The sequence below is a fragment of the Xyrauchen texanus genome, chromosome 31, assembly GCF_025860055.1.
Source record: "Xyrauchen texanus isolate HMW12.3.18 chromosome 31, RBS_HiC_50CHRs, whole genome shotgun sequence".
Classification (NCBI taxonomy): domain Eukaryota; kingdom Metazoa; phylum Chordata; class Actinopteri; order Cypriniformes; family Catostomidae; genus Xyrauchen; species Xyrauchen texanus.
Genome location: NC_068306.1, coordinates 15272481 through 15416659, shown reverse-complemented (window position 1 = coordinate 15416659; position 144179 = coordinate 15272481). Strand labels below are relative to the sequence as shown.

The 144179-nt window shown below is 40.6% G+C and overlaps 1 protein-coding gene and 1 pseudogene across 14 annotated transcripts; both read right to left on the bottom strand.

Moving 5' to 3' along the window:
• Positions 1–16804: 16804 nt before the first annotated feature.
• Positions 16805–43902, bottom strand: LOC127624550 (transmembrane protein 132C-like; annotated as a pseudogene).
• A 22924-nt stretch (positions 43903–66826) lies between these two features.
• On the bottom strand, positions 66827–141636 carry rimbp2a (RIMS binding protein 2a). Of its 14 annotated transcripts, none has more exons than XM_052100521.1 (22): positions 141467–141636; positions 118297–118380; positions 110435–110526; positions 103590–103694; positions 101605–101655; positions 100641–100661; positions 95500–95677; positions 93878–94026; positions 93154–93233; positions 92413–92522; positions 89692–90492; positions 88313–88464; positions 86453–87283; positions 85825–85953; positions 85547–85690; positions 85246–85357; positions 76704–76873; positions 76130–76298; positions 72693–72790; positions 72456–72527; positions 71535–71684; positions 66827–69078 (listed from the first exon to the last, which is right to left on the bottom strand). In XM_052100521.1, exons 6-22 carry the CDS (start codon positions 100653–100655, stop codon positions 68890–68892), a joined length of 3549 nt encoding a protein of 1182 aa, XP_051956481.1. In that variant the 5' UTR covers positions 100656–100661; positions 101605–101655; positions 103590–103694; positions 110435–110526; positions 118297–118380; positions 141467–141636; the 3' UTR covers positions 66827–68889. The 14 variants fall into 14 exon arrangements, with proteins under 14 accessions (XP_051956481.1, XP_051956483.1, XP_051956488.1 ...); XM_052100523.1 differs by lacking the exon at positions 141467–141636 and adding an exon at positions 125589–125816; XM_052100528.1 differs by lacking the exons at positions 118297–118380; positions 141467–141636 and adding exons at positions 99745–99820; positions 125589–125816 and having other exon boundaries at positions 95496–95677.
• Between the last annotated feature and the right edge of the window lie 2543 nt (positions 141637–144179).

The window sequence follows — 144179 nt, the reverse complement described above, 5'->3', positions numbered from 1 at the left end:
GATTGTACCAACCCTGTTGCCAGATGCAGAAATTGTAACAGAGAGGGCCACATTGCTAGACATTGTCGTAGTGGTAAACAAAAAAAATCACAGAAATGAGAAAAAGGAAGGTCCTAAAAATGATGTTTCTGTCAACAGTGATGCTCCGAAGCTTAACTCTCTGACTACAGCTGAGCTCAAAAAGCTGAGGCAGCTGATAGGGGACAAATAGGGGTCAGCGGCCTCCGGTTCATGTAATTATGTAGACACCTGCCCATTCATACATGCGTTGTTAGGAGGCCGGCAATGCCTTATTTTGATTGACACGGGCGCGACTGTATCAATTACAGATCTCGATCTTGAGATCACTTCTGAAACTTTGTATATAGAAGGTCTAAATGGCACAAATGTATATCATAAATCTGTTCCTATCCCTCTAACCATTTCTAACTCTGAAAAAGTCTATTGGACTGAATTTTGGGTAGGGAAAAATACTGTAGGGACTCTAATTGGTGTTGACATTCTGAAAGAACTCGAAGCTGATGTTTTGCTTTCTCAAGATAAGCTAGTGCTTGGCTGCAATGAAACAATTCGCTTATCTCAGAGTGGCCCCCACCATGAGCAGAGATGTGCAGTGGCTGAACCTGCTAGTCTAACTGAAACTCAGCCCTGAGTGGAAGTTTATAATTTCCAAATTTCCTGATGTATGGGCAAAAGATAAATATGATTGTGGTTTAGCACAGATTCAGCCACTGAGCATCCCAGGTCCTTTGCATGAAGCCAGAAGACAATATCCTTTGAAAAATGAGGCTCGAGAGGGAGCTGACACTGTTGTAGATGAACTATGCAAACGGGGGATTGTGATTCCCTGCTCCTCTCCCACTAACTCTCCCATGTGGCCTGTCAAAAAGCCGGATGGGAGCTGGCGTTTGACCATTGATTACACTTCTCTGAATTCAGTGTCTGAGAAAATGCACCCTCTGGTGGCCAACCCACAACTATCCTACACGAGATAGGATCTGAACATTGTCTTTTTACTGCTTTAGACATTTCTAATGGTTTTTGGACTTGTCCCCTAGCCAAGGAGGACCAAGGCAGATTTGCTTTCACCAGCAGTGGTCGCCAATGGACATGGAGTCGTTTGCCACAAGGTTTCTGCAACTCACCCACACTGTTTCATCAGGTACTAGCATCCTTCATCGATCCGGTAAGAAAACAAATTGAATATGATGGATCTGTTGTCCTACAATATGTGGATGACATTTTAATTGCTAGTCCAACCAAGTTCAAACATTTGACTGCTGTACAGACTGTTTTGAATGCCCTCCAAAACAGGGGATTCATAGTGAACTTGAAGAAAGCACAGCTAGCACTGCCTGAAGTGACTTATTTGGGGCAAATTGTGGGTGTGCACGGCAGACGCATCACTCCTGAACGAGTTAAAGCTATCATTGAACTTCCAAAACCAAACACGGTTACTGGTCTAAGGCAAGTAATGGGTCTTTTGAATTACTGCCGCCAGTATGTTTCTGAATACACTGAACTTTCTAAACCACTCACAGAAGCGCTGAAAGGAGGAAAACCTGGATCGGAGCTGATCGACTGGACTGAGGAGATGGAGGAGGCGTTTGTGAGTATCAAAGAAACTCTTGCTTCCTCCCCAGCATTACGTCATGCCGATGTCATCAGGCCGTTCCATCTATGGACATGGGTGGGAACTCGATCCTATTCAGTGGCCCTGGGTCAAAGGGTTCCAGGAAGAAACTCCTATGGGATGGTAGGATATTATTCTGCTCCTATTCCTGTTTCAATGGCAGGACAGCATCCGTGCCTGTTGATATGCGACTGCAGAGTGGGCTGTAAAGATTACCGAGGACATTGTGACTCATCAGAAGGTGATACTGCACACTAGACACCAGATTCTGAAATTGTTAAAAACACTCGTTTAGGCTCTATCTCTAATCAAAGACGAGCTAAATGGGAGGCCACTCTCTTGAGTAAAAATGTGGATATAAATATTGACATTGAAACTGCTATCAACCCTGCCTCCTTACTTCCAGAAGAAGGAACTGCACACAACTGTGCCCGACTGATCGAGACGGACAGCCAGAGCCCTCTTCAATCTGAACCCCTTTCTGATGCCATGAAGTTGTTCGTGGATGGTTCCAGCTTTCATGAACAGGGAAAACGCTTCACTGGCTGGGCTGTTGTAAATGAACATGGTGAAACTGTTGACTGTGGTTCTCTTTCAGGAGGAGGGGCTCAAGTGGCCGAGCTGGTCGCATTGACACGAGCATTGCAGTATGGCCAGGGAAACGAGTCAATGTTTACACTGACAGCCGTTATGCATATGGTGCTGTTCATGACTTCGGCCCTGTGTGGAGACGCAGAGGATTTCTAACCACTGCCGGTCTGCCGATCTCTCATCAACAGCAGGTAAAAGAACTTATGAATGCCTGTGATCTTCCTGCAACAGGAGCAGTTATCAAAGTCACTGGACATTCAATGGACAATTCTCCTGAGGCCACAGGAAACCGAGCTGCTGACACAGCTGCCAGAGAGGCTGCAACACGGACTGAGACTTGCGTGAGTGTTATGGCTCTTGCTCCTCAGGAGAGTGAGACCCCCAGAAACCTTTTTAAACTCTATGATGAGGATGACCCTGAAGAGATAGAACAATGGACAAAATTAGGAGCTCAGAAAAATGCAGAAGGACTGTAGAAATTTAATGAGCGTTTTGTTTGTCCTGTTTCTGCTAGAACTGAACTAATGTCTTTGTATCATGGTTTGGCACATGCAGGTCCTGAAAAACTACATGCAATGATTTCCAAAACCTGGTGGTGGCCCCGACTGAGGGCTTCTTGCAATGATTTTTGTAAGAGATGTCTAGTATGCCTTAAGGTTAATTCTTCTTCTAAGCTGAAAATTCCCTTAGGACATGCCCCTCGACCTCAAGGACCGTGGACACACCTCCAAATTGATTTCATAGGTCCACTGCCCCCTAGTGGAGGTTTTACATACATTCTAATGATTGTTGATCTGTTTTCCAGATGGGTTGAGGCATTTCCACTGAGAAACTGCACCGCAGATGCAACCGCCAAGATTATGTTGAATGAAGTTTTCCCAAGATGGGGTTTGCCCTTACAAATTGATTCAGATCAGGGTACACATTTTACTGGGAAGGTGATGAAAAATGTCACGAAATTGATGGGGGTGAGGCAACACTTTCACATTCCATTTAGGCCCCAATCTAGCGGATCTATTGAACGCACTAATCGTAAATGCTTAAAACTTCATTGAGAAAGAGATTGTTGGAGTGGGGGAAAGGGTGGCATGCGGCTGTCCCAGCGATTTTGTTAAGCATGAGAGCCAGCCCTAACAAGACTACACAGCTCAGCCCTTTTGAGGTAATGACAGGTCGCTACATGCGGCTGCCCTGGGATGCCCCCTTGCAACATGAGGGACCATCCGGGCCTTTGAAAGACGCTTTACAAAATTATCTGAAAGCTTTGGATGACAGTCTGCGAGACACACGGGTTAGTGTTAGCACACGACAAGCAGATCGAGATATTGTTGAGCAAAAGACATGCCTGCTTTGCCTGAAATAGGTGACAATGTAATGTTACAGCGGAGATAGTTTCCCCTTAGGTCCGAAATTTGATGGGCCTTATCAGGTGGTATTGACCACTAACACCTCTGTTCTACTGGACAGGGGGTTTTGGGTACCATATGGAGACATTGGTCACAGGTGAAACCACTTGAAAAGTGTAACAACTTACTACCTCGGGATCATTAAATGTCTGTCGTGTATGTTAAAATTCTAGAATTCTAGAACAAATGTTTTATCATTACAGATGGCTGAATCCGACGACATACTGAAGCTGCTAATTCTTCAAGAAGAAGTGCGTAGTGAGAGACGACTGAAAGTGAAACAAGCTTTCATCCGATTGGTACTTCCGCTCTCGTTGGTATTTTTAATTCTGATCGCTTTATCATTTTTGATGTGGATTCAAATTTCAATTTGGACAGGGAGATTCCATGCGTTTTCAACTCATTGGGATTGTGAGGAGATCGATAACCGTCCATCATGGGTACAATACCCATGTCTAAATTCAACTGAGGGTCTAAATTTAATTCCGACCATGTACCAAAAGGTAAATGATCGTTGTTATCGTCTGGACGGAAATGAGACAGTGACCTATTGGCTTGGTCACTCCCCAAATTATCCCGATACTACCCTCATTATGCAAAAAGGTCGGTGGATGAGGAGTGGAGGCGTTGACCTGTTTGAAGGAGATTTCAGTTCAATGAGCTGGATCCCTGACCACATAGCTCGTGAAAACATGAGTGCATGCTCTATACGAATGGATATGGTTAATCGATATTTGTTAAAATCTAGAAAAGGTGAGAGTAGAGCAGAACGAAGGAGGCGTCAGGTAGCAGATGTGAATGACTCCCACATGATTTTAGGTGGAAAAGCAGTGAAACTTCCGTTATACCCAAGTGCTCCTGATCCTCGCCACATCATGTCATACTATCTTCCCAAAGCTAAGAATGAACTTGGTTACAACAAAGTCGTTAAAGATGTAGCCCAAAGCTATATATACAGCAATATTGTGATTAGAGAAGAACCGGGGTCTGATGAATATCAAACAGCAATAAATGATAAGGATTTGATGAGATGGGGAGTGTTAGTCCCAACTAAATGCCACATGATCCGATGGGACACTAATAGGGCTTACGGTGCAGTCTGTGATAGGTTAGGACGGATAGATAAAACTGACAGGGACAAGTTCGATCTGAATGGCAGTAAAAATGGTTTGCCTGTTATTAATGCTTTGTCCCTCTCTTGGCCCAGGTACACTAGATTCGATGACCCTTGGAAGGAGACTGCACATGTTGAGCGCTGTTTAGGTAAAGAAATTCAACAGTGGTTTGTTAAGATGTTTCCTCCTGGAGATGTTGATAAATGTAGAGAAATTTCTGAGAAGCTCACCGGTGTGAAGATGATGGAGATACCCTGGGAGGTGTGTAATGCTTCTTTTGTTAAGTCAGGTTACACTTGGGCTAGTTTTTCTGATGTGTTGCACCAGTATGAGTTTGCTAGGAACCTTGCTAACAGAACTGTTTTCAACATGGATCACTTGCATGATTACCTTGAAGATAAATGTTATAATCCTACATCGATGGCTTATAATGTGACAGCATGGATGCACTTGCAAGTATTTAAACTGAATATTGAAATGATGTACACTCGAGCAAAGACTAGTCTGGTACCTTTAAAGTATGAGGAGCTGTTGTGGGACAATTATAAATCATTTCAGGTGAGGATGTGGCCTCAGTTGTCCGATGTAGCTATTGGAGATGAGTGGTTTGACAGGGCAAAACAATTTAGACAATTTCTGAGTCCAATTCCTTCAGTACAGGAAATCAGAGATCTAGAGTCTAAGACTCCATCAGAGGACTGTGCTAAACACAGGTTGACACACCCCATGGGTCCTGCATGGCGTCCAGTTGATAAGAGTAAGAAAGCTAACGAAGCAGAGCTGTCTCTTTGTGTTGCAGAGTTGAAGCAGAAGACTGAATATTTTCCTCGGTTGAAGGCGCAAACAGCTCAGCAGAAATTTATCACTGCATTTCTGGAACAGATAAAAACTAATGATCCATTTGCAGGTTATGAGTATTTGAATTCTGTATGGCTTAAATCTAAGGGCACTCCATGGTATACTTATTCGGAACCTCCGTCTGCTATAGCAGTAGCATTGGTTTTGGCTTTTTCGGTAGGAGCAATATTTACTGACATGACGGAAACAGTGGAGGAATATGTGGAGGAAGCTTGGGAGGAGTTTGTGGCTGCGTCAGAGGATTTGGTCATGGGAGCTGTTAAATATGTGTTATATGCTTTTGGAGCTCTTTTGGGAGTGGGTGTCCTCTGTCTGTGTGTGTGGATGTGTATTCGTTTCTGTTTTTCTTATGTATGCAGGTCTGCTTGCAGTAACTTGAACCCTTCCGAGGAGGAGAACCGACTGAGAAAACTGACGACACGCTTGAAAGAGAAACTTAAGAAGGATAACATCCATGCCCTGTTGTGAGTGGAAGGTGGGAGAGCCTTCGCAGGGGACTGGGAATTTTTAGTATCCAGCATGTCCGCAATGAGGCTGAAGAGACAAGTGTGACCCATCAGGGAAGCATGCGTTACCACTCCACCTTCCGTAGTGACCTCACTTGGTAGACCAGACGTGGCGGTATTGGACCCCACATTGGTCTAAACGGGGACTGAAGGGTGAGGGTCAAAATCCCTTGTCTCTTCAGATATATCAATACATATATATATATATATATATATATATATATATATATATATATATATATATATATATATATATATATCCTTTTATATCAATATCTATCTGTATTCTGTTGCTTAACTTCTTTAATAAAGTGATGAATTAACTATATGCATGATCACATAATCAATTCTATTTTCTTATGCATAACTGAAATATACTTTGAATCATATGTGTGTTGAATGCTAACTAGTCTCTTTTAGGAACATTCCAGAGTCTTTCTCTCTGTCCTGCACGTAGGCTGAAGGTCTTTTGGGGATAAGCTTATCTGTGATGCTCTCCAGCCTCTCAGGGGAGGGGGCAGGGAGAATGCGTTAAACATAGGTTCCAGATGTATTCTGTGTTTGATTGTTATCTTTCCATGACTAATTATATGGTTTAAAGTCCTATGTAATAATACCTGAATAGTAGAAGTGTGATTTTCTCTTATTATTTCTTTAGGGAAGAAATGTATGTTATTTCTACCCTCTCCTCTGCCCGAGGAGTGAATATTTTATCTCTCTGTTTTGGTTTAAATGGCCTGATAACGTTGTGCTCTGGCTCTCTTGTGCCCAGAGAAGAACTGTCATTCGTCAGTGTTTTGTGTGTGCATTTGACCTTCTACCCAGGTTTTGAACCCAGGGATGCACACCAGGCCGACTCGAAGATGCCCCGCGACCATCTGCGAGGTCACTTCAGATGTAAATCTCGGGCTCGGACGACAAGTGCGCTGATTAATGTTGATAGGCCGCATAGCTGTCTATATGTTGTGACTTTATGGTCTTTTAGCCAATCAGGAGTAAAATAATGGAATGTACGTCCTTGCAAATGGTATAATTGATGTAAGATTTTGTGTAAGGTACGAGTTGGCTTTCGATCTCCTCGTGAGACTTTGCCGCTGGCTCTACCAATTTCACTGCAGACTATACTTCAGTAAATTTTTGATTCTTTAATTGAACTTCTCGACTCCTGGTCTTCTTTCTCCATATCTGGTCCGGATCATAACTGTTATACCCCTAACACTGCGCTGTCGAAGCGCTCAGGGGCAACAATGCACGCCGTGCAAAGTACAGAGAAAGCCGCTGTTGTGCGCCGTCAAATCCAACAGCAAGCAGATCGTCAGAGATACAGGAACGTTCAGGGTGTGTATTCTCGCAGCAGACTGCAAACAGACCATCGGCTCCGAAGAAATTTTCTGACTAAACTTCCGTATTTGCCCCGCTTAAATATCCGTATGCGGGGGCGGGGTATGCAAATACTGACTGCCAACTCTCATTGGCCCTTTTCAATAGGTCAGAGGTGAATATCGGCGCTCAAGAGAGACCCCTAGTGTCGCCTCTCCGACACAACGTGGAGAGAGCGACAGAAGGGGAACTGAAATGTAATGCCTCCCTTTGGCGTAAGCCCCGTCTGATTGACAGAAGAAGTTGTACTCAGATCCGTCATATCCTGCCGGAGAGAGGAGGCAGGGGGTGAGGAGCAGGACGAGACTCAACTGGTGGTGGTGGGGTGGTGGAGGTTGCCGTGTTGGCACACTGAAACAGCAATGTGATAGATTGTGAGCAGGCTTATAAAGCAATGGCTGATGCATGATTGGTTAGGAGTAACCTAGCTAATGGTATGATAATGTACAGCTGTGAGTATTCCTGATAGAACTACGCTGCGCTTGCATTTCCTGCAAATTGTAATCATCCTAAAATGTTATACATTTGCCTTATTTTAATTATTAATTAAACAATGGACCAAAACAAGGCCTGAGGCTTAATGACTGAACATTTATGTTACTTTGCAGCATGGTTGCAGAAATGGTCCTGGACTTTTGAGGTTTAGAGAACATTAGGGGAATGTTTTCTGAATCATCATGCACAACCTAAAGCAAACGTTAAAGGTGTACTTGGTAATCTTCTTTCCCTTATTTAAAAAGTTTTACTTGTAAAGAAATTAATAGTAATTTTGAAACAATGTATAAAATCATTACTACTCATGTGAGATGAATAGTTCAGTCATATCAGTATCATTATGAAAGCTGTTTTATTCTACATGGAGCAGGGGCATCTCACGGGGGCAGCCATGTTAGCATCATGACCAGCTGAATACTACTTGCTTAATCTCAAGTAACTGCCCTGTTATTGGACACTTTCATTCATGAATTAAATTAATCCTGGCCTACTTTGCATACTGGCATTCTACAATGGCATTTGTAACTGGAGTGGTAGTGGTGTAGTAGGCAAAAGCACAGAACTGGTAAGTAGAAGGTTACAGGTTCAAACCTCACACTCACCACCATTGTGCCATTGAGAAAGGCACTTAACTCCAGGTTGCACTGGGGGGATTGTCCCTGTAATAAGTGCACTTTAAGTTGCTTTGGATAAAGGCATCTGCCAAGTGCATAAATGTAACTGAAAACTACTGTTTGAATGAAGCAGCAACCAGACGACTAAGGTGTCAGTGTAAGCCATACTTTGACATACTTCAAAAATTTACTGAGTGCACCTTTAAAAGAACAGTTCACCCCAAAATTAAAACTTACTCATCATTTACTTACACTCATGTTAATACAATCCTGTATCACATATAGTGTTGCCTCAGTCACCATTTACTTTCATTGCACTGATTTTTTTCCATACAATGAAAGTAAATTGTTACTTCAGCTAATATTCTGTCTAACATCTTTTGTGTTCCACAGAAAAATACAGGATTGGAGCAACAATGAGGGCAAGAAATGATGACAGATCTTTCATAGCTGGGAACATTTCAGCTAATGTCATGCAGGCCTCAGATTTGCTACTGCCTTGCTCCCCAAACTTGCAAAATATTTCAGTCAAATAGCTGGTTTTTAGTACTGTATCTCTACTATTGATTTTGAGAATGATGAGTAGTTGTAAAGAATGAAGCCATCCTTATCAGTTTTGTGGAATAGTGCCCTCTAACCTTTTTCTTCTCTACAAGACAGATTTTCTTGTTAAGTACTGGTAACTGGCACTCACTGTTGCTATTAAAATTCAATAATTCTCTTTTCCTTCATGTTTACTATTTACCCCCTTCTCTCATTAATTTGTGGAAGCTCGCCAGCACGCCTGTTTTTAAAAGTTACAGCTCCTCTTAAAGAGGATGCCAAGTGCTTCTCTCTCTGTACCTTTGCACTTGCTCATTGGATCTTCAGTGATGGATCCAGCACACTCTGAAGTGTGAAACAAGTCAGGAATGTTTACAACTACTGCAGGGCTGGACTGGGAAGATAAATCGGAACTGGCCCAAAAGATACATAGCAACTGGCCCAAAAGTTTTTGGGGGAGTGTTCACTGTCCTTTTCTGCATATCGCGGTGCTGTTTTGTGGTCCGTTCTGCTCATTTTAGCTTATAGCGGCCTATTCGGCACGTTTCGTGGCCAACCCACCGGACCGCTCGGTTCTCCCAATGGCCAGTCAGCCCCTGATCGGCCCCAAGGTGCGTCGGCCCAATGGGAAAATGTCTGATATGCCAGATTACCAGTCCAGCCCTGAACCACTGCAGCCACGGTCTTGCATTGTGGGCGGCTATGCCTCAGGTGGTAGAGCAAGTCGGCTGCTAATCGGTGTGTATTCTTCTGACTTCTTTATTTTCACGCTTACCTTTTGGCACTGCTTTTGCGCTTAAACGTGGCAAAAAACATTGCAAACCTGTAATCAGCGATATGCAAGCAAAGAAAGGGTGCATGAACAGCAAAACTTATTAAATGTGTAATATCAGTCTGTATGTGTAAAATAAACTACTGCAAACATGTAAATGTAAAATAATATAATCATTATTATTTTTACTATTAATTATCATTGGCAAGGCCTTTTGATGAATAGATGGAATTAGCTGGTATTACAGAAGTCATGCTAGAAAACAAATTCATAAAGCGATGACTGGTTCCTAGGCTCAGGGCACCACTCACACCTGCACTCCGTCCCAGTTCCTTTCTTCCCGGAGGTGCATGAGGAACTCACAAAGTCGTGGCAGGCACCTTTTACTTCACCTAGTTCCTCCACTCTCACTACTCTCTATGATGGGGCGGCCAGGGGGTACAGGGAGGTACCTCAGGTGGAGCTGGAGAATGCGGAGCACCTGTGCCAGCAAAAAGGCATCACTTGGCTGAATCGTCCTGGGCTTCCATCAAGACCTGTAAGTCCACATCGTTCATGATGGCCAAGGCTTACAATGCCGCTGAACAGGTTACCTCCTACGCCAAGGCACTGAAAGAGCTGCACGAGGGTAGTCCTGACCCGGGAGTGATGCAGGAGCTGCGCTCTGTGACCGACCTTGACCTACGGGCGACGAAGGTCACACCACAGGTTCTCTGGCAGGCGATGTTCACCATGGTGGTCCAGGTGGGCTTAATTTAGTGGCGATGAGGGACACCGACAAGGTTCGCTTTCTTGATGCCCCAATCTCCCAGGCTGGCCTGTTCGGCGACACCATCGAGGACTTTGCCCAGCAGTAATCTATGGTCAAGAAGCAGTTGGAGGCCATCCAGCACATCTTACCCAGGCATGGTTGATCCCACGAACTGCCGAGGGCGGCCGTCCTCCTGCATCAGCAACACTGAGCCAACTAGTCGGCCCTGGCTAAGAGCCCCCTGCAGGAAGCTGACGCCCCCCCATCCCACGGTCTGACACCAAGAAACCCAAGAAGGCTTTGAAGCATCCCTGAGATGGGCGAACCAGGGGTGAGAAAAACCGCTGTAAGTCTGGAGGTGGTGAACAGACCACTCCAACCTCCAGTGGAGGGCCGGGAGTAGAAACTTTTTTTTAATTTTGTGTCGATTTCGTCTGCATGACCAAGGGGCTGCGGGAAACACGCTTTCAAAAAAAGAGCCGTTTCCTCACTCTCTGGGTAACACACTCTGTGTTTATGGCCGTCATTGTCACGACAGCCGTACATAGAACATTTGTGTCTGGGGCACAACGGGTGTGGTTTTTCTGCGTTCGTGCACCCAGCAGCGGCACACACACCCATGCTCAGGCGGTTGTGACGAGCCATGAGGACGCTTAGACTCAGTTGCTGACCGGTCCTATGGTGGGTATCCGGAGCAAGGAAGTGCTCTAACATTTCTCTCAGCACAGCCACGAGTTCAGGGCGTGAGTTTCTACAGTTATCACTGTCATACATTCTGTGTATTTGTTTACTGTGTTTATCTATTTCAAAGAACTCTCTCACCCGTGCGCCCGTGCTGTATGTGTGTGCGGAAAAGAGATCACCATTCGCCAGACATGCTCTGCTGCTCTCATCCAGAAACATCAATAACATAATTCTCTTTAAAAAGTATGTTCCCCAACTCTGAAAATTATTAAATAGTACAAATGTTTTATCAGACACGTTACTAAGCAAAGTCATCTCTAACTGAAAATGTTGACTATATTGAGACAAAATCAAATGTGCTATGTATTAGGGATATTTAAACTAATATGATGGATGAAATAGACCATGGAAATTGTACAACTCAGTCCATTACATAATTGTAGTGCAACCTCTGTGTGTTACCTGTAAAGCTGGCACTTGCGTTTCAATGGAAAAAAAGTCAGAAATACAACGAAGAGTGACACAAGTGAGGGGAGAAGTCTCTATTCACTTATTATCCATACTAAATATAATGTGAAAAGAACAACACATCATCTCAAGGAGAGTTGTCATTAAAAATTCTATCTTGACTTTTGGGAAGTAGGCTACACCAGGACTGACAAGTGTGAAGTGTAGAAGAATAAAAATAGGTTTCTAATGGTATCTGATCTTTTATGATTTATTTTAAGTTTAATTTTATGGACATTATTAAATGTTTTAATACTACCAATTATTAAATGTATTAAAACATGTGTTTTTCTGTTTCAAAAGTGGCTTTTTCTTTGTAATTCTTCCCATAAGTCTTCTCTTTACTGTTGTACATGAAACTGGTGTTGAGTGGGTAAAATGTCATGAAGCTGTCAGCTGTGGACATGTGAGGCATCTATTTCTCAAACTAGAGACTCTGATGTATTAATTCTCTTGTTTAGTTGAACATCTGGCCTTCCACATCTCTTTCTGTCCTTGTTAGAGCCAGTTGTCCTTTGTCTTTGAAAACTGTAGTATACACCTTTGTATGAAATCTTCTGTTTTTTGGTGGTTTCAAGCATTGTATAGCCTTCATTCCTCAAAACAACGATTGACTGATGAGTTGCTAGAGAAAGCTTTCAGATCTCATGCTCCTTGCGACAGCCCAGAAAGTTTATTTTTTGCCATTTTTTACCTAATATTGACCTTAAGACATGCCAGTCTATTGCAGACTGTGGCAACTCAAAAACAAACTCAAAGACAATGTTAAGCTTCATTTAATGAACTAAATAGCTTTCAATTGTGTTTGATATAATGGCAAGTGATTTTCTAGTACCAAATTAGCAATTTAGCATGATTACTCAATGATAAGGTGTTGGAGTGATGGTGGCTGGAAATGGGGCCTGTCTAGATTTGATCAAAAAAAAACTTTTTTCAAATAGTGATGGTGCTTTTTATTCATCAGTAATCTCCTGGCTAGACTTTGTGATCAGTTGAATGCCACTTTGGGGAATTAAAGTAACAATTTCATTCCAAAACAGCTAAATATGTACATTATTCCAAATCTTTGGCCACCAGTGTATATTGACAAATTGTTTTTCTTAGTTGTGAAGGTTAAAATGAGCATAAAATATTGAGATGTTGAGTTTACGCTTATCATTTTAATTCAGATTCATGAAAAGATTCATACGGACTCGGGCTCAGCTTGTTATGGACTCGGTCTTGAGTCCTACTCTGCCCCTTTTGGACTCGGACTCAATTGTTTAAAGACTCTTACTCGACTAAGGTGGACTCAAACCAACTCTAACTTTTAGCTTAACTGTATAGCTTATTTTGCCATCCTAATAATGTATGATTATATGGTTGGTTTCTTTTTATTATTTTCTTTTAGCAATTTTTTTCTGATATCTGCAATCCTATCAGAACAGACACACCAGTTGAGATATACTGTGCAATAGTCAATTTAATTTGGTTTCCTTTATGCTAAAAAAAATTGTTGCGAAATTAAATGCGAATGATGTTGTGAAATTAAGAGCAAATTTAAAAAGAAGACTTTAGGCTCAACAATTTATTTCAATTCTTAACATCTCTCCAAACTGCCTCAAGAAAAGTCAGTGTACACTTCTGCAGAAGAAGCCTGAGGGCTATTTTTGAGATGACTCCAAATCAACAAGAGTCCTGAGGTGCAACACATCAGATTATCTGGGCTTGCCCAAGCTATTTCATTGCATGCAGTGCTGGAATGCAATTTCATGATTTGAGGCAGTGCTCACTCTGAAAGATATATCAGCTCTTTTGCAGTGTAAGGTGATGGCAGTCATTCCAAAGCTGGGTTGGTGCTATCACAATAAAAAGGAGAGGTGTGTTTGCACCAGAGATTTCATTCTTTTCACTCCAAGCTGTGACTAATGAGCTGAACCACAGCACAGGTCAAAGACTAGATAAAGGCCTCCAAGCCAGGAAACAATCAGTAGGCATGTGGAGCATAATAAGCAGCAGTACTGCCGCAATGTTAAAAAGTGTGAATACAAATAGTAAAACAAAAACAAACCATATCCGCTGTGCATCTGTGTTACAGAGGACATGACACAATGGACCCAGATAAATGTGTCATTATTAAGGACAACAACAACAATGTGTAATGCACACAATTAGACACTTAAATGATTTATGAAAGCAAATCAAAACCAAAAGATCTATTAGTTAACACTGAAAGCTTGAGCTTATATGATTTGCAGTTTAAAACTGTGTAGTAGTTGTAGGAACAGTATATGTGAGCTAGGAATTAAAGTAAACTGTCCTTATACATTATTATGTAAGGAAATGTATAATGAAATTAGTCACATTCACCAACTATTATAAATTAGATAAATAAATAAAATAAACTGAATTAAATTCTCCAACATTAAAATCGTAATACAGTGTCTCATTGTATCCACTCACAATTTCTGTTGTGAGGAATTAGCTTTAACAAGGAAATTATGATTAATTCAATTATTGGAGTAATATTATTCTCATGGCTGATTGAAAATAATATTACACATATTTAGGTATAGCTTTGAAGCAAAATCTTTTAAAAACAGGGATGATTATCAAAATATGCCACAGTCAAATTATCTTTGAATACAGATAAACTGTATTGCTATTCTAAACATAAAACTAATCTAACACATACAACATGAAACAGGTGGTTGAGTAAAATGACAGAATGATCAATACAGTGAAAATGAACATTATGGAGTCTATTGACAATGCCTTAAGAACCATTTTTCCTTTTTTGAGTCTAAATCGATTTGCAATTGGATTATGCAAAGTATTCCACTAATACAACAGCACTTTGCACAAAAGCCTGGAGATGTACTTGCATGTCATTGCATTTCCTTGCTTTGCATTTCCTTGTGTTGCTTGGTTCTTTGGCGTTTGTGTATTTTATGGATGAAGCGTGGCCTTCTGCAAGGAGGACTCACGACTCCCGTTGGGTGTGTGAACTGTAAGGCGGGTGCCAGTGAGTCTGGGTTACTCCTCGAGAAAACAAAAGGCTCTCATGAGAATTAACATCTGAACTCTCTCTTGCATATGTAACAGCAACATCCGAGATGCAACAAACTGTGCAGCTAACACCTCCCTTCTAAAGTCTCTTCATCTCACTCCTCCTCCTCACTTAAAGCTCACTAAAAACCTATGCAATGTGAAGTGCGTACAAAAAAGTAACTATAACATGTTTGGTATCATTTAAAGTCTCTCAGTGCGCCTGGTAAACTGGTCTCATCCTCCCAGCCATAATGAAAAGCAAAAAGAAGTAATAAAATATGAGAACTGTGGTGTGCCCCATAAAGGTGTGCCCTCCCCCAGATCCTCTATACCTCCTGTATGTAAATCTACAGGAACCCCCTCAATAGGGATCAAAATCTAATTATAATGACAGACACCACCATTTGGTAAGCATATTGAATTATTTGGGTGTTTAAGGAGATGTGACACATTGTTCATGATTCTCTGTAGTTAGACGATCCGACACAGTTTACTATGTGTAATTTATATCAGGTGATTGCAATTTGAATTTCTTAGGTTTTGATAAAATGTCTAAATTTGACTTATCACTGTCTGATTGGAATTGATGAATTTATTATGTTACCTGATCAATAAATTGTCAACATTTGATTTTATTCTGACTGACTCTGACAATGTTTTGCCTAAACAGATTAAACGATTCGTATGTTACCGCAAGTCTGCGTCAGATTAGTGACGACTAATATTTGGCATCAATTCAAGTGTACTTGGTTTGCAAAGACAAAAAGGGAATTTCCGTTTAGAACAGCAAATGCTGCTTGACCAATCTAAATCCGGGTGTGTCTTACCTGTGTTTTAATTTGATGTTTCTCCAGATAAATGTAGGTGGGAAACCACGCATTGGCCAATCCAAAGCTATTACAAGAGAAGTTATGTTGGTCAACTTACATCTGTAATAGTGGCCGTGACCTCTACTGAAGAAAACGTTAAGTTAAATTCAAGTGTATGCAATTGCATGGGGGCTATACTGAAGTATCTTTGATTGTGTGAACGTGAATGTGACCAATCTCAGGTATATAGCAATTACCTCTGTTTGATGATCCAATACTGGCCGCTTGTGATCGTGAGACCCGCAGTGTAGAAAAAAACATGCAAGGACCTCAAAGCGACATAGTTTCCTAATCTGAACGGGTAAAATATGATTAAAGGAGTTAAAGAATAATCAAACATTCGCTCACTTTTAATGATGCTCAGATATCATTAAAACCTTTTTCATATATGGAGTCAGATGAAATAACGAGGTAATACATAAGAGAAAATGTATTTCATTCAATCTTGTTGTGTTGTGTAACAAGAAAGACAGTAACGTGCAGAGACCTTCACCCGTATTATTGGAGACCGCCATTGGGCGATATACGGGCTTACAGAACCGTTGAGCAGAGAGTGAGAGGTTCCTCGGGACTTTGTGTGCCCCAAATTTCCTTGGCTACACATGACAAACCAAGCTACGGTTCCCAGAGAGCGATGCAAGAGAGAAGTTCAACAGAAGAGAAGAGAGAATTCTTCCTTGGGTAGGAAAGTTTTGAACTGAAATTGGCAACACCCCAAAGGTGTCCTGAACCAATCAGAAGTGACTTTTCAGAGTCACATGGTCGATTTGTTGATTAACGATCCTTTGTGGAGGATTCTTACAAACTTCAGCTCAGAAATAGTAAATGTTTAATCATTAACTTTTATATCTTGACAACAGTACAAGAGACATGACATTCATTGTCATCAACAATCTCTACGTAAACAAGCAAGCGTTTACATACTAAATATGACATCATGAATATTATTATTTTTTTATTATTACGATCCGACTCCCACATTTGACACTGGTGTAGCCACAGGCCAATGACCTACTAGTAGAAACCCGTGGTGCTCAGCAGAGCCTCCTGTCACAACACACCTTTCAACTTGTCTACACACATTAACATGATTGGTTTGTTCAACCTGACCACAACCTGACAGACTGGCTGATAGGTCAAGCTGAAGTTCTGACTACTCTTCTTGAGAGCAGCCAGATGTTTGATGTCCAAAGTAGAAAAGGTTATGAACTGGACCTGGTTCCGCTTGAGGGAGAATGCAAATGTTCATTGTGAATTGGCTTTACCAGCAGTGTGGCCAATTTGAAGACCACTGGGTCACACCTTAGTGGGAGGGTGTTGGTCCTTCTTCCCAGAGTCGCAGTCCTCTCCTTTCCTGGAATGTTTACGGCTGGCATCACCCTTGGTTGGATCATTTCCGTGCCTCTGGGCCGATCCAGGCTATGCTGCATCTGAACGGTTCTAGGCATCTCCACAGCTGCCTGCATCTCTTGCTTGCAAGTGGTTGCAATTGGTGCAGCTCTGCTTTGCTCTGCAGATGTGCTTAGACATACCAAGTGATGCTTGTGCTCAGATTGGGCATGGCACTGAACTGGAGTCTTCCTGTTACGTGATCTTGCATTGTGGGTTTCGCAGTTAAGCAGGAAGGCTATGATGGCCTAGCAAGAGATCACTACCACTGCATAGATGCAGACCTCTATGTCTGTGAAGACACTAAACATCTGTATCAAATCATTCTCCACTAGGAGTGGTTCCCTCTTGGGTTCCTCTACATGGAATGGGAAGTTAGAGTTCTCAACCAAATTCCCAATGCTTTTCTTTTTTGGACTTTTCTGTACTACCTTTACAAAAGTTTTGTCGGAAATGGGCTTGGTGATGACAGTCTTGTCCATGCTATTTATTGATGTAATTGTGGATACACCACCCCTAACGCCTCTTGCAGGTTGGACTTGGTTGCTGTTTTTATCTCACTCGTGGTCATCTCTTGGAAACCAATGGTGGAAGCACTTACCTTGCTCCGCATACCCGGCCTGGGGCGGGTAGGCAACTGAAGAGGAGGTTCTGTAGCGACGACCTCTAGATTCGTCACCACTTGCCGGCCTGAGGCGCGAGTGTGTTGCAGTTAGGCACGTGAATGCCATGAGAACGGTGGTTGTGGGCACCATCTAAGTGACCCAGGGAGTGAGGAAACTGCTCTTTTTTTGACAATGTTGGTACTGCAGCCTGTTGGGGGTGTGGCAAACAAAGAAAAGGAATAAAAGATTCTCCACCCAGCCCTCCACCGGGGGATGGAGTGGTCTGGACACCAGCTGAGATGGGGGGTCCGCCTCCTGCGGGGAGCTCTATGCTGAGAGCTGGACCCGGGCCGGGGCAGAGCTGCCTGGGGTTTCACCGCCACAGGGGGATGCCCTCGGCGAGCAGATGGGGTGTGGGTTCTTGAGCCACGGGGGGGCAAGATATGTTGGATGGCCTCAGTCTTCTTCTTCACCGCCGAGAAGCCTTCAAGGAACGATGCAGGTGTTGGGCTGCTTGGTTCTGATGAGACCACAGTGAAGACTGTGAGCACCCGACTCAAACTATGCTGTTACTGCAGCATGCAGCCTCTGCCCTTCCACTCATCATCTTTCTCAGTGTCCAGGTTCACTCTGAGAAACACTTGCAGAGGAGATGAACAACTCTTTTTCTCACTACTATTCTCAATATATACTTTCTCACTGCTATCTGCCATTTGACCTAGGGTCATAACCTGCAGGGATATAATTCTGGAACACACTCTCTATTCTAACAAGAACACTTTGGAGTAGTTTGAAAGAGGATAAAGTCTATGTGAGGAGGAAAATAAAATGTACAATTCCCGAGCTAGTATGAGGTAAAATGCACACACCAGGAGTTAGGGGGTGGTGTATCCACATTTATGAATTCAAAGTAGTTCATAAATCTATTCACATTATATATTAACCCATTAGAGACAAATAAATAAATAAACCAAATAATAATAAATACAATAAAATGAGTGAATGTTAATGACTGAATAAAAGTGTTGAATGTAAAAACCCTCAAATTTGACCAAAACATGAAATCTAGTCTACAAAATATGAATTCAGTATTTCAACTCACACCTGCTAACTGTATTAATGTGTGTGTGTGTGTGTGTGTGTGTGTGTGTGTGTGTGTGTGTACAGTACATACACTGTATATATGTATGTATATATACATATTATGTCCCTTTTTCAGGACACTGTATTTTAAAGATAATTTAGTAAATATCCAAATAACTTTACAGATCTTTATTGTAAAGGGTTTAAACAAAGTTCCCCTTCTGTCACTCTCTCCACGTTGTATCGGAGAAGCGACACTAGGGGTCTCTCTTGAGCACCGAATATACCTCTGATCTATGAAAAAAAAGCCAATGAGAAGTTGGCAGCTAGTATTTGCATACCGGACATACGGGTACAAAGGCGAGGCAAATACTAGAGTTCATTAAGAAAATTTCTTCGGAGCCGATGGTCGTGTATGCAGTCTGCTGCGAGTTACACACACACCAAGTTCCCGTGTATTCCTCTGACAATCTGCATGCTGTTGGATCTGATGGCGCATAACAGCAGCTTTCTCCTTTTCTGTGCACGGCTGTGCATTGTTGCCCCTGGGCGCATCGACAGCGCAGACAAATCTCGAAAGAGTTTTCTTAAAAGAATCATTTTATTTAAAAGAGTAATTTCCTCTAAAAGAGCAAACACAGCGAGCGTTGTACGTCCTTTTCAGGACGCGTCTTTATAAAGATGCCGTTCCACCGCTGTGTAGTTCCTGGATGCGGTAGAGTGCTCTCCGCTTCAGACGGCCACAGGCTTTGTCTCGTGTGTCTTCTCACTGCGAGAACATGACCATGACAACGTTGAGCTCGTGGCTCGTTTTCAACTGTGAACGAGCCACTCCAGCTGCCCCTCGCATTGCTCCTTCTTCCCACGGGATTGAGGAAGGTGCGAGTGGCGCTGGAAGCGATCTGGGGATGGCAGCGGGTGCGGCTCCGTCGGGTACCAGAGACCCGCAGACCACCCGTTCCCCAGCATGCTCGTTGACTCCCGTCTGTGCTCGAGGCAACAGCGGCTTGCCTCACAGCCAGCCTGCCTATCCTCTAGAGCTCGAAGCATACGAGCTCGCCGCTGCATTGGAGAGCGCGGCGTATGACTCCCCTGGGCTGCTGCCTTCGGGCCAGCACCCCCAGGCTGAGGCTGACGCTCAGATGTCCGACATGCTTTCCCGGGCCGCCGCCAGCGTGGGCTTGGACTGGAACCCTCCGTCCTCCCCACAGCCATCGCGGTTGGATGACTGGTTCCTGGGGTCTGGGCGCCTCTCATGGCCACGCACCCCCCCCCCGGTCCCGTTTTTCCCGGAGGTGCATGATGAGCTGACGTCGCTGTGGAGAGCGCCTTTCACCTCTCGTCACAAAGCCACTCACTCATCCGCTCTCGCTACCCTCGACGACGGAGCAGTCCACGGATACATGGCGATTCCCCAGGTGGATAGGGCTGTTTCGCTTCACCTGCGCCCTGGAAATGCTACCACCTGGCGGGGTCGCCCTGTACTCCTCTCCAAGGCCTGTAGGACAACATCCTCACTGACAGCAAAGGCCTACAGCGCCGCCGGACAGGCCGCTTCACCCCTGCACACCATGGCCCTCCTGCAAGTCTACCAGGCCAAGGCGCTCAAAGAATTGCATGTGGGTAGCCCTGATCCCGAACGTGCTGCAGGAACTGCGCTCAGCGACAGACCTCGCCCTCAGAGCCACGAAGGTCACAGCGCAGTCACTCGGGCTGGCAATGGCCACCCTCATGGTCCAGGAACGACACCTGTGGCTGACGCCCCAGTCTCCCGGTTCGGCCTCTTCGGTGACACCGTCGAGGACGTTACCCAGCAGTTCTCCGCGGTGAAGAAACAGACGGAGGCAATCTCTCAGATCCTGCCCCGCCGCAAACCAGCCGCCTCGGGCCATGCCCCGTCTGCTCGCTGATGGCGTCCCCCTGCGAAGAAACAACAGGTTGCTCCGCCTCAACCTGGGCCCAGCTCTCAGCCCACGCGTCGAGTGCCCCGCAGGAAGCAGACGCCCCCCATCTCACAGGACCCCCTCGAGGACCCGGAAGGCTCCCAGGCGCTCCTGAGACGGACAACCCAGAGTCCAAGACGTTAGCTCAGGAGATGGTAAGAGAATTTTTTTTTAATATATTTAATTTGCCGCTCCCCTTAACCGGGGCAACGGTACCCAAATTCTCAATAAAAGAGCTATTTCCTTTGCCTCTGGGTCATCTGGCCCACAAATGCCGTTCTCATGGCACTCTGCCCTCAGATCTCAACAGTCCCGGCATGCTGGACGTGGCCACAGGTCCGCCTTCAGCCCCACGACTGACCCCTGGCCAGCCGGTTCTGACGAGTCCAGAGGACGCCACCATAGGACCTCCTCCTCAGTCGCTAACCCACCCTCTGCCAGGTGCACGGAGCAAGGTAAGTGCTTCGAGTCTTTTCTCAGCACCAAAGCCTCGGGACGCACCCTCGCCTCCCGACAGCACACTACCTGCTCCGCCCCACTGCTCCGCCCCTAGCGACTCGAAAATACTTGTCCCCTTGGTGCCCCTAGCACAGAGATTGGATGCGTGGCTTTCACTTCCCAACCCATCACGCTGGCTGGCCCGGACCATCCGACTCGGTTACGCAATTCAGTTTGCCAGGCCCCCGCCCCCCTTCGTGGACATCTGCTTTACCGCAGTGCACGGCGAACATGCCCAATCCCTGCGCGCGGAGATCGCTACTCTTCTACTCAAAGACGCGATAGAGCCTGTCCCTCAAACCGAAATGAAGAAGGGTTTCTACAGCCCTTACTTCGTTGTACCCAAGAAAAGCGGTGGCTTACGACCAATCTTGGACCTGAGAGTTTTCAACCGAGCACTGCTCAAACTCCCGTTTAAAATGTTCACGCAAAAGTGTATCTTAACATGCGTCCGGCACCTAGATTGGTTCGCAGCGGTAGATCTGAAGGACGCATACTTCAAAGTCCTCCCCTTCGGCATGTCTCTGTCCCCTCGCATCTTCACGAAAGTTGTAGAGGCAGCTCTTGCCCCGCTCCGAGAAGCCGGCACCCGCATACTCCACTACCTCGATGACTGGCTCATACTGGCCCACTCCCGAGAGGTACTATGCGCTCACAGAGACCAGGTGCTCAAACACCTCAGCCGCTTGGGGCTTCAGGTCAACCGAGATAAGAGCAAGCTCACTCCGGTTCAGAGCATCTCCTTTCTCGGCATGGAGTTAGACTCAGCCTCAATGTCTGCACGTCTCACCAATGAGCATGCACAGTCGGTGCTGAAATGCCTCGCAAAGTTCAAGCCAGGCACAACGGTCCCTCTAAAACTCTTCCAGAGGCTCCTGGGGCATATAGCATCCTCCGCCGCAGTCACGCCTCTGGGATTGATGCTTATGAGACCGCTTCAGCACTGGCTTCAGACTCGTGTCCCGAGACGAGCATGGTGCTACGGCACGCACCGTGTGATAATCACCCCCGCATGCCGCCAAACACTCAAACCCTGGACAGACCTCTGCTTTCTACGGGCAGGAGTGCCCCTGCAGCAGGTGTCCCGATGCGTCCTGGTCACTACCGACACCTCCAAATCGGGTTGAGGCGCTGTTTGCAAAGGGCACGCAGCTGCGGGCCTTTGGAGAGGGGCCCCGCTGTGCTGGCATATCAGTTGCCTAGAGTTGTTGACTGTTTTCTTTGCCCTGCGACAATTTCTCTGGGACCTGTTGGATCAGAGGGTGAAAGCTAGGGCCATTTCCCCCAGAAAAATCTGGGAACTTGCAAGTGCCTTAGTTGAAGAGTGGGGTAAAATCTCACAGCTAGAACTGGTAATTCTGGTGCAGTCCATGAGGAATAAATGCACCGCAGTACTTAATGCAGCTGGTGGCCACACAAGATACTAACTGTTACTTTTATACCCCACTTTGTACACTTTGTTTCTGTTAGTCACAAATCTGTGAAACTTGTTCAGTTTATGTCTTAGTACAATATTTGTTCATACAAATATTTACACATGTTAAGTTTGCTGAAAATAAAAGCAGTTGAAAGTGAGAGGATGTTTCTTTTTTTGCTGAGTTTATATATATATATATCCAAAACACATTTGGACACCTAAGCAAATCTTAAAAATGAATGTATTTGCAAGTGGCATTTAAATAAAAGGAAGATAATGCAAGTACATGTATCAAAGCACTTAAAAAAAGAGGTTTAAGATTTCAAATAAAAAAAACAATAGATATGTTCAAAATTAATAGTATTCAAAATGAGTATTAACATATTCCAAGTTAATGTGATAAACTACACTTTTAATTTAATTGTAATACCTTAAACTGAATTCTAGTAAAAATCACATTGACACCAGTTGGATTTACCAGGAAACGTTAAGTGAGTTCTGAGAAAAGGTCTAGAATAATGTTTTTGCAAATGCCACCTAATTTGATATTTTGTTATGTAATGCAATTAAATTCTTTCATTTTAAATACAACTCAATTGTCCAAAACTGTCCAAATACTTATTTTATTGCTGGTGGTTAGCTTGTAATACAACCAATGAGTTTAAAAAGCACTTCAAGTTGATGGCTTTGGAAATTACATATGTGTCCTCACAAAATTTATGTCAGTTTCATTAAAGCTAATTCTGACCAATGGTTTGGGGCGATAGGAAGACATCAAAGGGTGAAAGATGTAGCACTGAGCCTCTGGACAATTAACACACACCCACACAGACACAGAACAAAGAGACATAAATCATTTATAAGAGCTGTCATTGTAGCTTTATAACCAAAGGCCTCTACACAGAAGCATGACAAAAACTTGTAGCACCAACATGAGTTTGTTTCGAAATGTCTACGTTAATGGTTTCACAGACAACCTTACAAAAGACAACCTCTAAAAACCTTACAAAAACATAGCGGTCTTTTCGGTCATGTCGTTTTAGATTGTTTCCATGTTGAACTGTGTTAAACACGAAACAAGCATTGAGTCAAAAAGGACTGTGTGAAACCTAACTAATGAAAACATCAATCATTCAACAGATTTCTTTCAAGTTTTGGTTCCAGTTTCTATTCCACTTTAATAATATTAAAACACTCAGCATTGTAATGATCATATCAGTAAAGTCGTGGAGAAGCACAAGCATTCTATAATTCAGCTAACATTGTACTTTTCTGTTGGAATTGCTAACATAAAGTGCTTTTGCATTACTAAGAAAAAGGTAAAAAAATCTAACATTTCTGCAATTCCTTCATGCAATCACACATTTCTATACTTTGTGAAATACCTCTTATGTACTGTAAATTGAGGCTCTAAAAGCATCAGAAAAGTGTTGATTATGAATAGGTTTATAAAAAGGCTTAGACTTGAGAGGCCAGAGTGGGCAATACAGTAGAGGTGCGGGAAAGAAATCAACATTTCAAAAGAAATGCTGTATTTTATATCAGGATACTGTATAGATATTTTAATGACATAGATATTTAGTTACATTTTTCACACTGATATTTAAGAGAGAGAGAGAGAGAGAGAGAGAGAGAACTCAATATTTGTGTTATTTGCTTAATTTGCTAAATGGATTGCATAATTTTGAAGTTTTATTAATAAATTCAGCAGGCTTACGTGTCATGAATGTGAGACAAAATCTTGCGTTTGTGGAATTCAAGCAGATGGAGGGCTATATCTATGAAAAAGCGAAGACAGAAACTAATAATAAAACTGCTATTGTTAATTTATTTTACATTTGCCTTTTTGAAAATTTACATTTATTTATTATTTATTTTTATATTTTTAACAGTGGTATTTGTAAAAAGACCATAGTAAACACATGGAAGCATGGATCGTCTTCACTACCATGGTTAGATGTAACATTATTTCTATAAAACAAACTATGGCATTTTTGTAATTATAAACAGTAGATCTACTCTAAACACATGTAAAACAATAAATACAAAATATAAATAAGTTGTAAAAAAAAAATTGTATTATATTCCCTCACTCCCCTAATGTAGCCTATGACAAATTTAATAGAGCTGAGGTAGTGATATGATAATATTTATTATCAATCCATTTCTCCCCAGAGTACAATTAATGTTACTATAGTTAATTTAACGGTGATGTGGAATTGTGTGCTGAATTCAGATGGTTTCTGCGTCTCATGCCTTGCTTCTCACTGATTCTCGCAAAGCTGAGAGTTTAAGAGCTCGAGCTTTAAGAGCTTCGTGCTCGCGCTGCTCTATCCATTGAGCCGTATCCATCTACAGAGCCATTCAGGTGCATTAGCCGAGGTTGTGCCTCCGCCTGTGTACTTGACGATGCTACACCAGATACTTCAGATGCGTCGCTAGCTTCAAAATCAAACGAACAGTGTACAAATGCATACAATCCTGCATAATTGAGAACCAACTTATATAGTCCAAGTCTAGATAAACGTTTTAATGCAAAGAGGAACTTGACGATAGATTTGATTATGTCTCATAAATGCCTAGCACCCCCCTCTAATTTGCTCTCAGCGCCCCCTGGCATCCTTTGAACACCCCCTGGGGGATGGTACCGCCCCTGTTGTGTGTAAAAATCACAGGAGATCAGCAGTTACAGAAATACTCAAACCAGCCCGCCAGGCACCAACAATCACGTAACGGTCGAAATCACAGAGATCAAATTTTCCCCCATTCTGATGGTTGATATGAACATTAACTGAAGCTCCTGACTATATGTGCATGATTTTATACATTACACTGCTGCCACATGATTGGCTGATTAAATAATTGCCTGAAAAAATCGATGTACAGGTATACCTAATAAAGTGGTAAGTGAGAGTATGATATGTATCGCACAAGGATGGTAATTATTCAAAGAACATAACATGTTATATCCCATCAGGTCCAACTCATCCGTTACAACAAAAAAAATACATATAATTTTTTAATAGATAAAAATCTTAGGTTGGAGAAGAAATTCAAATGTCAACATGATTTATATTGGTCTACAAAACTAATTTCAAACAAAAGTTCTACATTAAAAGGAATTAAAAGGACAAATATAAATTACGAGAATTATAAATTCAGTCAGATGTTAGGTCTGCCAGAAACCGTGATCATGATCTATAACTCTGCAATAAATTGAATGGCATCTATGCTAATATTATTTTTTCCTTATTTATTATGTTTCCCTGTCTCAACCTCGGGACTCCTATCCTGAAGCCACCAGAACTGGCTGGATCCAGCTCCATTCCTGAGTCGTGTTGGACTCCACTCTTACGTGTCGCTGTGTGATGATGACTAAATGAAGCCGGTGCCAGCCAAACATCACTTCAGACTATTATGATGGACTTCAGAGGATGAACTGATGCTAACTCCAATAATAAGACATGGGATACTTCATATGCCATTGCCTGAAACTTGGACTTAGGATAGACCTCACTGAAATTACCGGCCAGGTTGAACTGCGATGCACCTCACTGATCTCTGCCTGCATCACGTCGGTCTAATGATGGACTACACTCTTGAAATTAAATACATAGAATATCAGTTAATTGCCAACAAAGCACTTCATCAGCCAACTAACAAGGACAATTGCATCTATGTGAACTTCTGAAGTTAATCCAGGATGGACTTCAAAGACATTAGACATTTATCTTACAGTTCAAACAAAATCTATGTTTAAACACTGACCCTTAACACTTACTTAGTTTAATTTAGTATAAACCATGACTTGCACTATACATAAGTAATATTGGCATTATATTTATGATGTTAGCCAGAGGAGAACTGGCCCCCACAGTGAGTCTGGTTTCTCCTAAGGTTATTTTTCTCCATTAATCAACATCTTATGGAGTTTTGTGTTCCTTGCCACAGTCTCCTTCAGCTTGCTCACTGGTGTTATTAATACAATTATTATTTAATTACTTATTTTAAAAACAATTCACAATCATATTTCATCAAACTACACAATGGGGACTCTAAGACATCATAGATATTTATTCATAGATAAGTTTAATCTTCTGTTAATGTCTGATCTTCTGTAAAGCTGCTTTGAAGCGATCAAAGTGTGCTGTGAAAGGTGCTATACAAATAAAAATGACTTTTGACTGGTAGATAAATTTTGACTGGTAGTGTATAAAATCACTTTCTTACAATTGTGGAAACATGATAAAGTTATACATTTAAAAAAAAAATGAATTTAAACTTTCAACAAATTGAATTAAGTAATCTTTAACCAATTTTGTTTTTTAAATAATAATATTGTAAGTTTTGAATAAAATTTCACAATTCAATTTGATGAAATTAAAATGTGTAAAATGTTAAAAATATGCTACAATATCCTTTTGAGTGTAAATTATTTTAAATGAAACCATTCTGAAAAGGAATCTCCCAAAAACAAAAATATATTTATATTCTTTTTATTTCTTATTTAATGAACCTTTTAGACTACAGTACAGTATTTTAAACGTTTCCATACATGCAGATCACACTAATTACTTGGGCATCTTTGAACAAAAATATTGTTAGTGTGTGTTAAAAGTCGCTAGCTGTAGCTTTTCATACATAATGCATATAAAAGTGACAATAAATCTAAAAGCTTTGTTCCAATTAGTGAAACTACAATTAACTAAGAAGAGTATCTACAATATGTATTAGTAATGACAGCCCATTGCCATGGACAATAACAAAAAAGAGCCAATTGAATTGTGGAACCCAGATTGAAGATCTTATTAACAAGATGCTTGCGGTTTTCAAGATGAATTTGATCAGAACACTCCAAACTCATTTTATGCAAACTAAGCTGAATTCACCCCTTGTTTAGACAAGTGAACTAAGAGTGAACTAAGAGCTGATTCTTCAGTGGTATGCTATTTTCTCCATGGTTACCCGGATCTGAGGTGATGGTGATGGTGGTGTCAAGTTATTTTCAGTGGCTTTCCATATGTATAGCTACTTTGTGCCATTAATCATGAAATCACTAAATTGCAAGCTGGTTGTGTTTAATAAGAAGTGTCTACTGTACAGGGTAAATGCGGTTAACTTGCACCTTTTTAACCATAAAAAGATGGTCTTTAATATTCATTCAAAATATCAGCTTCCAAAAGAGGCAACAGGTTGTCGGAACATCTGTTATTGCCTGAACAATGCAGGGAAAATAAATTAGAAGGTCGTTTTTTTCTGTCATAACTAATTTTGCAATCTGTCACTTAATTCTCACAGTTTCAGAGGAACAAAAGACAGCTGGCAAAGTGCAAGTGCAGAACAACCTTTTTAAATGATTAAATGCCTTTGAAATGTGAGCCAGGAAGAGCCTGTAGAGCAGTAGTTTCTAAGAATGATGGGGGTCATGGAGTGAGGGCTTGCCTTTTGCTAGTTTATGTGCTTTTCTTCTGGCAGGTCACAGAAATGGTTTGGGCATCATTTCCTCGCCCAGGTTCCAGAGTAATGACCCACAGGTGAGCGTCACTGGGTCGGGCTGCGCTGAATGACATCCCTTTTCTTGTTGTGGCTCTGTGAGAAGAACACAAACACATCACATAAATGGAAGGCTAGTCTGAGGGGGGAAATTCCCTAAGAATTAATTGTGTCCGCTGATAGCATTGTTTGTTTGCGCATGCTGTAGATAACGCTCTTCTCCATCAATTGATGAATTACTGCTTCCATGATCTCAAGAAAATGCACGCAAAAAACATTTTAAATAAAATTCAGCCCACTGACTGCTTTCTATGGGCAGTTATAGCACAACATTAATTGTGTCAGGAAAATAGTGCTCTGAATAAGGTGCAATCTACATTAATGAGCCTAATTTATAAAGAAAGGAGGCATGTTAAACAGTCACATAAAACCACAAACCGTGATTGGTTGCTTTTTATATCTGTCAAACAGACTTTACTTGTCTAAGTGGGTGCTCTTTATGCCAATTGTCAGAAGTCTGACTATGCAAGACGAATATGAAATAGACTAATGCACATGTAAAAAACATAAGCACAAAACTCATTTCTTGATGATGCCTCCAGGCAATATAGAGAAAAAACACATACATCTGTTTTGCAATGAACATGTCAAATAATAAAACTAAAGTTTTGCTGGCGAGCTTATGTGTAAAAGACAGTGACTTGTGAGAGCCGAAGTCCAAAACTTTAATCTCACCCTTGATGGACAGAAAACCAACAAAGTACATAACAAAACCATCTGTTCAGTGACAGTCCTTTTATTCAGTCTGATGCATGGGCCAGATTTATTTGAATAAATAAATAGCATGTACACACTGTTTTTCACTAAATGAACACAAGTCCATCATTATTTACTTAACTCTGATGTGATTTGATGTGGAGGATGCAGCAGACCACCACGATCTGACACACTCTTCCAGGACTGTAAAGCATCACTCCACTACTGTGATCCAGTCACATGAATAATCTCTTTAACATGCTGAAAGTGTGTTTGACTACACCTCACATCTGGATAAATGGCCGGTTATACACTCTTCTCCATCATTTGATCACTATTTGTTAAATAACTGCTAACTTGATCAATAGAAAATGTACACAAACATCTCTTTTAAAAAAGAAATTACTTTTACTGCCTGCTTTCATCTGGCCATAAAAGCCAAATGTATATTGCTTAGGGCAATTTTGGAGAATAAATCACAATCTATAATGAGCCTAATTTATAAAGAGGCATGTTTGAGCAGAAATTAATGACAAAGACTTCTTTTAAATACTGAATATGCAGCGATATTTCAGGGCTGATTGTGTCTACTTAAACTAGATTGCGGGTGCATAGTAAATAAGACGCATCTTTTTGCACCGAAATATCATGCGTAAAAGTGGCACAACTGTTTAGTGAATTTGCCCCAGTAAATTGTGAATATTCGATACAGCATCCATACCTATCAGCGAGTGTGCAGCTGGAGAATTTAATCTCTCCGTCTCCTTTGACTTGGGCTACCAGATGTCAACCATTCAGTCTTAAAACAGAGCCAAATGCTTCTTTTCTACACTTTTTGTCCTATCTCTCGGCTTTATTTACCAGCCACAGTTCAGACAGTTCGCCCTGTCCTGCCTCTCCTCCAATAGGACTTAAGAGACTCTGGAATTGTGCCACGTGAGAACCTGCCTCTCTGGGGTCAGACATCTCCGAGAAGTTTGGGGAACTGTGGCCAGAGAGGAAACGGGTTGTGGCGGAAAAAGTAGAATGAGCAAGTCTGACAACATCGTTACACACTGCATTATCTTTCCTCGACATCTCATCCACCTATTTTACTCTCCATTTCTCACTACACACTTTAATTCTGCCTCCACAGCAACAGATTTTCAAGCGGCAGATCTCAAAGGCGATTTATAAGCAACATGCACAATGTGCCTCTGTGCATTAAAAAGACTACACGCATGCTTTTTATCTGGTGGTAAAAGTATAATTCACCCAAAAATTTAAATTCTGTCTTCAATTTCTTACTCTCATGTTGTTCAAAACCCATATATTTATCTATCATGAAACCCATAACGATAGGTTAGGTAGAATGTTAGCTCAGTCACCCTTCACTTTCACTGTATGTACACAAGATACACTGACAGTGAATGGTGACTGAGGCAAGCATTCAGGCTAACATTATCTTACATGATGTACAGAAAATGTTACGTTTTCGAACAACATGAGAATGAGTAAATGATGACAGAAATTTCATTTTTGGGTGAACTTTTAAAATGATTATTACAGATATGCATATTGCTGATTATTTCCCAGCATGCTTGGCAGGTAAACAAATGTGATAGGCTTTATCTGATATTAAGCAGGAAATAAGATTAACGGTATTGAGCTGTATTGCATGATATCAGACTGTATTTCACAGCTGATATCAGTTCACTGCATGGTTCATCTTGCCCAGGATAACACCTGTCTATCAACCCCTGAGACTCAAAAGAGAGGGAAAGAAATCTGATCAGGATCAGAGTCCATCTTGACCCACTTTTATCATATTCATCATCATCTTCAGGGCAAATATGTAATTTCTAGCCACATGATGACCTCAGTTGGATAATCCCATGTTTTATTTCCAAGAGAGAGAGAGAGAGAGAGAGAGAGTATATTTTGGTCTGCTGGTAGAAGAAACACTGTATGCATGAGTGCAAAAGAAAGACTTTAGCCAAATCTATAATTATGATCTTGATGGAATAAATATCTAATATAACCTATATATATATATATATATATATATATATATATATATATGTAGCTGAATCAGCTCTATATTCTTCCACCATTAGGTAGCGAATCAGCTCTATGAAATATTAATAATCAATCATAACTTGTTATAATCGATTATGAATATTTGGATCAGTTAATCGGGTTAACTTGATGTAGCTTCATTAACATTACAACCAAATACTCGGTTCATCCCGTGAACACTCAATTTTGGTTATTAATTAATTAATTAATAGAAATGTACATTTCGGGGCAAGGGAAATGTCTTTCTTACTAAGTATTAAGAGCAAGTAGTCAAAATCTATGATTAGTGACTTTAGATATGAGCTTGAGACACAGACAACTTTACATGTGACATGAACAAGACTTTATTAACTAGACTAAACATTTAAACTACTCTAACATACATATACATACATTCATACAGTTTACCAAGGGAAAGAGGGCTGAAGCAGAATACAGGAAGGCAAGAAGTTATAGCATTGTTTGAAGTTCAGCAGATCAACAGCCTGAGCAAACCATCATATTAGTTCTGACACGCCCTTTTTAGAAAGGGTTTAAGGATACTTAATGTATCAAATAATGAGACTAAGTTTGATACTTGCATGTCCCATTTGAAATAAACTGTCCTGATGCAATTTGTTGAGGCTCCAGTTGATCTTTGATGTTGTCTTGATGAGAGAGAGAACCAGTGAGAGTCAGAGGATCTTGGTGAATGGGCAGTCAAGGCCGTAGCCTGGCACACGCTTGGGAGTCCTTGGGGCCTCCTAGTTTGGCATCATTCAGCGAGAGAGTGAGAGAGCACAAGGCTCAGAGAACCAGAAAGCAAGAGATAAGCGACAAGAGAGAGGAGAGAGAGAGAGAGGAGAGAGAGAGAGAGGAAGTGGGCGCAGCAATTTTATACCCTCAGGAAACAGGTCCCACCTCTCATTGGCTCGACCAATAAGAAGGGTTTGAGTTCTAGGCGGGAATTTGGTTTATTGCTCTTTGTTGTAAAATTGCCCATTGCATGTGCAAGAAAGAAAATAGGAAACATACTTGTAATACTAATATGTTGTTGTTATCGACACATCATGTACACAGTCATTTCAATCTTCAGAATACCAAGTTATAGAGACCAAATATGCCACACATATGATTTTGGTTAACCATAGTATGCAAAGTCTGAAACATTAACCCATTAGTTTGCAAGAAAACATAGATCAAGCACATTTAAGGGAAAATGTGAGATGGCACATTAGATACATGTCAATATTTATCACATGGATATATAGAATATATATATAGGATTAACAGGGTTCATTTCTCTTTCTCAGTAAGAGAATGAAGTGAGGGTCAGCACTTCTCTGAACATTCCTTTGGAGGTCGTAAAAGTCTCCCTTACTCTGGGCATGAGAGAGTTCCTTTGTCAAAGCTCATTTGCATGTTTATGACAGTAAGAGATTTTGGGCTGAATGACTCAAAAGATAGTAAAACATCGCGTAATATCATTCTACAGAGATCTTATATTCGAATTCAGCTCGGACAAATCGTAAGGTTTAATTTGATACCAAGAAACATGTGTTTAGTACACTTAGAAAGGGAATATACACTGAGGCTATTAAATATGAGGCCTCAGAGTTTAAAACACACAACGAAACAGTTCTAACGAGTTTGATATACCTCAGAAATACACAACATACAGGGATTACACGTATTTCATTAGCAATATGCAGTTCTGTGTTTAACTGAAAAACACACACACATTTTTACATTCAAAGTTTCCCCCTTCCTGTCCACACGATAAGCACGTGGTGAGCATGCGGATGTCACATGCGGTTCTCTGTCAATAGTTCATTGTCTCTTTGTCAATACATTTATTGTGCTTGTGGAGACTGGTTGGCGCTATTTCAGTAATTAGGGAGTTTTTAACAGTAAGTTCTTGTTTGTTCGTGAATCTGTTAAGGCCACTGATCCTCCGCCATACCTTACAGTCCCCCTTTTTCGCCAGGTGGTGTCCCTGTTGGAGACATCATCGGACGACAATCATCACAATGGCGGATGGCAGGTGAATCATGAGGGTTTTGTAGCAGGTGGTTGTTCCACGGTGGGTGATGTAGACAGTAGCCACATCCAGGTCTCTGCAGCAGGTGCAGAGGCAGCAGGTGCCTTGACAGTGTGTCACCTGTCATTATGAAGTCAGTTCGTTTGAGGCAGGTGCTTGTTTGTGGCTGCAGGGAGTGGTTATGGGCATTGTGTAGTGTGGAGAGAGTTTCAGACTGACCTAGTACTGGTAGCAAAAGGGCAGCAGGTGGCCGTTCAGCCCTTGGTTCAGCACCCAGTCACCAGGTGTCTGAAGTCTGCAGTGTTACTCTGCTCTGGCAGCAGTGCTGACTTGAGCTTGCCTGAGTGGTGTTGGGCAAGAGTCAGAGGTTTGTTCTTCCCAGTACTCCTCAGGGGAGTTCTGTTCCAGGAGCTCTTTTGCTAGTGCTAGCAGCTCTTGTAACTCAGTAACAGGCGTTTCTAGCTGTCTTTGTGCAGCCTCTGTTTGGCACCTGTTTGAAAGGTGTACAGGAGGATGTTGTTGTAGACTGCTGTGGGACGTCCTGTGGTGTTTGCTGGGTGAGGCCTTGTGTTTGTTAAAGGCCTTCTGTGTCAGGTCACGCAGTTGTTGGATAGGCATTGTGTGGGGGCAGGCCATAATGCCTAAATGGTGACTTACCATAGGATGGAGGTTTCGGAGGAAAAGGCACTTGAAGCTGGTGTCCTCCTCCATCCCAGGTTTGTTGCGAGCTCCGAAGTAAGCTCGTCTGAGTCTGTGGTAGTAAACATAGGGAGTTTCATGCCGACCCTGTTTGGTGTCTAGGGCAGCGATCAGTCCGTTTTTAGACTCTGAGAATTCCCTTATGATGGCTTGTTTCAGCTGCTGGTAGTTAGACTGGATGTTTTCTGGCTGTCGAGCCAGAAAGCGTCGCAACTCTGGGCTGGACGTGATCCAGATCAGATGGAGTCTATCTTGATGGTTCACACTCATCAAAGACTGCAGGTGAAAGTCAATGTCTCGCAGGTAAGCGTGGACGTCGTGGTCTCCTGCAAGCTCTGGTGTAAATGCAGGGATATGTCTGGCCATTCGGTTGAGGTCTTTGAGTGTCGCTACACGTGTCGTTTCAAGATTCGTCTGAATCAATCCTTTTCCTTCCGCGGCTGCAGAAGCTTTAAGGAAACTGTCCGATGACGTGTCAAGCAGAGGGGTTTGTCTCCCCCTTTGTAAATCTGTGCTTGGCTGGGGAGGTTTCTCTGCTGATTGCAAGTGGGGGAGTGAGATGTCTCTCCTGCTGTGGTTCCTTTTGCAGCAGGTAAGAGTGTCTCAGTTCTCGTTGGACCATGTCAAGTTCATCTTTGGTGTTGTCCAGCTGCTGAGTCAGCACTTTAACTTCAGCTCTGGACACATTCAGTTGACCTTCACAGGCCATGATTCTGGCATCTTTGTCCAAGAGTTCAGAATTTGCTGTTTTTAACAGTGAATCTTTGTGAAAAAGTACCTTTTCCAGGTGCTCTCTGGCTGTCTTTTCCTGCTGCTCTTGTTGTTTAGCAGCTGTCAGAGCCGTTTGAAGTCTGTGGATTACCTCCTGTGACTCCCTTCTGCCAGGGTCCTTGTGTCTGTCCTGAGCCTCCATCTCTAGCTGGTCTATGCGGTTTTTAGCATGTGTCAGCTCCGTTTGGGACTCAGTGATCTGGCGTTGGAGGTTGTTTACCTCCTGTTTCAAACCTGTGAGGTTGTGGGCCAGGACGATAACCTCAGTCAGATATTTGTGCTCATACCTCTGGTTTGAGTCGTCTGTCATTAGTTCTTTTCCCTCGTTTTCCAGTTGCTTTTTGTTCTGTTGCTGAAGGTCGTCAGCAGCCATGGATAAAAGGGTGTTCCTCAAAACACCTAGCCAGTCCTTTTGTCCTGCCATCTGGGCAGTTAGGCTGAGCATCTGCAACATTTTGGCACACTTCTGGTGAGAGTAAGGGCAAGAGACTAATGCAAGATCAAACAGAATTTGGAGCTAAAGGCAAAGTGAGACAGCAAGGTGTATAATGTACAGCTAGGTTTTGCTAGGTGTGGTTAACAATTGAAATGTGTTCCTGATTATTACTATCTTAGCTGCAAATAGCAGGGTGCTCAGATTTGTGTGGATCTGAGTGGCTTTGCTAAAAGAGCGTAAGCCTAGATTTAATAAATGACTTAAGATGTTTCTTTGGGTCAAATTATTTATCAGCACTTACTGATAGCATACAACAGGCTTGATCTTTGAACACATGAAGAGGAGAAAGAAAGAGGAAGAAAAGAGCTTTCCTATTAGATTGTGTCTATTAGTGGTGCTCAAAATTATGCCATAGAAATCGTCTAGATTACTAGTGTAGCTGGCTCATAAAATTTAAGCAACTTGTTGCAAATCAACACAAAATCGAGAAGAAAAGTATGTCTAGTTACTTTTGCAGTTTTATGGGGAAATAAACTACACTAGACCAAGAGGGTTAAATGATAAAATTAATAGCTGACTTCTATTATTAGTAAAAATAATAAAAAGGTTTGAAGAAGTGATTAAAATAGCAGAATAACCTTGTATTGGGAATAATCAATAGCACTTATGATCAACAATTAGATTTGCTTTGGGCATCATTCTATAGTTGGTCACAGCTGTTGCGTGTTCAAGACCACACAATGTGTTTGTCCCTCTATAAAGTTTAGTCAACGTGCCATTGAAAGTTCCCAATAACTATAAAAATTATTCTCTATCTAAACAGTTTACATGTAATTAAGTTTTTAGATTTAATTAACAAAGTAACTGCAAATTTAGCTGAACAGCGTTCAGTATGGGATGCACCTGAAAGGTGCAGGTGAAGTTAGATGAGAAGAATTAAAGTTAAGGAAAGAGAAAGTGAGAATTCAGAAACCAGAAATGGGGTTAAAGGAAAATGGTTTAGATCACTTCACTCTGCATGCACACAAGCTGTAGATAAAGGCTTCATGTAAATTATGCTAGCAGCTAACTGTTGAAGCTATTAGTTAGCTTAGCCTAAGCTAAGGGGCTGCTAAGTTGGGTTAGCTTAGCCACCTAGGCTGGTTTGTTTACAAAATGGCGTCGGAAGGAAACACATGTGCTATCTGGAGTGAGCACTTCCTGTGACAAGTCGTTGTCATGGGAACCAATGCACTTCAGAGTTTCAGTGAGTGAAACACAGTTTTGATCACCAGGGAGCTAAGCCTTTTAGATGCACAGATAGTTTAGATGAAGGACATCAATCTAACTATAATTTGTAAGGCCTTTATACTGTGAAAAGGGAGCATCGCCCAAATCTACATTTATATAACACTGTACTGAGATTTCTTCATCAGAAACAGGTTAAGCAATCAATTCTGGTACAGTTTACATGCCGCTGAGCTGAGATTCCTTCATCAAAACAGACTTACACTTTAATACTGAAATTAGGGTTTCTCCGCTAAAATCATATTACTCGTACACTGATACCATTTGAAAATATGCTTAAATGTGTTAAGACTCTTTCAATTACAGTAGAGATGTCAATTCAAGCCATCACTTTATCCGCATCCAAACAAGCCAGCAACTAGTGAAGCAAATGCCGTTTCGCATGTCATGTCCTATTCTGACCGGAATTATTCAATGCACACTTTTAGGTTGACAGTGGTTCAAGCTCATAACCTTTGTTTAATCATGCCCGCACATTCTCCACCATTATGTAGCGAATCAGCTCTATATTCTTCCACCATTAGGTAGCGAATCAGCTCTATGAAATATTAATAATCAATCATAACTTGTTATAATCGATTATGAATATTTGGATCAGTTAATCGGGTTAACTTGATGTAGCTACATTAACATTACAACCAAATACTCGGTTCATCCCGTGAACACTCAATTTTGGTTATTAATTAATTAATTAATAGAAATGTACATTTCGGGGCAAGGGAAATGTCTTTCTTACTAAGTATTAAGAGCAAGTAGTCAAAATCTATGATTAGTGACTTTAGATATGAGCTTGAGACACAGACAACTTTACATGTGACATGAACAAGACTTTATTAACTAGACTAAACATTTAAACTACTCTAACATACATATACATACATTCATACAGTTTACCAAGGGAAAGAGGGCTGAAGCAGAATACAGGAAGGCAAGAAGTTATAGCATTGTTTGAAGTTCAGCAGATCAACAGCCTGAGCAAACCATCATATTAGTTCTGACACGCCCTTTTTAGAAAGGGTTTAAGGATACTTAATGTATCAAATAATGAGACTAAGTTTGATACTTGCATGTCCCATTTGAAATAAACTGTCCTGATGCAATTTGTTGAGGCTCCAGTTGATCTTTGATGTTGTCTTGATGAGAGAGAGAACCAGTGAGAGTCAGAGGATCTTGGTGAATGGGCAGTCAAGGCCGTAGCCTGGCACACGCTTGGGAGTCCTTGGGGCCTCCTAGTTTGGCATCATTCAGCGAGAGAGTGAGAGAGCACAAGGCTCAGAGAACCAGAAAGCAAGAGATAAGCGACAAGAGAGAGAGAGAGAGAGAGAGAGAGAGAGAGAGAGGAAGTGGGCGCAGCAATTTTATACCCTCAGGAAACAGGTCCCACCTCTCATTGGCTCGACCAATAAGAAGGGTTTGAGTTCTAGGCGGGAATTTGGTTTATTGCTCTTTGTTGTAAAATTGCCCATTGCATGTGCAAGAAAGAAAATAGGAAACATACTTGTAATACTAATATGTTGTTGTTATCGACACATCATGTACACAGTCATTTCAATCTTCAGAATACCAAGTTATAGAGACCAAATATGCCACACATATGATTTTGGTTAACCATAGTATGCAAAGTCTGAAACATTAACCCATTAGTTTGCAAGAAAACATAGATCAAGCACATTTAAGGGAAAATGTGAGATGGCACATTAGATACATGTCAATATTTATCACATGGATATATAGAATATATATATAGGATTAACAGGGTTCATTTCTCTTTCTCAGTAAGAGAATGAAGTGAGGGTCAGCACTTCTCTGAACATTCCTTTGGAGGTCGTAAAAGTCTCCCTTACTCTGGGCATGAGAGAGTTCCTTTGTCAAAGCTCATTTGCATGTTTATGACAGTAAGAGATTTTGGGCTGAATGACTCAAAAGATAGTAAAACATCGCGTAATATCATTCTACAGAGATCTTATATTCGAATTCAGCTCGGACAAATCGTAAGGTTTAATTTGATACCAAGAAACATGTGTTTAGTACACTTAGAAAGGGAATATACACTGAGGCTATTAAATATGAGGCCTCAGAGTTTAAAACACACAACGAAACAGTTCTAACTAGTTTGATATACCTCAGAAATACACAACATACAGGGATTACATGTATTTCATTAGCAATATGCAGTTCTGTGTTTAACACACACACATTTTTACATTCAAAGTTTCCCCCTTCCTGTCCACACGATAAGCACGTGGTGAGCATGCGGATGTCACATGCAGTTCTCTGTCAATAGTTCATTGTCTCTTTGTCAATACATTTATTGTGCTTGTGGAGACTGGTTGGCGCTATTTCAGTAATTAGGGGAGTTTTTAACAGTAAGTTCTTGTTTGTTCGTGAATCTGTTAAGGCCACTGATCCTCCGCCATACCTTACATATATAACAACTCTGTAAAACTGTAGTGATCAAAAATAGCATCTCAGAATGCATAACACCTTGAGGCGGGTGGTCTACAATAGCAGAAAACAATGTTGGGCATCATAGTGTTCCTAATAAATAGTGTATATTAAGCGAAACTCCAGCTGTTTACATTGTTGCCAACTTAGCGACTTTGTCGCTATTTTTAGCGACTTTTCAGACCCCTTTAGCGACATTTGTTCAAAAAAGCGACTAGCGACAAATCTAGCGACTTTTTGGACAAACCTTAGCAACTTTCCAAATTCCAAATATCGCCAGTACTGCAAGCGTGAGGTCTTCCCCGCTGCGTCTGCTCTGTTCAGTGAGCGGCTGAGAGGAGCAGCACATTCCGTTGACTGCACGCCAGCGGACATAGACATGAATGAGCTGCGCATATGCATGCTGTGTTAGCAGGAACAAATCAGTGATCACATAGCAGCTGCCTTCTCCTTTGTTTTAATTCAAAACATTTAATTTGACCGTTTTTTCTTGGCATGCGCTTATATTCACTACTAATCAGAGTTTTAGTTCATTCCGGTTCGGTTTCTGAACTCTCCAACTTCGTATATTTACAGACTCTATACATTTTACTTATCCAAACACAACAATAAACCTTCTTCAAACTCATAAACATGTAACGTTAGCTAAGTTCCGTTCCGTTCCGTTGTCTAACAGAAAATATGTAATTGAGAACCGTTTTACTGGACATTCGGCTATATACTTATATAAAAACAGTATGAGCACAGTTTAGGGGAGATAACCGTTATTATAAACTGAAGTAGGCTACAGTACCGACAAATTAGGCAGAATGCAAATACGACACGATGACGTCATTAATATGCTAATGAGCATGACGTCATCTGGCGACATTTAGCTACTTTTCGAGCAGGCTTTAGCTACTTTCCATTGAAAATAGTTGGCAACACTTAGGCATCGTGCATTTTATAAAGAGAACAAACCACATTTACCCACAGCAGACTGCACAAGATGAGTCTCGTTCTTGCGTTCAAATAACCTTGATGGAGCACAAATCCGAATGCAGGGATCTAAAGACGTTAAAGTTGACACGGCGACCTAAAAACAATATGTTTATGATGCGACACAACCAAAGTGAGTCACTCCAAAAGCAAATGGATTGCTGTGAACTGTAGCCCAATTACTGCCTCATGTTCAATAATATGGGCATAAACAATTGATTGGATTCCAAAGCCAATTTTTGCATTGTCTTATCAATGCTTAACTTGTATGCCATACACATGTAATGCATTTTAATTATATTTATAATTATTTAAATTATTAAATTATTATAATAGATATAATATGTACAGTGGTTGGGTAAATTTGGCTGGCGACCTTGTCTCTGATTGACATATAAGAAGAAATACCATTAAAGACAAATATGCACATTTACAGAAACACATTTGAAAATATTTTGAAAAACAGACCAAAGAAACGCCATTGATGTGTGTGTTCGTAAGCTGTGTGTTCAGAGTTTCAGTGGCGTGCTCCTGTTTATGAGCACAGCACGACCGCTTCTCACGCAACATGAGTTTTAACTCGTTCTTCTCTGTTTCAGTCGTCTGGAAACAGTCCGCTTGAATAGTGTACACTACTAGAATGCTGCAAATGATCTCAGTGTTGAGTTTAGTTTGCTTTTTTTCTACGGAGAAGTTCGCGTTTTACTCGCATCGTAAACGCAACGCTGCAGGTTCACTTTATTTAGGCACTGCTTAATATTTGTAGCTTTAATAAGAAGTTTCTCTTCTGTGCTTGTCTACTCTTTAGCCCTCATTTGCATGTTGCAAAATACATACAGTTTAAATATACTGTGTGTGTGTGTGTGTGTGTGTGTGTGAGCGTGTATTTATCACTTTGTGGGGATCAAATGTCCCCATAAGGATAGTAAAACCCGAAATTTTTGACCTTGTGGGGACATTTTGTCGGTCCCCATGAGGAAAACAGCTTATAAATCATACTAAATTATGTTTTTTGAAAATGTAAAAATGCAGAAAGTTTTCTGTGAGGGTTAGGTTTAGGGGTAGGGTTAGGTTTAGGGGATAGAATATAAAGTTTGTACAGTATAAAAACCATTATGTCTATGGAAAGTCCCCATAAAACATGGAAACACAACATGTGTGTGTGTGTGTGTGTGTGTGTGTGTGTGTGTGTGTGTGTATGTATATATATATATATATATATATATATATATATATATATATATATCATAGTTATACATCATAACTATGTCTGTAATGTTTAGTGGATGTGTGAGTGATCTATGGCTATCCTCCAGGCAGTCTCCAGATGAAATAACATTTTTTAGAGATACAGAGCTGAAGGGTTAACATCTTCACTCATTTTCAATCAGCATTTGGATTATCTATCATAACCTCAAGAGTCTGGATTCAATCTTGGAGCATCAAGTGAAGAGGGGCAGAGATTTTTCCTGGGATAAAATCAATCTCTTTTGGATACCAGCCTTCACTGAACTTTACTGCAAACACCTAAAGTAAATGTCCATTTGAGCCAGGGCTGGGGGCAAAGTAAACCCTTTCAGAGGCGAGCAAAGAGGCACATGGATTTTGAGGGCTCAGCTAGTCTATTGGGTCTCAGCTACTGCTCAAATATAACCTACATCTCAGTATCTCAGATCAGAAGCAGGCTTTCACAACTTCCCAAAATAATGTCTGAAATTATTCCAACTATAAAACACTTCTGGGTAATGTTTTGAGGGTCAGGTTTCTGATAGCAATCCCCTAAGTACTCAAAATGGATACCCCCTCTAAACACCATCTGACTTCAACAATATGCAGGTCAATTGGGTCATAATCCAGTTCACAATACAATTTACCTCATCAGTAATAGAGGATAATTTTCACCCACAGTATAACTTCTCTTCAAAACAAATACAAATAAACTTTTAAAAGAAAAAAAAAAGTCTCCTGCACAAAAAAGAACAATACATTTCGTCCAAGACATGCCAATAAAAGCCGTGTAACTCACTTAAGTGTTCTGCCTAAGTGGCTGTGGGATGAGACTAAGAAAAACAGATTGCACTATCAATTTCTGTTTCTGTGTTTTTGCACGATAGAGTTCTCTTTATAATATGTTCAGGGGTGGAAAGAGTACTGAAAAATCATACTCAAGTAAAAATGTTTTGTGTGAGTAGAGTAAAAGTAGCTGTCCTACAAACTACTCAAGTTAGAGTAAATGAGTAGCTCATTTAAAAGTACTCATGAGTTGTGAGTATTGAGTACCGAGTTGCAAAACCTATACCCCTTTATAATGAACACTGTATGCCAACTTTTAAAATACATCACTTATCTATGATAAACACTACATGAATCTGATTCCAAAAAATAAAAGGGAGACATGATAACAGAAATGAAAAGATAAAAAAGTTATTTTCAATACACTGATCACCATTTTAAATCGTAATGTATGTAACAATTACATTAAAATCAGATTACTCAACCTCATGCCATCCTGGATGCCTTTCCTTCTTCTGCAGAACACAAATTAAGATTTTTAGAAGAATGTCTCAGCTCTTTTCTCATTCTAATGCACAATATTCTGATGTTTGTGACTGGTGGAATGTTCTGCTGAAGTATTGCTCTGCAAATGTTGATAATTTTTGATTTTATATTTATTAATTATTTTATCATCTCTACTTTCCTGGTAATTTATTATACCAATTAACACATTTTCTACATCAGGGGTCAGTATTATTAAAAAACAAACAATATTTTCAAAAAATATTATTATTAAAAATGTCACTGTTTTATTCTATTACATTAATACTTTTAAAGCTACTAAAGTTATTCAGCCTAAAGTAGTGAGTGGCTTTCTCATGTCCTTGTTATTGTTGTTTGATTAATAGCCTTTATATGACATAGCCTATTAGACACTGCTCAATTCGGTTACATATACATTTCAAGTCTGACATTTTGATGCAAATACGCTTTTTGTCTCACTGTTTAAATTCACTTTAGACATAACCGAGTGCGTTTACATTAATGTCTCATCAAGACGGGCATCGGACGGAATTATGAAGTGTATTTGACCATTTAGGCATGTACCTGCATTAGCACTCAAACATTAGTAGCCTGTCAATCAAACAACACGCAGCTACAGACGTCAGGAAATAAAAAGTCAATCTTTTATATTTCATCTAGATCAATCAACCATTGGTGCGCTTGCTATGGCAATTGATGTAATGAACATCCCTGTTCTACATGTAAAATATTGGCTAAATATAGAAAACTACTCAAAAGTTTGATCAAGGACATCTCTCTTTATTCCGATAAACATCTAGATCATTTTATTGCCCAGCCCTATTGATAACATGGCATTAATCTCTCGCAGCAGCCCAATAATCTCAGTGATAGATAGTTCAATTACAGGTAAAGTTATAGACACACAGATTTTAGTAAGCAGAAAAATGAAATTTACCTCGATATGTTTCTTCAAATTACAGGCAGGATTAATGCTGATATCTGGCTTGAGCAAGTTAAACTCACATGACACGATCAAGCAATTAACCTTTTTCACTACGAAAAGCTCTTCCAGGTGTGACCGGTTATGTTCAGCTGTAAACTATGCTTGCTTGAGGCATCCTCCAAATCCATTTCTTAGCTTACTCTCCTGAGGAACATACTGAGCCTTGGGGCTTGGTCTTGTCTGGTAGTAAAGTTCTGCAACATTTCCCTTTTGATCACCTCTCTGCCCGAACTAGACCTTTCACCTCCAGGGCAGAACCATGATGGCTCAGGTTTAGGTGCACCAAACAGAATCCACCATATGCCGGGATGGAGCAGCTACCCCTGACTTCCCTGGATTCCAAGAAAGCATATGCTGAAACACAATTATACCCTCCTTCACTCTGCCCTGTGATGTTTTGGACTGGACTGGTCCCTTTACAGATGCATAAAACAGCACATATAAGGAAGGTGTAGATGAACGGATTTGAAGGGCCAATAAAAACACTCAGATCCTGGGGCCAGTGTAGATAATGTTCTGTGCTATAGAAGGTTCCAAAGACATGGGACCATAGCTGACATTGATGGCTGGCTGCCTGCTCAGTCCAGTGAGGATGAAAGGTTGCCTTTGGGCCCTCAGGCTGGAGCTGTCCATTACGTCCTGCCTGGTGTCTCTGAGGAGGAGGTGTTCTGCATTTATTATCTGATAGTTCACAGTTGGAAGAACAGCTAGAGGGGACAAGGTCTTTGGGAACTCCACAACCTTCATTCCTTAAGCACACAATGCATCAAATGAAAAATAGCATAACAGATACTTATAGAATATTAAAGATATTTACCAGTCAGGGTTCTCACACTTTCTGCTAAATGAATTTCCATGACTTTCAAGTAGTTAAATTACTGGATAAGGATTTTTTTATAAATACGACATTTTTATGGATACTATACTTACAATCAGCAATTTCAAGCTTATGAAATATTTTAGAGCATAGAATAGTGCATATTGAGAAAACTTTTTATTCTCCACATAAATTTGCATGACTTTGTAAGTTTTGGCATGGATTACCCAAACACAAATTTAGCGTTCACTCACTCATCATGTTGTTCCAACTCCATATGACTTACTTTCTTCCATGGAACATGAATGACAATAGTATGACAGCCACAGTCACCTTTCAATTTCACTGTATTGAAAAAGATGCTGACTGAGGCTAACATTCTGCCTAACATCTCCTTTTGTGTTCCACAGAAGAAAAGAAAGTCATACAGGTTTGGAACAACATGAGGGTGATTAAACGATGACAGAATATTCATTTTGGGGTAAACTACCCCTTTAATTTCCATGCCCGTTCCAGGCCTAGAAATCACAGTTTTAAAATTCTCTAATATTTCCAGGTTTTCTATGACCTTTGGAACCCTGTTTAGTATAGATGGTGTGCCAAATATGTTTTATATATAATTATATGACTATACTGGCCCTTAGAATGATGTACATATTGTAGATGAATCTGTTCTATGCACAAATGAAAATAGGTTACTTTCACAGAATATTATGTTTGGTTTTTTGAATGTTCTAGACAGCTTTACCTCAGTGCCCACACTATTGCTATATTGCAAAGTTGTACTTGTTAAAATGTATGTGCTATGCTGTTTTCCTTCCTCTTTCACAGTCAGAGCAAAAAATAATAATAATGATGATTGGTCAAAACCTGTCAGCAAAAATGCATCAATCGGTTGCTGTTTGAACCTCTCCCTGATGTGCTAGTCTATAATCTTTTTAGAACACATTTCCATAGATGTCAGGCCCACAAAATGATGCGCTACTATAGCAAAAAAAAATATTTTGTATAAAGCAACACAGGGGGAGGCAAACATCAACTAGTCAACATAAGTATGATCAGTTGCTCAATGTATCCAGACATGCAGGTTGTCAAATCAGTCTGGGAGAGATGCTTAACCTTTCCCTTCTTGACAGGCTGCAGAAGCGACACTGCCTTCTGATTGATAAAGTGCATCATTGATAGCTGAAGGTTGATCTTGACATGCTATGCGTTTTTGAAAGACTTTGTCAAAGGCTGGTCTGTGTGTCATGCTGATATTTGAATGCGATTGCTATTCCTAAAGGAAATTTCTGATAGTGGAGATATAACAAATCACAATCATTTGAGAGTAATTAGATTATATTTGTTGGCATTTTACTATGCAACCTGAAAAAATGCAATGACTGGATATTTAACAGTGTTGTAGTCAAGACCACCTAAATCATTACCAAGTCAAGACCAATACCAAAGTGTTTCGAGACCGAGACAAGACCGAGAATTTGAGGGGTTGAGACCAAGTCAAGACCAAGACCGAGTCAAGACCAAGACCAGACTAGTGCAAGTCCCACACTGCATTACACACTTATGATAAAATGTTCCCTTTACAAAAAGCTTCACTACGATGTTGCGCTGCTAAGCGCTACGGGGAACAACTCTAGCTGTGAGCCGAGCTGAATAATGTGTGGAACACGTCAATGAACATTGACCGGAATTTATAGCCTCGGCTGATGTAATCATTAGATGCACCTGAGGCCAGGCTATAAATGGATACGTCACCAGGTGTCGTCAAAAACTCTTTTTTCAGAGCGATTCTGTTTCTGTGTGTTTCACACACCCTGTCAAAACTTTCTTTCCTCTGTTAGGAGATAGAATCAGTTAGGCAGTGTGCAGTGAACGTTGTTCTATTTTTCTCTTCTGTTTAGAAAATATTATATATATATTTCTAAAAAAAAAAAAATAAAAAAAAAGAGAGAATGACTGAAAGCCACAAACGGTGCATGTTCCCCTCTTCTCGCTCTATAGCTGAAGACGGCACACATCAGTTTTTGCTGTTTGTTTGGGGGTAAGAGCAGCTGCTCGCGTAGCAGGTGCGCGAGCACTGCGATTTGCTTTAACAGGCAGAATGCGTCGTGCTCACCTCGCTTGCTTCCGGGAGTCAGCACTCACGAAAAGATCGTTCGTGGGGATCGTGCATGGATTTGGCTGAGGAGCAAGAGACGGGTTGACCCCTTTCTCTCACTCTCTCCCCAAACCCAGCTGGTCCTTCACATGATCTCGAAGCGCGTTCCGACGCTTCTTCGGATCATGAGGTGGATCGCGATTCTCTTCCCGCCTCCGAGCTTTCCGTCCGTGATACAAAATCTACGGAGGAATTGCTCGATGTTGTTACTCGTGTGGTTGCCAGATTGGACTGGCCACACGAAAAAGAGACCCCCAAACGCTCCAAATTAGGGGATAGATTTTATCTTCCAGTCTAAGAAAGGGAACGCCTCATGGGTCCCTTCCCTTTCTTTGATAACCTCCATGAAGAGCTTTTTCGCTCATGGAGAACCCCTAAAAAATAATATATATATATATATATATATATATATATATATATTTTCTTCCCGTGTTCACATACCCTCGACGTCATTATATTCGACTATCGTGGGTGCTGAGGCACGGAGGTATTCAGTGATGCCGCCAGTCAAAGAGACGCTTGCGGGCTATCTCTCGCCGGGCTCGGCATCGTCACTTAAGAAGCCCTCTCTCCCCTCAAAGCCTTGTAGGACAACCTCCACTTTAGTGGGAAGGGCTTATCAAGTGGCAGGTCAGGCTGGTGCTGCTCTGCACACTATGCTGTTTTTCAGGCGTACCAGGCTGACCTCCTGGACGACCTGAGTGTGGGTTCTGCGCTTGACGAGCAAGCCTCAGACCCACCTCGGTCCTGACTGAAGGGAGGCTCAAAAGCAAAGCGTGGCGAGTCGTGCTCCTCCTCCCAGGGATTGGGGACAGTCTCGCCGCCCTCGCCAGCCCCCGAAGCAAGACCTCAGGACTATAAATTCTAGTAAGGGAAAACCCTGACGGTCTTGCGCCTAGATTAGGGGGTAGCTCCCCTCGGGACGGGGGCGCGTGCTTCACTTCACACCTCCCGGTACCCCCTCGAAGTCCCTCCATTCCCGCCACCTCTTGGTGTTTCAGGTTGCAGAGGCTTCCGTCAAAATTGGGTGTTTTCGCTGTTCCTGCATTTTATTCAGGACGCGAAACACCCGACAACCCCTCAACAGGAAGTGTTAAAATATAATACCCATCTCAGAGATCCTGGCAGCGTGGAAACTTCTGCCGGATATATTCTTTTCTGTGGGTCTTATAAGGGCGTCAGGATTTAATTCTCTCGCTGCTTTTCCGTGTTTCAACGGCGTGTTCTCACTACCGTAAACCGGATTTCTTTTTTTTTTTTTAAAAACTCAATCTCCTGGTTAAAGGGGCCATGGTATGTGTTTCCCTTCCAACGAGAGAGTTAGGTTATTTCACTAAATACTTCCCATTTCCCATGGAGGGTAAGGGGTGGCGTCTGGCTTAGATCTTAAGCTTGAACTACCCGTGGGTGCTCAAGTTTAAGATGATGCCTGTCAAGACGGTCGTGTCTCAAGCCCTACAACTCGTTTGGCTGGTCACCATCGATCTTATGACACACTTCTATACTTCATTTAGAAGTTCTGCCACAACATGGAAAGTTCCTGAGGTTCACTTCCGGGGGCGAAGTCTTCCAGGATCAGGTTCTTTCACTCAGCCTAGCCCTTTTTACCCGCACATTCACAATGCATGATGTAGCGCTGGCTCCTTGCGACTCCGGGGCATCTGCATTCTGAATTACGTAGACGACTGGCTGATCCTAGCGCAGTTCCAGGAACTGGCAGTTCAGCACAGGGATATCGTCTTAGCTCATCTGTTTCTCTGGGGTTGAGGCTCAGCGCCAAGAAAAGCGTCCTCTCTCCCACTCAGAACACTGTCTATCGGGGCATCGTATGGAGTTCAATCACAATGCGGGCACAACTGTCTCCCGCTAGGATTGAGTCCATTCAGATCACCCTGAGCAAAGTCAGGCTAGGTCAAGGTTGCACTGTTATCAGTATCAACGATTTCCAGGTCTCAGGGTGAACGCGTCCACAGTGATCCCTCTGGACCTTCTGCTCATGAGACCGTTTTTGTTGTGGCCAAAAGCGAGGGGATTTCTTCCAAGGGCCAAAACCCCTGGGCTAAATAGGGTTACGCGCCTCAGGCTTCGTTCCCTTTCTATGTGGTTCAGACCCCGGTTTTCTGCCTTGGGTCCCACTCTAGGTGCGTCTTGTTGTCGCAGACTGCTAACGACAGACGCCTCCCTGACGGGCAGGGTAGCGCCCTTTAGTGGTCGTCCAGCTTAAGGGGATAGGAGGGTCGTCAGTTCGGTTGTCACAGTCACTGTCTCGGGTTGATGGCTGTATTTCTGGCCCTGAAATACCTCCTCCTGAGGCTGCCATGTCTTGGTGCGGGTGGACAATACAGCGGTAGCCTCTTACATAAATCTTCAAGGAGACCCACGTTCTTGTCAGCTGTATTTCTGACACGTCGGATTCTCCTTAGGGCCCAGGGTAAGCTCCTGTCACTCAGGTCAGTTATATCCCTGGATGCCCGTATACGGGAGCAGATTTACAGTCCAGACAGGAAATACCAACGGGGAGTTAAGAACTCCACCCTAAGGTAGTAGTTGCCCAGAGTTCAGCCAGCAAGGGTTTTTGCCTCTTACTGATAGCACCAGCTGGCCGAACAGGGCTTGGTTCTCGGAGCTAATCTCTTCCCTCGACGACTCACCTTGGCCGATTCCGAACAGGAAGGATCTTCTATCTCAGGCACAGGGCAATATTTCATCCCTGCCCCGAATTGTGGAATCTTTCATGTTTGGCCCCCTAAGGGTACCAACTGAGGGACACAGGGCTTTCTCCTGAGGTTATCGAGACCTTTTTAAATGCCAGGCCTTTTCCACTTGCAACAAGTTTGGGTGAGATCTTAGGGCAGAAGAGGACCTCTTCGCCTCTATGGATAGCGCAATGTCTCCTCTACTTCTCCCTGAAATCACCCAGCCCCCTTGGGTCTGGAAGTTAAGACACATACATGACCCAGAATGCGTCTGTATGCATTTCGTCTGTATGGAGTCTTGGCTATGTTCACCAGCAAGGGTCTTGCCTCGTATTAATGGCGCTGCGCTGGCCGAACAGGATATGTTTCTCGGAGCTAATTCCTCTCCTCGACTGGTCGCCCTGGGTGATTCCGAACAGGGAGGACCTTCTCATCCTTGGCCCGAATTGTGAAACCTTTCATTCTGGCCCCTAAGGATACCAAATGAGGTTCACGGGGTTTTCTCTTGGGGTTATCGAGACCATTTCTAGTGCTAGGGCTCCCTCCACTTGGAACTGATCTGGGTAGATTTTACAGGGCAGAAGAGGACCTCTTCGCCTCTGTTGATAGCGCAATGTCTCCTCTACTTCTCCCGAGTCGCCCAGTCCCCCCGGGAGGGGCTGAACGTAGTAACGCAAATGTGCCTGCATGCATTTCCTTCTACTAAAGTTCTTATTACAGAACCAGCTAACTGCCAGTTTGCTTCAGTTCTGGATTTTCTGTAGAAAGAGCTGTCAGCGGGCACTTGCCTCGCCACTGCCAGGTTCTATGTGGCCACTGCGGTTTGCCACGGCTTGGTGGGCAGGGTGCCCTAAAAGAGGCATCCTCATTATTGCCCGGGCCTACGAGGCGCGGTCAAGCTTCGCCAGTAGGTTTCAGGGCGCACTCTACCAGAGGGCTCTCCCCCTCTAAAACCTTGGCTAGAGGTCTCCCTCTGCAGCAAGTTTGTGATGCGGCAGGTTGTCCTCTCCGCACACATTCATTAGATTTTTATAGTTTGGATGTTTTGCCACTCTGGGCTCTTATGCCCTTGAGTCGACATCTCAAGCTCATGTCTGGACAAGTTTGTGATGCGGCAGGCTGGTCCTCTCTGCTCATATTCATCAGTTTTTATGACAAGTTTGTGTGGTGATAGGGTTCTCTTCGCACACATTCATCGAACTTTATGGGCTAGATGCTTTGCTACTCTCCTTATGTCCTTGAGTCGACATCTCAGCCCATGCCTAAACAAGTTTGTGATGCGGCAGGTTGTCCTCTCCGCACACATTCATTGGACTTTTTTAGTTTGGATGTTCTGCACTCCGGGCTCTTATGCCCATGAGTCGACATCTCAGCTCATACCTGAACAAGTTTGTGATGCGGCAGGCTGGTCCTCTCCGCTCACATTCATCAGTTTTTATGACAAGTTTGTGGTGCGATAGGGTTCTCTTCGCACACATTCATCGAGCTTTATGGGTTAGATGCTTTGCTACTCCGGGCTCTTATGCCCTTGAGTCGACATCTCAAGCTCATGCCTGAACAAGTTTGTGATGCGGCAGGCTTGTCCTCTCCGCTCACATTCATCAGTTTTTATGACAAGTTTGTGTTGCGATAGGGTTCTCTTCGCACACATTCATCGAACTTTATGGGCTAGATGCTTTGCTACTCCAGACTCTTATGTCCTTGAGTCGACATCTCAGCCCATGCCTAAACAAGTTTGTGATGCGGCAGGTTGTCCTCTCCGCACACATTCATTGGACTTTTTAGTTTGGATGTTCTGCACTCCGGGCTCTTATGCCCTTGGGTCGACATCTCAGCTCATACCTGAACAAGTTTGTGATGCGACAGGCTGGTCCTCTCCGCTCACATTCATCAGTTTTTATGACAAGTTTGTGGTGCGATAGGGTTCTCTTCGCACACATTCATCGAACTTTATGGGTTAGATGCTTTGCTACTCCGGGCTCTTATGCCCTTGAGTCGACATCTCAGCTCATGCCTGAACAAGTTTGTGATGCGGCAGGCTGGTCCTCTCCGCTCACATTCATCAGTTTTTATGACAAGTTTGTGGTGCGATAGGGTTCTCTTCGCACACATTCATCGAACTTTATGGGTTAGATGCTTTGCTACTCCGGACTCTTATGTCCTTGAGTCGACATCTCAGCTCATGCCTGAACAAGTTTGTGATGCGGCAGGCTGGTCCTCTCCGCACACATTCATCAAAATTGAATGGTTTAGATGTTTATGCTACTCCGGGCTCTTATGCCCTTGAGTGGACATCTCAAGCTCATGTCTGAGACCTCTCGCGTTTTTGTGAGTACACTGCACAACCGTAGGGGTCCGGACAGCCCCAAGTGCGGCGGCGTGGGTATTGCGTTCCCCGTAGCGCTTAGCCGTGCAACATCGTAGTGAAGCCATTTGTAAAGGGAACGTCTCGGGTTACATGTGTAACCCTTGTTCCCTGAAAAAGGCAGAACGAGATTTTTTTGTTTCACAAAACCCAGTTCCAGTTTATGGTCACTGCCATCATGGAAATTACATCAAATAATGCTATTTGCTGAAGTCAGAACTGATTTATCTACCCCGACTTCACAATGTTTTATGTCCAATTTCGGGCAGCATTCCAGCAGTGCTGGGTAGTAATGGATTGCATGTAATATGGATTATGTAATCAGATTACCAAAATCAAGTTGGCTACTTGTAATTAGCTTAAATTACATTTTGTAATACTCCGAATCAGATTACAGTTACATTTATGGATTGCATGTTACATAATAATCAAGTCAGGAAATTGTTCATAATTTATTGATTCCTCTCATTCTTTTTTTTCAAATCTTTCATTCTAAATCAGCATATAAAGCTGATAAAAGTTTGGTAAGTCTGAGAGTTTTCCATGTGAGTGTTTTTAGATGTGGAATTGCACACACAGACCTGATATAGACACCAGCCATAATTACACCATAGATGGAGCGGTATCCATACATAAATGCAGAACCTATTGCATTAGTGTGGTAAAGTTAATTTTAGTTTTGTTTTTTTTTTTTGCTTTTAGTTCAAAAATGTACATAAATGCACTTTTAGACAACTTTTGTTTTTGTTTTCTTGAATAAAAAATACAACTGGTCTGATATGTTACCACACATGGATGGTGTTAGTATTGCCAAAATTAAATAATTAATCATTTTAACAAATAATAAAATAAAACACACACGCACACATCCACCCAAAAATCATATCAGTTCTCCTATTTTGATCCATTAAGTACATTTTCTTTAATGCATTTAAGCAACTTTGTCAAAATTGTACAAGCTTATCTTACTCAAATGCATGTTACATAAAATAAACAACAATAAGATCAGAAGTAATCCAAAAGCAATCAGATTAGTTTACTTAAAAATATATAATCCAAGAGAATGTGTTACTTGCTACAATTTTAGTCTTGAAATTTGTAATCAGTACCAGATTACAATTCAGAAGAAATCTACTCAGCACTGCATTCCAGTTATTATTTCCAAGTAGGAGGTGGGAAAATTCTGATTTACGAGTTGTCTGGAACACACCATTAGTCCATCAGTTGGCCAACTCCATTAGAGATCCCTCCAGTTATGAGGCCATAGCTTGAAACAAGTGCTTTCAAAAATGCATTACCCCATGGCCCAGTTATCATACCATCATTATATCAGTTCTATCTGCTCAAATGTACAGATGTTAGCAATGTTACACAGACTATGGCTGTGAACTACGATGCTCAAAGGTGAACAACTACCTAGTGGCAATAATACAAAATGTTGGTCTGTAAATTGACCCGCAAGTGATTTTTACCCATTTTGACAACCTATTCCATTACAAATTTTGTTCCACATGAACACATTGCATTGCATCAGTTGCACAACATCCTAACAATTAACTTTCCTGGACATGGTCAAGCAATGATATGTTACCACAGTAACACAGAATTACAGTAAACCTACTTAGAGATTGAAATATGCCACACTGACAATGTGCATCTCAAGCTCACTAGCCCTAAATGATTAGACCCCCCTCCACAAATAAATAAAAATCCAAAATGACACCTTCAATCCACTGTGAGATATGAAAAACTTGCTTCCTTAAAATTACATTTATTAAGATAGTTCAGGACAGATTTGATCATATTTTGAAAACTTGTTCGCCCCCTTCAGAAAGAATAAAGAACACATTTACCAAGTCAAACTTCTGTACTATAATAACAAGTTCAATGTTTTTTAAAACAATTCATAACCACCAGTGACACCCACCACCACCAATATTCAGATTAGTGGTCAGTCTATGGGTTCGTCAATGGAAGATACTTAAAATTATAATTCACTGGTCATCATGTACTCACCATTATGTTTTGGTTAAACTATCCATTTTAGCTTTTCCATTTTTTCATATAAGTTTAAGGGGACCCAATGTGGATGGTTTAGCTGAAGGTATAACAACAAATGTATCACTTTAGCAAACAAATAAATAGCTTTCGGTCTATCTGGGCAGTGGAAAACCTTGTAAAAGAAGGCAGGTAGAGTTTGGGAGACTTGGATGCCCAGTCAAAGCCTTTGTGACATTGATTTAATGATAAAGTTGAGCAGAAGAGCTATCTCTCAGTGTGAGCTGAATTTCTATGCTGGCGATGAATGAATGTGCTCTGCAATGTGGATGTATATCACTCTGCTCCTTACAGGATGGACAGATAAGTAACTGCTAACATGTAATGTTGTTCTACACTTTCCCTCAGAAGCGGAGGGGTCATGTGCTCCACTCATGTCCTTTACACGGACAGACTTTGATTGCTGCAAATTTGCAGAGAGCTATTCTATTTTTTCCCCCACATAAAGGTCAGGCATACAAAATTCCCCTACAAGTCTTTCATGGTGGGGGGCCTTTCTTCTAATTGCAGCTGAAAGCCTCCGCTACCTGCTCAAAAAAAAATGGCATAAACCAGCTTAAGGTGGTTTGCTGGTCTTGGCTGATTTTAAGCTGGTCTCCCAACCAGCCCAAGCTGGTGTTAAGAAGGTCTTGCTGGACTCCTAGGCTGGCAAGGTTGGTCAGCTGAAAAGTGCCCAAACTTAAGATGTTTTTTTTAATTTTTTTTAACAGGGAGAGACAGTGACTATTAAATGTAGACAAAGCCTTCTTCAATCTTCAGTGTACCAGTATTCAATATTAATGGTGAGTCTCAGCATGAACACTGTGGTTCATATAGTCAGCCCACTTGCTTGTAGTAGACTTCAGCTTACAAATAGTGATCAGTCAAAATTTATTAATGAAGATTATGACAAATGTGTGCCATTATGTCTAACCCTGACCCTTCAGATGGGTTACCTGCTACTGAACACACTAGTGTCATTCAGGGGGTCAGTAAGACTGGTCTTTGAAAAGGAGCTGCTTTACAGCCTCTGAAATATTCACGAAAAGCAGTGGGAAGATGAATGGGCTCCCGTGTCCCACTCCGGGCTCTTGTTAAAAGAAGGCGTTGATCGAGAGGTCAAAGCCGGAGAGAATTCTAAACATCCATTGGCCCACGGCCCCCCGGGATCATTACAGCTCATTCGTGAATGTAAGGGGAGTCAAGCCAAGAGCAAGAGAGGCAGTGATATATGAGCATAATCATTTTTTGCTCTCCCCTTCTCTCTGGGCAGGGCTGGCCCACACTTAATCCTCCTTTGATATTTGAGCACAACCTTTTTTGCTGAAGACACTGCAGCAGGCTGAGCCACTTTGCTTTCCTATTCTTATTTTTACTCACCAGATTGCTTAGCTAAGGAAGTTAGTTAGACGTGACAGAGTTTGAAATAACCAGCTTGATGCAAATAGACATAATCATTTTGTGTATCAATTGTGAAAGCACCTGATGCACATATAAATTCTTCTCCCCCTCTGTGTCTGGCACATACACTCACCTAAAGGATTATTAGGAACACCTGTTCAATTTCTCATTAATGCAATTATCTAATAAACCAATCACATGGCAGTTGCTTCAATGCATTTAGGGGTGTGGTCCTGGTCAAGACAATCTCCTGAACTCCAAACTGAATGTCAGAATGGGAAAGAAAGGTGATTTAAGCAATTTTGAGCGTGGCATGGTTGTTGGTGCCAGACGGGCTGGTCTGAGTATTTCACAATCTGCTCAGTTACTGGGATTTTCATGCACAACCATTTCTAGGGTTTACAAAGAATGGTGTGAAAAGGGAAAAACATCCAGTATGCGGCAGTCCTGTGGGCAAAAATGCCTTGTTGATGCTAGAGGTCAGAGCAGAATGGGCCGACTGATTCAAGCTGATAGAAGAGCAACTTTGCCTGAAATAACCACTCGTTACAACCGAGGTATGCAGCAAAGCATTTGTGAAGCCACAACACGCACAACCTTGAGGCGGATGGGCTACAACAGCAGAAGACCCCACCGGGAACCACTCATCTCCACTACAAATAGGAAAAAGAGGCTACAATTTGCAAAAGTTCACCAAAATTGGACAGTTGAAGACTGGAAAAATGTTGCCTGGTCAGACGAGTCTCGATTTCTGTTGAGACATTCAGATGGTAGAGTCAGAATTTGGCGTAAACAGAATGAGAACATGGATCCATCATGCCTACCACTGTGCAGGCTGGTGGTGGTGGTGTAATGGTGTGGGGGATGTTTTCTTGGCACACTTTAGGCTCCTTAGTGCCAATTGGGCATCGTTTAAATGCCACGGCCTACCTGAGCATTGTTTCTGACCATGTCCATCCCTTTATGGCCACCATGTACCCATCCTCTGATAGCTACTTCCAGCAGGATAATGCACCATGTCACAAAGCTCGAATCATTTCAAATTGGTTTCTTGAACATGACAATGAGTTCACTGTACTAAAATGGCCCCCACGGTCACCAGATCTCAACCCAATAGAGCATCTTTGGGATGTGGTGGAACGGGAGCTTCGTGCCCTGGATGTGCATCCCACAAATCTCCATCAACTGCAAGATGCTATCCTATCAATATGGGCCAACATTTCTAAAGAATGCTTTCAGCACCTTGTTGAATCAATGCCACGTAGAATTAAGGCAGTTCTGAAGGCGAAAGGGGGTCAAACACAGTATTAGTATGGTGTTCCTAATAATCCTTTAGGTGAGTGTATACCATTCATATTTCATTTTATTTAATGCAAAACCTTTGCAGTTCAAGTGCATCTTGAATTATTAGGATTTATTATGAATAAATTCATTAATCAATTTTCAACAACTTAATCGCAACACTGTGTCTCTGTGGTGCTATATAAATTCCTCTGTTTGCTTTGAGTGGCCTTTTAGCCAGAGACAATGACATAGAATCAACCAGTGGAAGCATGGGAGAAGCTTACTCTATGGCTTCCATGATGATGGAAAAACATATTGTGCATATATTCTTGCTTGATTCACATAAATAATTATAAATAGTCATAGTATGTAGACGTAATCGGTCAACAATTAATTTGGACCATTTTTTCAAATGGAACGTACAGTATGGTATGTGAAATCCCTTTTTTATGGAATGTATGGTGAAAATTGTAAAACGATGGCTTTTTAAACTCATTCTCAACCTCAAGGGATTAAATAGCAGTGTGTTAATTAGGATACTTTGGTGTGGTTATTGCTTTCAAAAATATCAATAGCTTACCTGTACGTTAATAGTGCTTCATATTCCATTGTTCTGCCGATGGCCCTCTGAAGATTGCAGTCTTTAATCACACTCAAAATTTTGCTTTTATTTTCTCTTAAGAGTTTTTAAAACGTGTGACCTGCAGTGTTGGGTGTAACGCAATACTAAGTAATTAATTACTGTAATAAAATTACTTTTTCATTGAATAAAGTAAAGGATTACTATTAATTTTTCAGTAATTTATTTACAGTTACTTCTGATGTAATTATGTTAAATACTGTATAGACTATAGAACAATTCTATATAAAACAATGGTGTATTTAAAATCGAAATATTACGTCTAATGTTAAATTGTTTGTTTTCTAATTTAATGCAGCCCCCTTAAATTCTTTGGCCAGTTCATGAATAATTTATTTGATTTTATATGATTTATATGAAAGAATTAAAATAAAAATGTCCTGTCTATCCCCATATTTTTCATCTGATCAAGGTTGAAAAGGGTTTTAGAAAGTAATTAGTAATAAGCAATGCACCTGAAGAATACTTTGGGCTTCATGCGCTCAACAGTTTACTACAGAAAGTGGTGGAGTTGCCTGGCCAATTTTGACCTGACAAAACAAATGGAAATATAGCTGCAAGCAGCGATGACAGACCCAAGCACAAATGGTCTATTTCCATCTGGTGGCTTTCAGAAAACAATGCAAGGTGGACACACACATTTGGCATTTGACATTATTCTAAACAATTTTTAAATAAATATAAGAGGACTATTTTAATGTTTGTTGTAAGAGTCACACTTCCTGCTGCCAGGTGGTGGCAGTATGACCATGACCCACAATAGTCAAATCCATGTGATTAGCCCCCAAGACTAAACATACATCTGAGTTTTGATCTAAATCACAAATTGCAAACAGAAGATATGAAACACTTCCTGTTTCCCATTTTTCGCCATTAATTTAATGCCTCGCCATGGAAACGCCGTTCGATATATAAAAACCTGTTCACAATTTAGCATCTTCAATGTCTTGGCATAATGTTGTCTAAATGTAGTGACAGTCTCATGAATCACATAGGAGGAGTATTTAAAAGTTCAGTTCTATCATCTATCGATTTTTAATTGTATTTTTTTTTCTTTTTCGAACTGATACATTTTACATTTTTGCTGTAATTTAATATAATTATTTATTGAAAAAATATGTAGATCAAATATTATATTGAAATGAATCATTTGCCATGTAAATTATTAAAATCATTAAAATGGCTTTAAATTAATTTAACAAATGTAAACCAAGGCATTAGGTGTTAAGATAGTCTAAGTAGATTTTAAAATGACCACAGAAGTATTTTAGGCTTGTAATTACATTGCAATTCTGTGGCAAAAGGTTTCAATTTCTTTTATTGTTGCATTTTTTTTGTCACTTTATACCTGGCTGCTACCTCAATAACTGCTATGTGCATAGAACACTCATCTAATAGTATGTTATGTTTACATTTAGCTTTTTTAGAAACTGTTATCTTTTTGCACTACTGTGTACTGGTCGGCACTGTCTCTCACTGTGCCTATTGTCCTGTTAATTTTTAGTAATTTGTTGTACTGTCCCGTATTTTTTGCACTTTATATAGGTATGTTATTTAGTCTGTGTAGTCTCATGTGGTTCTGTGTTTGTCCTATGTTGTTTTATGTAGCACCATGGTCCTGGAGGAACGTTGTCTCGTTTCACTGTGTACTGCACTAACTGTATATGGTTGAACAACAATAAAAACCACTTAAATTGACTTGTCTTGATTTTTTCTCTGTTTACTGTCAAAATAAATGAAGTACATTAACTTTGAGTCTGCATTAATTATTCATATGCACAACTGTTTCAATAGCCTCTAAATTAATGTTGGGCAAATGTGGACATAAATTAGTTTAGACTACTGCATGTCCACACATAGAATAATTAATAAATGCAAAAATTACCAACTGGTTACCAACAAACAACTATTGATCCATGACGTTGCCACAGGGTCGTCATGACGGACTGGCACCATTCCAAAGGTATGTTGTGGCGAATCCAGGAATTTAATTTTTCCGGTTATCACAACGTAATCACATACATTGCCACGACAAAAGTTTGGTCATCAAATTACGTTGCAGTTTGCAAATGGCCACGTAATTTGTCTAGCTGCTTTTCTCAAATTTTGCAATGCAATTTGCTGCATTTTTTGGGGGTTATTTTGCAGTGAATACTCACAAATCATCATTATACACCTCTGTATTGTGTTAATTACACTTTAAATGCAATTACATGTAAATATTTTAGTGCATAATAACTGAATATGCTGTTAGCAAACCAAAAAAGATGCACACAAAAATAACATAAATTTAGGCGAAACCTGTGGATATTGGAAGACCCTTAATTATTTTTATATAAAAAAATCTCTGCCTCAGAGAATATAAGAAAACTTATCTAAGTTAATAATAGATGTACAATAAATCTGTAAACTGTCCCATCGTAGAACTCGCTGGGAGGTCCTTGGGGCGGAGCGGCTCCATTCAAAATACCCAAATCGCTCCTACTGCAAACCGACTGGGTTGTCTTTCCCTCTGAGGAAAGCCGTGACAGCAACGTTGCCATAATCATGCTCTCGCAGTGAGAACATGACCCGTCCATGAACTTTAGGCAGTAATCATGGCCGTGGGAAGCGGAGAGGTAATTATTGCAACCAGGAAATATACACAAACAGAAAGAAATCTTTAAAAAGACACTCTCCATTAGTGCCACTCTTTAAGAAGGGAAATATACTCTTTTAGAGGAAGAATATACTCTTTTAGGCTGCTGAAGCGCCCAGGGGCATTCTCTGCACTCAACCGGTGAAAGGGGGGGAGAAGCCGCTGTAATGTGCCGTAAATCCAACAGCTTTTGTAGAGGCCATGCCAACAGTATTTAAGATATCAAATATCCCTTTATGATTTATATCAACAGTGTCTTGACAATTTATATTTTTGCATTTGTGATCATCACCTGAAATGTTCACTAACATTATGCCAAATGTTTTTAACAGAAGTGTATTATACAGGATACGTTTTTATGTATGTAAATATGTTTCATGCTATTTGTTAAGGCGTCAGGGCATAGCGAGGCTGGAGAGGTTACTCGTAAACGAGTTCTACCTGTGCGCCACACTGGTCTCACATTCTAAGGAGGAGTGGCAGGAGTATTTAAGTAGAGAAGGCAGCAGCAGACAGGGAGAGAGAGACGCACAGTGCTTTGTGTGTGACTGTGTCACAGTGACTGCTCAAAATCAAGGCTGTTGAGTGTTGTTGAATGAGTTTGTTTATTGTGCAGAAAAGCCTAGAAGTACTAGTGCACTCATGCACTCAAAGAATGATGCACAGTTTTCTGAAATGTATACAGACTGATGTGACCATTCTGCGATTGCTTGAAGTTTTTTCTGCTACTTTTTTTGCTACTCACGTGTCCCCTGCTTGTGTGAATGTTGCTAAGATCTATTGAGATTTTACTGAAGTTCTTCACTGAAAAGGTTTGCTCACAGAATTGGCACTTAATGGAACATGCAGCCTCAAGAATGGACACGGAGTGGCTGCATCACACTTTTCTTTGAGCATAATATTTAAGGTTTTTTGTTTTGAAGAGGAGAGAGAATGCGCACGCACTCGCATGCAGTTGCCAGATTGCATAAATTAAGTATGACATAAGGCAAAATATTTCCAATTTGTGCAAGTACTAAGGGGCAGTGGTAGCTCGGTGGTCAAGGCTGTGCATTTCTGATGCGAAGGTCAGGGGTTCAAGCCCCAACACTGCTAAGATGCCACTGTTGGGCCCATGAGCAAGGCCCTTTACCCCACCTGCTCCAGGGGCGCTGTACCATGGCTGACCCTGCTTTCTGACCCCAGCTTAGTTGGGATATGCGAAAAGGGCAGTGGTGGCTCAGCGGTTAAGGCTCTTAGGATATGTGAAAAATAAATAATTTCACCATGTATATGCAGAAATGTATGTATAATGTGTGACAACTGATCAATTATAATTATAATAATTATTATAATTATAAAAAGTATAGAAAGTAAAAGTATAGGGGTGTGGCATCTATTATTTGGCAACCCTGAACATATTAAAAGCTTGTGGATGCTTGAAAGGCCTAAAAGCCAGATAAATGAAAGATGTAATAAAAAACATTCTTGATAAATCGACCCACGGGCGAACCGGGCAAAGGTTCGTTAGCATGCCCGAGTTAATATATTTGAGCATTTATGTACACATATAAATTCCACAAATGTTTAAACAAACATGTCACATACTCTTGTGTATATATATATATATATATATATATATATATATATATATATATATACACTAATAAAAAGAGTATATTTTCCTCTAAAAGAGTGTTTCGTTTGTGTGTGTTTCCTGGTTGCAATCGTTACCTCTCCGCTTCCCACGGCCACTACCGCTGCCTCTCGTGTTGGGCACTGCCCACGTGGGGACAGCGCTAGTGGCGGGTCATGCTCTCACAGCAAGGGACGATTTGGGGATTTCAATGGGAGCTTCTCTGCTGGGAAAACCCCCCACGGACCTTCCATTCCCCAGCACGCTCTTATGCCCCAGCGAGTTCTGCGATGTGACCGCCGGCTCATCTGAGGATGAGCTCGCAGTCGCGTTCGCGGCTTGTGAAGTGGATGAGCTTTCGATTACAGTGTCAGAGAGTGGGTTGGTTCAGTCTGTCGCCATACGCAGCTGACGGCCATGCTTGCCCGTGCTCGGGTTGATGCATATGAGACCACTTCGGCACTGGCCTCAGAGTCGAGAGATGAGCATAAAGCCACAGCACAGACCACGTTCTCGTCACGCAGGCTTGTTGCCATCTGTTCAGCCCCTGGTCAGACCTAGCATTCCTACGGGTCCCCCTAGGCCAGGTCTCCAGGCACGTTGTGGCCTGCGAGCCCATTATACCAGGGGCGTAGCGGCTTCTTGGGCGTTGTTCCACGGCGCCTCTCTAGTAGACATCTGTCGAGCTGCGGGCTGGGCAACACCTAACACCTTTGCGAGGTTCTATAACCTCAGGGTTGAGCCAGTATCATCCTGTGTGTTATCAGGTGACACAAACAGGTAAGTTCAGGTCAGCTGGCCAGGTGTACTGCTTGCAGATAGCACCTTTCCCCTCCCTTGGGGTGAAGACATGCGCTCTTTTCCGAGTTGCGTTCGCAAAAAACGTGAACCCTGGACGTTCTTCCTCCTTAGCCCAGTGGCTGGCGAGTCTTTGGAGAGGCTCACTACCACCCCAGTACGTGCATCTCCTAGGCCCCCGTACTTAGGTAAGTGCTCCACATGTGCTGGTTGTCTCCTTTGGTAGAACCGTATGATGTATATTCTGCAAAATGCTTTCCCTGCTGGTAAACCGCATCTTCCTTGGGCAGAGGGACCTCTGTCCTTGGTCACCGTGTTTGTAGTAACTCCTGACCATACTCGGGTAGGACCTACCACGGCACCGCTCCGCACCCAGTAAGACCGTGTGTTGTATTCCACTTAACCTGTAACTTCCATTCCCTGATGGAGGGAACTAGACGTTGTGTCCCTCTTGCCACAACACTGAACTAACTGCTGAAATGGCCGGGTCTTTGGCTCGGCTCCTCAGTGCCAAACCTGAGTGTGTGTCTGCAAGCAGCACTCATTTTATACCGTATGTCCAGGGGAGTGGCATGCAAATTTCAAATGCCATTTCTCATTGGCCTTTTCTCAAAGATCAGAGATGTCTGGGCTCCCAAGAGTGAACCCCTTAGTGTCAACTCATCGACACATGTCTCGTTCCCTCCATCAGGGAACGGAGGTTACATCAGTAACAATGACGTTTTACCATTACATCTATGGAGCTAGATTAATGACAAAAATATTTGAATTTGAGTTTTGTAAATTATAATTTTAGAGAAGTGGCATTTAACAAAATGTAATTGATTGTGTGGTGTATTTTTTAGATTTGTATTTTTAAACAGCAGATTTTTGTTCTAAATTTTTTAGAGGTGAAATTAGCTGTAAATATTCAGATTATAAAATTACAGCTGAAGAAGAAATGAAATATTCAATATAGAATTCAATATTCTAAAATGAAAAATGCTAAAATTTAGATCTTACAGAAAATAGGCATGAGGTCAAGAGGGTTGCAGAAAATTTTTAAGGAGCATTCTGGCCAATCACAGAGCTAATACAATTTTCTGGCATGGGTGAGGCTGCAAAAGGATGCCATTCAAGGCTAACACTGGGTTCACACATCCTCTGTGAGCGTGACTTGAGCGAGTAACAGCAGCGCATCTGCAAAGGAAATAAAGTTATATATGGGATCCTACGATAAATATATTCTTTAATAAGGTCATAAAATGAGGTTATTGCTGCTTCAAGGACAACAGCGGGCAGTGACTTGCACTTCATCTTTATCAGCACACTTGGTTGTGATTGTCTATACTGTACATCTATATACACAGAATGGCAAAAGGTCCTGCAGTTTATTCATTCTTTCCTTAAAGAAGTTATTTTATTCAGTTTACTTGCATGCAGACATGTAAATTGTAGTGCACTATAGGTTCGGTTTGAATAATCTTGATTTGCTTTTGTGTCTTTTCAAAAATCACCCAGAGCCGCTGAGCTCAGCGTGAGCTGCACGGCAAAAATACGCTCAACGCCTAAACTATCAACTCACTGATGCATCTGGGACATGCCACCATGTGCATGGCTTGGTGACTGACACTTGCAATGCAAACGTGTCATCTGTTAATATGGGCGCCGAAACAAAAACGCGCCACTCTCGCCCCGATCACGGAGGATGTGTGAACCCAGCTTAACAGAGATAAACCGCACCAAGGTAAGTGAATCTAAAACTTGTATGATTTATATAAATTATATTTATATGTTAGGTTAGATTTCTCCTCACATGAGACATTTGTCTATGTTCTTTAAGCGGTCTCTGTTATTTTTAATAGAATAAAGTATATTTACTATGGAAATGGTTAGCATGAGTAGCATTTAGCATCACACATAAAGCTATAAATATATATTTTGCCTCAATCTGTGATAAGAATATACATCAGATCGCAATTGGATATTTCAAACACTGAAGAAATGCTTTTAAATGTTATAAATGGTCATTTAAGATAACCTATAGCTATTACATGCATCCTCTACTAGGTGTGATTACATGTGATTAAAGGTGCTGTAAGCGATTTTAGTGTTCTGAAGCTTTCATGAATGCCCTGTTGAATTAGACCCACCCGCCTTCCAAAACCGAGTAAAAGAGCAACATTGTTTGTTCCTGTGGCTGTCAAATTCAACAATGGCACAATAGCGCCCTCAACTCTCAAACATTAAAAATCATTGCCTCAATTATCTCTCCAAATGAGAACAAGCAAAATAATTGACAGGTGAAAAGCGTCAATGTTGGCGGTCCGCGGACATATTTTTGTTTGCTGTTTACAAAATCTACAGCTATCACAGAGACTGGTGATATACTGTATCTCAGGACACTTATTTCATTATATCTTTAAGGAAGTATGCAAAATGTTTGCATATTTTCCATTTAAAAAATTGCTTACAGCACCTTTAATTTTGGTAATTTTGGTATTTTTCATAGAAAGTCATTTGATTCAAAGGCAAAAAGAAAGAAAAGATCACAGACAAATGTCTTGTGCGAGTAGAACCCTCTACCTTTCCCTGTGGAACCCAGAAGCTTGACCTCTGGCCTACTTTCTGTAAGATCTGAATTTATGCCTTTTGGGATTTTAGAATATTGAATTCTATAATGAATATTGAATATAGAATTATTTCTTGGACGTGTATCTGTTCATTAGTTTTTCATTTTGAACTTAAAAACAAAAAATTAATTATGATTTGAATTTGAATTCGCGAATTTCCCTTGTTTATTGCTCAAAGATATAATATGAATATATAGCAGTGGGGATTTCTTTAAGACTGCAAGGGAAGCTCAGCTTCCCCTATAATGTCAAAAAAATAATGGTCAAATATGTACTATTGTGTAAACAAGTTATTGACTAAAAATGCGTTAGAACACGTTCATCTCAAAGACGAGTTCGTTCAGAATCAGCTACGTTACATATAGCAGGTCGGCTGACTCGATTTACTTCTCATACATTCCCGTAGCGTCAGTGCATTTCCCTGTTGAAGCCGAGCGTCCATTGACTTCAATGGGGCTGCTCTGAACAGTTTTTTTCAGTGCTCCGAAAATAGACGGTCATTGGATAAATGCTGCGATTATGTCCCGCCCACGGACGCTCAGCGTCTCTGGGGGTGAATGAGGAGTGGGCTGGCCCGGACTCCGGGCTTCTGCGTGATGATTGGAGGATCTGTCGAAAGACTGCATCTCCTTTTGATTGACAGCGAATCTGTACTATAAGAAGTCACTGAAGCTATTTCGCGCTCAGTCCCATCACGGATTTCTCAAGTGTAGTCGAAAGACAAACTGCTGCAACCTATTTCTTTATATTTGTTTGGCGAAATTGCTAGTCAATTTGCATAATACATTTCACACAATTATACACCACATTCCTTGTTTCAGTTTTACCAAGTTTAATACATTTTGTTTTAGAGCGTTCGTTCGTTCGTTCGTTCGTTCGTTCATTCATTCATTCATACAGTAGGCTAGGCTAGCGTCGTACGGGTGAAACTGCGCACGATGGCAGACGGTGCTAATATTGTCGACCTGATTTTGGCGAAGCCATTTGAAAGTCTTTCTTACGAGGAAAAAATTAGAATTAAACAGCAGGGCAGATCAACACCTAAGATTGATTTAGTGCAAAAAATAGGGTAAATAAGTTTATAATGTAGGCCGAAAATGAGCTTCCCCTCTTTGAAAGACCAGCAGCCGCCACTGATATATAGCTTGAATATTTGATTTGCATATATGGATGGGTCTGAAACTCAATTGGTCAACCTGCGCTGTCATCTGTTCTGCCTCATTCAAACACATCAGAATGCAACTGTCAAATGTTTAGAAGAATGTTAATGTTCTGATTTTAAAATTTAAAATAGATTAATCCATCTTTAGAGCTGTATTGTGTTGAACTCTTATTCTTATGGGTTTGATTGAGGCAGAACAGATGGCAGCACAGGTTGACCAATCACGTTTCTGACCCACCCACATGTGCAAATCAAATATTCAAAGGGTACATTAATTTTATATCCATGAGCAATAAACATGAGAAATTAGCTAATTTCTCGCTTTTACATTTTTTAAACAAAACTGATCATTTTTGACTATTGCTTTTGAAATGAATAACCAAAATTCAAAGCATCATTTAATTTTTTTGTTTCTTAATTTCAAAACAAAAAACGAATGAACACAACGAACACGGACCTAAATGCCACATGTCTAGAATTCAAACTTAAGACATTAAAATGCAAAACTATAAAAAATATGCCGTTGAAAATTCAATTTTGTTAAATGCCACGTCTAAAATGAAAATATACAAAATTCAAATCGTTTTGTCATTAATCTAGCTCTATACACATCAGGCTGTGTGAATAAAGCACATTAGTTGTGATGTAAGTGTTGGACTGATTTAGCCTAATATGTTAATCTAGCAGCAACGCATTGCGTGAGTTTGAAACTCTGTCAGCTTGGGACCATAGAACACTTTGAAAATCCATACACTACATGGCTGAGTGCATACTGTAGTGAATATTGTGCATAGTGTCATGTGGGACACAGCTAATGTTTATTTTTGCAATTCCGTTTGGTGGCGCTAGTGGCGCTGAAGTTACACACTTCAGCTTTAACACAAATACAACAATATAATCCATGGAAAATACACGTCTATCACTCACAGATTAGTTTTCATTCCTGTGACCCGTCAAAATTTTTATTAATTGTGTCTATTTCGGACGCACTGTTTTTAGAAGTAGTATGTAATTATAGTATGGTATTATGCCATTCCGAACTCACCCAGAGTAGCCTAATGTTTTGACAGACACTTATCGAGTAAATCAACCTATGAATATAATTGCCTATCCTCTAGGATTAACGTACAGACGTCACCAATAAAAGACAACATTCACAACAGTCAACGTACAAATAAACAGCTATTCCAATTCTGAAATAAAAAGAAAAACTCGTAATTTTACTCACGATCCCTGCAGCGGGCAGTGCAGAGATGTAGAAGTCAACACTGCCATCTACAGGGCTTTCAGAGTTTAATTGTAGCATTTGCTGTTGGGAAACATTAGGGCAATATGAATGCGATTTGAGACTGGCGATTTGCCATGAAAATATCAAGACCTATTTTGAAAAATATTACATTTATTTTGATAGAAAAACAAATATTTTACACAATTGTACACATGCACAGCCACACAAGTCCATTTATATAGACCATCTTCTCTTTTGTTTTCTTTATCCCACAGAGCGAGCACAGCAGACTTGAGAATCTTTTCCTAAAGATTCTATGGCAAACAATTACACGCACTGAAAAAAGTCTGAAATCTGTAAATTAAGTATAGCCTAATCATTTATGAATTATCTACAAATGGATTCAAGGTAGCCTACAAAAGAGTTTGTCTACAAACAGTTACAACATCCAGTCACAAATGAACACTTTAGATCCTAGACATTTCTGTTAAATGAAAATATATGTCATTTTATTTATTTATTTATTTTCTTTTGGCAAAATGATGTTACAATACAGGCAGCTGAACATTTCATACAATCCTTTTTTGCTGTCCATCCATGCTTTTAATTCGAAACTTCTTCTACAGGTAAAGTCCATTCACTTCAAATAGGCCATATGCCATATATAGCAAATGAAATGCTTCAGTAGAATAGAGTAATTTTACTTTTTTTTTTTCTTTTTTCTTTTTTTTTTTTTTTGAACAAACAAATAAAAAGACAAAACAAAAACGTACACAGTTTTTACCCTGATTAAACCACTCAAGAGTGCAATCTAAAACTAACTGGCCACATTATCGTGAGATGCCACCACAAAGATGTTGGCCCAACCTTGCAATTGCATTTCGAAATGCGGGGCAAGATGTTTAGTGTTAATGCAAGAGATTTTGCCCTTAATGTAAACTACTAGATTATAGCTTGAGACAACTGAGCCATCATAGGTAGTTTTGCCTGAGGATATTATTCAACCTGTATATTGGTTACTGAGAATATTTACTGTGAGGTCCTCTGACCACTAGCAAAGGGACTATTACATGGTGTTTGTGTCTACCTAAGAAAGCAAAGTCTTCAGGAAAAACAGCCAATGATAACAGCAGCAAAGAAATGTCTTCTAGGCTTATGCATTACGTTCTCATAACCAGCCCCAAATGAAGTGCATGTAAACCAGTGGAATTTGAGTAGACACCAAGACACCATCTTTGCTTAAATATTTCTTCTTGAGATGATGACACCACCCGTAATAACTTCAGAAAGGAACAGGAAACACTGTGTAATTAGTAGCACATCACATGATCACACAAGTCATAACAACATTTGTCCCTTTCAGTTGAAGGTTTGCACAAACATGGATGCAAAGTGGACAAACACCCACTGAAACACACAAGTCATTCACCAAGAACACACACCGATTGTGCATTTGAAAGCCAAATGCAAAGTTTCCATTGTATTTTTATAATGTCAGAGTCATTCTCATGATAAACACAGAAAAGGCTGATCTTCGAGCAAGCAAAAGGTAAATACTTGGCAAAGACTGATGTGTGGAGACATCAGATGAAGGTAATACGTCATACTGAGTTTAGATGAAGGCCACAGCAATGTATAAAAGGATTTGCTCATAGACAGTCCTGATCAGTCTCACCTTATGCCTTGACCACCTTTCGAGAAACTATTTTAAATGAAAATGTATTTGAATTCAACCAAGCGTTTTGAGTGTTGTCCTTTTGTGTACCGGACTAATGCACTTAATATGGTCATGAGGTTTATAGCAATCGTTTACTGCTATATTATTGATCATGTCAGGCCATATTTGAAGTGCTTTTTTTTCACCAAGCGGCTGCTGCTACATCACACCATATGCGAGTAATATCTATGAGATTAAATATTTTTGTTTAAAATCCAGCACTTTGATTTGGTATATCAAAATAATGAAATAACAATGGAAATAATTAATTAATTATTAACATATTTTTGTCCTCTACATCACAGTATGGATAGATGCCTTCATTCTGCCAAAACTCATTGACACATGAGTGGCATATTTATGTATCCCTCTATTATTCTATTTCATTTTGTGTACATGGCATGTTAATAAGAGAGCCACAGATGTTTTTTCTTGTGTGTGTGTGTGAGAGAGAGAGAGAAACATTCACTATAGATTTCAACAACACCTTGGGGTTTTTTTGTAATTTCCTTTTTAAGAGAGAAATTCTTCTGTATGCTTAATTTGAAATCAAACTCATACAGTTACTTTGAGAACTTTTTGAGCAGTTTCTTCCCTTTAGAAAGCAGTCCTTTTTTCTTTTTCGAGGCCAAATCTCGTGGACCCCTGGCAGGGCTCAATTGTCTCATTGGACCAACGGGAAGCAAAGGACGCACAGTGGGAGAGGATGGTCTTCCAGGGGCTGGAACTGGGACCGTAGTTTCCACAGGCACCTAATGAAACATCCATGGGGAGGAAGAAATTATGGAATATTACACAGAAAGCCTATCGTTTGCCTGATCATCTGCCTTCTTCACACCTAAAACACAGTCCAGATCAGCCGCATAAGACACAAAATTAGAAATGTTCCAAGAAAGAAAGAGCCACAATACTAATGAACTATTGTATTTGAACTCCAGCTAACCAGCGAACATAAACCACTTATGCAAGATATTTTTTGAGGTAAACATTTTTCGTATGAATCTGCTTCCAAAAATATTACATTTGTATTTGACTGTGTTCAAAATGTGAGAGGGCCTTTTTTTGTAATTTAAGTACCAAAACACAGATTTGAAACCACATGAACTGCACACAACACATCGAGAACCAACTGTAGATACCATTTTAGTCTAATGCACTGGCATAAGAAGTAAATATCTGTTTCTAAAGACAGATAAACAAAATATTTGAAGAAACTGAATAATACAGTATATAAACCTTATTAAAGAAATATTCCGGTTTAAATACAAGTTAAGCTCAATGGATGGCATTTGTGGCATAATTTTGATTACCACAAAAAAATTATTTCATCCCAATTTTTTATTAGCATTTTGTTTAAAGCAAAAATCTGGGTTACAGTTGGGCACTTAAAATGGTGAATGGGGCCAATTCAAGAGGGTTTAAAGGAAGAAATGTTAAGCTTAGAAAAGAACACATTAAGTATTCTGTTATAAAATTGTCTATTATTTGAGATGCAACATTATTTAAATCATTGTTTTTGGGTTTATGGCATTGTTATCATGGCAACAAAGTTTTAAAATCAGATATAACTTTTAAAGAAAACAATTCACAATTGTATCCCGCTAAAATCATGTTAACATGAATATTGTTTACATCTTGCTTTTATACTTTTGAAACAGTGTACATTTTAAAGTTTACAAATTGGCCCCATTCTCTTCCACTGTAAGTGCCTCACTCTAACCCAGATTCATTTTTTTAAGAAAAGGAGGGACAAGTCAAAATACATTTTTGTGGTAATCAATATTCTGCTAGTCAAGGGTGTAGCCAGGAAACATTTGGGTAAAAAGATGAGCCAAATTTTTGGCCAAATTCTTTTTTTAAACAAATGTCCCTGAACAACAGAAAGGCACAGCATTTAATCAGTTCTTTCACACTTTCAAAAATCAGGATTTATCAATTTTTTTTAAACAATTTTATTAATATATATTTGAAGTCAAAGAATAATATGTAATATTCTGGGTGGGCCTGGGTCTAATTCCCACCCTTGGCTACACCACTGATTCCAGTGCTGTTGATTGAGCTTTACTTGTACTATAATTCTGTTTACTATAATTACTATACTATAGTTGCAACTATAATTTACTTGTAATATTCATTTAAGCAACCCTGAACCCAACTAAGGCTTATACAGTAATGAGTACACTGAAAACAACATAACAGAGAGACCCCAATGCGAAAATTCCAATTATATAATTTGTCCGTAAAAATAAATAAATAATAATAATAATACAAAGAGCATCTGCATAAAATCCCTTGCATGAGACCTTTGACTGGTATCCCGAGTTGCTTAACTTACCTAGCAAGACATGAGTCTGCTAGGGTGGGAAATGAACAGTAGTCCTTTTTTTTATTTTTTTTGCAAAGCCAGTGGGAAAAAAGAAAATTAGAATGCAGCAATCATTAAGTAACATCAAACGTGAGGGGAAAAACAAAAACAACAACACATACACACAAATGAGCATATACAGTATGTTCACTAAATGTCCAATAGCAAAAATACATGATTGTTTCAGTTCTTCGTTTATTTTGATTTATTTTATTTACAGCAGGAATGTTAACATTTTAGTCTCTCTGGAAGAGATGGGATGATGTTCTGCTAGTTCATATGATCTGAAAAACAGAGTTTTGAAGATGTGTAACATACACTAAGAAACAAAGCCTCCTCAAAGAAATACAACATTTTGAGTGATGTATGCATTATATAAAAGGTATTTGGTCAATTCTGGAAAAAAAAACAGGCATGCGTCTCTTGTGATGACATCCTAGAATAATTTCCAAATTAGTCTTTTAATAGGGTCAGAAATCACTTTCACTAATGCATACAGTTTCACTTAGTAGTGTTTCAGTGCAAAGGAGCTTTGTGATTTTATTCAAAGTCCAGAGCAGGAATGAAATGTGGCCTTTCCCCTACAGTCCTGTGATGATGCTCTACAAGCATTCGTTCTCTTAACAGAGTTTTGTTCTCTCTATGCTCTGAAATGCTCTGTTTGCAGCTGGCTTTGCTTCTCCCTTTCATAAAGCAAGAAAGGTTGGACTGGAAACCACCACCACGGTCACACAACGAAAAAACAAACAAGCACAAGAAAACACAGAGACGGCGAGAGGACCGTTAACTCAAACGGAGGATGAATGGACACAGGGCCTAGCGTTGAGAACGGCGATGGTGTACCCGTTTGGCCTCTGGGCGCTGCACCAGTGCCGGAGTTGGCTCTTCCTGACCGTGGTGGGATGGAGAGTCCGTCAGGTAGACCTCCACATCATCAGGCACTTCTTCTAGAAAGTTAGATGGAACCAAGCCCCGATGTCCGTTAAGCTCACCCTGGAAGATAAAAAAGTCTCTTAAATGGGATGTACTGTATTTTAATAGAATTATTTTGGATCATTCTACTGATGAAACATAAAAAAATAAAATAAAAACATATTTCCCAAAAGTAGGTGTGATCTAGGAGCTTTATACAGATTTATACAGTGCATGCCATTGACGGTGAGTATATATGTCATGACCCCATTTTCATTCATGTAAAAAATTCAAATGTGGCGCTAATGTGAATAAGGTCTATAGTGAAATACTCAGCACATAACAGTGGGAGTGTGCAACAGTGCTAATTATGAGGGGGTTTGTGGAGAGAAATATAGCTGCATGCCGAGCTCCAAAAAGGGGCGGTAGTTACAAACCACCAGCAAAGACATACAGAGCACCTACACCTTTCCCTAACCCTGACTGCTTGTGGAAGTGTACCTTTTGGAGCTGACCCAAACCCCTTCCAGGATATAATTTTCGCTTGCCTTTTATCTCATGCTACCGCACGTCAATGAAATTTCTATTAAATAAAACCGCCTGAATACTGTTTACAAGACTCTACACTGTAATTTAAGGATTGAACTTCTGGTGTAAAGAGTCATGTGACACAACTGCATGACGTTTTTTAGGAAACTTTTTTTTTAGGAAAAAGGCAATTTTGGGTTGCGAGAGGCGGATTTGAACAGACTGCGGACAGGAAATTTCCTACAGAAATGTCTTTAAATAAGTTGACACCCCTGAAAGTCACTGTAAAATTCCCACACCAGTCAACACAACAACTATACTTACATGATAGAATCCGTCTTCATCAATATCCCCAAAAACTGCAACGATGTCACCAGCACAAAACGTCAATTCAGCCTGGGTGAGAAAATACATCATCAGCAAGTATATACAATCCTATTCAGCAGATTAACATCCTGAGAATGCATCAGAACAAATAGGCCCATATACTGTGCGTATATATATATATATATATATATATATATATACAGTATATGCGTAAGTATGTATGTTTTGTAACACCTCAACATCCACATTTGGGGAGCTCTCTCTGGGGTCGTAGTCGTATAATGCAACCATTCTTCTAGTGGCCACTGGGTGGCGACCTCTCCTATTTTGTTCTGTTGAAGAGGAGTAGAGAGGATGGCTATGTTTTGAAAGCATGAAAACACAAACTGTACATACTATATATGTATGAATACTGTGCAGGGAATGCAAAATGTAATGCTTAGAATACCCTAAGTTTTCTAAAAAGAAAAGTATCCAACAACTTGGTAGTACACCCTAAATAAATATCACCAGATTTTAATATGTCTTTCTTGAGAAGTTCTTGATTGAGGAGCCAAAAGTTAAGATGACTTTGCACAAAATAATAGTAGACAGTATACAGTGTATACAGGGCTGGGCTGTAATGGAATACATGTAATGGTGTTACATATTCAGAATACAAAAATGAAGTAACTGTATTCAGCCCCCATTACCCAAATAGCAAACGTACATCTCAGAGATGTCTGTTTTAGATCCTGCCATCTGGAAAGCATCATAATATAATTAACATCTACTAAAAGATGTTTAGTAGGGTGCATGATACATTGTTTCCTGTGACTGTTGCTGTGTAAATACATTTATGCAGCTGCAGATGGCTTTTGTGTAATGGAGGAGTAAAGAAGGACGGCTCACGATAAGCATTAGGTGAGTCATGTCCACATCAAGAAGAGAAATAGCAGTTATTAATGACACTAATAGACTACTGTGATGAGGAGGAGGTCATGGCCGGGCAGTGATGGAGCACACCAGTGCTGAATCAGTTTATCAGCATGAGAGCGAGATAAAGGGCAGCCGGAGACACTCGTTCAAGGATGGGCAAGGAGGGAACCGGCAGAACAGTCAACGTAAACTTTCATGAGAAACTCAACTTAAAACAAACGTAAACAAACACAGACACATGTGCAACGTGGCCGCGTGCGTCTCTCTCTCTCTTACGAACCGTCTCGGCTGGCTTTAATCTTGCTCTCCCACTGATCAGCTGATTCAGCACTGGCTGTGCTCCATCACAGCCCAGCCATGCCCTCCTCCTTGTCACAAGCCCCTAGGGCGTTTAAAGTGATGTTGTGTACAGTAGATACCAGGGCAAAAGTTAAAAGGCAAAATTTTTCATCTAATGCAAATAATTTTGAGAAAGCAAGATGCTTTTCTGAGTAACAAATTAAGATAATGCTTACTCAAAATAACTACTTCAGAAAAAGTCATCCATTTCCTTTTCATTTCAAACACATTTGGCATTTTATTACATCTGAAGCACAACCCCAATTCCAAAAAACGGGACAGTATAAAAAAATGCTAATAAAAACAAAAATTAGTGATTTATAAATTATTTTTCACCTTTTTCAAAATTGAAAACACTCCAACTATACATTATATTATGTTTTACCTTGGGAATTTCTTAGTTTTTTTTTATGTACAGTAATTTTAAATCAGATGATTGCAACACACTCCAAAAAAGTTGAGACAGGGGCAATTTAAGACAATTAACAATTTGACCAGTTAAAATAACAAGGCAATGTGAAACAGAAGATGCTAAACAGGGAAGGCAATCATGTCATATAAGGAGCCTCCAAAAACAGCCTAGTCCTTCAAGAGAAAGGATCATTCGAGACTTGTCAATTTGCCAACAGATGCTTCAGCAAATAATCCAGCACTTTAAGAACAATGTTCTCCAAAGACAAACTGGCATTTCACCCTCTACAATGCACAATATAGTTATATATATATATATATATATATATATATATATATATATATATATACTATTATTTTTTTAATCAAATGTGTCCACATTTAAAATTATTTTTGAAAAACACGGCTGTCATGTTCTCCAGGCCAAGGAGGATAAGGATCATCCAAGCTGTTATCAGCGTCAGGTCCAAAATCCAGTGTCTGTATGGGCCAGAGGTGTGTCAGTGCCCTTGTCATGGGTAACTCACACATCTGTGAGGGCATCATTAATGCAGACAGATATGTACAAATTTTGGAGCAGCACATACTGCCATCCAGCACCTTCTTTTCCAGGGATGTCCCGGATTTTCAGCAGGACAACTTCAAACCACATACTGGCCGAATAAGCAGAGCGTGTGAGTGCTAGATTGGCCTGCCTGCATTCCTGGCCATCTCCAATTGAGCATGTGTGGTGCATTATGAAGCGCACAATACGGCAACAAAGACCCCGTACAATTGTGCAGCTGAAGACCTGCATAATGGATGAATGGGGGAAAATTCCACTTATTAAACTTAACAAACTTGTGTCTTCAGTACCTTAATGCTTAATAAGTGTTATTAGAAGAAATGGTGATTCTTCACAATGGTAAACACTCGACCATCCCAACTTTTATGGAGTGTGCTGCAACCATCTGATTTGAAATTACTGTACATTTAAAAATACAAAAAAAAGGAAATTCACAAGGTAAAACATAATAAAATGTTTAGTTATAGTGCTTTCAATATAGCAAAGGGTGAATATAATTTACTAATCATAAAAGCATTTATGTAACAATTGGCTAAAACATTTCTAAAAGAGCATATTTAGACTAGTATTAGAAATTAACTTTTCTATTAAGGGGCAACATTTTCGACCTGGAGATGTTTTAAGGGGCATTTTTCACCATTATGAGGGAATTGTTAGAGCATATTTTTTCTAACCATACAAAATATGACAATATGACATCATTGTGTTACATCAAATTCTTCAAATGAATCCCTTATAAAACTTTGTTCAACCTGAATAATCAGATAAGAGGTTACCTATACATTTAAATAAACATCAAATAATTTCATGTGATAGGTATGTATTAGGTCTAGAATAAAAATAAAAATAAAATCATAAGTGGCAGTTTTATGTTGCCCCCACATTTTCAATTTCAGGGTCATTTTTGTCACCTTCAGTGGCAGTTTTACCCTGAGACCTTGTTAATTTCTGACCGCGGTTTAGACCAAGCTTGTTCTTGTGCTAAAAAAGCAAGATACAGTGCAATGTATCAGGAAGAACAAGGTGTCTCGAGACCAGTTTAAGTAATTTTATGGCATTTAAAAACACAGCAAAATGAGGCAAAAAGACTTTCGCATAGCGCATGTTTATATGAAAAACAATTGAAACAAGAACAGACGAAGCTTAATGAGGACGCTTGAGTGAGGATCTGCAGGTGGATTCTATGTGGAAATCTTTTGTATCAAAGCACCTGATGCATAAATTCTCCTTCACCTTCACATCTGACACAATAGTTCTAATTCATGTTTCACTAAAATCTATGCCCCTGACTGCACAGTATGCTTTAAGAAAGTAAGTATGCCTTAAGAAAGTAAAATTGCACATTAGGTAACAATAGTACATACGTATATTTACTGAATATTTTATATTTGCAACATTTGAAGTATGTTTCGTTAAATATGTGATTGAAGACACCAACCTATTCTGTCCACAGGAGTGTTGAGAGGGAGAAATCCCTGTTTCATGAGCTGCTCCATGGTCTCATCATCCTCCGCACGGATCTCTGACACCATGTTACAGGGAATAAGTCCTGACCTGCCCCGGATCTCCCCGTGATAAAAGCCATCATTATCCTTATCCCCATACACCTAAGGCATAAGATAGAGGGATGTTAGCACCATCTTTGATTTTTAATAGGAATGAAAACGAGGCTGTGAGGGATAGTATTACAGTCTCTTCAATGGGCTGTACTGCAGTTTAAAGTGTTTTTGGATCGACTGACAAAACATTGATAAAATATCTGGCCAAGAAAATTCAGTATACAAAGAGCACCAGACCACATGAGTTGTGGAAAATCAGATGTGATGTAGGAGCTTTATACAGATTTAATCCGTTCGTGCCATTGAAGAGATGGTAAGTCTATCTCTCACAGCCTCATTGTCATTGCCATTAAAAATGAAATAAAAAGATCAAAGATGGCACTAGTATGAATAAGGTCTAAAGGACTGCCAATTACAAGCAGATAATTTAACCCCTGCTGAGTAGCATTTAACCTTGATGATCTGTCCCTCTTTAAAAGGGAGCTCCTCATCAGCGGCATCAGGGTTAGGTGACATGGAAAGAGGGTCATAGTCGAACAGGGCCACAAAGATTCGGAACTGATCCTCCTTCTCAGACTCTTCGTAGCAAGGAGGAGAACGCCGGCTTCGGTCCCGGTAGCCATCTAAAACAGGAGAGATAAAACACAAAGACAGTTTATAACTGGCACCATATTACCACAACATAGCAAATGGGTAGCTGACATGACATTTCAAGTTGTGACAGTAGTGACCTGCAATGTGACATGTAGTAAGCTACTTCATCTTTATTAACAATTTTAAATTTGTGTATTAAAAACACAAGCAGGTTTTATGACCTCGTTTTAATTTTAATTAAAGGAAAATGTGTGCTTTAAAAAAAAAAATATTTGACACATCAAAGGACTACTTCAATGAAACAATAAGTAAGCTACAACAGCTAAATACTTTGAAAAAATGGTGACTAAATATACTTTCACTTAAACTAGGGCTGGGTATAAATATTGATTTTCTGATTAATCATGATCATGATCTGATTAGCCCTGGATAAAATACTTCTTAAAATCCTGCGAGTTTGCTGCGAGTTACACACCACTAACGTTCCTGTTTCCTCTGATGATCTGCATGCTGTTGGATCTTGACGGCGCACAACAGCGGCTTTCTCTTTCGCATTGCACGGCATGCATTGTTGCCCCTGAGCGCTTCGACAGCGCAGACACACACACACATACTGTGTATTAAAAGAGTTATTTCCCTTAAAAGAGTGAATTTCTCTAAAAGAGCAAAACACAGCGGCGTTGAACGTCCTTTTCAGGACGCCGTCTTTTCAAGATGCCCTTCCGCCCCTGTGTTGTTCCTGGATGCGTAGAGTGCTCTCCGCTTCAGACGGCCACAGGCGCTGTCTCGTGTGTTTGGGCCGCGATCACACCAAGGCGGCGTTTGTGGATGGCTCATGTTCTCACTGCGAGAACATGACCATGACCACGTTGCGGTCGCGGCTTGCTTTCAACAGAGAGCAAGCCACCCCAGCTGCACCCAGCATTGCTCCTTCTTCCCAGGGGGTTGAGGACGATGCGGTTGGCGCTGGGGGCGATTTGGGGGCGGCAGCGGGTGCAGTTTCGCCGGGTAGCCCCCCGCGAACCTCCCGTTCCCCGACACACTCGCTGGTCCCCGTCTATGCTCGCGGCGATAGCGGCTCGCCTCACGGCCCAGCTGTCTATCCTCCCGAGCCTGAAGCAGATGAGCTCGCCGCTGCATCGGAGAGTGTGATGTCTGATGCCGAGGACTCCCCTGGACTGCCGCCTTCGGGCCAGCAGGCCCAGGCTGAGGCCGACGCTCAGATGTCTGACATGCTTTCCGGGCCGCCGTGAGTGTGGGGTTGGATTGGAACCCTCCATCCTCCCCACAGCCTTCACGGTTGGATGACTGGTTCCTGGGGGCAGCGCCGTTCATGGCCTCGCATCCCCCGGTCCCGCTTTTCCGGAGGTGCATGACGAGCTGACGTCTACGTGGAGAGCCCCACTCTCCGCTCGTCTAGGTGCCACCCGCTCCACTCTCACCACCCTCGACGGCGGAGAGCGCCATGGATACGGGGCGATTCCCCAGGTCGATAGGGCAGTTGCGTACATCTATGCCCCGGTATCCCTACCTCCTGGCGTGGCCGCTCCGTACTCCCATCCAAGCCCTGTAGGACAACATCCTCGCTCAACGCGAAGGCCTACAGTGCGGTTGGACGCGCTGCCTCCGCCCTGCATGCGATGGCCCTCCTGCAAGTCCACCAGGCCAAAGCACTCAGAAACATGCACGGGGGTGGACCTGATCCTGATGTGCTGCAGGAACTGCGCTCAGCGACCGACCTCGCCCTGAGAGCGACGAAGGCCACAGCGCAGGCACTCGGACAGGCGATGGCCACCCTAGTGGTCCAGGAACACCATCTCTGGCTCAATCTGGTCGAGATGCGTGAGGCCGACAAGAACCGCTTCCTAGACGCACCTGTCTCCCAGATTGGCCTTTTCGGCGACACCGTCGAGGACTTCGCCCAACAGTTCTCCGCGGTGAAGAAGCAGACGGAGGCCATCTCTCACATCATGCCCCGCCAGACACCTGCCGCCACGGGCCCTGCCCTGTCTGCCACGAGGGCGTCCCCTCGTGAAGAAACCAGCTCCTGCTCCGCCTCAACCCGGGCCCAGCTCTCAGCCCCAGCGTCGAAGCACCCGCAGGCGGCGCGATGCCCCTGTCTCACTGAACCCCCTCTAGGACCCGGAAGGCTCCCAAGCCGCTCCTGAGACAGCCAACCCAGAGCCCAAGACGTTAGCTCCGGAGGTGGTAAGACCGCTCTGTCCCCCGGTGGAGGGCCGGGAGGAGAATCCTTTGTTTTTTCAAAACCTGATGGGGGCTGTGGTACCCACATTCTCAATAAAAGAGCTATTTCCTTTGCCTCTGGGTCACCTGGCCCGCAAATGCCATTCTCACGGCAATCTGCTTTCAGATTACGACAGTCCCGGTACACCGGACGCGGCTATCCCGCCTTCCGCCTGCCTACGACTGCCCCCCGGCCGGCCGGTTCAGACGAGTCCAGAGGACGCCAGCAGACCTCCTCCTCAGTCACGAACCCGCTCCCTGCCAGGTGCGCGGAGCAAGGTAAATGCTTTGAGTCTATTCTCAGCACCCCAGTCCAAGGCCGCAACGAAGCCGCCCGACGCTGCATTACCTGTTCCACCCCGCTGCGAGGCCCCGCCGGGTACGTCCAAAATACTCGTCCCTTTGGTGCCCCTAGCGCAGAGCTGGGAAACGTGGTTTTCGCTGGCTGCACCGGACCATTCGACTCGGTTACGCAATTCAGTTTGCTCGGCTCCGCCCCTTTCAGGGCGTCCGCTTCCGCAGTACACGGCGAGCATGCCAGTTCCCTGCGACGCGAAATCGCGACCCTCTTAGCCAAGGGCGCTGTAGAGCCCGTCCCTCCAACCGAAATGAGGAAGGGTTTCTACAGCCCTTACTTCATTGTACCCAAGAAAGGCGGCAGCTTACTGACCAATCCTGGACCTGCGAAGTTTTCAATCGGGCCTTGTTAAAACTCCCGCTCAAAATGCTCACGCAGAGAAATATTCTGGCTGGCGCTCAGCATCTAGATTGGTTCACAGCGGTAGACCTGAAGGACGTGTACTTCCACGCCTCAATTCTGCCACGACACCGACTCTTCTTACTGTTCGCGTTCGACGGCCAGGCGTTTCAGTACAAAGTCCTCCCCTTCGCCTGTCTCTGTCCCTCGCCTTCACGAAGATCGCAGAGGCGGCTCTTGCCCCGCTCACGAGTAGCCGGCATCCGCGATTCTCAACTACCTCGATGACTGGCTTATCCTAGCACACTCTCGAGAGTTACTATGCACACACAGAGACCAGGTGCTCCGGCACCTCAGCCGCTTGGGGCTTCAGGTCAACTGGGAAAAGAGCAAGCTCACTCCGGTTCAGAGCATCTCTTTTCTCGGGTTGGAGTTAGACTCAGTCTCAATGACAGCACGTCTCACGAGCGAGCGTGCTCAGTCGGTGCTGGATTGCCTCGCTTCCTTCAAGCCAGGCACAGTGGTCCCTCTAAAACTTTTCCAGAGGCTCCTGGGGCATATGGCGTCCTCCGCGGCGGTTGCGCCGCTGGGGTTGATGCATATGAGACCACTCCAGCACTGGCTCCAGACTCGAGTCCAGTTGGGTGTTGCCCAGACTCGGGCAACACCCAACACCTTCGCGAGGTTTTACAACCTCCGCGTTGAGTCAGTTGCGTCAATCCACCCGACCGGCCGGGTGGATTGCTTGCGCCCAGCGCCCTTTTCCTGACGTCAAGGTTAAGTAGTGCGCCTTTTTTCCCAGGGCGCCCCACTCCGAGTCGGGACCCTGGTCGATTCCTCCCCAGCCCTCCGGGTCCGCGGTTCAGCGGAGGAACTCGCCGGCCCAAGCCACTGCGGCTACCCTGATGGCTACCCTGTACTGGTATAGGTGCTCCACAGGTAAGGCCTCCTGCTCGGACTCCCCCTGTGTGTATTTCCACGGTTCTGTCCCCTTACGAGCGGACCCCCGTGTCTCCCTTAGGCAGTTACAGCTGCCCCGGTTGCCGTGCTGTAGCAACTCCCCCCTTTCAAGGCTGGATCTACCACCGCACCATACTTTCCACACGAGCCCTAAGACGGCCGTGTGACGTGTCTACCACTTTTCCTCCCCAAGAAAAAGGGCAGGTGTGGTCTCCGCAAGGTCCGGGTAAGGCCCCCTTCCCTATATGCATGTAAGGGCCCCGGCTGTGATTGCTCTATGCGAGAAACATAGAGAGAAAAGAGGCCCAGCCAGGCTGGCCCGCTCCCATGTTGGCAAACATCGCCTTGTTCCCCTCTCAGGGTAACTAGAAGGATCCCGATGTTCGTATGGGGCATTGGGGAAGGGTACGTGCAGCCGGGTACAGACGATGCGTGGCACTGGATGAATCCCTGCCCGCCTCTGTATCGGCACTTCACGTACACGGTTCAGCACATGGCAAAATTGGAATGGGTCCCCTAGTGTCGCTTCTCCGACACAACGTGGAGAGAGCGACAGAAGGGGAACGTTTGGTTACGTATGTAACCTCCGTTCCCCGAGGGAGGGAACGACACGTTGTGTCTTTCCTCCGCCATGTCGCTGAACCGAGCTCCTCAGAAAAATCCTGAATGAACTCCCGTATTTGCGCCGCTTAAATACCCGTATGTCCTGGGGCGGGACATGCAAATACTGGCTGCCAACTCTCATTGGCCTTTTTTCATAGATCAGAGGTGGATATCGGCGCTCAAGAGAGACCCCTAGTGTCGCTTCTCCGACACAACGTGTCGTTCCCTCCCTCGGGGAACGGAGGTTACATATGTAACCAAACGATATGAAAACTCTTTTTCAGAACATATAATGCAGAAAACAATGCTTTAGAATTGGTGTCAGAACAGTTTGTCCAGCAGAGCACGCTCCGACTACATTGTTTATGGAGCTGAGTTGACGGTGGCTCTGCAGACAAGGTGGAGTTAAGAGGTGTGGAGTTGAGCAGTGTCTTCTCAGTAAGTTGATAACTAGTTTGTAAAATACATACTGCATTTATAAAATTTTATATTTAAAAGTCTGGTTTTCCACCTTTGAAAGTTTCCCCTGAACTTGTTTAGGAGAATATGGTGCAGCAGTTTTCCTCTTGTCTCAGCAGGTGTAAATGCTTATCATTTTACAACCCTAATTGACTGGCAGTATTAATAGTAAATAGTCTGCATTTGACTGATACTAAACAGTACTACTGATATTTAATTAGCTATTTATTTTTTTGTATTTATTCTTTATTTTAATGGTCATCATTTGACTGAAACTAAACAGTACTGATGTTTATTTAGCTATTTATTTTATTTAAATTTATTCTTTATTTTAAGAATAAAGAATACATTTATCGACAGCATTTGTTGCATAATGTTGATTACTACAAAAATGTATTTCCACTTGTCCCTCCTTTTCTTTCATATCATAAAAATTATCTGGGTGACAGCGAGGCACTTAAAATAGAAGTGAATTGAGCCAATTCGTAAATGTAAAAATACCCACCATTTCAAAAGTATAGCCACAAGACAATACAGTATGTTTTTGTTTTGTGATAAAATAGTTTACTGCCCTTTTCTGTGTAAAGTTATATCCAGTTTTAAATCTTCATTGCCATGATGACGTGAACCCTAAAATGACTGAAAAAAATGAAGATTTAAACAACTTTACAGCTCAAATAATATCCATTTTTAAAAGATAAATGAATGTAAGTGCTTTTATAAAATTCTAAGCTTTACCTTTCTACCCTTAAACCATCCAAAAATTGGCCCCATTCACTTCCATTCTAAGTAGGAGTGGTGGTGGTGTAGTGGTCTAAATCACAACTGGTAAACTGGTAATCATAAGGTCACTGGTTCGATCCCCACAGCCACCACCATTGTGTCCTTGAGCAAGACACTTAACTCCAGGTTGATCCGGGGGGATTGTCCCTGTAATAAAGGCTCTGTAAGTCGCTTTGTATAAAAGCGTCTGCCAAATGCTTAAATGTAAGTAGAATTTTGCTTTCTTTTTTTTTTAAGTAAAGGAAGGACAAGTCGAATTACATTTTTGTGGTAATCAACATCTTGCCACAATTGCTGTTGATTGAACTTAACTTGTATATTGAACCCGGAATATTACTTAAAGCAAAATCTTGATGTTGAATAAATAATCCTGATGTCCACAATGTTTCTAAACTACCCAAATTTAGCTGTACACTTGTCCTGTAATGTAAAGAATATGCACATTTTAAAGGTACAAGTTTATCTTTTGAGAGTTTTGAATGTGAGCATACAAACATCCAAAAGGATATTTTTGAAGCAGGTGATAAACAGCATAAAGTCATATCAGGTGAGAATATTAACAATGAGAGACAGTTTGAATGAGCAAGCAGTTCAGTGTTTGGAGTGGTGGTGGTGTAGTGGGCTAAAGCACTGAACTGGTAATCAGAAGGTCGCTGGTTTGATCCCCACAGCCACCACCATTGTGTCCTTGAGTAAGGCACTTAACTCCAGGTTGCTCTGGGGGGGATTGTCCCTGTAATAAGTGCACTGTAAGTCGCTTTGGATAAAAGCGTCTGCCAAATGCATAAATGTAAATGTACAGACCAATTGAGTGAGCATGTGTCTTCTTCATACTTGCGCTGTAGACAATCCATTTATTTGCAAGCACCAATCCAGGGTGGGTTGAAGATTTCTTTTTTTTTTTACAGTAATGCGATGGCTATGCATGTCACTGTTGTGTTTGTGTGTGTGATGTTTGGGAGTAAGACCCATATGACAGCCAATTACAAATGCAGCAAGTCAAACATGTACTCTCTTCACTGAGAGCCTGACAGGCGTACACAGACAGACAGAGAGAGAGCACACACAGTCTGAGCTACTGTAACCATGCAGAGATGCAAATCCGAGGATGAACCATCAGATGGGGCTGATTAGCCCCAGATAAAACTATACCGTTTCCTTTTGTCCCTGTCACATATACGGAGCTGTGATTTTGACTCCAACATGCCCAATGTGCATTCCACATAGTTGCCTTTGCAGTCAATTCCAAGGAACTGTTTGCTTTATCTTCATGTTAGGTTGGTGAAATGTTACCTAATTACAGATTATGTGGCATTCATTCAGCGAAAGATGCCCCCCTTGACTTTAACCATTCAGTCATGCATGGCCAAAGTAAAAGAATGGTTGTGGTCAGGTTGAAAAGACGAGGGATATTTGGCAGGCATCCATTGGTTGGTCAGTGCAAGGGGGAGGAGCATTCTCTGAGCAAACATGTTGCTATAAGCAACATTATCTTACTGCCTGTGTGGAGGAACAACACAAGCTTCCATCTTGGTTCATGCATTTTTGACATTTTTCTTCTCTCATCGGGGCTCGCTTTGATTATGCCTTGGTTGGGCAAGGGAGCTGCAACACATACCATAAGGAGTGTGTCCCCCGTGCCTCCAGGAGGACCATGTCCTATGTCGAGCTACACTGCCATAGTAAACATCCTCGTTGATGGGAGAGAGGTTCCCTTCACTGTTACTTTCAGTGGATATCTCTGAGGGAAACACCAATCACATTATGCCACGTGAGGCTATTTTGTCCCAAACCCAACTTGCAAATTCAGGGATGTTAACGTGACGGAAATGCTACTTCTGAACTATTTTGGATATTTCTGCACCAGTGTTGGGAAAGTTACTTTTAACTACTTTTAACGAATAATTGAAAGTAGCTAAAGTACAGTCAAGCTACCTTTTTGATAAAGTTGTTAGCTACATTAAAGCCACTTAAAGGGACAATTACTTTTTAAAATATTTAACAATACAACAATACAATAAAATCAGATCCATAGTTTTGAGCACACACAACTTCTACGAAGGGGCTTGAATCAGTTAATAGTTTAATGAATTGGTTCATTTAAACAAACCATCAAAACAAACCAATTCACTAGAATGAATCAGACTTTACAAAGCTGCATATTAGAGAGAGGTCAGTTCAGAGAACTGTGTTGATTATGGCTGTGAAGGTGTGTGCACAGTACAATGTGCCATTAATGTGCTACACCACAACTTGTTGGAAAAAAGCAGATTTTTACTGGAAAAACAACACTTTTAAAAGCAGCTGAACTACTGTCACAGTAGTCTTATATTTAGTTATCCCCCAACACTGTTCTGCATATGTTGTTTGAATTTGTTTGTCCCTCAATCTAGATACATAACGTACAGTTACATCTATGGGAAACTTGATGACAGATTTAAAGGTGGTTGTTGAATAAATATGAGAGGTTTATAAGACTGAAAGCAACAGGATATGGTTATGGTCGAAGCACAGTGGTAATTGGCACACATTGACAAGCATATGGATGTTTACCAGTTTAACATAAAAAATATGAATCAGGACATTTAGGAGGCCAAAAAGAAAGCTGGAGGACAGACATGGCCTGAACAGAAGTTTCCACATCCTATTTCTTACTGGGAGAGCACTGACCAATGGATGGAACCGTGAGGGGTCGATGCTGAGGGCCTCGGTGCTTCCGACATGAGTCCCGATCCAGCTGACTTGAAGATTGACTGCCTCCTCCAGTCTTGAATGAGGAGAGAAACCAAACTGTTAAAGTCAGGATGTTATATTCAGATATATTATAATCTTTATTCTTAAAGATTGTAATATTACTATAGTGTATACTGTGCTATATATCTATCTGTCTATGTATCTGTCTATCTATCTATCTGTCTGTCTGTCTGTCTGTCTAGATCCCTGTCCTCTGCGATACCTTGAGTGCATTGTGGGAGTTCCGTCGCCTGCCTTCTTCATGCATTTCTGAATATAACTCCTCCTCATCCTCTTCCATGATGTCTGACAGGTCAGAGCCTCGACTGCTTTCTGTCTGGTACTCTTCACTGTGACTGTAATGAGACTGTGGAATGCATGTTTTGAGACAATACAGCAACAAAAACCACAACCACATCCAACGGGCCAAAGGATTCAGCACTATCATTTACCTGTTATTCCTTTTATTACTTGGTAAGGCAATCACTTAAACTGCCATACCTGCCTGCCCAGCTCTGAGCCCCTGAGGAAGTCATCCATAGATGCTCCTCTTCTTCGAGCCTGATAGCTTTCCTCATCCTCTTCCTCATCTGAATTTTGAGAGTGAAAGCCCTGGCTTCTCCTCTCCATCTAAATATATTATAGTACTTTCAGAAGTCTTAAAGGGAAAGGACAGTCAAAAAAGAAAATTCTGTCAATTATTCACCCTCATATTGTTTTAAACCATGCTACTTTTTTCTTCCATGGAATACAAAAGGAGACATTAAGTGGTATGTTAGCCTCAGGCACCATTCACTTCCATTGTATGGAGAAAAAATGCAACAAAATTAAAGGGTGGCTGAGGCTTACATACTGCTTAAACATCTCCTTTTGTGTTCAATTGTATGGGTTTGGAACAACATGAGGGAGAGTAAATGATGACTGAATTTTAATTTTTGGATGATCCATTCCTTTAATAATTTAGCTGAGGTTAAGCACTGTGTCAGGATATCTACTAATCTATTGTATGTCTGTTCTTTAACTAGTTCAAGGAGTACTAGATCTTATAGGACAGTTCTCTTTTGCATATATTAAGGTGAGTTTGCAACTACAGCATATACATTTTTTTTTTTGCTCTAATTTGACTCACCTGTCCACTCTCTGCAGCCACCCTTTGGGCTGCCTCTCTGGCAATAGCCTTGGCCACTGTGTCAGGGATAAGTGTACCCCTGGGCTGGGGGAGGATTCTTTGAGGTGAAGGGGAACGACGGTTGGGGCACGGTGGGGCATCCAGAGTGTGTCCGTGTGGTATTCCCGAGGGCATGCCTGATGGGGAGCAGCTGGGCTCCCATGGCTGAGCTGAGCCCCCTCCATGATGAAGCATTCCTGGCCCTGGCTCTTTGGTTTCCAGCTCTCTGGCACTTAGTGGTCTTTGGGATTGGGGAAGGGTCAGCTGGGGTATGTGAGGCTGGGGCATAGGGATTGTCGGCTGGGGATGGAGCATGGGCTGCTGGGGTTGAGGCATAGGCATGGACAATTGGGGGTGGGGCATATGGATGGTGGGTTGGGGTTGAGGGATGGTGTGTGGTGGTAAAGGCTGGAGTTGAGGTGGAGAGGGCTGCGTGGGATGGGGCATTTGGTGGGGCTGTAGGTGAGAATGAGGCTGGTTGGGACGAACGGGGAGTGGTTGGAGATGGTGGGGCGGTTGAGGTCCAGGGTGAGGGGAAAGGGGCAAGGGTGTGGGATGAGAGGGTAAGGGTTGGGACTGATGAGGTGGGAGAGGGGACTGGATATGGTGAGGAGGAGGGTGAGTTTTAGGAAGAGGCACCAGCAGGTGGTTTGGAATGACGGCGGCGTGGGAGTCTTGAGATTCCCCTTGTGCTGATAAAGTCCTCACGATAACCTCTCGGGCCTCCAAGCACTGGAGATGGTTCAACTCTATTGCCACATAGTCTGCCAGTGGATACAACACCTCAGCAATCTGAAACCAACATTGCATCATTAGCAAAATACTTAAGATGTCACTTCACATTCTCCTCATTTATCTAACAAATGTTAACGAACTGTAACAGAACATTACATTAAAGGGATAGTTTGCAAAAATGATGACAATACTATCATTATTTTATTAAAAGGAATAATTCACCCCAACATTTTTATTCTCTCATCATTCACTCACCCTCATGCCATCCCAGAAGTGTATGACTTTCTTTCTTCTGCAGAACACAAAGACTTGTAGAAGAATCAGTGCAAGTGAATGGTGATACAAATTTTGAAGCTCTAAAGCACATAAAGAATGCATAAACGTAATCTATACAACTCCAGTGGTTAAATCTATGTCTTCAGAGGCTATATGATAGGTGAGGGTGAGAAATCAATCAATATTTAGGTCTTTTTTATTAAGAATTCTCCTCCCTACCCAGTATGGCAATATGCACGAAGAATGTAATTAACCAAAAACAATAGAAGAAGAAACTGAAAGTGGAGATTTATAGTAAAAAAAAGTAATCTGTTTCTCTCCCACACCTATGATATCTACGATAGATTACTTTTTTGCTGCCGTTACATGATTTTTGGCCTTCAAAGTTCTGGCCACCATTCACTTGCATTGAATGGACCTACAGAGCTGTGATATTCTTCTAAAAATGTTTGTGCTCTGTAAAAGAAAGAAATTCATAAAATTCTGGGATGTTATGGGGGTGAGTAAATTGGGGGGTCATTTTTGGGTGAACTATTCCTTACACCTCATGGTCACCTCAAGTGATTTTTCATTTCGAGTAAACTACCCCTATGTTTGAATTAAGTTTTCCTTCACTTCAAAACACCAGAAAAGTTGCTTCCACTAGATAGATGCTTGAGTATTTGTAACCACCCAAATCCATCAACAGAGGGCATCAGTTTTACTTTATGCTATAAATAGGTCTTGATGAATTCAGCCTTCATGCAGTCAAGACCTGTTCTATCACATAAACATCACCAAATATGACTGCTGATGCATGCACATCCTTACCCTCTGACCCTTCGTGCACACTGCGTAGCCAATGACATTTGCACCATTGGAGGTTCCCATAGGTGTCATAGGAGGGGGCTTCCACCGGACTTGGAGAATCCCTGCGGCTTGACCACACTGGACCTGCACTTCCTGAGGGGGTAGAGGGGGCCCTGGGAGGGACAGAGAGCTGCCACCAGTTACTTTCAGTAGCACACTTTAAACTGCAATGGTATGAAGTTAAGAACAGATTGTTTCACTGTGTTCTATGCATATTATGGCTTGAGCTCAAGTTTAGAGTAATATGGTCATTCAAAAAGCCAATAATCTTCATGACTGAATGATGGTGCTAGGGGTGTAAATTACTTCCAAGAGTCTGGGTTTTTGTGCAAATTAATTTATCCAATTAGCGCCACAAAATCAATTTCTGTTGCCTTTGTCTATGTTAAGTGGTGTATTGTTCTAATCAAACGCAGTATACATTATTATGTAAGGGATAATGTACAGTCAGCCAGTTGTCATCCCAAAATAAAGCCAGACAGGGTGATCAGGGGTCTTGTATCACCTTGAAGAGGTTTATTTTGCGATAATAACCAGCTGCCAACTTATTACAGGGCTACCAACCAAATAAAAATATACATTGACATTCAATGTTGTAAAAAATTACCATCTGACATCTCATTATCCAACCTATTACAAGACTACTTGCCATATAAATAAAAATATGTACATGAAACATTGATTTGCATTGAAATTAAGCAATTATGTGAGAAGAAAGAAATCACTGAACAGCTAAAATCCACCTCCTGTGTGTGTCGGAGATCTGCTGGTGCTTATTTTGTAAATAATGATCATCTGACTGCTCATTTCCAGTTTATTACAAGATTACTTGCCAATACAATAAATGCACATGAAACATTGATTTGAGTTGAAATTATTTTATTAGCTTACTTGTAGAGATCACACAGTTATCTCACAAATTTGCAATACCTGGATGAGCAGTCTGATATGTGGATGTGAACTCAGCGATATCAGATTACTAGATGGCGCCACCAACTAATCAGAATTAAGTATTCAAGAGAGACGCGTAATAAAGAATTTTAAACCTTTTCAAGCCGCCTTCATTAAACATGAAAGTTAAATGAAATCAGCTAACGCTGGCAACCCACAAATACTAAAACTAATATAAAAACTTAAACTAAACTGAAACTAGAAACACAAAAAAAAAACTGAAACTAAGAGTCATAGAGTAAAAATTTACAAAAACTATACTAAATTGAAAGGAAAAGTTTAAAATTACATAGAAGTCAAAACTAAATAAAAAATTAAAAACTTTAACAATCCTGAATATCAGTGCAATATTAGAAGAACATTATTGCTGTGAGAGTGTTGAGTCTGACCTGCAGCCTGAGTACAGAACTCCACCCCAGCCTCTCTCTTTTCCCTCTGCTCCAGCGGCATGTGCCAGGGCACCTGGTGAGGTTTGGCCAGCACCTTTACCTTGTATACTGTGGCGGCCTTTAGGTTCACAAAACGTAGTCTGTAAGAACACGGCTTCACCATAGCATGTTCCACGCCATCCAAGTACACAGCATGGGCATAGTTACTGTTACTGGGCAGCCACGAAAGTTCAGCAGAGTCCCGTAATATTTCATCGATTCTCAGGCTGGTGGGGGCCACCACCACATTGCAACCAACCAGCAAGGTGCACCGTAATTCATCGGAGAGCCCCTTGTCCGTCACACTTTGTACCGATACACGGTAGGTGCTGCCATCCAGGTCTAGCTTCTCCAAAAGAAGTTTGGTCCTGCCCCCAAAGGGCACAGAGGAACGCACTTCCCCATCCACTAAGATATTGTACCCATTGATATTTCCCCAGCCAAGAGATACCAAAGGTGGCTCCCAGGCCACTATCACACTTCTCGCCAGCTGTTTGATCAGGTTGATCTTCCTGGGGTAAGGCACAATGTCGTCACTCAGCTCTTCTCCGTCCAGAGTGCCTGTCCCATTACTGCAGTGCCTGAGAACGTCACTGCTAAAGCTGTCCAGAGGAGCACCTCCATCTATGGTAGTCAGGCTCAGACAGCTATGCTCCAGCCTACCCTGCTCCTCTCCCCCCTCTATAGATGGCTTTTCCTTGTCCTGGACAAACTCCACAAAATTAGAGGGAACCAAGCCACGCTGGCCATCCAAAAGCTCTCCTAGAAAAACACAAATAGAAATTGTTCATGCTCTGACTAATAAGCTACATCAGACTCTCAATTCATAAGTAGTATTTGAAATGTATTTGTAAATAAGCATGTCATTTTAATACATGCAGCCAAGTAATGCTTATTGATTGCATCAACTAACTTGTCTAGGTATGTTGTCTATTCTATAATGTCCATGAGAATGTAATTTTTTTGTGTATATATATATATATATACACAGTGCATCCGGAAAGTAGCCTATTCACAGCGCTTCACTTTTTCCACATATTGTTATGTTACAGTCTTATCCAAAAATGATTAAATTAATTATTTTCCTCAAAATTCCACAAACAATACCCCATAATGACAATGTGAAAGAATTTTGTTTGAAATCTTTACATATATATTAAAATTAAAAATTAAAAAAATATAAGTATTCACAGCCTTTGCCATGACACTTAAAATTGAGCTCAGGTGCATCCTGTTTCCACCGATCATCCTTGAGATGTTTCTAAAACTTAATTGGAGTCCACCTGTGGTAAATTCAGTTGATTGGACATGATTTGGAAAGGCACACACCTGTCTATATAAGGTCCCACAGTTAACAGTACATGTCAGAGCACAAACCAAGCCATGAAGTTCAAGGAATTGTCTGTAGACCTCCGAGACAGGATTGTATCAAGGCACATATCTGGGGAAGGGTACAGAAACGTTTCTGCAGCATTGACGGTCCCAGTGAGCACAGTGGCCTCCATCATCCGTAAATGGAAGTTTGGAACAACCATGACTCTTCCTAGAGCTGGCCGCCCGGCCAAACTGAGCGATCAGGGGAGAAGGGCCTCAGTCAGGGAGGTGACCAAGAACCAGGTGGTCTCAACCCAAGAATCTCCACAGAGCTCCAGCGTTTCTCTGTGGAGAGAGGAGAACCTTCCAGAAGAACCACCATCTCTGCAGCACTCCTCAGTAAAAGGCACATGACAGCTTGCCTGGAGTTTGCCAAAAGGCACCAGGAGGACTCTCAGACCATGAGAAAAAAAACTCTCTGGTCTGATGAAACAAAGATTAAACTCTTTGGCCTGAATGGCAAGTGTCATGTCTGGAGGAAACCAGACACCGCTCATCACCTGGCCAATACCATCCCTGCAGTGAAGCATGGTGGTGGCAGCATCATGCTGTGGGGATGTTTTTCAGTGGCAGGTACTGGGAGACTAGTCAGGATCGAGGGAAAGATGAATGCAGCAATGTACAGAGACATCCTTGATAAAAACCTGCTCCAGAGCGCTCTGGACCTCAGACTGGGGTGAAGGTTCATCTTCCAAAAGGACAACAACACAGCCAAGATAACAAAGGAGTGGCTACAGGAACAACTCTGTGAATGTCCTTGAGTGGCACAGCCAGAGCCCAGACTTGAACCCAATTGAACATCTCTGGAGAGATCTGAAAATGGCTGTGCACTGATGCTCCCCATCCAACCTGATGGAGCTTGAGAGGTCCTGCAAAGAAGAATGGGAGAAACTGCCCAAAAATAGGTGTGCCAAGCTTGTAGCATCATACGCCAAAAGACTTGAGGCAGTAATTGGTGCCAAAGGTGCTTCAACAAAGTATTGAGCAAAGGCTGTGAATACTTATGTACATGTGATTTTTTTTTTTTTTATATATATACATTTGCAAAGATTTCAAACAACGTTGTCATTATGGGATATTTTTTGTAGAATTGAGGAAAATAATGAATTTAATCAATTTTGGAATAAGGCTGTAACATAACAAAAGTGGAAAAAGTGAAGCGCTGTGAATACTTTTCGGATGCACTGCATAGAGGCGGATGACTCCTTAGAGTGTTCAGTGTTTAAAATATGTACAAGTCTGGTATTTTTAAAAGTAAACTTAATTTAGATCCATTATACTTCTGACATCATAACAAGTTTTATTTACCATGATAAAATCCATCATCGTCCATGTTCCCGTAGACGTACAAGTACTTCCCTGCCACAAGAGGGAGCTCTGCTTCAGGATGCTCATTAGGTCCATCATAGGGATTATAACTGACAAAAAGACCGGACAGTGAGTGAGAAAGTTATATACTGCAATTGATGGCAAATAAATGGCAATTATAGTACATTGACTTCAAAATCCCTTTAAGTCAGTTTACTGATGTCTTAATAAAAGTTTAGAAAGTATAGCAATAATCAATTTCACCTAAATCTCCCAAACCACTGGTGACGATACGTATTTCAAAACAGAATTAAAATTTCACAAGAATGGTCTCTTTAGGCCTTTCACACTGAACATGTTTTTGTTTCCAGCTAAGATGTTTTTCAATTACTTTTCTATGTAAACATGAGCTATGTGGATGATTTTTATTGTTGTATTAATTTTTTAGACGATGTCAGGGGTAGAAAGGTCAGATTTTAAAAACACATCTTGAGACAACAGCATTCTTATTTTTCCTCTGATTTCCAGATAGCACAACAACGCATTTGGTCTGAACGGCCCTTAAAATGTGCCTCTTTATCTCAAGTAGCAGTAACAATATTTTTAACGCTGGCTTCGCTATAGTGCATGTATGTTCTAGAGTAAACAAAAAGGCATTTATAAGAGTGGTCCTTCTGCTCCTGTTGTGATGTGGTATGAACATTTTCGACTTTTCTTCTATTTTTCAATGTTGAATTTTACCTGTAGCGGGAAGTGCAGAGGCGGACCTGTCCTGTGTATCTTTTCTTGGACCTGGGCGATGGGCTCACCTCATTATCCATCTAAGAATGAAAAAAAAACTTTATCTTATTTATTTATGTCTTATTTAAATTCCATGCTGTGCATTAAATCATGAACATATTAAGGCAGTGTTTGTCAGAGAATCATTACAAAACATCGAACAATTTATTTTCAGTCCTGTTACCATCATAAACAGTGCATGTGTTCATGGATGCATGTATTCACAGATGATTTGATTCATGTATGATTCTGTGCAAAGAAATGATTACACCCTATTTGCAATGATGTCAATCACATAGTCGGGGAAAAGTTAATTACAAAATGTATCTTTTTACTCAATGTTGCACAGGGACTCTAGAAGCCCACTGTAGGGCTTAGTTTTCACAAAAACTATTTACTTTATTTCCTACAGCATCTGACCAAATCTTCAACCCAAACATCTGACATTAAGCCATATATGGATCTAATTATAAAGAAAGAGGCACATTATAGAGACATAACATTTGCCAATTTCTTTCTCTTGAGTAAATTTCAGGCAGATAAATGGATACTGGAATTTGCTCACAGCAAAACTATAAGCTTGTTTGCTCCACATCTCTTCTTGCATCTCCTGCTCCGGTTAACAAAATCCATCATGGTTAACCAGTATAATGGGTATGTGTGATTGGATGAGAGTGAGACAAACCTCTGAGAGAGATGCTTGCATGGGGCTGCTGGATTGATTGCGAGTGAGGACGGTTGGTTTGATGGACTGCTTCTCTGCCTTGTCTATGTTGTGTTGCTGTACTAATGGCAGTTCTGAGACCAGTGGAGATCTGTCAGATCTCTCATCACCTGCCAGCATGAGTTATAAAAGAAATCAATGACAAAATCAAAAGCAAATCAATGACTTTGATTATCAAACAATATTAATAGAATAGTTCATCCAAAAATTTAAATTCTCTCATCATTTACTCACCTTCATGCATCCCATATGTGCATAACGTTCTTTCTTTCTTCTGCAGAAAACAAATGCAATGCAGGTCCATCCAATGCAATTGAAAGGAGACCAAAATTCTGGAGCTCTAAAAAGCACACAATGGCAGCATAGAAGTAATCCATATGACTCTAGAGGTTTAATCCATGTTATCTGAAGTGATTCAATTGGTTTTAAGTGATAACAGACCAAAATATAACTCCTTTTTCACTATAAATCTTGATATCAGCAGTCTCCCTGGCAAAAGAAAAAGTTTGTTGTAAGCTTGTGTAATCATGATAGCTTGATTACACTTCCTAGCACCATATAGTGCTCTGTTCATGTTTCAAGCACTAGGCAGTGTAATCAAGCTTGAAATCAGACATTGATTAAAACACTGGAGTCTTATAGATTACTTTTATTCTCTCTTTATGTGCTTTTTTGAGCTTCAAAATTTTGGTCACCATTCACTTGATTTGGATGGACCTACAGAGCTGAGATATTCTTCTAAAAATCTTTATTTGTGTTCTGCAGAAGAAAGAAAGTCATACACATCTGTGATAGCATGAGGGTGAGTCAATGAAAAGAGTATTTTCATTTTTGGGTGAACTATCCCTTTAACCAGATGATAAGGTTTATTTAAAATGAGAGGAACCAGTGCAGAAATATATAATGCACAATTCTGTTTTAAAGTAATGACCAATTACCATTATATTATGATTGATTATGAATCTTTCCCCATACAAAAAATTTACCTTGTTTCAAGTTAAGTAATGGCAGTTGGTATACCATGGTATTGAATGATTCCCATATCATCATATTCTGTGGTATTTACATTGTATTACCATTGCATACCATAAAATAAAATACCAATGTATTACTATGGTACATAACCAAAAACATGCAATTACCAGAGTACAGCACATGTCCAAAAAACATGGTAATAGCATCGCACTTATTTGAGAGTACCATATGAGATATGAAATAGGATAACAAGCAAAAAATCTGACGAATTAAAAATACAGTGACACAAAAGGACAAAAATCATCTAGCATAACCAGGGACGGTTTATGACTTGCAAAGGCCCCAGGGACAATTATCTCCAAGGCCACCCCTTCTGATTTGTTTTCATTGTTGATGGGCAGGGGGATTGCCAAACTAGATTGTGCAACTTTAAAGCCCAGAGCCCCCCCTTGACTGAATTCAAATAGCAGGTTTTAGACTGCTTGACAGATATAGAGAGAAGAAGATGTTGTAAATGAAATGAGAGTAAACTCAGCTCCAATAATGCATTAAACTTGATTTTCTTTTTTGTCTGCAGGTCCACCTGTTTATAAAGATGCTTCACTCACTTTTTTCTGCCTGCTGCTGCAAGCTGTTGTAAACGTTGCCCAAGTTTTTCTCCTGTGAGTCAATGTTGAGTGTGTCCTCCGTGTCTGACCCCAGGTGATATTTCCCCAGTTCTTTTGGCAAAATATTACACTGCTCAATCTGTGTCCGGCATTTATGCTCCAAGTCATGAACTTTGACCTTTAAGGGTCAGAATGCACATGAAAGAAATAGAAACATTATAAAATAAAACATTTTATGTAGGCTAATAATAAGGGCTGTCAATTGATTAATATTTTTTATAAAATTAGTTGCATGACACAGAGATTAATTAAATTGTTAATAATTAATGGCAATTATTAATATACATCATTATTTGCTGAGAAAGGCACCCAAGTAAAGATAATTCATATAAAAAGGATAAATAATTACATTTTAAATAAATTGTATTATTGTGGCAGATGAATAACGCATTGATTAGACAGTACAAAAAGTGGTATCAGAACTCAATATATTGTTTGCTTAATTCTTATATTATTGAACAAGCCTACAGTCAACAGCAATCTGTTTTGCTTTGAGTTCCTCAATGTGTCCAGTGCTCACAGTACGCGTTCTTGCGTTTCCGTCTGTGCTATTTTTAATTGTTGCTGTAAGTGTGCAGACTTTCCCACTTGATGTCGCAACCCGTTCAAACTGTCTGCGATTCTGTCGCTGAATGTGACAGGAGACCATTCGTTTTCAATTAGAGCTGGGGACTTCTGTCAATACGAGTGACAGTGACCATTGGTGACAGGATGTGGCCGTTCTATGCAAATGCAGAGCGAAATCGCTCAGCGACCACCAATGTCAGAAAACAGTTGAGCTCACATTATCTATTTCTTGTTAGAAAATGGAGCCAAGTGCAGGAAAGAGTTGTTGTCATCGATTTCACTGTTCAATATAATTTGTCTGTAACCAAGTTCAAGGTGTGGTGGGGTGAGCAAGTGACAGACACAGTGGGTGTGACATCAAGCCCGGCATCCGTGCCCATCGGCCGCAACGAGTGCTTCAATCCTTCGGCGTCGCATCTAATTTGCGCCGGGAGTGCCGGTTCAACACACATCTAATTCGGCCTGAGGTCGCCAGTGTGCAAACAAGGACATAGAAGCTGAGAAGAGGTGCGCTCTACATTTATTTGGCAGTGGTGACAAGGCCAAACACACATCAGGTGTGCCTCTTCAACCCCACTGCCCAAACGAGGCTTATTAATTATGCTCCTCTTCTATGTCCTGCCGTTGCATGCAAACGATGCATGAAAACCCATGTCAGAAATTGACAGCATTCTGAGTGACATTGATGGTACATGGAAAGATTTAGGTCAATTGATTGCTGGAGTTTATAACACTTTCCCCTCCATAATGCATATTGATAAACAGGATTATGTAGATTGAATGATGAACCAGAAATTGTCGACAAAGTTAGTTTAATTTATAGAATAATAGCTTTGAATATTCTTGATTTAGTGATGTTTGCATTGAAAATTTAATTCATTTATTTAAAGAACAAAAAACTCTGGGGCCTGTATAGCTCAGCGAGTAAAGATGCTGACTACCACCCCTGGAGTCGCAAGTTTGAATCCAGGGCATGTTGAGTGACTCCAGCCAGGTCTCCTAAGCAACGAAATTGGCCTGGTTGCTAGGGAGGGTTAATTCACATGGGTAACCTCCTCGTGGTCGCTATAATGTGGTTCTCGCTCTCGGTGGGGTGTGCGGTGAGTTGTGCATGGATGCCTTGGAGAATAGTGTGAAGCTTCCACACAAGATATGTCTCTGCAGTAACGTGCTCAACTAGCCACGTGATAAATTGAGCGGATTGACTGTCTCAGATGCGGGGGTAACTGAGATTCGTCCTCGGCCACACGGATTGATGACTTAGATACAAACTTAAATACATTTCTATTTTCAAATTGCACTTCAAATGAAAAAACAAAAAGCAAATAAAAATGTTTTACTGCGGAGATGTAGCAAGTGTGGAGGCCAACGCTATGCTCCGCGCCATCTACGCACAACTCACCAAATGCCCCACCTAGAATGAAAAGCCACACATTATAGCAACATCGAGGAGGTTTCCCTTGTGACTCTACCCTCCCTAGCAACTGGGCCAATTTTGTTGCTTAGGAGACCTGGCTGGAGTCACTCAGCACACCCTGGATTCGAACTCGCGACTCCAGGGGTGGTAGTCAGTGATAATATTCGCTGAGCTACCCAGGCCCCAAATTATTTGTAATATTATTTGATAATAATAATAGCCTAATAATAAAATAATTTAATACATTAATGGGAAAACAAACCAAATATCATCTTGACATCATCAAAGGCATCAGCTATTGGCAAGCACTCTGTCCATCGTCGATCCCCGAGATCATTGTCTGTCGGCACAAGCCTAATGTGCATTTCTCTCTATAAATTAACAAAATGTTCAGACAGTCTTCTTGCAGGTTTTTCCGACACATTCAGAATCCTTACCGCTTTTGCCAGTGTCGCTGTGGCACGGTTTGTGCGTGCGCTTTAAAATAAATATTTGAAAGGCTCATTATTACGGTTTAGTATTTCTCTGTAATGTAGAACAGTGTTAACAATGTTACTTACAACATTCTCTCTCAGCCCTGGAACTCAAACAATTTCCTGATGCCCCCCAATATACAGTGCATCCAGAAAGTATTCACAACGCTTCACTTTTTCCACATTTTGTTATGTTACAGCCTTATTCCTATATGGATTAAATTAATTATTTTCCTCAAAATACTACAAACAATACCCCATAATGACAACATGAAAGAAGTTTGTTTGAAATCTTTACAAATAAAAAACGAAGAAAATCACATGTACATAAATATTCACAGCCTTTGCTCAATACATTGTTGAAGCAACTTTGGCACCAATTACAGCCTCAAGTCTTTTTGTGTGTGATGCTACAAGCTTGGCACACCTATGTTTGGGCAGTTTCTCCCATTCTTCTTTGCAGGACCTCTCAAGCTCTATCAGGTTTGAAGGGGAGTGTCGGTGCACAGCCATTTTCAGATCTCTCCAGAGATGTTCAATTGGGTTCAAGTCTGGCCCACTCAAGGACATTCACAGAGTTGTCCCGTAGCTACTTCTTTGTTATCTTGGCTGTGTGCTTAGTGTCGTTGTCCTGTTGGAAGAGGAACCTTCATCCCAGTCTGAGGTCCAGAGCGCTCTGGAGCAGGTTTTCATCAAGGATGTCTCTGTACATTGCTGCATTCATATTTCCCTCGATCCTGACTAGTCTGCCAGTTCCTGCTGCTGAAAAACATCCCCACAGCATGATGCTGCCACCACCATGCTTCACTGTAGGGATGGTATTGGTCAGGTGATGAGCTGTGCCTGGTTTCCTCCAGATATGACGCTTGCCATTCAGGCCAAAGTGTTCAATCTTTGTTTCATCAGACCAGAGAGTCCTTCAGGTGCCTTTTGGCTTCTGTCTGGCCACTCTACCATGTAGGCCTGATTGGTGGAGTGCTGCAGAGATGGTTGTTCTTCTGGAAGGTTCACATCTCTGCACAGAGAAACACTGGAGCTCTGTCAGAGTGACCATCTGGTTCTTGGTCACCTCTCTGACTAAGGCCCTTCTCCCCCGATCGCTCAGTTTGGCCGGGCAGCCAGCTCTAGGAAGAGTCCTGGTGGTTCCAAACTTTTATTTGCCGATAATGGAGGCCACTGTGCTCATTGGGACCTTCAATGCTGCAGACATTTTTCTGTACCCTTCCCCAGATCTGTGCCTTGATACAATCGTGACTCGGAGGTCTACAGACAATTCCTTGGACTTCATGGCTTGGTTTGTGCTCTGACATGCACTGTTAACTGTGGGACCTTATATAGACAGGTGTGTGCCTTTCCAAATCATGTCCAATCAACTGAATTTACCACAGGTGGACTCCAATCAATTTATAGAATTTTTTTTTATTTTTAATACATTTGCAAAGATTTCAAACAAACTTCTTTCATGTTGTCATTATGGGGAATTGTTTGTAGAAGTTTGAGGAACATCATTAATTTAATCAATTTTGGAATAAGGCTGTAACATAACGATATGTGCAAAAAGTGATCTAATTTAATATTAAAGTAATTAAATTAATATCATAAACATGCGACAACTAGTCGACTAATGGCTTAAACTAACGCTAACTAGTCGACTAGGAAATTCTTTGTTTGGGGGCAGCCCTAAAAATTGCACATAAATATTCTTGTATTCTGTTGTACTTCGCCCACCTGTTGTGCTTTCTCCTAAGTGAGCAGGATACCTTTCTGTGGTTTCCCTCCCCAGTTTGTTAAGGCACGCTGCCACCTACACAGCTCGTAAAAACAGTTGTAATTAAAGCTTGATTTTCTCGTACTGTATGGTAGGAAAATCCATGGACTACTTTTATTACGGAATTTACTTGCACGTCAGAAGACTGATTTTTTTAACAAGTAATTTAATTAAGTCAACATTAAATCAATAGCCCTAGTAATAATCAACATCAACAAATATATCAACATATAATAAATATGATAACCTATGATATACAGATATTCTCATTATAAAACAGATTTAGACCAGTATGACAAAATGTCTACCTGTGAATAGATAGCCAAGACATGAACTATTTAATTCTTGATCATTCTTATCATTTAATTCATATCACCAGGAGAAATCACTGGTTATTAACCTTACGGAGCCTAAACTTGCTTGGAGCAATGGATTAAGACTACTCCAAAGCATGCAAATGAGAGCTAGATAAAATTGTAAAATTTGCATTTTAAAATAACAGGCACACGTGGCAAAAGCATTAGAGGTTTATAAAACCTGACACAGGTTAAGAACATTATCTAACCAGATCATAAAAATAGGAGCTCCTAGTTTTACCCTAAAAACAAAGACATGATGCAACAGAATGCCAACAGGGAAAGTTATCTTTTGTCAAACTCTTAACTAAAGTTTTTCATCTGCAACAACTATTTTTTGACATATAGATAGCAGCAATTCAATGAAGAAACGATACTCAACTGGCAAGTAACAATGAACTGATGATTCTTTGAAAAGTTAAGTATAAAGATCAATATTGTTTCTTTTCTGATATGGAATGATATAGAATGTTAGAAAAATATTATGAGAGTGTGTGTACCTGCATGTTGTCCATATGGCTCTGTTTGAACACAAAAGGACAAAAGGGGAAGAAAAAAATATATATATATATAAATATAAATATATATACACACACACACACACACACAAATCAGAATAACAGGGGTTAGAGATAAAAGTAATACAAAATAAACATGAATAAAAGAGAATAAAACATAAATGGCTTAAAACAAAAACAAAAATTCTGTCATCATTTACTCACCCTAGTGTCTTTCGAAATCTGTATGATTGTCTTTCTTCTTTGGAACACAAAAGTAGTTCTTTATCGTAGAATGTTAAAGCTGTTCTTTTACATACAATGAAAGTGAATGGTAACCACGACTGTCAAGCAAAAACTTAAACACTTTAATCTTCAGTCTGTTTCTCACACAAAATATGGCTTCAAAACTCTTGGAACATAGCCCATAGAACATATGGACTACTTTTATTATGCTTTTACAGTGCATTTTGTCAATTTTGGAGATTCACAGTCTACATAAATTTTTATTGTACAAAAGAGAGCAGCTCAGACATTCTGCTAAATGTATCCTTTGTTGTTCCACGGAAAAAAGATAGTCAAAGAAGTTTGGAATGATAAGAGGGTAGTGAATGATAATGTCTGGGCAAATTATTCCCGTAAAACATTAAGAGAGTCAAAAATTATAAGGGTCATAAAGTAAGGAATCATTGGAAGGACGCCTTGAAGAGAAGCCTTGAAGCTCTCCTCAGATGTCTGACATTACGTGACAAGCTGAAGCTTCTCAGAGAGGCCCAAATGTCAGAAATGGTGGTCAAATGAGGGACTCATGCTGCAGGCTGCACTGGTCCTCTCTACAGTTATCAGATAATGTGGGTAGACACTTCTTATTTTGAACAAAATTCAGACTGTGCTGACCAGGCTAGAAGTGCAAATTTCACAGAGGGATGTCAAAAGGAAGAAGGAGAGGAAATAGATTATCTTTTACCTCTAGCAGATGCACCACTTCTTCACGTTCTTTCTCAACTTCAGCCTGTACCTGGAAATAAGAGATAAGTGATTTATTTTGACAGTATAATTGCAATTGCGTTTACTAAAACCCTGACTAACTTAAAAGTCAGGAAGTAACTTCAACGTCAGCTAGACATTATAATCTCACATTCTGAATGAATGATTTGTGCCAAGATTTGGCTGGCAAAGCTACTTCATCTAATTTCACATGCAGATTTATTGATCCAGAGGAGAAATTAAGGATGTAAAGGGCAAAACTGTGATTGAGTCACATTTTTAGGGGAAACATTGGTGACTCATAACTGAGTACAATTGCAGTGAAACCTCTTTGTTTGCAGGCAAACAGGAACAACTTTCCTGCTGAAAAGTCCAGCTCAGACCAGCATGAATTTTTGCTGGTGGTTCAGTATAGTATTTCTAATTAAAGGGATAGTTCACTCAAAAATGAAAATTCTATCATTATTTACTCACCCTCATTATATCCCAGGTGTGTACAACTTTCTTCACCAGAACACATTTGAAGAAAAATAGAAAAATATCTTAGCTCGGTAGGTCCTTAAAATGAAAATAGAGATTTCTCTTTTGAAGCATCAAAAATCACAGACAGTCAGCATAAACCTCATCCATACAACACCTGCTGTTAAATTAATGTCTTCAAAAGCGATATGTTAACTTTTGGGGCAAAACAAATCTTTAACTATAACCCAACATGAAGGTAAGCTTCACGAGAGGGTGGAGTCCAATCGTTCTCTCGTGTGACGTATTCGTGTTGCCATTATACCAACGTTATCTCACGTTCTCTACTCGGTTGAGACATTCAGGATAAGCATACAAACACACCATTGTCAGTAAAGAAACAGATAAATACAGATCTAAACCAAAACCAACCAAGCTACTGTACAGCATTCCTCCTTCTCACTTGTAAACAGCGCTGCTCTTCCTGCTGTGACGCACGTACACCAGTTCTCACGTGTTTAAAATGCCAATGACGTACTGCTGCTCACCGGAAGCATAAATTAGAGTTTAAAATAATTACTTAACTATTTATCTTTTTCACACCAAAAGCAATCGTGTTGCTTTAAAAGACATTAATTTTACATCTGGTGTCATGTGGATGACATTAATGCTGATGGTCTGTGATTTTTTTCTTCAAGTCATGAGTAAATAATGAGAGAATTTTCATTTTTGTACCCTTTAAACTCGTTGACCAAAGTAGCCTTGCTGGTTAAGCAAGTCAAGAAGTCTGGGGACAAGCATCCAAAACACAATGCATGTCAGTGATCAGCAAAGCAGGATTTGGAGATACACATATTCAGGAAACAGACAAGCTATGATTGATATGCAAGTTGTATAAGCAAGTAATTTGTTCATTTACACCTGTGTGACTGTGCATCTGTTTGTGTGTGTTAGTAAGGTGACAGCTCTGTCAAGAACCCCTCCCTAGGGATCTGCAGTGATGCAGTGTCTGCTGTCTGCTCTAATTGCTTTGTTTGCCTGTCGCTGCTCCTTCCTGAAAGGACACAGACACAAAGGAGAGCAAACACGTCTGCAGCCATGGTCCTCTAATGTCACTGAAGTGATTTTATTCAGCTCTAATTTGCCAAATTGTCTGTTACTTACATGTCAGTAGAAAATACTCTTAGCCTTACTTGTTATACATAGACTACGTTCACACACTCAGTGTTTAGGACTGGCAACCATATTTGCTAACAGTTGTGACACTCAAATAGTCCTGTGCATACAACAGCAGACTGGCAGATTGAATTATATCTGTATGAACATGCAATCAAAGTCAGCCCATGAGACAACCTTGAGTTATAAATAACTAACCGAAATATGTATGAATAGAACCACATTTATCACTCCAAATAGGACTGACAACTTATTCTGCTGCTGTTTGAACATTTATTTGTGCTGTGAAATGTATCTGTGTGTATGTTGGGCATTCACTGAGGCCCTTACCTTCTGCAGAAGGTTGATCTTCTGCTGTCTGGAGTTGAGGAAAGCCAGGGCCTGCTCATGCTCTGCATCCAACTGCTGCCGCTGGTCAGCAGCTTCTTGGATATGCTGAGAAAGAGCGATATAAACACAGAAAAAGAGAGAGAATAGAAAGAGTAAAATCTAAATAAAACATTAGGACGTGTTTGTCACTTTCGCACAAAAGAATAGCAAGTGGTGGTAGAGCATGGTGCCACAGAAGCAATGTCAAGATTATGGGTTTACGTATATCCCTGGGAACAAATGCACTGATAAAATAAACACCATTAATTAATTCTAGTCACTTTGGATAAAAGCATATGCGAAATGAATAAATGTAAATGTGGAACCTCCTGATTTCTTCAAGGTGATGTGTATAATTTTTAAAACCCCAACTTAATATACATTGACAACATTACGAGAGCCATTTGCTGGTTGATTCTCCCTAAAAATGTAAACAATGTAGCTCTGTGGCACTATCAAAAGACTTATCTGTGTGTTTGAGTATACCAACCAGCCATACATAGCAACACTGGCCCAACAAATGGTGTGAATTTAGGATGGACCAATCTGTTTATCCAATCAATGGCTAACAGGGCGAGTGTTTTGGGGAAACCTGTTGGTAAAACAGTCTTTATTTTTATAATTCTGTTTGGTGCTGCTAGTAGTGCAAAAATTACACACTTCAGCTTTAAAAATGTATCTTATGGCATAGCATTAATCATTGTTCTAACTTGATGGTTTCAGGCTGTGGACTTCAAAAGATTAGGCGAAAAAGATTCCATCAATAACCACCCAGATGCTTTAGAAGACACATTAAATGCAGTAGTGACAGTGAGTGATGACACCAACAGCGATTGATGGAGCAGCACTCGGTAAATACAACATGTTCTGTGAAAATGCAGAAAACTGAGAATAACACAAATATGTTAGGGGGCATCAGATTTCAGTGGACTCTTTGACCTCAAAATTCCTGAACTCAGTGCCTCTTTGATTCAGGATGGGGTTAAATCGGACAGTTTTAAGCAGATGTGTTGTAAAGCTTTGAAACTTAAAGGAGCTTATAAGGTCTGTGTGACAAAGTCTTAAAGCGGCTGGGGCCATTAACGTTATAACACGCATCTGGGAAGGCGTTCTTTTCCAACTCTTATTCTTTCAGGGGGAAAAGACTCCACAGAGACCACCACCTGCCCAGACTGGGGGGAGGTAAAATGTGGCAAAATACATCACATGGGTTTTCAACCTCATAAAGGTATTGGGTGTTGCCCAGCCCGTTGCTCTGCCGATGTCTGCTAGTGAGGTGCCATTGGCCAGTGCCCACGAGGATACCACACTTCTCATCGAGTGAGCTTGAACCCTCAAGGGGGCGGGCACGGCCTGGGTGTGATAGGCCAAAGCGATGGCGTCGATGTCCCATTGGGCTAGCCTCTGTTTTGAGACAGCGTTCCCTTTCCGCTGTCCACCAAAGCAGACAAAGAGCTGCTCAGAATATCTAAAGCTCTGTGTGCGGTCCACATAGGTACGCAAAGCACGCACCGGACAAAGCAACGATAAGGCTGGTTCTGCCTCCTCCCAGGACAGCTTCGCTTGCAGGTTCATTACCTGGTCCCTGAAGGAGGTCGTAGGATGATGTAAGCATCTGCCGGACCGGACTCCAGGCAAGTGTCGCTGACAGAGAACGCTTGCAGGTCCCCAACCCTCTTGATGGAAGCGAGCGCAATCAGGAGGGCCGTCATCATGGAGAGGGCTCTAAGCTCGACTGACTCTAGCGGTTACCCCCCCTGTTTGGAGGCATCTGTGGTGACCAGAACGCGTCGGGACACCTGCTGTAGGGGGACTCCTGTCCGCAGAAAACAGAGGTCTGTCTAAGGGTTGGATGTCTGGCGGCAGAAAGAGGTGATGAACGCGGCGCCATGCCCACCTCGGGACTCAAGTCTGAAGCCAGTGCTGAAGCTGTCTCATATGCATCAACCTGAACGGCGTGGCCGCCACTGAGGATGTCATATGCCCCAGGAGCATCTGGAACCGCTGCAGTGGAACTGCTGTACCCCGGGGGGGGTAGGTAATATTACGTTGGAGAGCAAAGTTGCATCCCGAAACAGTTCTCATAGCACTTACCTTGCTCCGCGTACCCGGCTGGGATGGGAAAGTGACTGAGGAGGAGGTCCTATGGAGGCATCCTCTTGACTCGTCAGAACCGGCCCGCCGGGAGTCTACAGTCGAAGGCATGGATGCGAGGGGACAGCGTCCATGTTGCCGTGACTAGGTGTTTGGCGTCAGACTGCCGTTAGGTGACCGAAGGAGTGAGGGAACCGCTCTCATTTTCCTGGCAATGTGGGTACTGCGGCCCGGGCGGAGTGCGGCAAGAGGTTTCCCTCCCGGCCCTCCACCGGGGGATGGAGTGGTCCAGATACCAACTTTGTGCGGCCATCTCGCTCCTTGGTTTTTTCGTCTCAGAAAAAGACGGGTCTGGGTTGCTTCCTGCGGGGAGCTCTACGCTGGGGCTGAGAACTGGGCCCAGGTTGAAGTGGAGCTGACTGTTGTTTAGAAGCCACAGGGGGATGCCCTCGGCTAGCAGAAGGAGCACGGCTCATGCTGGAATGGTGGCGAGGCATGATGTGGGAGATAGCCTCCGTCTGCTTCCTCACTGCCAACAGTGTCGCCGAATAAGCCGAACTGGGAGACGGGGGCGTTGAGAAAGCAGGCTTTGTCGGGGTTCCACATCTCCACCAGGTTCAGCCACAGATGTCATTCCTGGACCACGAGTGCGGGCGTCGCCTGACCGAGTGCCGGCGCTGTGACCTTCATGGCCCATGGGGCACAGGTGGTCATGGAGCGCAGTTCCTGCAGCACATCAGGATCAGGACTACCCAAGTGCAGATCTTTAAGTGCCTTGGCCTGGTGGACTTGCAGGGCATGCAGGTCGGAGACAGATTGAGGGGGGCGCTCTTCCGTTGAGGGTAGTGAGAGCGGAGGAGCGAGGAAGCCGGTTTCGGGCAGTAAAAGGTGCCCTCTACAGCTTTTACGCCAAACATAACATTTTGCATTGTTGCCAAAAAGTTCGATTTTGGTTTCATCTGACCAGAGCACCTTCTTCCACATGTTTGGTGTGTCTCCCAGGTGGCTTTTGGCAAACTTTAAACGACACTTTTTATGGATATCTTTAAGAAATGGCTTTCTTCTTGCCACTCTTCCATAAAGGCCAGATTTGTGCAGTATACGACTGATTGTTGTCCTATGGACAGAGTCTCCCACCTCAGCTGTAGATCTCTGCAGTTCATCCAGAGTGATCATGGGCCTCTTGGCTGCATCTCTGATCAGTCTTCTCCTTGTATGAGCTGAAAGTTTAGAGGGACGGCCGGGTCTTGGTAGATTTGCAGTGGTCTGATACTCCTTCCATTTCAATATTATCGCTTGCACAGTGCTCCTTGGGATGTTTAAAGCTTGGGAAATCTTTCTGTATCCAAATCCGGCTTTAAACTTCTCCACAACAGTATCTCGGACCTGCCTGGTGTGTTCCTTGTTCTTCATGATGCTCTCTGTGCTTTAAACGGACCTCTGAGACTATCAAAGAGCAGGTGCATTTATACGGAGACTTGATTACACACAGGTGGATTTTATTTATCATCATTAGTCATTTAGGTCAACATTGGATCATTCAGAGATCCTCACTGAACTTCTGTAGAGAGTTTGCTGCACTGAAAGTAAAGGGGCTGAATAATTTTGCACGCCCAATTTTTCAGTTTTTTATTTGCTAAAAAATTTTGAAATATCCAATAAATTTCGTTCCACTTCATGATTGTGTCCCACTTGTTGTTGATTCTTCACAAAAAATTACAGTTTTATATCTTTATGTTTGAAGCCTGAAATGTGGTAAAAGGTCGAAAAGTTCAAGGGGGCCGAATACTTTCGCAAGGCACTGTATCTTGAATGTATTATAAAATAGACAATGAGAACGCATTGTACATTGAGTGTTATCTAAGCATTCTTTTGTGTTTTGACTCTTTGTTTATTTCGGCAGTGGTTATTTTTCACCTGCATAAAAGATACAGTGATTCTTTGTTCAACTCGAAGCATAACTCTAAGGTATACTGGAGGGCATATCATAAAAATGTGATGATTTGTATCTAAGGCAACAGTTCAAAGAATAAAGATGCAGTACTTGCCTTGACTCACAAAAGCTGGCAAAGCTGAGCAAAACACAACCAATCACCTGATGAGTGCCATGAGGGTCAATTTAGGACACTACCAAACAGAAATTCCATCCACAAATCAACAAACAGCAAGCAATATATCACTGCAGCAACATTGCAATGGCACACGTCCATATTCTCTCTAATTTAGGAGACACTTCATTCTTTCAAGCTCCAAGAAATTGCGAGGTTGGTTCACATCTCATATTGATCTCTAAAATCGGTATATGAGATTGCGGCTGGTGCTGAAATGTGTCACAAACTGACCCATCCACTCGGGCTTATTTACCTACTCTCCTCTGTCTTGTTAGCAACTTGGCAGCCCTGGAATGCTGGAAAATGAATCTTTGATCATTGAGGGGACATGAATTAAGAGTGGGCAGCACTACCTGATTAAACAGAAGACATTTTATCTCAGACTCTTGTCTGGGGTTGTGACAGATGGCCCCTTTTTGCTGTTCGAGGAGAGGAACAGCTTGTGGATCACTCGGAGAAAGACTGCCAAACTATGCACTGGCTGCTTGGCAAAAAGTGCCAGCTAAAATGACACTATTTACACAATGAACTCCAAGGCCTGCCACTCTCAGCAGTCCTATGTTAGCAAAATATCCACTCTCTCTGCAGAGCAGCAATATCTGAGGAGAGATCAGTTACAGTATTCACTGACACCCTTATATGGGTGACACCGGATTTCCTCCACAATGAGATTGGGTTTCACTGAACTAGATTTAGTCTTTCACTTTCTGATGAACTCCAATGTGCTTGTCAAAATGCGTGTCGTAATATCTATGGAGGCTGGCCAAGCAAATCTAGACTTTTTACCACATTTTATTGATAGACACAGTAGTAGAGACACAGGAAATTAAAGAAGAGGGGAAAAGGATGGAAACATGACTTGAACCTTGGTCTCCCATGAGCACCACCGTTCAATATATCACAGCACTCTCACTCATACTACCATAAGGGCACTTCTCCGACAGAGCTATCCTATTGACTAGTGACACAAAGTTTGGTCCACTTTGCAGCAAATTTTGGCTTAGATTCACTCACTTTAACAGGGCGAACCCATGTGATAGATATGTAAAATGACACGTTTGTTTACAGTAGTTGTTATGCGCTGTTCAAGGCCAGGTGAATTTGAAATACATAATACCATAATGATAGACCTACATTGAAAAAAGTCATACAAATAATGGATTTGAAGTGTTTGCAAATACTGACATTGTTTCCAGGTGGACTGATAAAGCACTCTGACTTCAGAAAGCTGAGTAGCAGTCATTCAATCTGTTAAGACCTTGTGATGTTTACAAGTGCTTCTGTATGCAACTAGTTTTGTGTGCAATTTGCAGGGTTGGGAGGGTTACTTATTAAATGTATTCCACTACAGATACAGAATACATGCTGTAAAATGTAATTTGTAATTTATTCAATTAGATTACTCAAGGTCAGTTATGTATTCTGAATACTTTGGATTACTTCTTCAGCACTGGTAGATTTTTTCACTTGTTTTGACCATAAAAACTGCCTGTACATTTACAAAAATACACGTTAAAAATACATTCTCTGAAAAACCTTGTTTCTAAAACAAGATGAATCAAATTCATCTTGTTTTAAGGATTTTTAGATATTTTTACAGGAAAACAATACAAAAATTATTATCAAGATTATTTTATTGATAAAAACATATGATCGACCCTTATAACATATGCATGTAAAATGGCTAGATATAGCATTTTAGCATAGAACAAATCTGACAATTTATACAAGGTTTGTTTCTATTACTTCTGCTCCAAACTTACTTCAAACTGTCTGTTCGTATGAATGTAACACATAATAAGAAAGTGTTTCACTGCTGTTCAAATGTTTTTTGGAACACATAATTTATAAATCATGTATATGCACATCATGTATAAATGTTTTACATCTGAAAGGACTAAATATTAAATTAAACAAATGACAATAAAATGCATAGTAATCTCTTCAGTAATCAAAATACTTTTGAATGTAACTGTATTTTAATTACCAATGATTTAAATTGTAACTGTAGTGTCATAGCTACTAATATTTTGTATTTTAAATACGTAATCCCGTTACATGTATTCCATTACTCCCCAAACCTGGCAATATGTTTTTTTATTTTTTGTGAAAAAATTAGAATATGAATTAAATTAAATGCAATATTAACTTCAACTAAAACTAAAGGTAACAAGCTGAAGATCAGCTAAATGTTATATTGTCCTTCCCACGTAAAATGTACTATACAGTATATTCATAACAAGTACATTACTCTGTAAATCAATGATGATTATTTTAAATGTTTGCAATGCAAGCACCATAAAAAGTAAGTAAATATGTTAATATTGTACTATACAAACATTATTATATGCCTGGCTTAAAATGCAGGAGTTGAGACTACATGGATTTCAAACCACAATAAATGCATAGAGGCAAAAATTTGTCCAGTCTCATTGAGACGAATCTGGTCAAAACAAACAAGGTGGACATTGGATGGGATTATATCAATATCGCCAATGAGATGAAGAGAAGCACCCTTCAGGCACATGTTTCTGGAAGAGCTGTGTAATGAGAAGCCATAGATCTGATGAGTTCAGCTGGTGTGTGATGATCATCTCCTACCTTTTCGTACTGAGTGGTCTTTTCAGGATGTAACTGAACAGCTCACGACTGAGCCATTTGCTCTCCAGCAAAGCATCCTGAAGCTCATTCTTCTGTCAAGAGGAAAAAGAGGAAAGGGAATTGCAGAATATAGAAGTAATAGAGTGTAATATAGATATCTTTATATCTATCTATCTATCTATCTATCTATCTATCTATCTATCTATCTATCTATCTATCTATCTATCTATCTATCCATCCATCCATCTATCTATCTATATATCATTTATCTATCTATCGATCTATCTATCTATCCATCCAACCATTTATCCATTCATCTATCCATCATCTCTCCGTCCATTATCCATCCATCCATCCAATATGCAAAAACTAACAATAATATTAATATGTACAGAATTGCATAGAACCATTTTGGACAAAGAAACCACAAGATCAATTTACAAATCTCCTTGTGGACAGTATGGTGCATACTTGTGGCCGATTAGAGAATTCATAAGCAGTAAATCTCAGGCGATGCACTCAGATCCATCCATCATTTTTCCTTCCAACCATCCATCCATGTCTCCATTCATTTCTCCATCCATTCATCCATCCATCCATTTCTCTGTCCATTTATACATCCATCCATTCTACCATTTATCCATCCATCCATCTATCCATCCATCCATCTCTCCATCCATATCCATCCATCCATCCATCCAATATGCAAAAACTAACAATTATAATAAGATATACAGAATTGCATAGAATGATTTTGGACAAAGAAATTGTCTTGTCTTGTGGACATCAGGGTGCATACTTGTGGCTGATTAGAGAGTTCATAAGCTGTAACACTCAGACGATGCACTCAGTGATAAGACATACATCTCTTTAGCCTGTAAGGACCAAAGATGGGAGCTCACATTGTCATCCTGGCTGTGCTATAGAAACCATTAAAAACACACCCACATCTCAAATTAATCTAACACAGATTGCATACAAAATTTATAAATACTTCAAGGAGAACAGCACTATCAGCTATTACTAAAAAGCAGGATTCAATTTGTTGGTAAATTACCCTTTTAATTGGATCGCATACATTTTTAATGCTTCTTTTTTTGGATAAATATGCTTAGAAAATTAAGTCAGACAGAGAGACAAGGCAACTTTAGGGGCTCATAATGTAGGCTATCTACAGTATATGGTCGTGTACTCCTAAACATATAAGCATTTGAAATGCATCGTCTTTCCCAGGAAAACAGACCAAAAATATTGATAAATTATCTTCACCTACACAGATTTGTGTCCATCAAATGCTCTCTAGAATAGCAAATCATGGTTCATGGCTTTATCATAACTAAAGCCTAAAAAAAAGGACAAGCTCTTCGACATGTACTGGCCAGACTTCCTGTTTCAATAGGAAATACATGAACACAGATACAGAAAACTGAAATTGTCAAGCAATTTCAGGGGTCTTCACAAAAGGCAATGAGATCTGTCTCACTTCTTAAGAGACAGAGTCAAATCCTTTTGAATCCCAAGGCTTGAAAATATATCTCATCACAACGTATCTACTCTTAAATGCATGAAAACAGAGAAGCAATTTCAGATCATCTCATGTGACAGTTTAACACAGCTGTCAATCCCTGTCAGCTTTCAAAGTGCCACAACCTGGCTGAACTCCATAAGTGTCTTTGACTAAGCATCCTGTCCCTTCCTTACTGACTCATATGCATCTAGAGGAGCATTTGAACTTTCTTGTCAGAAACCCTGTCTGTCAACCTCAGTGCCACCCACTACATGACAGCTACAGCACACAATAGCACTGCACACTCCATTGCCTACAAAAGGTGGCCACGATGACCTCCCGTAAGATTACAACATGTAGAATATCCGCATATACATTTGGGAACATTTTAGCCATCATGTTCTACTACCTCAAATGAAAGGAAATTTTTTTGGCCCCTGTTCAGGGGACATTTAAAGGCATAGTTCACTCAATCATGAAAATTGTGTCATCATTTACTCATTTACTCATGTTGTCCTCAGTCACCATTCGTTTTCATTGTATGAAAAAATATTTATTTTGTGCTCCATGGAAAGAAAGGATGGGCGAATAAATTACATCAGAATTTTAATTTTTGGGTGAACTATTCCTTTAACAGACCAATGAAGTGGCTAAACATTGAAACTGGGAGTACAAAATTTTCGGTGCTCAGTCATGGCTGATTAAACAATGATTTCATGTGGCAAAGATTAGACTGTCAAGGGATTATCAGATTAAATTCTATGTGAGTTAAAGCAGTGACACGTATTAATTCCAGGAATTCTACTTCTGATTTTCATGGATGGATCAAGTCCCAGAACAGCAAAAGAAGGAGATGTCTTGGGCAGAGAGAGAGAGAGAGAGAGAGAATGAGAGAAAGAAAGCATGCCACAAACCGGGACTAATTCAAGCAGATACGGCTACCCGATCCCCACCCTCTAGTTTGGCCCCTGGTTCTGCAGCTGCTCAGAAAAGCTTTGCTTATTCTTCCACAACATTCACTGAGATGAGGCTCTTTACATGACCAACCACTGCAGCTTTGTAGATCTATATGGGGTGTGTGGGCGTTGTTATACAACCACAGAAACATAGCAGGAGAAAGACAGGGAGAGATACTCCGGGAGACGGAAAATCTGCGGGTCACACAGATGTGACAAAGGGATATTTTTAATACTCATATTTAGTAAGTATAATCAATATTTCAGAATATTTTGTACTTTCTGCACTACCCTTAAAAAAAGTCCAATAGTATTACCATGCTTTTTTAAATTGCAATCCACCCTGATCGCAACCTATTTTACTTGTAGCGTGATTTCAGAGTGAAAAATGATATTCAACAAGAAAAAATGCAGAGTGTAACTTGATTCTATCCTTTGGGAAATTATTGGATAGTGGAAAATTGCTGTTCTAGAACAAAATGGAGCCAGATATGAATGCAAGTTTGCTAAAACAATGTCTAATTAGCTTTTTGCTACCTAAATTCCTTGGGCGATATGATGATATATATCGCGGCGATGATATAAAGTGTCAGTCGACAGAGATATTGCTACAGTTGAAGTCAGAAGTTTACATACACCTTAGCCAAATACATTTAAACTCAGTTTTTCAAAATTCCTGACACTTAGTCGTAGAAAACATTCCTGTCTTAGGTCAGCTAGGAACACTACTTTATTTTAAGAATGTGAAATGTCAGAATAATAGTAGAGAATGATTTATTTCAGCTTTTATTTCTTTCATAATATTTCCAGTGGGTCAGAAGTTTACATACACTTTGTTAGTATTTGGTAGCATTGCCTTTAAATTGTTTAACTTGGGTCAAACATTTTGCATAGCCTTCCACAAGCTTCTCCAAATAAGTTGCTGGAATTTTGACAGAACTGGTGTAACTGAGTCAGGTTTCTAGGCCTCCTTGCTCACACATGCTTTTTCAGTTCTGCCCACAAATTTTCTATCGGATTGTGATGGCCACTCCAATACCTTAACTTTGTTATCCTTAAGCCATTTTGCCACAACTATGGAGGTATACTTGAGGTCATTGTCAATTTGGAAGACCCATTTGCAACCAAGCTTTAACTTCCTGGGTGATGTCTTGAGATGTTGCTTCAATATATCCAAATAATTTTCCTTCATCATGATACCATCTATTTTGTGAAGTGCACCAGTCAATCCTGCAGCAAAGCTCCCACAAAACATGATACTGCCACACCAATGCTTCACGGTTGGGATGGCGTTCTTCGGCATGCAAGCCTCACTATTTTTCCTCCAAACATAACAATGGTCACTATGGCCAAATAGTTAAATTTATGTTTCATTAGACCAGAGGACATTTCTCCAAAAGATCTTTGTCCCCATGTGCACTTGCAAAATGTAGTCTGGCTTTTTTATGGCGTTTTTTAGCAGTGGCTTCTTCCTTACTGAGCAGCCTTTCAGGTTATGTCGATATAGGGCTTGTTTTACTGTGGATATAGATACTTGTCTACCTGTTTCCTCCAGCATCTTCACGAGGTCCTTTGCTGTTGTTCTGGGATTGATTTGCACTTTTCCAAACTACTTTCATCTCTAGGACACAGAATGCGTCTCCTTCCTGAGTGGTATGATGGCTGCATGGTCCCATGGTGTTTATACTTGCGTGCTATTGTTTGTACAGATGAACGTGGTAACTTCAGGCATTTGAAAATTGCTCCCAAGGATGAACCAAACTTGTGGAGGTCCCCACATTTGTTCTGAGGTCTTGGCTAGTTTCTTTTTATTTTCCCATGATGTCAAGCAAAGAGGCACTGAGTTTGAATGTAGGCCTTAAAATACATCCACAGGTACACCTCCAATTCAGTACACCTCCCATCAGAAGCTAATTGGCTACTTGTCTAAAGACTTGACATACATTTTCGTAATTTTCCAAGCTGGTAAAAGGCACTGTTAACTTGTGTATGACCCACTGGAATTGTGATATGGTCAATTAAAAGTGAAACAATCTATCTGTAATTAATTTTTGGAAAAATTACTTGTGTCATGCGCAAAGTAGATGTCCAAAACAACTTGCCAAAACTATAGTTTGCTAATATGAAATTAGTTTTAATGACTTCACCCAAAGTGTAAGTACATTTCTGACTTAAACTGTATATTGTGTATATTGTGATATATTAAGTCGGGGAACAAGCTTAATAATTGGTTAAGAGCTAATGATTAATAATTGCAATCACTGAACAGACGAATAATCGTTCTATTAATCGTTCGATAAATAGATTATCAAAATAATCGTTAGTTGCAGACCTACTTTGAATATTATATTGTGCAGTGTATGCAACAGTGATGATTATGTTTGCCCATAATGACACAGATCTGATTTAACTTGTCTACCTGTTTTTAAGTTAGGCAGGAGAAGGCAATGGTGGAGGATTGCTAAGTGGGAAATGTCTGACAGTTTGTCTTTTACCTAATAAATACCATTTAATATAAATCATATTCATATTGAAAATGTTAATCATATAGCATGCTATACAGCCTATAAAAAAATACCTTAGTGCTGCCATCTGATATCGTCCCTGCATCAGGGCACTGCCAAGGCACTTTTTTTTAAGGGTAGCTTTTGTAAGCTCTACCCTCAGTCTTACTAAAATATGTTTTTTCTATCTACAGTTGTTCAGCTGTGCAACACTATCCTTTAACATGTTGCTTATAGTGGCAGATCTGCCAATCTTAAGTGACAACTCCAGTCTGCACCTGTAACAAACTGATTCTTAGCCTCTGATCCTGCTGTGAAAGCTCAGGGCTCCTCTCCCACAGAGAGCAGGTGGTTGCCATGACAGCTACAGGAGGTCAGGAGGGAGAAAGCCTCCTCCCTAAGTCTGTCAGAACACTGACACTGTGCTAATATACAGTATATACAGCCGTAAACAAACATTGCGGTTCAGATCTTCAGCGAGCACTGATGGAATAATGCTCATTAGACAGATTTGATTGTTTTTGACAGCTGAATGTTTTTCAGAGTGACCTCCCGAAATGTCATCTTTACAAGTCACAAAAATCACTTCTCATGTAGCACACTAATTAATGCCCCCTAGCTCAGAGAAATTATAAGAGTAAATCAACTACAGGGCAAGCAGTGCTACTATAATTGCAACACAAGGGTTTCCAGCGATCAAATTAAGCTAGTTGACATTAAAGGATACAAATATTTCTCTATGAATCTTGAAAGCACATTTGAGCAGTTGCAACAAAGGAGAGTGTGCTTTAAGATCACATGCTATTTCTGTGCTTTCCTCTTTCCTACACCCACAGGATCTCCAGGTTAAGGTTGTATCTCGTGCCATGAGCGCAGCATTTTTAAGATGCGAATCAAGATATAAGAACTTGGGTTACTTGGGTCTCTCGAGAGTCATGTGACACCATGCAAGGTTCGGACGTGTGAACTGTGAGCTCTGTGCACTTTGCTAGTTTTAACACTATTAATGTCATAAACCTTTGAGATTCGATAAACTCTGTTCCATAACTGTTCTAGGAGGACAATATGTCAAAGAATTCAAAATCCTCGGGCTCTGGAGACATTAAAAGACACTTACGGGCTCAAGCTGACATCCTCGGAGGCCCCGAGCCCAAGAGTCGATTTGGTCGGAGAGCTCCGGGAAATTCGATGAGAAATGTTGAACATGTTGGCAATGCTGACGAAGGTCGTAGCTGACTTGGAGGATCTTGCTGTAATACGTCAATCGATCACTGCCATGGAGATGAAATTCACTGAGGTGGTTAAAAGAGTGGGGGATGTCGAGAAACAGATAAATTATCTGGAGTCATCGGAGAGAGAATTATTTGCTAATCCACTAGTGACCAGGGTGGATTTGGTGCATGTCTGAGAGAAGTTGGAGGACTTGGAGAACCATAGACGATGGAATAAAGACTGTATTGTTGGAATTCCAGAGGGCGAAGAGGGTCAGGATATGGTGAAATTCCTGAATGGCATCTTTCTGAATATGCTTGACATAACAGGCCATAAGCTGGAAATCGAGCAAGCTCTAAGTGTTCCGGCTTGGCGATCCACTGAGAGAGACAGACCCTGATCAATTCTGGCCAAATTTTCAGATAATCTGATAAAGATCTCGTGTTACGTGAGGCGAGGATTAAAGGAAGGCTTTCTTGGAAGAACCATAGCACTTTCTTGTTCCCAGAATTTGTGAATTTGACGAGAGAAATGTGATCAATTCAAGGAATGCAATAAACTCTTACATCAACGGAAGGTTGCTTTTGCACTGATGTTCCCGGCCAAACTGAGAATAGATGCTAAGGATGGCCATAATGCACATGTCCCCAGCTAGCTATGTCCTTCATAAAGTCAATGGAGTGAGTAAGTTATTTTCTGGTATTCACGTTGCAGCCGAGTGGACTGACTCATTGAACATTCACTTGACTATCCGAGGAACTGAGCACCTTTTTTGTTTCATTTTGTGCTGGTTCCACCTAGCGGCTGGAGTTGTTTTGTGGAGTATTTCTCACAAGTCATTGTGATTAGGTCATTTGATGTACTCATGTATCTCTCAAATTGTTGCACAAACCTTGCTACATGATATAGAGGACAGACTTGAAGAACACTTGAAGTTTATTAGAGACATTAAATCAAGTCAAATATTTTAAAATTATAAGTATCTTGGTCAGTAAACTCTCCAGTTACAGCTACTAAAGATAACTTATGTGTGCAGTCAGACAGGCATTAAAATAGACATATTAGCAGTTACCACCTTATTTTGATAATTATGGAAAAACTGTTTTGAGATGCTTGTAAAGGGGTCAAATTCCAAATTTATTATGACAGGTATTAATAAAAATAATATAAAAAACAATGAGAACTGTCAACAAGGACAAAATTAGTTATGCTCTTTTTTTCAAAAAGTTTTAAACTTTTGAATCAATGAAAAGGTATTTGCTAGCAAAGGCAATGGTGATCTTGAGTGGCAGGATCGGTTTGTGCTTTATTGAGGGCATTAATTGCTTTTTATGAGAAACATTTAGCCCAGTTTGTGAAATCCTACAGAATCGACTAAGCTAAGCAATGGGTTGTTTTCTTTTCTGTGTTAGGGGCTAAGCCTGCCCATGACTTTTGCTAAGACTACCCATGTTTGCTAAAGCCCCAGAGAGAGAGAGCAAAGCATAACCTTTGTAGAGCAACAAGGCTCGTCTGTTAAAAAGTATCCTCAGGAGAAAAGCTCAAACTTTGAAGTCTACAGACCATTGTTGAGGTTTAAACTTTATGAAGTGCACCTGGACAAACCGAACACAAATGTTTCTGCAGTAATCTCATGTTTATTTATGCACAATGAATTGCATTGAAATGAGCATCTGTACTTACTGAAGTATTACATGTTAATGTCTTTTTCTTTATTTCCCTCTCAAGAAACTGACACCTTTTCCTCCTCTCGTTGACCTCTGACTCCTGGAGGGATTAAAAATACAAGAATGAGGGGAAATATGAAACTAATGACCATATTGATTGAATTTAAAAGATTTAAAGGTGAAGTGTGTATTTTTTTTTTTATGTTAACTACATTGATCTATCCCAGCTAAAGCAGGTGCCAAACTAGCCTATTTTTCCAGTGATTTTCAGGTGTGAGCTTCAATAACATAATCTCAGCCAGGCAGAGGGAGATGAAGCACACATTAACTCATTCATCACTTGACCCTGGTTCCAGCAATGGGGAAAAAAGTATCCAACATGACAGAAAACATTTTTCTGTCAAATGGGCGGGCTCTTGTGTTCTCTTCAAGTGACCAATGAGCTCTTTCTTTTATTGAAGAACAGACAAGATTCAAGCTGATGTGAATGTTTTCATCACTCTCAGCTGTATACTGTACAAATGCTGATTGTAATCCACAGTGATTCTGTCACCAAGCATTTTACTGCATTTTTCTCCTAAACTGAAATTAAATGAAATCAGAAAGTGGAGGTTAAACAGTCTGTTTATATTGAACGTAATTTCTTTACCCACTGAAAGCTTCAGATGGATATACACGTTCTTATATGGCAAGCCTCGAGGTGTAAATGCACAATCACACACTTTAATAAAATAAAGTAACTGTGACAATTGCATTCTTAATCACTATTTTACCATTTTTAGAATTTTGCTCAAAGCCTCACATGGTACTCCTGTTGTTATTTCGGGTAGCTCCATGTGACAGGGATTCAAACAGTTGCAGTGATTTGGCATGTCTGTCACCCTTCCACCAATCTTAATTAACAGAGGAGAGCGAGATCTAAGCAAAAGAGTTGGCAAGTATGAAACCCTCGGCCAAAATAGAGTTATTTTGAGTCTGCTAATGTGACGTCAGCTTCAATCCGGTCAGCTACTGTAAGTAAGTTATTTGTAGGCTGATTTATCCAAAAAGAATTAAATGTGTGACTCTGTAGCGCTATAAAAACATTGTTCTGTTTGTTCGAATACCCCGACCAGCCTAACATAGCATAATTGGCTGAGTTGAATGCAGGAATATATGTAAGTCTAACAATTGGCAAATGAAGGGAGTGTTCAGGAAACCAGTTTGGAAACAGGCTTTATTTTTGCAATTATATTTGGTGAAGCAAGTGCTGCAGAAAACACACTTCACCTTTAAATTTAGGCTAGATATGCAGAAGATGCACCTTTCTCTAATTGGTCCTGATGCTCAGCAGATGCTGCTCTTTATATAATTTATAATACATTACACGCCTTGAAAATGTTGGCAGCTTCTTGGGCCAATCCAAGTAAATCTGCCCAGAGGGCCAGAAAACAGTAATTCAACATAAATTAAGGACAAAGTCAGATGTGTATTTAGCATAAAGAATGTACTGTATCTTGGTGTGCCAGAAAGGAAGGTCCATGTGTGTGGGTGTCTGACTCCTAACGATGAACATTTTAAAGCAACGATGCGTAGTATTAGGGCATCTGGGACAGGAAGAGAACAGCTGGGAGCTCAAATCTATTGGTGTGGAAGTAACAGCCATTTCATCTGTCAACATGTTACACAGCTGAGCTTTGCTAAATTGAGTGCTTTACACCCAAACAAACCTCAATATAACAAGACAACACATACCTTTAAATAAGATGAAAGGAAAAAAACACTAATCGTTTGAGCTTTTACATGTAGAGGTCATCCAAAAATTAAAATTCTGTCAAAATTGAATCGCCCTCATTTCATTTTAAACCCATTTAAATTTGGTCTCAGTCACCATTCAGTACATTCATACAATGAAAGTAAATGATGACTGAGGCTGTCATTCTAACATCTCCTTTTGTGTTCTACAGAAGACAGAAAGTCAAGTGGGTTTGAAATAACAGTGAGGGTGAGTAAATGATGACGTAATGTTCATTTTTGAACAACTATCTATCTATCTGTCTATCTATCTATCTATCTTATACAGTAACTTCTTATGGTAAATCTATAACAAGTGGTTCAGTTATCCTGCTTACTCGAGGTTGACTGGCAAAATGACAACAACACCTTCAGTAAGTCGGAGAGCAGTCAAAGTGGTATGTATTGCGTGTATGCGTATGTGTGTTTTAGAGTGGGGGTAGGGGACTCTGGAGTTGCTATAGAAACCTAATCATTCAGGTTATGTAGAATGTTAATCGTGAGATTGAGCAGCCTTTTTGGCACTCATTCACAATTCATTGTTAAGCGAACTCAGCTGTGGATACAACAACTTTGCTTCAAAAACAGTCTAATAATTTCAAAGTATTGTGGTTTTACCTCACAATACTGTACTGGTATTCTAACACCAACTATCTATATTTTTTGTTAAATATTGCATATTAATATTTTAGGGAAAAACGTACCACCATTCAGAGCATGTGAGTGAGAATACAAAATACTGCAGCATTAGGTCAAAGAACATTTAATTATTTCTATTTGACCAAAATGCTAACTCAGAACAAGCTAAAAATATATTTAGTATATTTAGTCTCTGCTAGTTCCCAGACATAGTGAAAACATAAAATGGTTCAAATGTAACTGTACTGCTACGTCAAAAGGTTATGGAAAAATCACCATCTCTGTGGGAAGAAAATCTCAGGTTTCAACAGCAAGCACCTGCCTGTCAGTCTTACAATAATGTATATATATATATATATATATATATATATATATATATATATATATATATATATATATATATATACACACAATACTAAATGTTAGGCACTTGTCATAAAATTTCTAAGTAAGGATTTAAAACAAATGATGACATAAATAGTTTTCATTAATCAATTAACGTCATACAAATTCCAATAAACAGTAAAGGAGCTAAATCAATATTTGGTGTGAAAACTTTTGCCTTCAAAACAGCACCAATTCTCCTACTTACACCTGGACATGGTTTTTCTTGGTTGTTGGCAGATAGGATGTCCCAAGCTTCTTGGAGAATTCACCACAGTACTTTTATTTATTTATGCTGTCTCAATTACTTCTGTCTCTTCATGTAATCCCAGACTGACTCGATGTTCAGTGGGGGGGCTCTGTAAGGGCTATGCCACCTGTTGCAGGGCTCCCTGTTCTTCTATTCTATTCTATTCTATTTGCAAAAGGAATGTATATATAATATATTTCCTATTGACACACTAAAGCTGAAGATGCCTAAGATTTCTGAAGTGCCTAAGATTTTGCACAGTACTATATATATATATATATATATATATATATATATATATATATATATATATATATATACATACATACATTAACACAATTAACTATTAAAGACTATTCTTGGCTTTATCAATTAATGCACATCTGACTTATGTGAAATGAGGGCAGAGAAGCCACGCAGAGGGTATGTGTTTGCTCTTCAGGAGGCGAAAGGTTATTCCGAGCTCTCTCCTACATGTTTGAGACATTTCAGAGATAATCTCTGGAGTGGGGCACTAAAGGGAGAATGTCTGGGATATCAAAATAGATGTGCGTGGTGTACCCTCCTACTCAGTGGCTGCCACACTCCACATCGTAACAAGCAATTGTTGCCATACTGCGCAGGGGAGTAGTGAAAAGAGGAAAGGTGGAGGGGAGAGACGGAGAAGAGGTTAAAGTAAAAATCTAGGTTCAATAACAGTTACACTCAATAGACAGCATTTGTGGCATAATGTTGATTATCACAAAAAAATAAAGAAACTCAAAGCACATATCTTGGTTACTTTGAGGCACTTACAATAAAACTAAATGTGGCCGATTTGAAAACGTAAAAAACTCAACGTTTCAAAAGTATAGACACAAAATGTAAACAATAGGCATATTCACATGATTTTAGTGTGAAATAATTGCTTACTAAACTTTTCTGTGTAAAGTTTTATTCATCTATACAACTTCTTGCCATGACGATGTAATGACAACCCAGTTATCCCAGTAATTTTGCAGTCCACGATAATTTAAACAACTTTACAGCTCAGAGTTTGAACAGAAGAATTAATGGAAGTGCTTTTATAAAATTACAATCTTCATGTTTCTGACTTTAAACCCTCCAAACATTGGCCCCATTCACTTCCATCCTCTCTGTAACCTAGATTTTTTATTTATTTAAAAAAAAAGGAGAGATGGGACAAAATTTTATTTTGTGATTTACTTTGTGTCTCAAATGCTGTCCTTTGAGCTAAACATGCATTGAACCCGGAATATTCCTTTAAAGCAGCATCCAAAGGTATGAGGGGGTCTGACCGACCATTTAAGACCCCCAAAAGATGAAGTCAAAACAAAAGGTTGGGGCCCCAAAAACAAAAGTGGGTTTTAAGAGTACATGTTCTTTTTACGAACTTACGATTTGCACATTTCAGTAACTTAGATTAAACTTAGAAGTAAATTAGATTCCAAGTTAGAATTAATGGAAGCATGTATTTCCACCTGTTGCTGAATTGACAGCAGCAAACAGAAGTTGTGTTAATCACGCTTTCAGTTGCGATCAGTATCTAGCAGTACGTAGCCAAAATATGACAAGAACTGTCAGTATTTATCACTTAATTAGAGATTTACATTACAAATATCACAAGAAACTTTGGATAATTGACATTTAGCTCTAACTGTGCATTACACAAGACACATTGGATTGCATGCCGAAAAAATACCAAAACTTTTTCTGAAAGGCAGTTTTTAATTTAGCATAATGTCATGAAAATGAATTGACTGTGGCTAGATTTTTGCAAAATGACTTTGCTTGGTTCATTGCAGGTATTGCAACAGGTCCGAGATGGCAAGTTAAACCAAGTTTAACAAGGCAAGTGAAATGTTATCCCATAAAGATAAGGTTTTAAGGTTAAAGCTCTATCATGTTTTAAATCACCAAAACTGTTGCCCCTACCCTAAACCTCTAGGTAACTACAGCGATACGTACAAGAAGCCATGTAAAAATAATTTTGCAAAAATGTATGTATAGTCAAGGGCATAGATTTGGCTTGGACATGGGTGGGGGTTACAGTGTGAAGAATTTACATGTTTCCATTGATCAAAGTATAAATAATTTTGTGTGTGTGTGTGTGTGTGTGGGGGGGTTGTACTTGCTTGTTTTTATTATTGGGGCTACCTCCACCCCATCCCCCCTGGAATCTATGCCCCTGGGTATTGTAACGTGATTCTATGAGATGAGGTTTGTATCATTTGTACAGTGTGTTTAAGGTAAGAAATTAGAAAACATTACTACTGTTGCTGTTGCAGCTGTCTGAAATATCACACACCCACTGGGTCTCTGATAAAGAGAGAAAGCGCTCCAGAGAGACTTCTCTCTCTCGCTCTCTCTCTCTCTCACACACATACAAACACACACACACTCTCAACCCTACTTGTTCTCTGAGTCTTTCTCACGACACACACTTATGTGATGGTGGAAGGCTTCCTCCTGTGAACCCCAGAGATATATGCATGAGGTGTGATAATGATGTTGCAGAGCTCAGGATGTCAACACGTTGATTGATTTATTCTTGGCTCTGCATCCTGCTGTCCTGAGACTCTTGGTGCCTGGAAGCCTCAGAGTTGGCTGGCTTGATTCTCTATGTTTTAACTAAGGCAAGCATCAGTGATGCGGCATCACTACTATGATAACTTATACTTACTGTTGTGTTAAAGATTTTAAAAATTCCCTAAATTTTAGTAATAAACTTTGAAGCGAAACTCATCCCAAACCATGCAACAGACATGAATGACACCTCACATTGTGCAGCTTGTTAAGGACAGTTGTGTTATTACTTTTATAAGTGATCCGACTCATTATTTCTGCACGGAGGACAATAAAACAGACAAAAAACAAAAAAACAGACTTAGATTGAAGAAGGAATCTGAGCCATATCTAGAGATCATAATATCTTAGACACTTGGGGGTTGGCTCTTTTGGCTTGGGCCTGTAAGTGTCCAACCAGAATACCCTTTATCAACCACCTGCCCTAGTCACCACCCTGAATACCTCGGCAACCACATAGATACACCCAGACAACCACCACAGCACCCCATGAAGTCGGTAAGTTTTACACAGGTTTGGTATAATTATTTCTCTAAACATTTTGGAAACAGATCAGCATGCTAGGCATGGCTTTTTGCTGGGTATTAGAGTACCGTCATTTAAGCCTGTTTCCCCAACATCCCAAAAAAGAAACAGAGAGATTAATATGGCTCAGACTCAAGAGAATATCTTGGCTGACTTTGAACATACACTAGCCTTATGTATTAAAGGAATGTAGGAGGCTCTTTAATGGTTGATAAACTCTTGCAAATCTCATTAAGCAAAGGGCCACTTAATTAGAACAAAATGGACTTTACATTAAGATTTTTGCTGTTACATTTTCAAAGGGTTCACACGATGCACATTTAGAAAGAAGATTATGGGTTTTGCTCTAAGTATGTAATTTTATCAGTAAAACTAAAAAAGTGAGCAAATAATAAAGCATTAAGACAGCTGTCCACAGAATGTGCTCAGGTCCATATAATATATGGACTGACGTTCTGATCTTGCAGATTGGGAATAATGTATTTATTCACACGACTGTCAGAGTGGATTGAAGGACCACGTCTGTAAGAGAAGCAGATGGAGTATGGGGCGTGGGGTATTTTTAAATTAGGCAATAACTATTGAATAGAAAGTGTCACTCAGTCAAGGTAGGGGGTTTCACTCTAACCATGGAAACCAAAGGGCTGCAGTGAGGGTACTGGTTGCAGTCACTGATTTCTGGGTTAGAAACTCAGACCCAGGACAAGGTGAAAAATAATAAGCCTAAGACCACAGTTTTGAGGTCTAAAATCTTCATCTGTCTCTCTGAAAAAATGCAAATTGCATAAAGGTCAAAATGTATCTAGATCTGAATAACTAAAAAAAATGTTAGTAAGATTCCTGGTTGAATACAATGCTTTGGTAGAATCACACAAGAATGACAGACTTAAGAGACATAAGTTTCTGCTCATAAAGGCAACAAATGCATGATGTACTGACCTGGGACAATTCCCAGCTATGATCATGTATACAGAGAGGGGAGAGAGAGAGAGAGAGAGAGAGAGAGAGAGAGAAATTATTTACAATGCTGCACAGCTCCACATGCAGAAACACACATCGGAATCCCCACAGCCAAGCTCCAGGCAGAGGAAGGCAAGTGATGGAAACAGAGAGATACAGCAGCAGGAGAAATGAGATAAGGAAATATTTACCGTCTTAGTTCCAAGTTCCAAAGGCTGTTAACCTGCTAAGAAAATATTCCTTTGCTTTTCCTTATTTCTCTTTCTGTCCTCTTTCATTTAGCTTCCTCTGGGTGTGCAAATATCAGACAGTGTTAATGGTAACACTCTCTTTCTACTTCTCTCCTTACAAGGCCTGCTGCATGCTGCAGAAGGTGAAGCACAGAGCTCCCCCAACATACGCTACGGTGGACCCTTCATATCCTCCCTGAGTGACTAAAGCTAAGTGCAAGAGAGAGAGAGAGAGAGAGAGAGAAATAGAGAGGGAGAGTGTGTGTGCGTGGGTGAAGAGGCTGTTGAGGGGGTGGTAACTCCTGAAGCCATGCCCCACCCCTATTATCCCAAAACCTTCACACAGCTGTGAAGCAGGCACAGGCAATACAGGCAAATGAAATTAGGAAAATTCTTAATTGATGCATAAAATGTCCACAAGCTTTCAGATTTATCAATATCAATATTTTAATTTAAAAAATATATGAATGTATAAGGGAAACTGTAGATTTTAAGTGCTCCATCTTTTTCAAAATTTTTATTGCAGTTTTTGTATACTAGTTACATTTTTTATGGTCCTGCTGTGTGAAAAATATATTCTTAAAAGTACAAATATCCCATGTAGTCTCTCAATTTAAGTAATGTTCTGAATATAATACTAGAAACAGTGACGAAAACACATTAAAAACATGCAACACTATTTCAATAGGTCTAAATTATTCCGCAATAAGAAGCCAAAGACCTAGCCAAAAAAAAAAAAAAAAAAAAAAAACGTTGAGCCTATTCCATATAAATAAACAGCAGGAACATAAATATTCCAGGACCACTGTCCAATTTCAGCTCATCTAAGTAAGTCTTAATTAACTAATTATACAAATACAAAAATGAAATAATCTAAATTTGAGTTATTTCAAGTTGATATATTTAATTTATAATAATATATTTTTTTTTTAACTACAATCTTTGATCCTCCAGAAAGAGAAAAGAAGTTTAGACGTCTGGGAGAGATGGGTGTTACAATATTATAGTATATTTACTTTATGCTCCCTTGCAAGAAAGAGCATATATTTTATTATGGAGGAAGACTTCAGTTGGAAGTTAACAACACATGTCAAATACTGATGCAAAACCATAAAGTTCAAATAAGAATATGGTACCAATAAAATTGTAGTGCCACCAACACTTATTACTGTAACTGTTGGGCCTACAGTATATACAAACAGTTATGGTGTAGCATTTGCATTGTACAAAGACAGCAACATACTTTGAGTGAGTATGGACAGCAGACATAACATAGAAAGTTATTTTTTTCAATTAAATTTAAAGGAATAGTTCCCCCCAAAATGAAAATTCTCTCATTATTTACTTACCCTCATGCCATCCCAGATGTGTATGACTTTCTTCCATACAATGCAAGTGAATGGGTGCCAAAATTTTGATGCTCCAAAAAGCACATAAAAGCATCATAAAAGTAATCCATAAGATTCCAGTGGTTAAATCCGTATCTTCAGAAGTGATATGATAGGTGTGGGTGAGAAACAGATCAATATTTAAGTCCTTTTTTTGCAAGAAATTCTTCTGCCTGTCCAGTAGGGGGTGATATGCATGAAGAATGTGAATCAACAAGAACACAAGAAGAAGAATGTGAAAGTGAAAGTTAAAGTGGAGCTTGACTGAGCAGGGAGAAGAATTTTTAGTAAAAAAAAAGGACTTATTGATATTGACAAAGGATATTGATCTGTTTCTCACCCACACCTATCATATCACTTCTGAAGACCTCTGGATTCTTCTAGATTACTTTTATGCTGACGTATGTGATTTTTGAAGCTTCAGAATTTTGGAACCCATTCACTTACATTGTATGGACCAAAAGGGTGGAGAAATTCTTCTAAAAACCTTAGTTTGTCTCCTGCTGAAGAAATTAAGACACACATCTGAGATGGCATGAGGGTGATGTTGAGAGAATTTTTATTTAAGATGTATAAGGGAAAGTGTTTGTTTATTTGCTGTGACATGTCTTTCTTTTAAGTCTTTCACAATTGTTTTACTACTTTATGAATATTAAATTCACCATTTTGAATGACCCTTTTTTATTTTTATTTATTTATTTATTTTTACAATTCACATAAATATTCCTAGTGTAGGCCTGTCATGATAATTAAATAACCGTCTGATCGTGGTTAAATGAGACAACAGCGATAATTGGGCATTCAAATTCCAATCATATTTTAATGCCCAAATAAGGGAATTTTTAAGTGAATATACTGTATAAATGCCATGAATGTGTGTCATTCAGGGCTGGACTGGCAATCTGGCATACCGGGCATTTTCCTGGTGGGCCGACGCACTTTGGGGCTGATCGGGGGTGGACTGGCCATCGGGAGAACCGAGCGGGCCGGTAGGTCGGTCACGAAACAGGCCGAATGGGCCGCGATAAGCTAAAATGAGCCGCCGCGTTATGCAGAACGGACCACAATGGCTCAATGTGGAGTGATAAAATGATTAAACAAAATCTCAAAGGTTTTGCTTCATGACGAATAAGGGCTTGTCAGTTTAATCAGAGCATTAAAATAATGCGTGAAAGTGAAGAAATTAGGAAAGAAATGTTTTACTACTGCATAATATAATAAAACTAATATAACTAAATATATGTACAAATTATATTATAAAAAAATATAAAATATATGAGTTAAAACAAGTGTAAATGTAAAATTGACCAAAACTAAAGTTGACCAAAAAGAGAGACATATTTTAAGTATTTAGAAGTATTTTGATATTTAAAACATTATTTTTCATGTCATTCATAAGTTTTTAAAGCCTTAAAAGGAAATCATAGTTCATTCCTGTTTTATTATTTGATTTTCATGTTTCAAGGTAAATGTGTAAAAATGATTTCTTAAGGTGTATGAAGCACACATGCAGAAAAAAGCACACCTTAAAAAATATGATTTCATAATCATGACAGCCCTATACTACAGTGTAAATAATACTTTTTAAAAGTACAAATTCCATGTTTTCTATCAATAAAGTAATAAATACATGTTTAATAATTACACAAGGATTATAAATAGTTTTTGTTTTTGAATAGTTCTTGTAGCATGTCACACTTTAGGTTTGCAATGTCATGTCAACTACCCTCATGCACTTACTCCTGATTCTAAACATACCTCTAGTATGTTTGAATAATAAACTGCAGATGGACAGCGAATGACGAGAGAAGGGACATTCGTTCCAGAATTTAATGAAAATATCTATCTTTAAGGTGTATTTTGTTCTCTCTCTCTATTCCATACAGAGTCATGCAGGCTCAACTCTAAAAGCAGGAATTTAAAAGCAACAGAGGAATAAATATTAATCCCAGGATTTAGTTTACATTTCATTCTATTTTGGCAACTCAGCTGGCATGCATAAATCAATTGTGGAAATTGCTTTCCAGATGAACTGAAGGCACAGTTTTATTCCCCGGCCAATCATGCACCTAATATATGACTTCGTCATAATGTTGTGGGTTTTTAAGGAATTATGCAAAGTGATAAAATAGCTGTAAGTAATTAAAATTTGATTTCTTTTGATTGTTCTATTTTCACACTTATGCATGTTGGTGTGTTACATATGCTATCATGTAATGGGTAACACTTTACAATAAAGTTCCATTTGTTTACATTAGTTAAAAAATGTGTTAACATGAACTAACAATAAACAATCCTTAACCACATTTATTCATCTTAGTTCATGTTCATTTGAAAAATCTAAAGTTATCTATTGTATTAACTAATTAACGAATGGAACCTTATTGTAAAGTGTTACCAGTTTACTCTTAAAGGAATATTCTGGGTTCAATACAAGTTAAGATCAATCGACAGCATTTGTGGCATAGTGTTGATAACCACAAAATCTTTTCTTTTCAGCCACAAGACCACAATATGCTTGTTAACATGATTTTAGTGTGATACAATCACGTCCTAACCCTGTGTAAAGTTATATCTAATTTTACAACTTGTATGATGTAAAGCCATAAACACTAAAATGACTTTTATACAAGTAAAAGCAACACATTTCATCTTTTAAACCCCTTTCACTTCCATTTTAAGTCTCACTGTACCCTTGATTTTTTTTAAGGAAAGGAGGGACAATTTGAAATTAAGTATTGTGGTAACCAACATTATGCCACAAATGATGTTGATTGAGCTTAACTTGTGTTGAACCCGGAATATTCCTTTAAACAAGTTATATCAGCAGGCAACTTTCACCAAACAATGAGTGGAATTAACAACAAGCATCAAGCAGGTACATGTTAGGCTGGATCTGATGCTTTCTGCCCTTGTCTAACTTCTGAGACAGGGATCTGAAATGGAGCTCACCTTCTGCTTTAAATCACTCTGGCGATCGATGTGATGGAGATGAAAATACAGTTAAATGAGCAGCATGGCCCAGCTAAAAAAATCACTGTCTGAGTCTAATTCTATTAGGGGAAATGGGAACCCAAGCCATGACTTGGCCCTTTTGAAATAACCCTCTCCTACTCACTGGCAGCATCTGTACTGAGAGACACTAAAGGGCAGATTTACTAAACAGTCATGGCTGGACTGGTAATCTGGCATACCGGGCATTTTCCAGGTGGCCCGACGCACATTGGGGCCAATCATTGGGAGAACCAATCCGCCAATTGCTATGTAAAATCCCAGGCCGATTTCTCTTCCCAGTCCAGCCCTGTAAACAGTTGCACCATTTTTGCGTGTAGCGTCTTTTTCACTTAACCAACCGCAATCTATTAGAGCAGGCACAGTCAGCACTGAAATTGCGCTGCGTCTTGAGAATTTAAATGAAGTCACTGTAATTTCTTTCCACACAAACACACCTCCTATCTATGCAAATTGGTCTCACAGTAGATTGTGCTTTATTTTGTTTACATTTTCAAGAAATCAAATCAGCAGTAAATAATCAAATAATCATCAAACGTTGGAGAAGAACGTATATCCTGGCATATATCCAGATGCGTGGTGTCGCCAAGTGCATGTTCTGTCTGTTTAAGAGATGATCCAGGTGTCTGGATTAAAGTGATGCTGTACAGTCCCGGCAGGGTGTGTCAAATGCGGTCGACTGCAGCATCCTCCACTATATTGCGCTCAGAAATGGACTGCAAGATCAGCATTGCTCGTGCAAATTGCGCTCAGCAGCGTATTTGTGGGCGCGATTGTGCCGTTGCCAGGTCATCATAGGTGCTCTCCCTCCTATGCTGCCTTAAAAGATACCTTTTTTAGCCATATTCTAAGGCAGCATCACTTGTATCCCTCATCAAGAAAAAATCAAAGAAGGCACTGCAACATACTCAGTGAAAATATAAATACTAAATTGTGGAAAAAGTGGGAGAAATTTGTATTATAATTCACTACTAAAAGATATCAATCAAAATTGTTCAATCCAATAAAAATTCACAATTTTACCCAATATGTGTGTGTACTACATATATTTATGCTTATTAGGGCATTGGGTCAATTACAGAAAGGTGGCCCTCTTTGAGCCAGACAGGCTGATCATTAGCTTAGCAACATGCTAACATCAAACTGTATTGGAATCAATACAGTGCTCCCTACACTCCCAAATGCTTCTATATTTGTATATATCTTAATATTTAGCAATTAAGTTAAGATATATTGTTTATTTAATTATAATCAACAACTTGGAATCAATAATTGTATATTTTCCACCATTTTTATGATTACTTTATTTACAGAGGTTTGCACAGGACTGTTTTTTCCATCCCGCTCCAGCAAGTTTCTATCCCGAACACTCCTGCTGACTTTTATTGCATGTTAACTCGCTCTCTGCCCACAATGATTTTCTTTCCGACCGCTCCCGTTCCTGCAACCCACATTTGTTTTCAACATAGAGCAAAAGCTATACAAATAGACAACAAGTGTACACCAAGAAAATGTAATTTTTACTGTTATTGCTTTTATCTGATCACGCATGACATGATCTGACCTGCCTGAGTTTGGTTTCTTAACAATAAGTTGAGCATATTCCAGTCCGAGTTTCGGATTGTTAATTAATTAATAAAATAATTAAAAAGATTTCCACATCAGATTTTTCACCCTATTCTCTGACCACCTACTCCCATCCACATCTCATGGAGGTACCATCCGCTCCTGCATTCAACTCGTTAGGAATCTAATTGGATCCCACGGGTTCTGTGGGAGTTTCGTGGGAAAGCAGACCTCTACAATGTGATTGTACTTTAGACATGCACAGTACACACTTTGTACATTTGTCTTTTTCTCCAATTTTCCAGTATTTTTTTGTTCAAATCAAAGTTTGTATGTTGTGATTCACCTCAGAGCTGATTGGTTTGGTTCATGGCTTAGAACACTTTTAGGAGTATATTTACGAAATCCTATGGGCAAAACGAATAGGAAAAATACTGTTGCGCACTATTGTGATTCTTGCTGCCTACAGTATGTAGAACATTCCAAATTGTTCACTTGTGAGGTTCCATCTCTGTCGGGATAATGCTTTAGAAAGCAGTATTCAGCAAGGCAGCTCACTAGATTTTGGAACAGACCCACTTCATCTAAATTCTCCACTAAAATATACTTTAGTTTAGCTAATTAAGTAGATGCGCCTCTCTCCGGACTGTTATTACTCTGTATTAATGATCTGCTTTTGTTATTACTCATGACATTTATTATCATGAAACCAATTACGCTACAGTCAGGCTTTTCCACGGCCTACCATTCTCAACAGGAAAGGCATCGCCATGGAGATGGGGTGGGTGGTTCTTAAGCAGCAGTAGGCGTGAGACTATTCCTCTAGAGACAGAAGGTCATTCCTCACCGCAGGTTCACGCTCTGTGCTGTCCGTCAGAGACGGTCGCCTGGCAACCAGCCATAGGACTCACTCTGCAATGACTGTCACACCATATACGTCTGGCTCTCACTATCAATGATGGTTCATCACTGAAGCTTATAAAAGAAGAGGTGTGATCGTTTAGGTCCCTGTTCCATCTATTTATCTACCAAGGGGTCCTTGGACTGGTCTAAGCAATACACATACCCATTGTATTTCTAAGTAAGAAATATTAAGCGTGTACTCTTACATACTGACATGTACAGTATACATGGTCTCCTATACCTATTAATAATACAAGTTTTGAAATGAATAATTGATGGTACAATTTACCTACTGTGGTGCTGCTGCAGTGAGAGAACTGTTTGCTATTAATACAGAAGTCAAACTCTGGTGCAAATAACAGTAAAATAACACTACTACAATATTTCAGGTTTAAAGACCCCATCAAATTTCTTTACAAACAGTATCCTTTCATGTACTAATCAGGGATGTAGACGGATAACCAGTTAAACAGCATTAGCAATTTGTTTGACTATTAATATTAGTTATAAATTAACCGAGAGATTATATAAAGAAACAACAGAGAGGTAATTTGATGGGTTTAACAGGCTGGCTATGTTATGTACACAAGGGTGCTGTTAACACATAAACCACTAGCTTCCTCTCAGTCTGAATGACAAGGAAAAATAAAGTATGCGCTGTGGGATAATTTGAAGACATGTAACTGGTACTGCTCGACCCACTCCGAGCGGAATTCAAACCAGCGTTTCGGGCATGGGAGGTGGGCACGCTAACGAGGAGGCTAAAGGCTCTAGTCAAGACACTAGTGCTAGTCGCTAGTGCGCCTATTGAGGCCACTGGAGTGAGGTTTACACGTCGTTACACTCACCCCCTAAACCTCACACTCATCCCGGTCACGGCACCAATGTAACCCTGCTCAACCTGCTCCGAACACGATTCAAACCGGCATCACCGGTGTGGGAGGCATAGTTTTTTTTATATAAAAAACAAACATCTGCAAGCCTCGACATCTAAGAGCATATGTTTAAAGCCCAACAACACGCATTTCTCTTATGTTGCATGGGACATAGGTGTGCTGGTTCCTGGGTTTGCTGTCACCTGGCTGTGAACCAACTGACTGCTGCCCATGTATACAGTATATATATATATATATATATATATATATATATGTTGATTGTTCTAAACAAAATGATAATGATTGCCCAGCAGCACAAATTGTGGGTAGGCTGACATTTTTCCATTGTTAAACTGCCAAAAGTTATCACCTCGTAGGTTAATTTGGCATGCATGTGATTCGTTTTAAATTAGATTGTTATGAATTTACAAAGGAAATAAACAGTTGTTCATCCAAATGTTGATGTATTAACTTTTGCTAAATATGCACATCTGTCATGTAAGCCTGTTTTGTTGCAGCCCGTATAGACGTTTGACATGCCGTTTGGCCACTTGTTTGATTCATGGCTTATTAGTTGACCTGTTATGTAATATCCGGTTTATACAGGTTGTTACTTGGTTAAAATAATTTTCCTATCCCTAGTGCTAATGTATTTCCTATTAAAACAGGAAGTTAGGTTGGGACATATCAAATGGCTCATTCTAATTTTTTTAAGCCAACAGACTTTAATTTACATCACAGCCTGGAACCATAATTTTCTACTTGTATTAAGGGAAGTTGCATTCTCATTCAAGAGAGCATTGCATTGTACAAAGATTTGGATCTGCCACTGAGTGCAAGATGAGTCATCCATATTATATTGTTCAATTTTCCCAGAATAGAAAGACTGTAAATTGTAAATGTGTAAAGTTTAAAGTTTTTTTTTTTAATTTAGGAGTATGCTAGCATAAAGATGTGCCCCAAAGCTAACAGACATGGAATAAAACTCACAAAACTACATGCTTTCCTGTATAGTTCTAAAGTGCGCTCAATCTCAGTTAAATTTGTGCATGTCACTTCCCATCTCCCTTCAGCAGGAAGAAATGGATCTGTGGCAACTGAGGCTTGTAACAAAAAACATTATTATGGTCCGTCAGTTTTCCATTACCGACATGTCCTCCCTCACCACTGGGTTTGTTGTCAGGGCAACAGCTCCATAGACACTTTAGGGACTTCCTGTGTACTTACCTCACAGGTCTGCGGAACAAGTTCTAGAACTGTTACTTTCACTCACACAACTCCATATCATGAGAAAAGTAGTCTCAGCCTCAGGCGGCACACCCACACACAACCCAAAGTCCGTTCACTGACCGTCTCCTCTAAGATATCCATAGTAAGCTCTAATCTGATTGGCTGGCATGATAAATGTTCTGGGAGTAAACACACAGGCTGTTTTATCACTGTGCCTGCTATTTTAACTGTGTGTTCCCATACAACTCAAGGGCGTAGCAGCCACAGGGGACATGTGAGACAAGTCCCCACACTCTTTAAAAAGGTGATTTATGTTCCCTGCACTTTTCCTAGCTAAACCCATACCGAGTCCAAATAGTGGATTTTTACAGTATACAGTATTCTATGCATTTTGTTACTTTGGGCTGATTGAGCAACCATCCATTCAATCACAGGTGAGTTTCATGAGCCATAACAACCCTAACATAATAGGCCATCAGTTATACATTCTAATCAATGCGCCTCCATTCATTTCTACAAAGTTGCTTTCAACAGTGTTCATTTATCCATATTTTTATCAGCATTGATGTAAATTAATAATCTAGAGATAAGGAACACACAAATGAGAGTTATTCATTGGCATATCGTTCTTGATTGGCAGCATTAATTGAAATACACTGCAGAAAAAACCCAAAGGGCAATCCTTCTTTAAAGCACACATTGTATGCGGAGTCTACAAACTGAAGGAAAAAAAATAGATATGCTGTGTTCTTAGAACATTTAGGCATTTTACTGACATGAATAGATATGTAGATACATGAAAACATACAGACGTTATTGAAACCCCAAATAATTATTGTAAGACTATTATTGTTGTCTTTTTTTATCCCCTTTTCTCCCAATTTGGAATGCCCAATTCCACTACTTAGTAGGTCCTCATGGTGGCACAGTTACTCGCCTCAATCTGGGTGGCAGAGGACAAGTCTCAATTGCCTCCGCTTCTGAGACAGTCAATCAGCGCATCTTATCACGTGGATCATTGTGCATGACACCGCGGAGACTCCGTATGAGGAGGCTCATGCTACTCTCTGCGATTTACCCACAACTTGCCTCATCGAGAGCGAGAACCAATCGAACTAATCGAGACCACAAGGAGGTTACCCCATGTGACTCTACCCTCTCTAGCAACTGGGCCAATTTGGTTACTTAGGAGACCTGGCTGGAATCACTCAGCACACCCCGGATTCGAACTTGCGACTCCAGGGGTGGTAGTCAGCATCAATACTCGCTGAGCTACAAAGCCCCATATTGTTGTCTTTTGATAAAAGTCATGCTCAGCAGCTCTGACTCTATGTTTACAGAGAAATAAATGGTGATTATATTTAAACACCATTAACAATATTCTTGTGGCAGGGCAGAGGAGTGGCCGAGGAACAAGCTGCGGCGTATCGGAGAACCGGCTTTTCAATATAAATAATAGTTTAATGATAAACTTAAAAGAAGACACAAACACACACGACGGACATGTCCATAAATGATCTCTCTCCGGATCACGACCCGGCCCCGCCCTCCACCCTGCCACAATTCTATAATGACTGAGCTTCACATTATAAAGTATAATACCAAAATTCAAAGGTATGGGCTTTCTGTATTTAAATCCATGTTTATTTCATTTTGAAAAATGAACCTTTAGCATTTAAAACTTGTTTATCTTCCCGAAAAATGACATCTTGCACTACACAGATTTTTGTCCAATCAAATGCTCTTGAATGACAATGCCCCTCCCCCAAACACAACCTTCAAAATAAAAAGAAAGCAGCAGCAGCAAACCGTGGTTCAGCATATTGGCTGTTTAAAAAAAAAATGGGGCTTAAGAGCCCATTAATATGTCCTGCCCAAACTTTGTCAACACAGGAAAGAAAACTGAGCTTGCCAAGTGAGTCAAGATGATTGCATGGCATCTGTTTTAAGACTTTGTAGGACATTTTAAAGCATTGCACCATTATTAATTATGCAATTGCTAAGTAACACTGAACCATGATAAATGTCAAAGCTACAGTATAATTCTTTTTATTTTAAATCACTGACAGCTGCAAAAGGGCTTTGAGAATATGCTATTCAGCTGCTGTAGCTAATCTATAGTCAGTGTAACCATCATGCAAACCTTCTGATGTGACAATATTTAACACAGAAATTCAAGAAAAGGTTTATTCTCAACAGTGCAGAGAATGTTGTACATTTTGTGTACCAGCCAAAATATTACAGATCAAGCAAGTTTCCTAATGTCCAATCAAAGGCAAGCTGTGAACCTTTGTGTCTACTGAAGACACAATCTAAAAGTGTATTGTTTGATACTGGTATGACATCAGCAGCAAGTGCTATCTGGACAACTCATGCTGTGAGCTCATCATTTTGGCTTTGACTAGGAAGTACTGACTCATGGGAACTGCCTGCTCAATTGATCTTTCTCTGCATTAGAGTCATCTCAGATATATTCTACAGCAAAAATCACTTTGTAATAGTGGCCTCCTTTGAAAGCAAGTAGCGTGTCACTTTAGACAACAGCAACCTGTTCATCTCCATAATAATTATTATTTTTTTAACTCTAATCATATATTTCTCACCATTTCCCAATTTAGCCTAAACTTTTGCCCTCAAAGCCATTTATGAAGCACAGCTTATAATGCACAGTTACCACCTTATTTTAAAGTTGCACTCAGTAACTTTTGTCTTTTGGCAATTTTCCACTGCATGTTACGGTTTCACTCGACTCAACTACACTCGCTTTACATTTCTAAGCTTGCATTTCCAGTGCAGTTTCGTGCCTCATCAGCGTGAGTGGGATTATAGGCTGATCGTCATAGTTGCACCACTTCTACTGCTGTGACATCATCTTAAACATGACACAAAATGACCAAAACAAGAACACAACTGCTAGCTGTTAGCTACTAGCTCATTGTGCTGCATAAAGCAGTTGTTGCGTGGTGATATTACACAAGTGTAACAGTTAAATTGGCCTGTTGTTTTAGAAGCAGGCTTCCAGTAGCTGGTCAACTAAAAAAGTGAAGCTGTCAAGCTAACGTAACAAAACGTACCACTCTCCACAGTGGATTCCAGGTCCAGGGCACTCTCCCTCCCATTGCTCACCAGTTTAGATAGTGTCCATTTGGTCGAACCACTTCCACTTTTCCTTGATGGTTCTGTAGTTACTTTTAAGTGTTTTTTTTCTTTTCCCTACACTGTTGGAAGGTCCGGTGGTAGCCGTATGTGGCCAACAGCTAAGACACTTCCTCAGAGAACTTTTGGTCTGTGCTATCTTTGCAAAAAAAAAAAAAACAGTTCCTAATCACACATCCATCGGCTCTTCCATGTTTCAAAGCTCTTTCTTCTGTTTTGTTTGAGCATGTGTGTCTGTATGGAATTTACTAAGGGATCTTACATAATCTCAGAAAACAGTCTGCTGTGTCAGAGTGGTAATACTACCAATGGCAAAGCCTTGTGACTGCCAGGTCTCCAGCTGGCTTGCATGCCACACTACATTAGCAGACTCAGTCACAGCCAGTCAAACTAATGCCACCAGTACCAACCCAGTCTGGGCTTTGGCCAGCATTGCTACAGGAACACGGATTGGCTAGCCACATAGAACGATATATCCAACTTATCATCTAACACTGGGGTTCTCAACCTTTTGCAAGCTGGGCCCCCCCAAAGCTGGTTCATTGCAGATGGGGCCCCAGTGCCCCCCGCCCCGCCCTGCCCCATACTTTATTGTTGTTATTATTATTATTATTATTATTTGCAGTAGCACCAGACTTCTAATGTGAACTTGCAGGCATTATTATTATTATTATTATGAGTAGTAGTAGGCCTATCATCATTACTAGGCTATTGCTATATAATTATATGAGGTTACATGCTTTATTGTTGTTATTATTATTATTATTATCATCATCAGTAGGCCTATTATCATTACTAGGCTATTGCTATAATTGGGAATTGGCACCAGACCTCTGATATTAATTTATGCTTTATTATTGTTATTATTACTAGGCCTAATAGTAGGCATCATCTGCATTTTTTACAAAAGCTTGCTGGTAGGTGATGTTAATGTGAGACCTGAGCCTGCTTTGCCTTGCAAAGATCCTCAATTCTTGGCTCAATGTTTGATAAACATAGCCTCAAATCATCCTCGATTTGTGCACGATTGCGGTATCTCATTTTGAGTGCAGTCATTTTTGAGAATCCTGCCTCACACAAATATGTCGACGCGAAAGGAAGGAGAATCTTCAAGGCGACGTCACAGAGTTCAGGGTATTCCTGCATCAATGCTGCCCAAAATGACGAAAGAGGGCAGGAGCTAAAGAGTTCCTTCAGTCTACTGTCACTCTTCAGCTCAATAAGCTGTTCCTGCATATCAATTGATAGCTCGTTTGCTGTGCACACAAACGGATCGAGACATATCCAGCTGCAGACCCGCAGCACCACCAGTTTCAGAACCCCAGTTTCAGAACCCCAGCGCCAGAACCTGAAGTGAGGGGCGGAGAGCATGGTGAGTTGTGTAACGTTTAATATATGCAATAATTTTTCACAACATGATGTCAAAAACGTTACACAACTCACCATGCTCTCCGCCATGCTTGTCTCATTGTCAATAACTCCGCCCCTCACTTCAGGTTCTGGCGCTGGGGTTCTGAAACTGGTGGTCTGAAACTGGTGGTGCTGCGGGTCTGCAGCTGGATACTATTGCATCTCACAGCAATACTCAATCGTGTTTTGAATGATTCAGTGTTGTGAACGAATCGGTTGAGTCAAAGATTCAATGACCCATTCACAAACTTCTGTCTCATTCTTGATGAATCGGCCGTTTGAACGAATCGTTTGAATGAACAACTCAATGACTCGCTTAATGAAACCGCTTATGCTTATCACCTGCATTTGCGCTCACTATCGACAAACCAAATTTGTTTGATTTTTTTTTTTAAATCAGTCCAAACACATTTTAATTTTTATTCAGGAGTTATGTATATAAAAAACTATAAGTTTTTATGACAGTAGTTTATTGATAAAAAAAAATGTGCCCAAAAATGTGTTTTTTTCCAATTTTTTTCCCTTCCATCGTAGCCTACTCGCGCCCCACCGGTTGAGAACCACTGATCTAACACATCAAAAGCCTCCAAGCAGGACAGCGGCATTAAGCAGGGAGCTAATGATCCATTAGGCTAACAAATCAAGCAGGCCGTCAACCTACCCCACATAGAGAAACATCCATTCACAAATGGAACTCCACAGTGGCAGGATTCATTTGGGAAATTAACTGAAATTAGTCTTCTGGTGTGGCCACCAGCTGCATCAAGTACCGCAGTGCATCTCCTTCTCATGGACTGCACCAGATTTGCCAGTTCTTGCTGTTACTTTTTATTTTGTTTTGACCCCCTCTTTTTTCAGGGACACATTTTTCCATTTTTGTTAGTCATATGTCTGTGAAACTTGTTCAGTTTATGTCTTAGTTGTTGAATCTTTTTATGTTCATACAAATATTACATGTTAAGTTTGCTGGAAATGAAAGCAGTTGAAAGTGAGAAGACGTTTCTTATTTTTGCTGAGTTTATGTTTTTTCTGCTAAAGCTGGTTAAGCAAGGATGTCTTAATTAAGTCAAAGAGCCTCGTGGAACACCGCACCCCATGTTGTGGACCAGCATTCAAAATAGAGATCAGCTATGCTGGATATTTCAGCAAGGAAGGGACAACCTAAGACAGTACCAAAACATTTACCTCTATTTATTGTAGTTTGTGTCATATTTTCTTCCATGTTGGTATCTGTCAACATCTGCCAACTAATCACAAGCGCTCATCTAAACCTCACCAAAACAGTGCTAGAAAACGGAATTTGAATCCTTGAAGTGAATCAGTTCTTTCAGATAATTTGTCATATAATATAAAACTATCAATTAATTGTATATATTTAAAAAATATATATTCTTTAAATACAGTAGATTCAATGGTGTTAGCTACTTTTAACTTACTTAAGTAGATTACTTACAGGCTGGTAATTTAACTACTTTAATATTGACCCCACCCATGGGCCTTACTTTACTTTGCTTAAATGAATTCACATATCTCTCTCTCTCTCTCTCTCTCTCCATCTCTCTCTCTCTCTTGCATTCACATATGGAGTTCAATAAAGTGCAGAGCCACTCACATCACTGATGTGTAAATCATGCGTTACATGGAAATCAAAATTTTCAAAGTAGCTTCCGCTATACTGGTAACAGACAAATTGGTCGCAAAGTATTGTTTGACTGCACGCACATTCATTGACTTCAACAAGAGATACGGTATGGGAAGCATTTTTAAGTCCATTTTAACAACTGATAAGCTTCTTCTTTTTTTTTTTTTTTTTTTTTTTGCTATCCTAGATATGATAACTGCAATTATGTGGTTAGCTGAATTATATTATTTATGTTTAGCATATAAAGTTCCTTTAAACCTAACCATGACCTTGACCATCTATGGTCTGTAATGTCAACACATAAACCCCCCATAATCTACACACACCTTCCAGCACAACTCATATCCTCAGGTTGTCCATGTATAAGGTGTATGCAACATCCAAACTACCTGTTGACCAGTAGCACTAAGCAACAAGACGGCATCACAATCTAGCACCTGACTCCAGATGCTGCCAGATCAAATGCCTCTGCACATCAGGATCACACTATATACTGTAAGATGCTCTCCCTGCTTTGCAGAATGAACACGTTCTGTTCTGAGCCATGGAGGGGCAACATATAGGCGCAACAGTATGGCATTACATGCAAATTAGCTCTGCTACTGCCATCTCATTCATATTTAACATGATGTATGTGTGTGTATGCATGCACTGTACCTTAGAGATAGCTGCTTCCCCCTCTCTTACTCTCTCTTCCTCAATGCTACCACTCCGTTATATCACCGGCTGCCAGGAGTGGCAGGGATTGTGTGTAGCTCTGAGCTTGTGGGCATGCATGCATGTCACTGCAGAAGCTCTCAGCCAGAATTGGAGACAGCGTGAGAGCATTTCCAGTCTCTATGAGATTGGTGCAACAGAACTGTGTGTTCCCTTTCTCGTTCACTATCTCTCTCTCTCTCTGTCTCACACAAACACGTTAATCAAGAATGCGCATGCTCACTGGTGCACGGTCTTGCACTCACAGAATGCACTGACAGTCTCTCTCTCTCCATCTCTCTCTCTCTTGCGCTCACACGTGGAGTGCAATGAAGTGTAGAGTCTCTCACATCACTGATGTGTAAATCATTTTCCTTTTTCATGTATGGCCTATAATGCCTGACTCCTGACCTCCTCAACCCAATATTTCTGTGTTCAGATAAAGGCTGTGACACAGCAAGCCAACGACAGCCTTGCTGAAGCACCCCCACATCATCACCGATCCTGGAGAGGCCTTCAAGCCACAGTCTCTCGCACCCACTATGAAATTTGGTGGAGGATCAATGATGATCTGGGAGTGCTTCAGCAAGGCTGCAATCAGGCAGATTCATCATTATCAAAATAATTCGCATTTTATAATTATTATAATTTTCCAGAAATTATGTCACCATTTTGTAATGGTGTAATAGCCCATGGTCCGTTTTGGGCTTGTTTATAGTTTAAAGTTCCATGTTATGCGACAAATCTTTTTTTTTCTGGCTATTACTCGGATTTTGGATGAATAACAAACTACATCTGAGATTTTAATAAGTAAAGCCACTCATAGTAAGACTATATTTAACATTCTATAAGTCCTTTTTCTTCACCTTAGAAATCTGTATCCACAAAATCCACCATCGATTGACCTCTAGTTTGGAACAACTTGAGGGTGAGTAAATGATGACAGAATTATCATTTTTGTTTGAACAGTCCCTTTAAATCATTACATTTGTAATTAGTCCTGAATATATTATCCTGAATATTGTTACATCCTTGGTCACGCTCCTGTAATTTGTTCTTGTTATCTCAAGGAACAGCAAGGGAAAACAAGGACATTTTGCTCCATTCATACTGCAACCACGCCAGACGCGGGGAATTTCAGTTCAGTGTCTCGGAATATCACACAGTTACATCAGATTTTATTGCACACAGGGGTATTAAGAGGGATTACTTAGTGCGGTGGGCACATCCTGGCTATTAGCCACTCTTCGCACTGAGAGAGAAAAAATAAAGAAGAGGAAAGGATACAGATTCCAATACGGAATATGTTACAGTCTCCTCTGCTCTGTTGCCAAGCAACCCCAGCTGCTCCAGTAGTGCTGACTGCCCTCTGTCTCCCCTCCCCCTGCACTGGGGCACTCCTCTAGAAATGCATCAGTTTAAGATGCCTTGTCTGTTCTCAAGGGAGGAGACCGGGCCTGCACTCTTCCAAGATGATCCTGATAGGACAGTGCGCTACGACCACACCTTCTGTCTGCGTGCATCACCTGTCATTTCATCACATGACACAAACATCCTCCATTGGCTGGCATTGTCGGTCGTAAATGTTGTGCTTTGATTGGTAGATAAGCGCACTGTGCTTTTTGTAAATAAAGAAATAGTTGATTGGCGCCACCTTGTGTACACTAACTATAATTGTACAATGTATCTAGCCAAAAATATACTCGAGTGGGAAAAAGAAAAAACACTAATTTAAGTGTAGCCTACATTTATAACCTCAAACAAACAATTCTGATCCTCACTGATGTACAGTCAGTGATGTGAACTTAAAACAATTATACCTTCAGAACTTTATCTAGACATCATGTGGCGAAATAAGTCACAATTAGGCAATTTACTCATGTAATGAGTGAACAGAAATGTACTTTAGGGTCACTCACCTTGACTTTGGTCCTGACATGATTGGCATTTCGTGTTTCTATGATTGACAATTGTTTGTGGATCCACAGTAGTTGCTCTACATCGATCCTTTTACCTCGCATCTTCTACAAAAACACATATAAACACAAAAGACATATGAACATACATAAATGTTATTTTATCTATGTATTTATTTAAATTTTGCTGTAAATTACTTGCGAAACAACTTGATATTAAGTTGATATTTTAAAGGTGTATTTTGTATGTCGTCGTGGACTTACACTGACACATAGGGGCATGTATGCGTCATCATTTAAATAGAATCCTTTATTTTTTTTTGGTCACACATTATACACACCGTTTTTTGCATATATACAGTAAAATTTATTAGTTTTCACATATCCCAGCTAAGCTGGGGTCAGAGTGCAGGGTCAGCCATGGTACAGTGCCCCTGGAGCAGATAGGGTTAAGGGCCTTGCTCAAGGGCCCAACAGTTGCATCTTGGTGGTGCTGGGGCTTGAACCCCCAACCTTCTGGTCAGTAACTCAGAGCCTTAACCACAGAGCCACCACTGCCCCAACGTAAAGGCAACGTTATAGTTTTTGGTACTGGAACCAAACTTGTGACTTTGTCAAGACCATCAAAACAACCAAATAAAATATATATTTTTTATTTTTGCAAACAAACTGTTTCAAAAAGCCTTCCATTGTCTTAACAGGTCAATGTTTACCTGAATGGCAAGAATTGGTTGTGACACCATTGTGTTTTACAGCTT

Excerpts from the sequence above, each read along its gene's own strand:
- rimbp2a (XM_052100521.1), bottom strand. Across the intron at positions 85,691-85,824 it reads GCTCAGAGCTGGGCAGGCAG|TCTCATTACAGTCACAGTGA; the intron begins GTATGGCAGTTT and ends TGCATTCCACAG. Across the intron at positions 69,079-71,534 it reads AGCGCCCAGAGGCCAAACGG|GTGCCTGTGGAAACTACGGT; the intron begins GTACACCATCGC and ends ATGTTTCATTAG.